This window comes from Thamnophis elegans, chromosome 5, assembly GCF_009769535.1.
Source record: "Thamnophis elegans isolate rThaEle1 chromosome 5, rThaEle1.pri, whole genome shotgun sequence".
NCBI lineage: Eukaryota > Metazoa > Chordata > Lepidosauria > Squamata > Colubridae > Thamnophis > Thamnophis elegans.
Window position 1 is genome coordinate 11011990 of NC_045545.1, and position 121896 is coordinate 11133885.

Consider the following 121896-nt stretch of genomic DNA (forward strand, 5'->3'; position numbering starts at 1 on the left):
AATTTTACAAGAAGTGGTAGTAATTAATTGGGTGGGGACCAGAAATGTTCGTTAGCTACTGTCTGCCAATTAAAGGTAAAATCCTGTTGGATAGTATTTTTAGGACAGTCAGTAGTGCTGTGGAAATAGGCTGTTCATTAATGTGAAGACTGCTGCTTTAATTAGCAGAATACATCTGTCTTGATGGGTCTGTAGAAGCAAAAGGAAGGATATTGAGAGTTTTCCAAATAATAAAATTTTCAACACTGTAATCTTTTATGCCAGCCTTCCCCAAAATTGATGCTCTTCAAACTCATTGATGGAATTGGGTAAAGTTGCTCCCTAGTATAAAGCTTGACTGAAATCAGGGGGTTTTACTTCTGAGGTGACAATGAACAGGATTCCTCTATTAGATCCCATTAACAGGTTCCTCAAGCAACAGGACTGATCTCATCTTAGCATTTCTTACATGTATTCTCCTTACTATCTTCTGTTACACCCTCTCACCTCACTCCAATTTTGCCTCCAGCTCTTCCACAGCCTTCAAGATATTCTTGTGCAGTGGATGCCTTATAAATATTGTCTCACTATCACTGGTTAATCAGCCCCTTGTGTCAACTTTCCTGATCACAGATTTTATGCTTTTCAAGCTGCTCTATACAGCACATTGTTTTTTGTCTCCAAATCTTCTGTCTTTGTACCGGTAGAACTTGTGGTTATCAGATTCCAGTTGCAAAGATTCAGATTAACCTGTACCAGGTTGAATTTTGCTGCATGCTTCTGCTGTTTTAAACACAATTGCCTGTAAGCAACTCAGAGTTCATGGCAATGTTTAGCAACTGAAGGGTCTGAACTGCATTTGAGGCAGTCTGGCCCAAGCTGATGAGCCTGCTTGGAAAGACAAATATGCCCCTGCGAGTCTTATGTCCAATCTTGCACTCAAGAAAGAGAAGAAAGAAATATTGTTTTCTGCTTTTCAAATCTAGCAGCAGAAACTTCCCAAGTCTTTTTTGTTACACTATTATAGAAGCGGATATTCCTTTTGTTTCCTTACCTCCCTGGAAACAATGATCTTCATTTTGCTTTTAAAGGTCCTTCCTTCCTTCCTTCCTTCCTTCCTTCTTTCCTTTCTTCCTCCACCATCACATGGATTTGGTACAACCGCTCTATATGAGAGCAAAACAATAAGATTAGCTACTTGTTGAAAGATGTATTAAATATACCACTCCATCAATAGCTGCACACGCATGCAGGTATATATACACACACACAATGACGCAACCGGCTTTTCCGAATTAGAACATATTTTCAATTTATTAGAAATAGCACCAGGATATATTTTTTTAAAGCAACAGCAACTCTTTTCCGGTGAAGAGGAGATACATTCAGAAGGGAGGTCAGATGTTTTCATGGCAGGTTCTGGAATGATATGTTTAGTTTACGATCACGCTACCAAGAATTTCCCATCTGGATGTTCTACTGTGAATCTTTTCAGAGAAAAATTATTGGCAACAAATAAATGCTACTTGGAAGACTTTCTGTTGTGCATAAGGCTGCAGAACGAAGCCTGATTTGCCTCTTGAACAGGCTACGTCTGTTGCCGATGCTCAGTGGAGATGGGTCTAATTGCAGAATGAGTGGCAGAGAAAGTGAGACAGAAAGGAAAGATTACAGGAACAAAAAACAGCTTATTGGGAATGCTTCCTGTCCAAACCACACCAAAATGAATGCAACTCAGAGTTCTTGCTTAAATCCTTTTCATTCCCATGGCGTTGATGCATATTTTCCCCGTATGATACATTTCCATAATCTGCACAAAGGAGACACAATCGTTTTCATCAATTCTACTGAAAGTGACATCAATTTTTTAAGAAGTAACCTGAACCTTACTTTCACTTCTACTGTTTTTTGTCAAAATAAAAGAAACAACCACCACCATAAAACAAGGGGAGGATACACTTGGTTAGAATAGTAGAAATAAATAGGTTCCTCCCCAGCCCCCCCAGCCCCCCCCCCCCCAGTAACTGGCAGCATAACTTTACCCAATTAAAATGATTTTTCGGCTTATCAGATATAGCCAATTAGGAATGTTAAACTTATTTTAAAAGAAAGACACTGACAGTGTCTAATTATATACATATATGTTTGGGAGGCAAATTAGTTTGTGTTAAAGCGGCACGCTGTCCCCACCGCTCTTATACAATACTTCCATCTAGTGGAGACTGTTGGGGTTATTAATTTTATTGAAAGGCAAGGCAAGGAGACCAATATTAAAGAAGGTACCCACTGTATAAATATGGAGGGAGCCCATTCCATAAAACAAACTGATTTAAAATAATCATTCCCAAAGCTGTGCATCATTACACTTTTAACAGGCGTTTGAAATCTGTTTCCTTCTGAATCCGATGAAATGTTTGAGCAACGAGTGAGCTTAGGGAAGCAGAGCCGGGCATAACGCCAAGCAGCTTGTAAACCCTTGATTTCAAATAAATGAAGGCTAGACTTCAATCACTTCCCCATCCCCCCACCCCCACCCCACCCTGGGCTGTGATTTTTCTTGTGGAAATGGCATTATTGGGAAAGTGACAATGGCATCCATTTTATGCACTCCTGCTGGTAAGTTTGTGCTGTTGGCGGAGGCTCTAATTCTAAATGCATGAAGATTGGGAGCGCTTGGCAAAGTGTGCTGAGCCAGAAAGGAGTCCAGCGTCTCTGCTGCCTTTTAAGTACATCCCTTGGCAAGCCTTCTTCTAGAAGCTTTTTTCAGTCACGAATCTAGAAATGATTGTACTCCATAGAAATTTTGAAGCATTGAGAATGCTTCAATGCTTATACAGAGGATAAGAATCGGGTAACTGTCAGCAGTGGGAATATGTAGCTCTTCCAGTGTTGCTGAACTGTAGTTCCCAGCATCGCTCACCATTAACCATCCTGGCAGGGGTAGCTGGGTGTTTTAGTTTCGTAAACATCTGGAGAAAGAGTTTTTAACAAAGATCCAGAGATCTATAGATCCTGGAAAGCCCACTTTCCCCACTCAGGCTTCTATATTCCGATCCAGGTAACACTGCCCTTCCCAGAAACAGCCTCTGAAAGTAATCTTGTGGTAAACCAAGCTTTTACTGCTCTACCTAAGTTGTTTAATGACCATATCACGGTTCAGAAAGTGAGCTGGTATAGCTCTGCTTCTTCTAATTTGGAAACATTTGGCACGAAGCCGTAAGTTGTGTTATGCGAATGGCCATTCGTTTTTCCAAACCAAACCGAGCTAAGTAGGACTGGTGATATAATTTCCTGCAAAGATCTTCCAATCAGATTATTATATTTGGACTGTCTGGAAAATATGCAGATATTACTGTACAGTTGCTATTCCACAGTCTACCTAGATGGGGGGGGGGGGTGAACCAAAGCCTACCATACTCATTTATCCCACTTTAAAAAAAAAAAAAAAAAAAATCCATATGCAACTTCTGGTGAGTTTGATCTTGTCCCTGACAGTGTTTTTATTCCAGGAAGGAATCCTTATGATCCTTATGTTCTCCTTAATTATATAATAGTCTGTTTTTTGATCTCTATAGTGTGATTCCACTAACTTCATTTTCTGCTGTTGGTCTTTACAGCAACATATGCATTTCTTTTATCCAAAGAACTAGCTCCTTGTCAATTATTTCTAGTAATAAATCCAGGTCTCTGTTATTGACTAGTAACTTGCATATTTTATCCTTGTAGCATTAGTGATTCCTTCAATAACAGGGAGAGTCAAGAGTTCTAACTCTGATCCTTCAATCAAAATTCTCTATAGATCTTTATCAGGAATGAAACATATTCAAAAAAGCTGTTGGTGAATTGAATTAATTTCTAGAGGCATGTTTTGTAAGCAGTTGGGTACAGCATCAAGAGAAACCATGTGTAAATGAGACACACCAGGTGAAATAACACACTGTAATATATTTGTGTTTTACAATTTTTGTACCTATTGTTGTTGTTAGTCGCGAAGTTGTGTCCATCCCATTGCGACCCCATGGACAATGTTCCTCCAGGCCTTCCTGTCCTCTACATCCCCCCAAAGTCCATTTAAGCTCATGCTTACAGCTTCGGTGACTCCATCCAGGCACCTCATTCTCTGCCATCCCCTTCTTCTTTTGCCCTCAATCGTTCCCAGCATTAGGCTCTTCTCCAGTGAGTCCTTCCTTCTCATAAGGTGGCCAAAATAATTCAGTTTCATCTTCAGGATCTGGCCTTCTAAAGAGCAGTCAGAGTTGATCTCCTCTCGGACTGACCAGTTTGATTTCCTTGCAAGGGACCCGCAGGAATCTTCTCCAGCACCATAGTTCAAAGGCCTCAATTCTTTGGCACTCAGCCTTTCTTATGGTCCAACTGTATGTACCTCTAAATCACCAGAGTAATCAAATGATGAGACAATGAATTATAAGCATGCATAAACCACTCTGAAGCCCACATCTCATTATTAGTTAAATATATAATCATGTAACATTATCTTATACTGATTTTTTTCTTTAGTAAACACAGTAGGTAGTCAAGATATATATGATGATACATCATCATCATCATCATCTGAATTTTATCATCTGATAACATCACCACTTTACTTTCTATTTGAAACAGAGTTGGTTTGTGATTTTCACCAGAGCCATGGCTGATAGGGAGCCTTAATGCCCCTCTCTCAAGGTAAAGACTGTGGTCCCAATTCTGATCGTATTTCCCCTAAAGCAAATATTCTAACAACAAAAATTGGACATGATGAATGTCTGCCTGCATTTAATGTGCCATCTAATTTGCCATTCAGTCTCCTCTGTTTTCTCGGCAAAGGTCAGGCCCTTATAATAAGGCTGCAGATGATAAGTAATCTAGTAAGAGAGCTACTAGAGGAATCAAGTATCAAGCAGCATAAAACAGGCAGCTAATGAAAATCAGATTTCATAATAGCAGAATGATAGTCCTCTGTCCCTCCCTCCCTCCCCCTCTCTCTTTCTGCCTTTCTCTTTCTCTCTCCCTTTCTCCATTCTTCTAATGTAAGAGTAACTTTTCTTCTCTGATTTTTCTGTGCTTTTTCATAATCGCCACTTTACCATAGAATGTCAGAGTATAAAGTGCAAAAAAGATTGCAACAATTGGGATTTCCATGGCAACACTACAGATTTGCCATAAAAGTTTGATCCTATGTAGACAGTACCATCCGTACTTATTTTCCAAGTGGGTGCAGTGCCGACTCTAAGAAACACTCCAGGGTATCCCATTAAGAATTAGAAACGACATAATTTGACACCCAGGCTCTCGGTGACTATACAAACAGAAAAGGATGTTTCACACAGAGCTGTTGTTTTTTTTCACATCGCCAGAAAATTAGTTTCTATGATTGCAATGGATGCTATTAACAATGGTTTAAAATAGAGACAGCCAAATCCCCTTCTTCCACCCCCACCTCACAAGGCAATTTTTCTGGCCCACAGTAACCTACTAAATCAAAGTTTAGTCCGGAATGTCCCATTTCTTTTATGTTTCACATAAGCTATATTGATCATATTTATTCCTATAGAGTATTAGGCTGATTATGAAGTGAATTTGTGTGGAAAAATGAACACAATAAGGCTCTCCGAATCAGCCCAGGCTCTTCTCATTAAACAGAATACAGCAATTGGCCACCCTGGATTTGGAAGCATCCATACATATTCAGGATGGATATTTTATTTGAAGTGCTTTTAAGAGGAGGGTGAAACACAGAATCCTTTTTTCTCTAGCTGCTTGTAAAGATAACAGATGGACTGCTTTGCAAACAAATCTATTCAGTAGGTATGACAATTGAGCTTTAGCAAATCCTGAATGTCCAAATGCTAAAATATAATATGTTTGCTTAAATTATGCAAATCAGGAAGGATAGCCTTTTAAACTGTTTAATGTTCTCCTTACATTATTTCTGCGGTTTTAAATTGCTGATTATATTAGGTAATTTCTATTTTAATTGTGTTTTAATTAATTTGATCTGTATATCTTTTCATTATTATTATTCGCCGCATGGGTGACTTGTTTATTATAATCCCAGCTCAGCAGAACCAAATGTATTTTCTGAATCAAAATTGCTGGCATTAGCAATACTTTAAATTGAATATTGCTTTTCAGTACAGTTCTCAACTTTCTGATGAAAGCTATTCTTAGATATATTTTAGACATTGTGTCTCACAGTATTGGACACTAGTTTATTTAAAAAAAAGTCCTGTGTAAATTGAATCAGTTCATTATAAGAATAATGAGCGATCTATAAAGTTCACATCTATAATTTTTTTGAACTAGTTACATACATACTGTGTCCGCAAATGCATTGATTTATTTCAGTTTCTATTCTGTCCATTCATAGTGCCATAGCCACAGGTTAGGAAACATGTATGAATGTATCTCATATACATTCACGAATATAGATAATCCTCCTTTACAACCATAACTTAGCCCATTGCTAAGCAGGGCACTGTTAAGTGAGTGGCCCCCTATTTTATGACCTTTCTGCCACAGTTGTTAAGTGAATCACTGCAGTTCTTAATAGTCATTAAAATGAATCTGGCTTCACCCATTGACTTCGCTTGTCAGAAGCCATCTGGAAAGTTACAAATAATAACTGCATGACCCCGAGACAATTTAACAGCATAGCAATAGCAATAGCAATAGCAGTTAGACTTATATACCGCTTCATAGGGCTTTCAGCCCTCTCTAAGCGGTTTACAGCATCAGCATATTGCCCCCAACAATCTGGGTCCTCATTTTACCCACCTCGGAAGGATGGAAGGCTGAGTCAACCTTTGAGCCGGTGAGATTTGAACAGCCGAACTGCAGAACTGCAGTCAGCTGAAGTAGCCTGCAGTGCTGCACTCTAACCACTGCGCCACCTCGGCTCTAGATAGATACATGACAATTGCCAAGTGCCCAGATTTTGATCAAATGACCATGGAGATGCTACAATGGTGACAACCAGTCGTAAGTTTTTTTCAATGCCATTATAACTTTGAATGGTCACTAAAACAAATGGTTGTAAGCAGAGGTGAGTTGCTGCCACTGCTGCTGCTGGTTCACTTCGCATGCGTGCCAGACGGGCGTTGCTCACGCATGCGCAATTCAATGTAAATTGTTCTGCGCATGCAGAAAGACCATTCAAAACTAATAAACATGCTGGAAACAAGATCAAGGAATCAGTTTGGGGGGTGTGGCCAGCCTGGGTCACTGCCAGTTCTGCGATTCAGGGAAAAATACCACTACCAGTTCGCCCAAATTGGTGTGGACAAGTAGCAACCCATCTCTGGTTGTAAGTCAAGGATTACCTGTACATATTTTTCTATTTGTCATGCTCAAGGACAAAGATGTTTAATTTGGGGGTCTATCAGAAGTGGGTTGCTCCCGGTTTGGCCTGGTTTGGCCCAATCAGCAGTGGCGGCGGCAGGAGGCTCCATCCACCCGCCCAGATGCTTCTGCACATGCACAGAAGTGTTGTGCACACAAGCACAAGTGAACCGGTAGTGAACCGGTTAGCAACCAACCACTAGGGTCCATCCATGGTCTCCTTGAAGGCCAAATTATAATATTGGAGATGAGGTATCTGTGAACTTGGATGGGAAAAATATTACAACTTTTCTTTTACTAAACCACTAACTGGAATTTGGCTTTTCATCCAATAGTAATCTGTGTAGTAATTTACGGTCACTAAACTCCATTAATATTTCTTAACACCAATAAATCTCATTCTCTAAAATTATTCTTTTAAAAAAGGGTGTGAGAGCCAGTTTGGTGTAGAGGTTAAAGGTATCAGGTTTTATCCTACCTTAGGTGTTCTGACCCCCTCCTCCGTCCAGTAACGAATGCTGAGACAAACTTAACTGGAATTTCACAGCACTTTATTAGCAAGAAACCAAAACCTCGGTGGCTGAAAGCCAAGCATAACAAACAGATAAGAACCTTGGCAGCAACTCAGACTTCGACAGATAACAGCTTCTCCAGCGTTAGGAATGACGTTGAATCCTGCAAAACCAGGGTCCTCCCAGTCTCTCTTTAAATACAACCTTGAGAGGAGCCCAATTACAATCACCTGAGTCCAATTATCTTTTGTAACTGCATAGGTGCTCTCTATGTCCATCTGCCTGGCGTTGTCTTGTCTCCTCATCACTACTCCAAGGCATGACATCAGGAGCACACTCCCTTGTCTCCTCCCCACTGGTCCAAGGCTCAGTTGCCTCCTAGTGGCCAACCAGCCTCTCTGCGCCCTGCTCGGATTCGGAACCCTGTCCAAGGTCCTCCACATCCTCCAGAGCCGACTCATAGGGCCCCTCGCTGTCGGAGTCTGGTGGCAACTCCAACGGCTCCTGCTGGGCCACAACACTTAGGCATGAAGCCAGTTGGTGATTTTGTCACTCTCCCTCAGCCCTAGGAAGAAGGCAATGGCAAACCACTTCCAAAAACCTTGATAAGAAAACTGTAGGGACATACAAGACTCAAGACCAATTTAAAGGAAACTTCCCCTCTCCACTGATGTCCTGTTGGGTTAATAATAAAGAAGTACATATGTGTGTTATTTTTTAATAACTTTATCCATATTTGAGCATAATTGGTTTCCTTTTTAATACCGCGTTGGCTGTCTGTTGTTTATGCACTTGCAAGCAGCAGTATGCAGTATATGAAAGTACCTTTGTATAGATGGAACGATGGAACGGAAAATAAATGACCTTTTCAAGAGGTGCGATACATTCCCTGTAGATTTCTGCACTGCACTTCAAAACACGAGGATAAATTTTGTCTATAGGGGAATAACTGTGCAAATTTCAAGTTTCAGACTTTATTTTTTAACAAAATGTGCACAACCCAAAAGGTGGGGGGGGGTGGAGGGGGAAACCAGCTTGGGGAATATATTGATTTAGTGTATGGAACTAGCACACTGCTTCTAAAAGCTTTGACATACATATAAGGATAAAGACTAAGAAGTTGGTATTTGTCAAATAAATTGAACAAAGGTTACAATGGAAATGAAAAAAGTAGGGCCTCGAGGCAAAATGTATAGGTCTAGGAGAGAAAGAAGAAGAAATAAAGCATGAGATATCATAATTATCTGTTTCTAAACACAAGAGACTCCCCTTTGGGATTATTTGTGGGTATTTTGCAAAATACTATAAACTCAGGCTATCTTCTAATCTCCCAGATCTTAGTTATGCATTTAAGAGAACCAAAAACATGAGGCTTGTTTAAATACCCTCAAGAACAACATTTTATACAACAAACTCCCAAATATCTTGCAGTAATGTTGTAGAAACCAAGTAGCAGTTCAGTTGTTTTGCCCCCCAAAGCTACAAGAATTTCATATAAAAGAGATGTAAAATGTAGATAATTATTAGTGTCTTACTACAAAATCATTTACAGCATCTTTTCTGTAAACATAGTGACTGAATCCCACAATTGGTATCTTCAAAAATAACTAGTATTAATGTAGTTAGTATGCAGTGGTGGGTTTCAAAAATTTTTAGAACCTCTTCTGTAGGTGTGGCCTGCTTTGTGGGAGTGGCTTGCCGACCATGTGACCGGATGGGAGTGGCTTGCCAGCCATGTGACCGGATGGGAGTGGCTTGCCGGCCATGTGACTGGGTGGCCGTGGCCAACTTGTAAAATGTGTTGAAACTCACAACAACGCTCTTGCTTAGCAATCAAAATGTTGGCTCAGAAACTCTGGCATTTGAAGCATGCAAGTCTTAAAGCTGTAAAGTTACAAGACCCTTGCACCCCTAACCCTTTAGGAAAAAAAACCATTGGTGTTCAAACTTGACAGCTTTAAGACTTGTGGACTTCAACTCCCAGAATTCCTCCTCTCGCTCTTCATCTTGATGATGTGCGGACGGGCAGGGGGAGGGAGCTGGAACTGATTCTAAACGGCACTGTAGATTTGTGGAACCTCTTCTATAGAAGAGCTTAGAACTGGCAGGAACCCAACCCTGTTAGTATGGATATATTTTTGCCCAGCAAAAATAAAGGAGGGAAATATGGAGGAATTGTGGTTTAACAAATGGTATGCCGCACATGAAACCAGGTCTTGGATTCAGTACAGAGGTAGGTTTCTGCCAGTTCACCCCAGATTAGGCGAACTGGTAGTGGCAGTGGTGGAAGGCTCCGCCCACCCACATGCACAGAAGCGGCACACCAGCAAGTGTGCATGAGTGAACCGGTAGTAAAATAAATTAGAACCCTAACTCAGTGGGCCTTCTCCAAGAAGCTTTTTCTCAGGTTGTTCCCCTGAGTAATGGAAATGAATAATAGAGTAATGGAAACAAGTAGAAGACTTTAGTCCTAGAAATAGGGATTAGTAGAATAAATATGAAACTGACCCAACTGATTGAGTTATCCATTCCCCCAGTGGTGCACAATTGCTGATCACCTAATCAGCTATGGAACTACCAATATTCAAGACTTCCCACACCAGTGGTAGGTTTCAAAAATTGTTCGAACCTACTCTGTGGGTGTGGCCTCCTTTGTGGGAGTGGCTTGCTGCCCATGTGACCGGATGGGAGTGGCTTGCTGCCCATGTGACCAGATATGAAGATGCCGACGACACTTGTCAGAACCACCTTAAATTACCTCACACACAGCACTGGCATGCATAAGAATAGGATGTAAACTTGTTTTTTAAAAGGCATCTTTGGTTTGCGTTGAAACAACTTCAACACACGCAATGTTCTGATTGCACCACAAACGCAGTAGTCATCCTTACCTTTCACAGAGGCACTGAGTTTTATAAATATGAGCATGATAGTGTAGAATAATCATATCCAAGGACCAGTGGTGGGTTTCAAAAAAGTTTGGAACTTCTTCTGTAGGTGTGGCCTGCTTTCCGGGTCCACTGGTGGAACCTCTTCTAACCGGTTCGGTAGATTTGACGAACCGGTTCTACCGAATAGGTGCAAACTGGTAGGAACCCACCTCTGTCCCACACCCTACCAAAGAAGCCATCACTTCATTTTGGAGAGGTCCTCTCCTCACATTTTTTTTTTAAACTTTGTATTTAAAGTTAGTTCAATCACAGAGAGAATCAAGGAAACCAAGGTGGCGCAGTGGTTAAATGCAGCACTGCAGGCTACTGCTAGATCATCAGGTCAGCGGTTCAAATCTCACCGGCTCAGGGTTGACTCAGCCTTCCATCCTTCCGAGGTGGGTAAAATGGGGACCCAGATTGTTGGGGGCAATATGCTGATGCTGTAAACCGCTTAGAGAGGGCTGAAAGCCCTATGAAGCGGTATATAAGTCTAACTGCTATTGCTATATTGCTACCATATCAACCTCTAGTCTGCTGGGACACTCTACTCTTCTATAGTGGGTGAGGACAAAAAGTTAAAATGAAGATGCAGGACCTGGAGAAGGATAAACTGTGGAAGGATATCCTTTTTGTCTGTATCAGCAGCAGGAAGAGAAGGCTTACTTTGCATGAATCTTCTCAGTCCTACTGGCTAAGAAATAATGGTGAAGAGTTACTTTAAGATAAAGTTTCCCCTCGCACATAAGTGCAGTGCTCATCTCCGTTTCAAAGCCGAAGAGCCAGCACTGTCCGAAAATGTCTCCATGGTCATGTGGCCGGCATAACTAAACACAGAAGGTGCACAGAACGCTGTTACCTTCCCACCAACGGCGGTCCCTATTTTTCTACTTGCATTTTTTACGTTTTTTTCAAACTGCTAGGTTGGCAGAAGCTGGGACAAGTAACGGGAGGTCACTCCATTACGCAGTGCTAGGGATTTGAACCACCAAACTGCCAACCTTTCTGATCAACAAGCTCAGCATCTTAGCCACTGAGCCACCACATCCCTTGAGTTATAAAGAGTTACTTTTTCCCCGATACAATTTCTTAGGTTAGGTTTGGGTAAAAAATATTAACCTGTTCTATTCTTGTCCTTGATTTGGTAGGGTATTTGAACAACATGCCAAGCCCCATTCTTGACCATTGGGTGAACAGACCAACAAAGAAAGGAGCAAGAAGATCAGCTTTCGAGACCAAGAGAAGCTTGAATAAAGTTGGAGAGCTATAAGGGCAGAAGAAGAAAATCCAGTGGATCTCATATTCAACCACAGTTACAAACGTTTCTGTGGTTTTGAATCTATGCTCCATATGGCGCAGACCCAAACTAATATTTGTTATAACAAAAATCAAAGGAGATCCTTATCTATGTTTTGTTTGATGTTATGAGGTACAAATAAGCATCAAGCGTCAGCATGCAAATAAAAATGTACTATAGTAGATATTCAGCTGGCATCCACACATTGCAGATGGAAATGTTCCAGGATTCTGATAATTCTTCTGTTAGGCCTTTGAGTTGACTATTAAAACAGATTTTTTAAAAAAAAAATATGTATGGAGTCAGCGAAGCATATAGGTATTTACACATCCTGGCAATTTTATGGGAAGACTTTCTTTAATTACTTGAAGTATAGCTCTCTGGAAATTAATCAACGGGGAACTGCACAATAAATTAGACTTGTACCTTACTGTAGCCCTCATGTGAATCATAAAACAATTTATGCTAGCCATAGAATAAATAAAATCAATCATAGGTCAGGTCACTAGCTAATGCAATTCACAAAAGACTGTCATACAGCTGCTCAAGGTAAGGAACTGGTGGCAATGTGGCATGGCCATATGGAACAAACGGTGCAAGTTCTCTCCAGCCACAAGATGCCATGGCTGTGGTGTTTAGTGACAGCTGGATTATTAGCTTCCTACTGAAATTCAATACAGTTCGTTTTTTGTTCATAGTTTTCGCCCACCAGTAAGTTTGTTCAGCATAAGGAAGATACCTTTGAATGCAGTCTGCATTACACAACTGTGCAATATTGATGTAACAAAGTTGTTGATTAATATTCATGCAACTGAATTGTTGATTAGTAAAAGTTTGTAGAACCTGCCTATGCAAATTTATCTGCTGTCAGGCAAAAACTTTTCATATGCGAGATTTTTTTTCCCTCTCACTAGTGGAAGGCAAAAAAGGGAATAATAATAAACATCTCCTTCTTCCTTTCTCCACCATGGCATATTACAAAATCAGTTAAAGCTGAAATGGGAGGCTCATCCTAATACCCGCAGCATCTCAAAGCTATGGGAAATATACTGGGACCAGAGTTTCATTGAAGCCCAGTATCAGAATGGTTTGATTCATTCAAGTCGACAATCTCTGGGATTTTGAAATCAAACTCAAATTTTCCTGCTTCTGCTCCAGACCTTATCCATGACACTCAGCATTCCCAGTTATTCTTTTATTTTTTGTAATTGCTGTTCTTTACAGTTTTCGATAGAATCCTTATCCTGTAAAAATGGCTAACTGGATCCAAGGAAATCAAGGAGCCAAGGTGAGGACGGGAGCTCATCCTGTCAACCTGGGTACTTGAGAGACCGCCTACTGCCAATTACCTCCCAAAGACCCATTAGATCACACAGGGTCGGCCTCCTCCGGGTTCCGTCCACCAGCCAATGCCATCTGGCTACCACCCGGGGGAGGGCCTTCTCTGTGGCAACTCCGGCCCTTTGGAACGAGCTCCCCGTAGAGATTCGGACCCTCACTCTCTCCAGGCCTTCCGAAAAGCCATCAAAACCTGGCTGTGCCAGCAGGCCTGGGGTTGATGAGTTCCCCTCCCCTCTCGACCTGTGTGGCTGTGTGATTCTTGGTTATTTTAATCACTTGTATTGTGTTCTATGTTCCCTTTCCCCCTTTGAGTTGTTCGCCGCCCTGAGTCCCTCCCGGAAAAGGGCGGCATACAAATAAAATAAATCTAAATCTAAATCTGTCACGTAGCACTTGGGTTTCGAACCTGGGCTGCCGACTTTCAAACCGACAAGCCCAGCATCTTAATGGCTCATCCACCGTGCCACCCCCCATAATATTGTGCTAATACAAGAGTGGGGAAGCTGACTTGTTTCAACAGCAAAATGATCCCTATTCGTGGCTACTGCTTGCTATGCCAATTCTGATATTTCCTTGCATTTCTTTCCTCATTTGGATTTTTTTTTATTTCATTGGCTGCCTGGAAATGAGAAAGGGAAGCATTTAGCCTTCAAAATATACACCTGAGCTCCCAGTACTGTATAACAGGTGAACACAGAGCTATATAAAACCAGCTCCATTTTCAGAATGATAAGTAGCCTGGGAATGTTTCTGCATGCTGCAGAGTAAGAAAAAGGCAAGAAAACAACAGCATATGTCTTGGGGGTAAGAGAATCTCTGTGCAGGTTGATGAAAATCTGTGGAAGGAAACAGCCAGAGCTGTACATAATGGGACTCTGTTTCTGGTTGGGCTTATCTAGGTGACAAATTGATGAGAAGAGACTAGGGAAAAAGGTTGATTTAACACAATGATTCAAAATTTGGGTTGTGCAGCTGTTGCCTGCAGACCTACCAAGATAAATTCAGGAGCCATCTCTCTGTGGTGGTAGATTAATAGCAATAATGTTAAAAAGTGTGCTGAAATTCTTGGTGCAGAAAAATCCTTATGGCAGATGGCTGGGGAAAAAAAATCTAAGAACTTTAGTACTGACTGGGAAAAGCTGAAGTATATAAAGGAGAAACTATTCCAAATATAACTAGTTTCTAATCTTAGCTGTATTGTTTAAAAGAAAGATGGAAAGAAAATGAGATGGGCTTATATAGAATACCAACAGAAGGGAATATCTTTAGCTCAGAGTTGAATTATGGAGTCCTTGGTTCTCTCTGGTCTTGGTTGTTCTCTTGCAGATGTTTCATTACCCAACTAGGTAACATCAATGAAATATCTTCAAGTAAACAACCAAGCTTAGGAAGCTCTAAGGATTCCATGTATACAGAATTATAAATTAAATGTATAGCCAAGTGACTAAAAGAAACATGAAAAATTCCTCCAGAGTTGCTGGCCTACAGCTCCCATTATCCCCATCTTTGGGAATATTGACTGGAGTTAATTAGACCTGCTGGAAGCCAATACTACTAAAACCCTAAATCCTAGAATAAGATTTTTTTTTTTTTTGGACATAGATCAAGTTTTCAATAGAAGAAACTAAGTCATGGGTCAAGCACTGGCTTCCAAGAAGAAAAAAATGTGACTTGTTAAGAAAAGCAGTGTTGTGGCCTGCCAGTGGCCAGCAGAGCTGGCAGCAGATTTGGACAGTGAGGAGGTTGGGGAGGAACATGGGCCAGTCCTGGAGTCTGGGGAAGGCTCTGATGAGGGCTCTGTGTCAGAGGCAGAGAGGGGGCCAGAGCCATATGCTAGTTATCAGCTGCCTTCAGAGTCAGACATCAGTGAGGCAGACAAACAACTGGAGCCTGTTCCCAGTGTGCACATGCGCAGAGTTCCCAGATGAAGGGAACAGCTAAAGAACTGAGGTCGACTTGGGAGTACTTGGGTGGACAATGAATGGCCCCTCCCAGAGGAAATAAAAGAGGAACGAAAGGGGGGTGGAGTTTGCAGGAGACAATTAGATTGGTTCGTGACTCTTTGAGACTCCTTGCCAAGTTTTGCAGATATCGGCCTGGCAACTCTCCAAGCCAGATAAGGTCTGTGACTGTAAATCCTCCCTTGAAAGACTTTGTTGGATTTGAATGAGAAGAATTCACAGTAAATTAATAAAAGGGGTTTTTGTCGCGACAAGGAATTTGCTTCATGCTCTTGGGAAACCTAGGTCAGAACTGGCAGCAATGAGGAAAAAGATGAATATTTTGTTCTGGAAACTAGTCTCCTCCTTGAATTTTAAAGTATAACAAAGTCAATACAGGTTATCCTGTAAATCCACAAAATAAGACAAACTTTATTTAGTGACTGCTTGCAGTTATAATGATGATGAAAAAGTAATTTTACAACCATTGTTCACATTCATGACCTTCACAGGTTGGTAAAGCCAAGGAAACCTAAAGTAGGATTATAAGCACAGTTGTCATTTTACTTAGCATTGGTTTCCCTTAATGACCAACTTACCAATTGTGGTCAATGAAGGAGGACTACTTGTAAAGGCTCAATCAATTCGCAACATCTATCGACTAAAAAATAGTTTACTCAACTGCAAATTATCACAAATTCTAATGGACGTTAAAAATGTGCTCTTACTATAAAAGATAACACATAAATGTCATTTAGTCCATGGATTCTGATTTAAAAGAGGTCATAATTTGAATTCATGCAGTAAAAGAACCCAACCGTTTAAATCAGAAGCTCCAAAAGAAGTGATCTGCTTGATAGACCCAACAATCATCTCATTCTGCTTTTTCAATGTTGAAGAACTACTCCTAAATGTCTTCACGGAAGTCCTCAAATGTGGCCTGTTTTATTCAGTTCCGTTGAACAAAATTCTGGACATCTTTCACATACAGTAGAACAGCCAGCAGCTTTCTGAAAGCTGGATATTCAATGACCTGTTTGGGATATAGCTGCTAGTTTCCCAAAATTGCTCTAATACTGTCTTGCTCAAAAGCAACTCCTTATTCACCAAGACTTTTCCTTCAGTTTCTATTGATTGGATTTGTTGATTGGATTTATTCCTTATGCTCCCTACTGCTACGCCATGGCTCAGCTAGCACCTTAGTGCAAAGGAGAATCTTCTGAAGGAACACATCCCAAAAAAAGGTCTCCCACACTAAAGTAGGAACTCCCTTTTTATTATCAGTGTTTCCAGGAGGAATGGTGTTGTTGATACTCTTTCAACACAAGGAACTTAGGCTCTTTCCTTTTGGAGGAGATTTCCAGGAGGACACAAGAAGTGTCAATGTAAGACCCTGCTATTGTGTAGTTATTTCTGTCCTGTACAGTGGTGGGATTCAAATAATTTAACAACCGGTTCTCTGCCCTAATGAACGGCTGTGTGGGCGTGGCTCAGTGGTCATGTGAATGGGTGGCCATGGCCAACTCAATGTCACTCACGTCAATGGGCGCTTCCCCTTAGTAGTTACAATATAATAAGGGTTAACAGGAGAGGCAGTTTCTGTAAGCAGGGCAATAAAGATTAGGCTAGGAACATGACCAGAATGTTTCCTTCCTGCCTTCCTTACAGAATTAGCCCTGTAAAGTGGAAAAAAACAAAAGGAGATTTCTTCCAACAACCGGTTCTCCAAGCTGCTTAAAAAGTTAATAACCGGTTCTCCCGAATAGGTGTGAACTGGCTGAATCCCACCACTGGTCCTGTAGCAAATTATCTACTGTTTTCTACTCCTTCATATTTCCTTTAATGTTTCAAGCATATAATACTAGCTCCTCCACCGTGTGCTGAAAACAAATAGAAATCTGAGGACTACGAGGAATTTCCTAGTTCAAATCTCCCTTCGGTCATAAATTAAGCACCTCGCAAATACAGTGTCCCTTCAATGTTTGCTTATGGGGACACTATTAGTGTAACGTTTTGCCCAGAGTGCTTTGGGCAATAAATCATCATTACCATGTCAGGATTTTCTCCTCACTTCATCTTTCCCTCTGGACTTTGTCTACCTAGGAGAAAGGGTGTCACTACTTATTTTCATCACTTCCCATTTATTAGGACAGATTACATGCACTAGCTTGAAGAGCAAGAGACATTCATTTAGAATATGAGCCTTATCGGAATTCTAGGGCAGTTGTGAGATTGTAAAAATAACCCTTGTGTATTGAATATTTGAAATGTGAGATTATATTATCATGATTAAATTCCTTTCACATCTTTTAAATGATGAAATACGATACCTAGCCAGCATCTAACCCAACCTGATTCTCTGATGACTGAAACATTGGTTTATTTCTCTTCTTTAAAAACGAGAGACTAAATTCACCATAAATGAGCATAGCACTTCAGTCCCATAAGTGGGAAGAATTCAAAAATCCACAGTCGCCCAATTCCATCTTCCACCAAGGAAAAAGAAAATTATACATCTCTGATATGAAATGAGTGTCTAAATGGCTACAGAAGACATTTCACTGTAGACTGATGGGAAACATACTATACCTGCATTGTCGTTAGTAGAAAATCACAAACCCAACTTTTCACAACAGAGATTTGTACAAAACTGGCTAAATATCACAAGGGGCAGATTGTGGCGCTGCTGCAATCTTATCACCCCTTACTATTTATAATGCAGCAACAACAAAACTAAGATAGCAATAGCAATAGCAGTTAGACTTATATACCACTTCATGGGGCTTTCAGCCCTCTCTAAGCGGTTTACAGAGTCAGCACATCGCCCCCACAGTCTGGGTCCTCATTTCACCCACCTCGGAAGGATGGAAGGCTGAGTCAACCTTGAGCTGGTGAGATTAGAACCGTTGAACTGCAGATAACAGTCAGCTGAAGTGGCCTGCAGTACTGCACCCTAATCACTGCGCCACCTCGGCTCTAAGAGTCGAATTAAATATGATGGAATTAATACAATTCATAAATGTATAGCTATCATACAAACGAAAATAGTAGGCATGAGAACACTCATCTTGGCTTGGGAACTGGTGGAGAAACTGCTCTACATTGAGGTTTGTACACTAGTTTTTTGCAAAGAAAGAAAACTTGCATTCACATTAAAAGTTCTGTTCTTTCAATACAAATAGCAGGTGCAGAATCACTGTTCCAGAGAATGAAACCAGGACTGGAGCCATTTTCCTCATCCAGGTTCCTCATCCAGATTGTCCTCCATCCCAATATGTATTTTTTTTAAAAATTCAAGCAGGTTTTTTTAAAAAAACTGGCTGAATAGCATCATTCTGGTTCGTCCCTGAGGAAGAAAAGGCTTTTCAACAGCAAAACAAAAACAGATATACTTCAGTTGCAAAATGAGGTGCTATTATATGTCCCATCGTTGTTGTTATTTTTTTTTCCAATTAACCAGAAACAAAAGCCAATCTTTAATCTTCCATTATAAGGAGAACTTCCAATTCCACCATAATTTTAGACCCTTTCCCCCCCTGTATTCTTTCCAACTCCATATTCTTCTCTGAGTGGGAAGGAGGAGGGAGTAACTGGAACTGTAACCACAATGAAAATATAATTGCACTACATCTGAACAAAGAAAAACAAATTTCCGACATCTTTTTAAGAAGTTCTTTGTTTGGCAGCGCTTTTCATCATATGCTGCAGACATTCTCGAAACACTTGAAAATTGTATCAGCATTCTTTATTTCTGCTAACCAATTTGGAAAACCCTTTGGCAATTAAAAATAAACAAGAGGGAACAAGTCAGATGCAGGGAAAGAAACCCAAGGGTGTTTATAGCTGTGCCGAAATGCTTGCAAAACCTTTTTTCTCCCCCCACTCCCACCCTTTAAAGATTTTTTTCTCCACAATTTTTCAAGATGCTGATTCCCTTAGCTTTCCCACTGTGGCGGCCCAAGGCTTTTTGTCATGCTGCAGCTGTGATCTGATAAAATAAATGACACTTGGAGGGGCCCATGTCCTTAGTAACAGTTATAATAGAGTTTCTAATGTGCAATAATATTCAAATGAATATTAAAACATCACAAAGCAATAATAAAACCACAGCTGTGCCACTATAGAAAACCACGGATTCTAAAGGAATAGGAGGCAGCTCAGCACCGAGTTACGCATTTATACCTGCGGGGCAGCCAGGGTTATCTCTCAAGCTGATGGAAAATAAGGCATATGGAATTCTGCTCACAAGGAGCCAAAGGATGATTCCCAGAGGAACCAAGGGGAGTCCAACAAAAGAATATTCTCCAGCCTCTTGTTGACTTCCCTGTTCCATCTTTCCATCTCATTCTAAAGCTAGAGCTTTACGAATTCATACTTAGGATTAAATTACCCGAAACAAATGTGCAGTTGCTCCCCACAGAAACCACTGTGCTTAAGCTCTCCAACTGCTTTTTTTTGGGGGGGGGGGGGAGATGATGGATTTTGGAAGCGAGCATGCTAGCAAATGGCTAGGAACATCTAGCAGCATCTGGCCAATGATGGCTACTATTGGAAGGTAAGCTGGGTTGACTCCAGTTTGACTTTTAGGGAACCCCATTTAGCTTTTGGCTTGATTGGGAAGTTGAAAAGCATCCAGGAAGATACAAGGGGAAATCACCTTATAATTTTGCTTTGTTTATGTCCAAAGCTTGATTTAAGGGATTTATTTTAGCCAGTAGCATAAAATTTTGAATTGAATTGAATTTATTATATTTCTATGCCGCCCTTTTCCCAGAAGGGACTCGGGGCGGCTCACAACCCAAGTCGGGGGGGGGGGGGGATAGGGGATACAAATAGGGGGAAAAAAGACATAGACAAACAATACCACATTTTTTTAAAAACAACTCAACAGGCACACCATTCGAGCGGGGACAGGAACTCAACAGCCCCAGGCCTGTCGGTACAGCCAGGTTTTAAGGGCTTTGCGGAAAGCCTGGAGGGTGGTGAGGGTCCGAATCTCCACAGGGAGCTCGTTCCAGAGGGCCGGAGCAGCCACAGAGAAGGCTCTCCTCTGGGTGGTCGCCAGTCGGCATTGGCCAGTGGATGGAGTTCGGAGGAGGCCTAATCTGTGGGATCTAATCGGTCTATTGGAGGTAAGGCATGTCTTCCCTTTTAAGATACACATGCATCTTCAAATCTTTTCCTACCAGTTCCATTATGAGAGCGTGCTTCATGCGTGCAGCACTCAAAACTGCCCTCAGTGTCAGTGCTGATGAGTTGAGCTGTTTTTTAGCTCAGCTGAGGCACAGCAATCTGCTCTACCATGCGAATCAGCGGAGGTAAAAAAAAAACCAAGGGAATATAGGACAGGGAACGGCTGAGGTAGGAGGGCGGGGCCAGCCAGAGGTGGTATTTGCCGGTTCTCTGAACTACTCAAAAGTTCCGCTACCGATACGCCAGAACTGGTCTAAACTGGCTGAATACCACCTCTGAATATCTTCCTCATGCCATCAGTCCCTCATACTGGTCTAAACTGGCTGAATACCACCTCTGAATATCTTCCTCATGCCATCAGTCCCTCATAATTTGAGGTGATACAGCCCAAGGAAAAAACCATATGTCTTCCTTCTGCTGGTTGTATAAACTAGTTGTTGCGTTCAAGTAAAGGTGAAGCCAGTTCAAATTAAGATGGTAGCTAAGAACTTAATTAGCAGGTGCATAGGGAGGATGAAATGAAGAATATACGATCAAGTCTGTTCGGAATTCAGAGGACCTTCTGTTTCCCAATCACATAGGCTTTTAATACCTTCCTTCATAGATGAAGAGGCTAGTGATTAATAAATGATTACTCTTACTTATTATAATAGAAGAAAAGCGCTGAATGCATTTCTTCTATGTAATAAACTCACTCATCATTAAAAAAAAATCAATGAGAAGCTATTAGCTCCATCATTTATTTCTGTTCCCCTTTAATGTTGTGAATAGTCAAGGGACATATTCACACGAGGGACTAAACCACACTGAGATTAGCTCAAGCAAGTTACTCTGGACTGAACACATTCACACTTTTCTCATTTTTATTCACTGTGGGACACAGATCTAGCCCACACCTTTCACCTTCACTTATCACTTGGAGAGGGCGAGTCACCCCCAAAACTTTATTTGATTAGCATTCTTATAATACCAGCTGGAGCAAGATCCAGCACTGCAACATTTTCTGCTGTTCTCTCAGGCCAAGAACTTAAATGAAGATATCAGGATACAAACGAGGGTGGGTGTGAGATGGGTACTTTCACTGTGTTACAGCCTATCTTCCAAACTAGAGATTGTAGAGGAAACTCCAACCAAATTACTTACAGTCACTGATGCCAGCAAATCCGTGTTTTTAAGGCAAATTGCCCAGGGCGTTCAGTAGAATAAGTAGCAGAGCTGGCTTTCTGCGTTTTCAAATAAATCAATTAGTAGATATTAATCTCTACACCAAGCACCTTTCTTTCAGCAGTTAAACCAAGAATCTAAACTTACCTAACTGAATTGCCATTTGCAGTCTTGAACCTCACATACCAGAAACACAGTCGTAAAAACAGACCCATTGCTATGCTGGTTATTTAATAGATTAACAGAGTTGGAAGGGATCTTGGGGGGTGGGGTCCCTATACCCTTCTGGATAAGTGGCTGCCCAATCTCTTCTTTAAAGTGCTCCATTCTTAAAAAACAGCTTACCTCCAAAGCACTCGTAACTTTGGAGGTAAGCTGTTTTACTAATTAGTTGTTCTCACTGACAGGAAATTTCTCCTTTGTTGGTTCTTTCTTTGATAAGTTTCCATCTGTTACTTCTTGTCCTTCCCTCAGGAGCTTTGGAGAAAAGACCTGACCCACACTTTATGAGCAGAGGTGGCGCAGTGGTTAGGGTGCAGTACTGCAGGCCACTTCAGCTGACTGTTATCTGCAGTTCAGCGGTTCTAATCTCACCGGCTTAAGGTTGACTCAGCCTTCCATCCTTCCGAGGTGGGTGAAATGAGGACCCGGACTGTGGGGGTGATATGCTGACTCTGTAAACCGCTTAGAGAGGGCTGAAAGCCCTATGAAGCGGTATATAAGTCTACCTGCTATTGCTATTCTCTGGGACACATGGGGATGAATTCATTTTGTCTTTTTAATACGTCATTCTGAGAGCTTGCTGTGATGAACAGTAATGTCCTTATTTATAAATTCTCTTGGCCAGCAGAATTTACATTACAGTAGAATGCATCCTAACACATTCTCTCATTTATTTCTACCCATAGCAATATTTTCTTCCGCAATCTATGAGACAAAAACTATACAAGTGCTATCCACAGGATGAGGTGATGGTGAGAGACTATTTTCAAAGATTTTTTTCATGAGAAAATTCAACCATTGCTCTCTCCCCATCCTCACACTCATAAACCTGGATTAAGGATAAAAATCTAGTAACATGACTATACATCAGAGAAAAAAAGACTGTCAAATATTTTATGAGTGTAACCTATTCTTCCAGTTTTGGGGAACCAAGCATTTGGCAGAAAAGAAGCCAGCTTAAAGAGAAAATACAGTACAATAGCAGAGTTGGAAGGGAGGTCTTCTTGGAGGTCTTCTAGTCCAACCCTCTACCTTAGGCAGGAAACCTTATACATTTCCGACAAATGGCTATCCAACATCTTCTTAAAGACTTTCAGTGTTGGGGCATTCACAACTTCTGGAGGCAAGTTGTTCCACTGACGAATTGTTCTAACTGTCAGGAAATTTCTCCTCGGTTCTAAGTTGCTTCTCTCCTTGATTAGTTTCCATATTATTTTTCTGGGGTTATTGAAAGCTATGTTATTTTGCTATGCTGTGAAAGCTATGTTATAAAATCTTTCAATTAGAGGGAAGTAGAAGTCAAAAAAGAAGTACAAAGAGGGAGATTCCTCACTTGCCATGTTTTCTCCTTATGCCTTATAAAAAGTGGGATTGATTTGTCTAAATTTAACTTTTCCAGCAGAGTCAGGCAGAAGATGGCAGAAGAAGAGATTCTGAAGAATAAGACAATAGTGCTATGAATACTATGTGTCCTGATCTGAACCTCTAAGCTAGACATTGGCACCAGAGAGAAAGTTTTCCAATTCGGTGTCATTGAAAGTTTCAACTGCCAATCTGATTAACTTCATCATAAGGAGGTACATCTGGTCTTTTACTTCAAACCAGAAAATATCTCATTCTGGGTTCTGATTCCATACATTTACTTCTTTGTCTCAGAATGCAGAGAGTCCCAGTTTGTTCCGTCTCTTGCTAGCCTTGAGATTGATGTCCTTAGAGTGAGAGTAACACATAGAAATCCTTGCATGTTAATGTTGTCAAGAGATCTAATGCAATCTTTTAATTCAGTCAACTTGGGTTCCATTTCCCCATTCTACCACAAAACCTATAGCAGCTTATTCACTGTGCTTCAGCTTCTGTGTTTCAGTGTATCAAAATTAGCAGAATGTGGCATATGTTCCAGCAATAGCAAGGCAAAATGATAAATTGCTCTCACTTGCTTCTTGCTCCTGTGCTTTGGTGGGATGGAAGACAGTGGAATAATGTTGCATACATTAGGACTAGACAAGAGACAATGGAGGAGCATGGAGGTTGCCAGGCCATTCTGGAGATAGTGTAAATAACTAATGAAGATGGGCTCAGTCTAATCTACCCGCAGGATAAAATAAGATAACACATACACTTTGGCCTTCGCTTCTGGAAGAAAACAGGATGCATCGATAAAAAAATAAATAGAAAAGGAGGGAAATGTGGCATCTCTGTAGACTCTATACAAGTATCTTTAATGAATGTTCTTAAAATGTGTTTTCAGAACCAGACAATCTCTTATAGATATCACCTCTTAGAGAAGAGAGATCTTTTCAGTAGCAACCCAATTCCACACCCGTTAACCCCGGTTCGCCGACAACAGCGCGCCGACAAAAGCGCACCTTCAACGAACAAGTAATAACAACCGAATAACCCTAACCCTAACCCTAACCCTAACCCTAACCCTAACCCTAACCCTAACCCTAACCCTAACCCTAACCCTAACCCTAAACAAAACCTTGAACCTAACCCTTACCTTAACTGAAATCGTGCTTTTGTGGGCGCGGTTTTGTCGGCGCGTTATTGTGGGCGCATGTATGACATAGCGGGTTTTGTCGCAGCAGTTTCGTCGGCGCGCTTTTGACGTGCACGCATTTGTCAGGTCACGGTTAACCCCAAGATGTTTGCCTTGTCTTCTCCTTATTAAACTCATGATTTCAAAATATTTTCCATTTTAATTTTGTACGATGCAAAAGCAATAATTCTACCTTAATATGCTTCCCATTCAAACATTCAGGCATTTTAGTGTTTCTGAATTCAAATAAAAATACTCTGTGGTCTTTACCTGGCTTGACTGTACACATTCCTTATCCTTCATTAAAATAACAACTTATTGATAGTTTTTAAGTAATTGCGCTACGATCAGACATATAACAAAGATCAATATTACACTCTTGAATTTGGTGATATAAAATCAATCTTTTTTAAGCTCCATTTTTTTCTTTGCTATATCCCAATATTATTGAAATTGCATTGTGAGGGTTTAAAAGATAAGCTTGTTTGTATACTAAGGGCTTTTCATTGCTCCACTTGTATATTGCCTCTAGCACTCATTGAGAAAAGAAGGAATCAAACATTAAAAAATAAAAATAAACCCACAAAACCTCACACTTTGTAATTTCATTACAATTCCATCCATTATTTTGATAAAAATAATATCTCCATCTAATAAAGCAACAGAAATGGGAATGAAATTCAGTCGGTTGTGTCATTCTCCATTTCCACTTCATATTATATTTCAGTTTATAGTCTTATTGTCAGCAAAAGATTTTTTTTAACTACTTAATTAACTACTTTACTTAATTAACGAATTGCTTAATTCTGGGGTGACTTGGAAGAAAAAAAAGTGACAAATGTTTTTTGTCCAGTAGCTAAGTTTGTGCATTTAGATACTAGAAGTTAAATAACAGAAATTAAATCCCACTTGTGTCTTTTCTGAGTAATTAAAAGTAATCAGAAATGGATCGGTTGATGTTAGAGAGAGGCTGATCAAGAGAGGGGAGGAATCAAGCAAGAAATCAGTCATTATGTAGGCATAAGATAGCAAAGTCTAACCCTCTTGAATGCCATTGTATACCATTATCTAGTATGGCACAGGTGCAGACTGGGAAGATTCCTGTGAAATTAGGTATGAGCAATAAAGTGGCTAATTCTTCCGATCTCCAACCGGTTGTTTGTTTCTGACAAGTCAAATCCAGGTTGCATGCAGAGGGATAGCTTGATAAAATGGTTGCACTGATTATAACTACAATCCTTTGCATATTTACTTGAAAATAAAATATTCAATGAACACAAGGCCCCTTGTTACTGAATAAGCATGTATCAAATAAGAAAGCTGTATTTTTAAATCGCTTTTGAGGCCTTTCTTAGTCTGCTTATATTGGATCTCCAATATAACTTTTTTTTCCAGTCTTATCTGTACATGTTTTCTCAGAAATAAATTCCAGAAAAGTAACAAGACTTAATATAAAGTAAAAAGCATATATGATTTTAGATTGGATATAGCACATGATCATCTTTTTGAACTTTTGAGTCTTCTATTAATTCTTGACAGCAATAGTACTGGAACCGGTCTGGGAGGTAGATGCCATTTCCAAAATTAATTATACAACCCATATAGAATACAGCCACTTTTGTTCTAAACCTTGCACTCAAAGGCAGCCAGCTGCTGGCAAGCCCCTATGTCCATCATTAACTGCATCTCAATACGCAAAGCCTACTAGAAATACATTAGGGAAGTTTGCCAAGTTAAAGTTTTGCTGATGCTTGTCCTTGATTTTTTTTTAAAAAGGCTCTTAGCTTTATAGCTTCAAAGAGTAAAGTTGAGAGAGAGAGTGGGGGAGAGGGAGAGAGAGAGAGAGTGTTAAGAGAGAGAAACACCTGAAAGCAAGTTCCAGAATGAACATTGCAATCAGTCAAGATTGCAAGACTTTGTGAAACAACCTTTCAGAAGAAGTTTATCAATGGTCATCTTCTTAACCACTAAGAAATAAATGAAAGGGCCATTTATTGTGTAGAACACCAGGCAGGAGGGCCAGATCAAGTTAGTTTTCAGGATTAACTTTTGAAGCACTGACGGATCTGGCTTGATTATTGCCTTGTAATTTCTTTTTAAAGGGTATGGTTTTTGCCATATTTCTATAATGTTCTTTTTTAAAAACAAAAACAAAAACTAGAACTCCCTAGTTGTCTTAATTTAATTACTGGAATGAGCTCAGGCACATATTGATAAGCAATATGTGAATCATAAAATAATCATAAGAATAAATCAATAATTATTTATTTATTAATAAAATTTATAGGCCGCCCAATCCCAAAGGACTCCGGATTCCGTACCTCCAAGGATCCAGAAAAAACTGCAGAGATGTTTGCAACAGCTTTTCCATTTGTTTTTATTTTAAATATCTCAAACGATGGCTTTTTTTAAACTATAGCAATGCTCCAGGCAGATAAAGCATTCATCATCGCTTCTCACAATCCTGAATATCTATGAAAATTAGGAAGATATGAAAATTTGGAATGAGACTAACTTGGGAGAGGGAAAGGAGAAGAGGTCTTAGAAGGAACCAGGAATAATCTGCAGACCTGCAAATTAAACAAACTGAAATATAGTAGTGATGTTAGGTAAAGGTTCCCCTTGAATATATGTGCTAGTCATTCGGGACTCTAGGGGGCAGTGCTCATCTCTGTTTCAAAGCTGAAGAGCCAGTGCTGTCTCCGTGGTCATGTTAGTGATTAAACGCCAAAGGCGCATGGAACGCTGTTACCTTCCCACTAAAAGTGATCCCTATTTTTCTACTTGCTTTTTTACATGCTTTCGAACTGCTAGGTTGGCAGAAGCTGGGACAAGTAATGGTAGCTCACTCTGTTATGCGGCACTAGGGATTCGAATTGCCGAACTGTCGACCTTTCAATTGACAAGCTCAGCATCTTAGCCACTGAGTCACCACGTGTACCATGTTAAGGTACACCCAAAACTCTCACAAGTCTTGCTGGGAGGAAGAAAGAAGAAAATAATATTGGCTTCACAGTCTTGAAAATGTAGTGTCTTACGACAAAATAAAGAGGTAAAAGGGATGAGGATCAAGAAAGAAGAATATAAATTACAAGCATTCGCAGATGATTTGGTGTTTATTATGGAAGATAAAATAGAAACAGGGCCAAAACTAGGTGGAATAATAGAAGAATATGGAGAAGTAGCGGGCTTGAAGATTAATACAGATAAAACAAGATTTCTGGTGAAAAATATGACAGAAAAATAGAAAAGAGAGTTGATGGGGAAACTGGACATACAGGTGGTGAAAAAAGTGAAATATTTGGGTATTCAATTGACATCAAGGTGTGTAACACTAAAGGAGGATAACTATTATAAGGTGAGAAAATAAATAGAAATAGGTCTGGAAAGATGGAAAAATCTACAATTATCACTGATGGGAAGAACAGCAGTAGTAAAGATGAATATACTACCAAGATTGCTATACTTATTCCAAACAATACCAATAAAATTAGAGAAAAAATACTTTGAAAGTATGAATAAAATAGTGGGAAAATACATATGGCGGGGGGGGGGGAGCAAGAATTAATATAAAAATGTTGAAAAATGCAAAAATTTGAAGTGGATTTGGATTACCAAACTGGGAATTGTATTATCAAGCAGCGGGATTAGCTTGGATGAAAGAATGGATCTTACTGAGTAATACAAGATTATTGACATTGGAAGGTCATGCTTTGCAACTAGGTTGGCATGCTTTTTTGTGGTATGGTAAAAGTAAGGCACATGGCTATTTTCAAACATATCATGTAAGGAATGGATTGTTAACAATATGGAAAAGAGTCAAAGGGAAACACTATTTAGAGATACCAATGTGGCTTTCAACAATGGAAGCATTGACACATCCAGTTTGGAGTTGGATAAGATACTAATGGGAACAGAAGAAAGAATAATTAAGAGACTATATAGCTGCCTATTAAGAACTAGGTTAGAAGATACAATGGTAACTTGGGCAAAGAATTTTGGTCACTCGATTGAGTTAGAAAAGTGGCAACAACTATGGGAAAGGAACTATAAATTAACCATGTCAACAGCTTACAAAGAAAACTTATACAAAATGTTTTATAGATGGCACATGTCACCGGAAAAATTAGCAAAGATGTTTAAAGACAAATCAGCGAAATGTTGGAAGTGCCAACAAGCAATAGGTTCCTATTATCATATGTGGTGGACATGTGCAGAAGCAAGGGAATATTGGACTAAGGTAAAAGTATGGTTAATGTTACAACAAGAAATAGAATTTAGACCAGAGATATTTTTACTAGGTATTGTCCCAGATAAACTCAAGAAAGAGGATACTTATTTGATTATACATGTAACTACAGCAGCAAGAATTGTATTTGCCCAAAATTGGAAATTAAATAAGCTACTAAGAGATGAAGAGATAATAAAAAAAGATATTAGATTGTGCAGAGATGAATAGGTTGACAATGAAAATAAAGGATAAAGAGGAATCAGAGTACTTCAAGACATTGGGAAGATTTTATGATTGGCTAGAGAAAGGATACTAGAAAAGAAAGTAGGGAGAAGATATAGAAGCCAGACGATGCATTGTTAAATGGAAAGGGGGGAGGTGTAAGAAGGGGAAAACAGAAAAGAAAATATTAAATATATAAGTATATATCCCAGAGCAAGACATAAAGAGGGGGGGAATATAGTTAGGATAGATTAGTGAAGGTAAGGGAATAAGAAATGATATCAAATTATATTTGGGTTTGCAGAAATACCATCCCAAGGAAACATAAACTGAGACCTGAAAGAGACACCTACAATAATAAAAAAGAAAGAGAGAGAGGAGGAGGAGAGAATGAAAGGAAGATGGGGGAAAGAAGAAAGGGGTAAGGAGAGGAGGATAAAGATGAGAAGGAGAGAGGATAGGAAGGGGAAGAGGAAGACTAGGATTAGGAGAAAGGGAAGGGAAGAAGGAAGGGAAGGAGAGGAGGAAGGAAGGAAGGAGAGAAGGGAGGGAGGGAGAAAAGAAAGGGAAAATAAGGTGGTGTTACAACAGGAGGAAGGGATGGTGAACAAAGCAACCCAAACTGTATATTATAACCTATTAAATGAAATAATAAATGTATAAGAATGATAAATGTAAAAAAGAATAACAATTATGTGAATGTATACTTAAAATGGTATGTAAGAGAATTAAAAAGTGTGTGTGTGTGTGTGTGTGTGTGTGTGTGTGTGTGTGTGTGTGTATTTAGTGTCACAACCTCTGGTATGCCCAAATATGGGAGGAAGTTCACTGCTTCCATTCTCTGTCCATCGGCTCGTCACAAGAGACCATCCAGACAGAAAGCCAATATTTTTACTGTTGCCTTTGTTACATTTGTGTTGTATTTGAGCTGATAAATAAATAAAGGGAGAATAGTATAGATCTATTTCAAGCTATTTAGCTCTCATCAGCTAGCCATACCCTTACCGGGATTTGAACCTGTGCTGTATTACATATTAAGCAGTTGTGTTAACCACTAAGCCACAAGGTTCTCCTCCTTTATCAGCTGAGCCAGGGAAATAGGTATGTATTTAGTGTCACAACCCCTGGTATGCCCAAATATGGGAGGAGGCATACTGCTTCCTTTCTCTGTCTATCGGCTCGTCACAAGAGACCATCCAGACAGTAAGCCAATATTTTTACTGTTTTGTATATATAATACTAATTTGTATATTTAATTTTAGATTTGTTTTATCATAACCATCAAGGTTGTAGCCTTCATAGCCATCAATTCTGAAAGTGAAAATTCAAAAGTCCAAATGTAGAAGAAAATAAAACTTTGAAGTGCTTTTAAGACAATCAGCACAAAACAATACAATGAAACTAGAATATGCTTCTTACAAAGAAAAGTTCAATACTAACAAATTATGGTGAAAAAACCCTCAACTTTTTATAAACTCTGTTTAGAAAGAATTTACAGATTGTAAGCATCAACTTTAACTAGAGAGATATAAAGATTTTCTTTTAACATATCACGTTTTTCATATAGCGTACACAAAGTATTCAAAATAAGTTGTTTAAACAATCCAGTTGTTTTTATTTCACCTATCCACCATTCAATACTTCCTCCCCTTTATTAAAAAAAAAAAGTTGAAAACTCTTCCCCATTTTCTATTTGAAATAAAAATGCAACACCTGCAGAAAAATTAGATGAAATTTTCCTATTATTCTGTATCGTGATAACTCCACTCAATTTCTCTCCCACTTCCCTCCCACTGGCAAGATTCTCTAGAAATGAGTTTGCAAGATCAAGGCTGTTAAAAAAAAAAAAAAGCTGTGCTGAGCAGTTCTGTTTTCTTCTCAGGCAGGGAACAAAGAAAAGATTCATTGTCCCTCCCTCTTCTTTACTGCTGCCACTGAGTTTAAGATAAATGAGTGGGAAATGAATGGAATTTGGAACACCGTGAGCTTCACTATAAATGGTCAGAATAAGTTTGGGAAATACTGTAATTCTGAGGTTTCAAACTTCTCTAAGTGTTGTGGAATTCATAGGACTCTTAAAAAATCACGCCCATTCTCTCATTCCTTTCTTTGAAAGTAGATGGGAAATCTCTTTCTCTATCTTTCTCTCTCTTTCTCTCTCTCTCTCTCTCTCTCCCTCCCTCCCTCCTCTCTCTGTGTATATGTGTACTGAAGTAAATGGCAATAACAAGAGATTTTATAAGTGGATTTAAAGACCTCAGTTTTTTTTTAATTAAAAAAACCCACAGAGAGATCTTCCATTGATTAGGAGTTTTAGATTGATTATAGCAGGGGTGGGTTCCTGCCGGTTCTAACCGGTTCGGTAGAAGAGGTTCCACAAATCTACCGAACCGGTTAGAACCTGTTCCACATGGAGCGCCTGCCCCGCCCCCTCACTCGCTTCCCCCGCCCATTACATCGCAGTTCGTGGGTGGTAGCTTGCATGGCGCGGCCGACATGCTAGGACCTCCCCGAACTTGCCTAGGAGGCGTGGATGCCAGCAAAGTACGGGGGCATTCCAGGGCATCCCAACCCCCACTAGTTCCCTGCCTCCCTTCCCGGCGAAGTTTTCCAAGGTGTGGTTTCAAAAGCAGCCTCCCATCCCTTGTGCCCAGCTCCTGCTGAGCTCCAGGAAGGAGGAGAAGAGTGAGGGAGTGAGGAGGAGGAGGAGCTGGCACGCACGCAGGGCCGTGCCAGCTGGGCAACCAGTGCTAAAAAGCGCCTCACAGCTTTTGAAGGGAGAAGGGGCAAAGGAAAAGGAGAATGCAGAGTCACTTTTCAGGGATGCCGAAGCGGCCAGAAACCAGCACCGCTGCAAAAGTCTAAAGCTTTCGGCGGCTCCAGACAGGTGAGGTGGGGAGCAGAGACCCAGGCGGTTTCCTTTGATCCCCTTCCAAGGGAGTAGTAGGGGTCATTTTTGCATTCTTGCATCCTCTCGACTTCACGCTCTTCTCCGTGCTCTCCTCGGATCCTCGCGACTGCAATAGACATCCAGAAGTGGTGGGGGCTGTCGGGCTGGACACCCAAGCCCCATTAGCCCCAAAAGCCGCTTCTGGATGTCTATTGCAGTCGTGAGGAGAGCGCGGAGAAGAGCGCGAAGTCCAGTGGAGGCAGGAAGGTTCTCGGTGCTCCGGAAAGCTGTGCAGCTCCAGGGAGGCTAAACCAAGCCGCACACCTCTCCCAGCTGCTTTCGTGGCTTCCCAAATTGCCAAGAACCTTCCTGCCTCCGCTGGACTTTACACTCTTCTCCGCGCTCTCCTCGGGTCCTCCTCCACTGCTCGCTCGCTCTTTCGCCTGCCTGGACCACCTCAGCGCCACTCCGGCTACCTCCGTTCTGCCACGCCCAGCAACTTCAGCGACATCATCAAGAGCAAGAAGGAAGAGCCTGGCTGAGAGAGGGCCCTGCCGCCACTTAGGCAGAGCACTGAGGCCCCTTGGCCTCCAAGCCACTTCGCCTTGATGATGTCGCTGCAGCTGCCGGTTGCGGCCAGACGGAGGTAGCCAGAGCAGTGCCGAGGCGGTCCGGGTGGGCGAATGAGTGAGCGAGTGATGGAGGATCAGGCAGCCTGATCCTCCCTCGCTCTTCCCAGCTGGGCTGCCTCGGCACGGCTCCGGCTACCTCTGTCCAGCCGCGCCCAGCAGCTGCAGCGACATCATCAAGATGAGCAAGAGGCAAGAGCCCAGCCCGGAGATGGTCCCGCTGCCGCTTCATCTTCCGGAGCTGAAAGGTTTTCCTTGGGGCAGCAAGTGTGAAAACCTCGTGGGGAGTGGAGGTGGGTGGGAGTCGAGGGTGCCTGGGGGTAGCGGTTCCACCACAAATGCGCGCACAACAAAAGCGCGCCTGACTAAACCGCGGTGTCTAAAGCGCGGTGACAAAACCGCGCGACGAATGAGCGACGAATGAGCCCTAAAGCGCGCTGACAAAAGCACGCCGACAGAAGCGCGCTGTAACGTAACCCTAAACCTAACCCTAAACCTAACCGTAAATCTTACCTTAAATTAAATCGCGCTTCTGTCAGCGCGCTGTTGTCGGCGCGCTTTTGACATCGCGGTTTTAGCGCCGCGGTGTTGTCGGCGCGCTTATGACGTTCACGCTTTTGTCGGGTCACGGGGGGTAGCTACCGCTTTTCCTTCTGGCTCACTTGGGTGCAGCCTCCTGGAAGTGACCCCGGGCTGTGTGGATGTGTGAAAGCCGAAAGAGTCGATTTCCTATCTTTAGGGCACCCCCTTGGCATTGCTTGATGGAAGCCCCTTGAGGGCTGAGAAGAAAAGATGAACAGCAACCAAGAAGCCTTTTCTTTTGTTTATATCCCTCCACACCTTCCCAATTTCTCTGTTCTGGTGGCTGCGCCTTCTCACTGCCTTCATTAACTCAGCTCCTTCTTGTTTACCTGCGTGTGTGGCTTCTTTTGTTAGGCTCCACAATTAGTGTGTTCACTCTTAAGCAATGTGGAAATGACTTTGGCTTTGGATCTTTCAAAGTAGATGTATACTTTCTCTTGTGAGCAAACACCACCATTTCATTTTTAATAGATGCCAGCAGTGTGATCACCATAGAGACATGACAACAAAGGTTATCTTAACCTGGAGGCTTTTGTAAGAGTAGATTGAGTGGATAGCAGAGGAGTTATCCCTCCTAATCCCTCCCATCTCCAAACATTCACAGTTAAAATGGCTACCTCTAGAGCAGTGTTTCTCAACATCGGCAACTTTAATATATGCAGACTTCAACTCCCAGAATTCCCCAACCCGTCATGCTAGTTGAGGAATTCTGGGAGTTGAAGTCCACAAGTCTTAAAGCTGTCAAGTTTGAACACCCCTGGGGTTTTTTTTTCTAAAGGGTTAGGAGTGCAAGGGTCTTATAACTTGACAGCTTTAAGACTTGCATACTTAAATGCCAGCGTTCCTGAGCCAACATGACTGGAGGAGGAATTCTGGGAGTTGAAGTCCACAAGTCTTAAAGCTGTCAAGTTTGAACACCACTGGGGTTTTTTTTCTAAAGGGTTAGGGGTGCAAGGGTCTTGTAACTTGACAGCTTTAAGACTTGTGTGCTTCAAATGCCAGAGTTTCTGAGCCAACATTTTGGTTGCTAAGCAAGAGCATTGTTAAGTGAGTTTCACCACATTTTGCAAGTTGGCCATGCCCACCCAGTCACATGACCGCCAAGCCACTCCCACCCTGTCACATGACCACCAAGCCACTCCCACAAAACAGGCCACACCTACAGAAGAGGTTCTAAGAATTTTGAAACTCACCACTGGATTATAGCCATTGCTTATTCCAATAGTTAACACTATACAGGCAGTCCTTGAATTATGACCACAGTTCAGATCAAAATTTCTATTGCTAGGTAAGGCAGCTGTTCAGTGAGTTGCATGGATTTTACAAGCTTTTGGTTGAGAAATGGCTACACTCAAACCAATCACTCAAGTTGTTAATGTGAACCATGGTTGTTAAGCAAATCCAGCTTCCCCCATTGATTTTGTTTGTCAAAACTTGGCTGGGAAGGCTGGAAATGGCAGTCACATGGCACTGTAACTATTATAATGCCTGACAGTTGCCAAGAGCCTGAATTTTATCATATGACTATGGGGATGTTACAATGGTAAAAGGAGCCGAGGTGGCGCAGTGGTTAGGGTGCAGTACTGCAGGCCACTTTAACTGACTGTGATCTGCAGTTCGGCAGTTCAAATCTCACCGGCTCAAGGTCGACTCAGCCTTCCATCCTTCTGAGGTGGGTGAAATGAGGACCCAGACTGTGGGGGCGATATGCTGACTCAATTTGCTAAAAAAATTGTAAACCGCTTAGAGAGGGCTGAAAGCCCTATAAAGCGGTATATGTCAAATAAATAAATAAATAAATAAATAAATAAATAAATAAATAAATAAATAAATGGTCATAAATGTGAGGATATAGTCACTTTTTTCAAGCTGTTATCATTTTGAATGTTTGCTAAACCAATAATTGTAATTCAACACTTATACAGCCACTTAAGGAAGCATCCTTTCTTCTGGTGATGTTCATCACTCTTTGCTTTTGAAATAGGAATATTTTCCCGTAAATCCCACATTCTACACAGGTTGATTAAGTGAATTGATGAACAAATGGGTTGCATTTCTGTGGGAAACATGAAGTAAAGTTAATGGAGTCTATATCATTTGAAAGGTCCATTGAACAAGAATTGGCTATCAGTAATATATATAGATTAGCTGTTGGGAAACATGCCAAAATCATACCAAAAATGTTCGTGCATAAGTTATTTCATGTCCAAAGTTTGCAAACTACAAAATAGAAAGAGTAGGGATGGCCTAAAAATGGGTTTGCATGAGTCACCCACAATATTTTACTTCAACAATGAGGGGGGGAAATGTGCTTTCTGGAATGGTTTTGCTTTGCTGGAAATGGGACCGTGCAGTTAGAAAACAGCTGATCCCTGGGTTACTGAGTTAAAAGTGATTGAAATAAGAACTGACAGGTTAAATGTCCACATATATTTTCCAGTTAATATAAATTGCCAGAAACAAGTGAATGTGAAATTGTTGGGGAAAGTGTTTTGTCTTCTCCTCAGTAAGAAATACAGAGTTTATCCTAAATCTCTTGGGTTATAAATACTTGTTATTGTTTCCCCCCACCCTTTTCAATTCTTTTTCTGAAATCATTTGTACAGGAATAGCAAAAGCATGACAAAAAATAAACATACAAATGGGTTGTTTTTAAAACACTACAATTCACCCAAGAGTTCCATCCAGATGTTAAATAACATACCGCATGATTCTGTGAGATTCCATTGGTGTGGCCAATGGGTAGCTAAGGAAACAATATCGCGGACCATAGTTTTTGTTAAAATAAGAGCTTGGTGGTTTTTGTAAAGCATTTCCTGTAAATACTGTAGATAGCATTTTCAAGCTAGATATATAGATATATATATTCTATTCCTGGGGACAAAATGAGGTGCCTTTTAGCTCAAACTCTGTGAAATGGGATTGACAAACATATTCCGCAGGACATCGAACTGATGTTCTGCATCCCTGGCTTTGTTCTATGGCATTTCCAGTGTGCATTGACAGGAGAAACTACAATTTTGTTGCTTAAGTGCACATATGAAGGTAGCTGCAGTTGAGGGGCTACAAGTGATTTGTTTTTTGTTGGGTTGTTGGTTTTTTTGGGGGGGGGGTTCTTTATACATAGCCTTGTGCTCTGAACCCCCCTCTTCATACACCAAAGCACGCTGAGACAAAGATTCTTCAAGGATTTATTAACACACAGACTAGACCTTGGCAGCAATCCAGCACAGACTACACCTTGGCAGCAATCCAGCCTGCCAAGCTAGCCACGAGAGTTCTCCAGCTCTAGTGAATACATTGACTCCTGCGACGAGCGTGTGGAAAGTCATTCCTTTTATAGTCTTGCGAGGAGCCTAATTACCACCAGTTGAGTTCAATTATCTCCTGTAACTGTGTAACTGTTCTTTACGCCTATTAGCCCTCCGTTGCCGGGCATCCAGGACCAACTCCCTTGTCTCCTCCCCGCTGCTCCAATGCATTACGTCAGGATCACACTCCCTTGTCTCCTCCCCACTGGTCCAAGGCTCAGGCGCCTCCTGGTGGCCAACCAGCCTCTCCGCGCCCTGCTCGGAATCGGAACCCTGTCCAGGGTCCTCCACATCTTCCAGAGCCGACTCATAGGGCCCCTCGCTTTCGGAGTCTGGTGGCAGCTCCAACGGCTCCTGCTGGGCCACAACAACTTTGTATTTCTTCTCTACTTCCCCAGAGAGGCTTCTGCTTTTCTATTTTACTCCCAAATTTTATCTCAAATTTCTTCTGGTTGCATTTGAGGCTGACTTTATTGTAAGGGATGGGCAACGCAATATTACTATCTGAAAAAAAGGCCTTGAAGTTTCCTCATTATTTGTAGCCCAAATCAGAGAATGCTGAAATAGATGGGCCCACTTTATCTGATACGGATAGTCCTTATCCCTGCCCATCATGCTTGTAAAATGGACCAATCCTGTGATTCTTTGACCTTTTCTGGAGCGGTCATTAAACAAACCAATGGACTGTGAAGTACATAGTCACATGAGCATGACACAACACATGGTCATGTTGCCAAGCACCCAAAGGTGGACTAGGTGACCACTGTGGGGGGGAGGGAGTAGGGCAGCTGTCGGAACTTGGAATCCAGTTCCATTGTAACTTCAAATGGTTGCTAAGCAACAAGTCACAAGTCAAGGACTAACTGCACTATACAAGGCAGCAACCGTTTTATGTTCTTAACAGCTTCTATGTGTGTTCATTGGAGCAGAGTGTGCTATTAGTTAAAACTCAGCGGAGCAACCTGAAGCCTAAGAGCTGCTTGTCAAAAACCCCTTTCTGTATTCCCTCAGACTCTCTCTTTAATTAAATTTGGGCCTTGTGCATGAGAAAATATTGTGACATATCATTTCCCCTGCCAATTCTAACTTGGGCTCCCAATTATAATTTCCCCATAAACCCTCTGGTTGCAGGTGAATCTTTACATACTCCAATAAACTTATTTCCAGGTCAGTTCGGTAGCATTCAACAGATTCTTGTTAGCTGCTGGTAGAGTCTTTTAAACCATCTGCTTATTACTTGAAAGGGAAACCATAAGAAAAGGCCTATGGGAAGCCAGCAGTGGTAAATTGCTGTCCTGTACAGTTGCCAATGCGGATGTACCAGAGGTGAGTTCCTACCAGTTCGCACCTATTCGGTAGAACCGGTTCGTCAAATCTACCGAACCGGTTAGAAGAGGTTCCACCAGTGGACCCGGAAAGCAGGCCACACCTACAGAAGAGGTTCCAAAAATTTTTGAAACCCACCACTGCTAAAGGGTTAGGGGTGCAAGGATCTTGTAACTTGACAGCTTTAAGACTTGCATGCTTCAATGCCAGAGTTCCTGAGCCAACGTGACTGGAGCAGGAATTCTGGGAGTTGAAGTCCACAAGTCTTAAAGCTGTCAGGTTTGAAGACCCCTAGTTTTTTTTTTCTAAAGGGTTAGGGGTGCAAGGATCTTGTAACATGACAGCTTTAAGGCTTGCATGCTTCAATGCCAGAGTTTCTGAATAGCTACTTGGACCAACCTAAGTACTAATTCATAATTTCATATCCCGTCACATGGGTGGCAAGCCACTCCTATCCGGTCACATGGGTGGCAAGCCACTCCCACAAAGGAGGCCACACCCACAGAGTAAGTTCGAACAATTTTTGAAACCCACCACTGGGATGTATCCACCTGATCGAAGAACTGAGCTTAACTTGACGAAATCTTCAATTAAAATGTGATGGAGTGTTGAAGATTCTTAGCAATAGCAGTTAGACTTATATACCGCTTCATAGGGTTTTCAGCCCTCTCTAAGCGGTTTTCAGAGCCAGCATATCGCCCCCACAGTCTGGGTCCTCATTTCACCCACCTCGGAAGGATGGAAGGCTGAGTCAACCTTGAGCCGGTGAGATTTGAACCACAGATAATAGTCAGCTGAAGTGGCCTGCAGTACTGCACCCTAACCACTGCGCCACCTCGGCTCTTGCCCAATCCGTGAACGGAAAAGGGTCACACGGAAGGGGCCTGATTTAACAACCTAAAAGAACATTTGCACTGCTTTTATTGTCATTTGTGTTTGGAGTAAAATGGGTGCTGGGTTTGGTTCAAGTGTTTCTCTTCTCCCTGATCTTTCCAGAGTGGTATTAAGCATCATATTTGGCAGGGCACTCAAAGTATGAGGCCAGTTACATCAAAAACAACAATCCTGCCAGAAACACGAAGAAATAAATAACCCAACTCAGCACTAGCCGTTACATAAGTGCCATTGCTTTTAAAATAAATGTGCAATATTTGTGGGGAACTGGATAGCCTGGGCCGGCTATTATGCTGCTACTATTATAGATTTAAACCTGATAGGACAGATGTTCATTTTGTTGGAAGAAATGTCCTTCTGGGTTCAGCTCCAAGTGGGAAAAAAGACACTGGAAACATGGAGGCTGCTTGGAAAGACCGTTTAATGGTGGACAGGATCACACGGCTTGAGCTCCTGAACAGAAAAGGGGGATCACATGCTTCCGGATGTTGGGTGAAGAAGAAAAAGGTGCCCTGGTTTTATGCCCTCGGGCCTTTGATCTTGAGCCTGTTATTCTGATTGGTTGTCAGACTCCCATGGGGCCATGCAGGGGCAACAATGTAGGCTTTGCTTTGAGTCCAAGTTTGGTTGCCTTGCTGGCGGATGTAATTTTCCCAGGTGCCTTCTGGTGAATTTCTGTAGGTTAATCCTACCTTTGTTATGCAGAGTAGACTAGCTCAGGTTTTAATGTCTCATTGACAAAGGAAGCTGCAGGGAGCTACTATGTCTTTAAAAAAAATATGTTTCTCCCTTTTCACATCCAGAGAAATACAATATTCTGCCTTTTTAATATTTACTAGGATATTTCATTTTCTACGAGAGAGTTGGGTGCTAACTTCCTACAGTTTATTCAAAGATGCCACAAGATGCCAAGGATGAGCTCTCCAGTGCTGGTTTTAAAACGTCAGGCACTTACCACAAAGCAAAGATCAGTGGGTTTTGTTTTGGTATTTTTAATTTTTAGCCCATCATATAGAAACAGGGAAAAATATTTGCAGAGTGAATTCTGCCCCGTTTTACAACCTTTCTTGCCGCAGTTAAGTTGTTCAATTGGTAACACTGTTGTTAAGTGAACCTGGCTTCCCCATTGACTTTGCTTCTCAGATGGATATATGATGATGGTGACATGTATGAATATTTGAGTTAAAACGCTTGAGTTAACATGAATTATGTTTGTTGACTGTGGAAGAGATGCACAAAAATCTATTTGTAACCAACTGATACACTTTCTATAGCATGTAAGGAAAGATGTTGTATTTGTTTTAAATTAAAAATTAAAAAAATTTAATAATAAAAAAATATATATGAGTCAGTTACCAAGTGTTTGAATTTTGATCGTGTGACCATGGGGATGCTGCAATGATTCTAAGTGTGAAAACTGGTCACAAGTCACTTTTTTCAGTATTGTCTCTTTAAACGGTTCACTAAAAGGATTGTGGTTAAGTCAACGTCTCCCTATACCGCAATACTCTTGTTCTATACCTGAGTTCCTGAAATCCCCAGTGTTAGCTTACCTTGGCATGGCGAGCAAAATTGCACCTCTTCCAATGACCTCAGCCTACCAAAGTTTTCAAGGGATTGCCCTGAATTCCTCTCCAAGCCACAGAACGAGTACCAGTAGCCCTCGACTTATGACCACAATGGAACCCAACACTTCCATCCTTAAGCAAAGCATTTTAAGTGAGTTTGCTTCACTTTACGACTCTTCTTGCCACAGTTATTCGGTGAATTGCTGTCGTTGTGAGTCAAACTGTGATTAAGTGAATCTGACTCCCCCATTGACTTTGCTTGTCAGGAGGTCGTAAAAGGCGATCACACGACCCTGGGTATACTATCATAAATGTGAGTCAACTGTCAAGCGTCTGAATTTTGATCGCACGACCATGAGAATACCAGTAGGGTCATAAATGTGAAAACGGGCCACCAGTCTCTTTTTTTCAGTGCAATATCATATTGGCGCAGATCTGGTGAAAACCAACTCTGAAGACTTCAGCGGTTTCCACTTAATTAAAAGTGGAACTTTGGTCACTAAATGAACTGTTGTAAGTCCTCGTACCAAAATATTCTCACTCTACACCTACGGTAAGTATAGAAACCCCCCCAAATCCCCAGTTAGTTTTTTGGGGGTATGGCGAGCAAAGTTGCACCTGTTCAAACATCCTCAGTCGACAAGCATCATTTCCATGGGATTTATGCTGACTTGCTCTTCAGGGCGGAGGGAGTACAGGCAGTCCTCGATTTATAACACTTCCCTTAGCGACCATTCGAAATTACAACGGCACTGGGAAAAAAGCGACCTATGACAATTTTTTCACACATATGATGACCGTTGCAGCATCCTGTGATTTACACTGGGATGCTTGACAACTGACTCGCATTTACAACGGTGGCAGTGTCCCCTGGGTCAGTTAAAAAGTGTGGCAAGAAGTCGTAAAATGGGGGGAAAGCTCACTAAGTGGATACATTTCTCACTTAGCAAAGATAAATTTGGGGCTTAATTATGATCGCAAGTTGAGGACTATCTCTGTCTCCAAATGCCTCTGCATCCTCCCCCCCACACACACACCTGTTAAAAGGCTCGTCCGAGGGAGCAACTGAGGCAGCCCCAGAGAGAAAGTCTTTACCTCTGTCCCAATGACTTGCAATTACAGATGTTAGGAGGATTCAAAAACAATCTTCAGAACATCTACCTGCAACAGGTAGATTATTGCTTAGTTCAAAGAACCCAAGAAGATGTTAAGTCTTGGGCTAAGATCTTGTTTCTTTCAGCGTTTTTTCTAATAAATGTGATCCAAAAACATTGCTTTTTCTTCTTGGTTTAGCACATTGCTATTAAACAATACATTTATTTGTTCAATCCATGAAGCCAAAACCCATGATGTAGCATGATGTATGAACTTGGTCAATGTCAAAGAAGTAATCGACAGAAAAATAGGAAATAGCGAAGGCCTTGAGAGTAGAGTCTAATAATTATAACCAAAGCCAGAGTTATGTGGGACAACCAACTTGAACAAAGGCAAATACTAAATATAAGAGCTGTTTCTGATGCAAGAAGGTCTATATATACCTGGGATAATGAATCCATAATTATAATCATAATAATTATAACCAAAGCCAGAGTTATAGCAATAGCAGTTAGACTTATATACCGCTTCATAGGGCTTTCAGCCCTCTCTAAGCGGTTTACAGAGTCAGCATATCGCCCCCACAATCTGGGTCCTTATTTTACCCACCTCGGAAGGATGGAAGGCTGAGTCAACCCTGGGCCGGTGAGATTTGAACCACCGAACTGCAGATAGCAGTCAGCTGAAGTGGCCTGCTGAAGTGGCCTGCAGTACTGCACTCTACCCACTGCGCCAGTTATGTGGGACAACCAACTTGAACAAAGGCAAATACTAAAAATAAGAGCTGTTTCTGATGCAAGAAGGTCTATATATAACTGGGATAATGAATCCATAATTCTCCAGTTTTATCTAAATTGCAACTTAAGGATGCCACAGCCAGCAGGACAATTGCAAATAATGGTGGAAGCTGTAGGTCAGCAATATCTAGAAAACAACAAGTCTCTGAAACAGACCTTTTAATCTATCAGAAACACTGATTGGGTGTGGGAGGATTTAGTGATCAGATGGTGATAATCTTTAAATGCATCAAAGATGAATTATTTCCATGGTAGATCTAAAATGTAAAAAAAAATTCTATTCTATAACATTGTTCCAGTGACTGGTTTGAAGTTAGATGTTCATCAGGACAAATCCTAAATCCTAATGTGTTTTCCTAAAAATTAAGGGAAATGACATTTATAGAGTAGTAGCTGTACAAGACAACAGACATTTTTCATTCTTGAAACACTGTGCTCAGTTATGTGTAGGACAGAAATGTATGGAATGAAAAATCTAAACGTCAGCATCTTACCAGATAAGTACTAGATTTGCTATTGAATATGAGCCTAAAAGACATTAATGAATCATTTATGGCTTGTACATTTCCTAATGTTTAAAAATATGTGGCATGACAAAACCGCGCGTCTCAAAATAGCGGTAATAAAATCTCGTCGCTAAAGCCACGACGTCATCACCTCGCGTCATCACCGCCGCGACAACAGCGCGGCGACAGAAGGGCGCTTTAAAACAGCACGGCGGCAGAAAGCGGATTTAAATTAAGGTAAGGGTTAGGATTAGGTTTAGGGGTTTGCTTTAGGGTTAGATTTAGGTTTAGGTTAGGGTTAGGGTTAGGGTTAGGTTTAGGGTTAGGTTTAGGGTTAGGTTTAGGGTTAGGTTTAGGATGCTGAGTGCTTCGGAAGGCGCGGATTGGCCCTCCGCGATTATGTCATCGCGGTAGGGTCACGTTTTTCCTTAGCGCTTCGAATGGCGCGGATTAGTCTTCGCGTTTATGTCTCCGCAGATAAGGGCTTCGCGGATTTGTGGTGGAACCTAAAAATAAACCCAGTTAATCAGGAAATATTTCCATTCTTTGTACAGAATCATCTTCATTTTTCCCTCTAGTAAACACTAAAAGTGAATATTTTTTACACTTGGATTAGTATATGTAAGGTACAACCAACTTGAACAAAGGCAAATACTAAAAATAAGAGCTATTTCTGATGCGAGAAGGTCTATATATAACTTCATAAATGTGAAAACGGGCCACCAGTCTCTTTTTTTCAGTGCAATATCATATTGGCACAGATCTGGTGAAAACCAACTCTGAAGGCTTCAGCGGTTTCCACTTAATTAAAAGTGGAACTTTGGTCACTAAATGAACTGTTGTAAGTCCCTGTACCAAAATATTCTCACTCTACACCTGTAAGTATGGAAACCCCCCAAATCCCCCCCGTTAGCTTTTTTTTTGGTATGGCGAGCAAAGTTGCACCTGTTCAAACATCCTCAGTCGACAAGCATCATTTCCATGGGGTTATTATGCTGAATTGCTCTTCAGGGCGGAGGGAGTACAGGTAGTCCTCGATTTACAACAGTTCACTTAGCGACCATTCAAAATTACAACAGCACTGGAAAAAAAGCAACCTATGACCATTTTTTCACACATACGACGACCGTTGCAGCATCCTGTGATTTACACTGGGATGCTTGACAACTGACTCACATTTACAACAGGTGGCAGTGTCCCCTGGGTCAGTTAAAAAGCGTGGCAAGAAGTCGTAAAATGGGCGGAAAGCTCACTAAGTGGATACATTTCTCACTTAGCAAAGATAAATTTGGGGCTTCATTGGGATGGCAAGTGGAGGACCACCTGTATCTCCAAATGCCTCCGCATCCCACACCCGCACCTGTTCAAAGGCTTGCCCGACGGAGCAACCGAAGCAGCCTCAGTAGTAGAGCTATTCTTCTGCCTTTCTCGGCGTTCCCGGCATGGAGACGGAGAGGGCACCGGCAGCGATCTTAAAACTAGGCGCCCAAAGGAAGGCGGGCTTCGGTCAGGACTTCGAAGGGACGCCCCGCTCGCACGCCTTCCCTCCGTCTCTCTCCGCCCCTGCGCTGTGCGAGCAAAGGGGCGGCCGGGAGCTCCGCCGGCCAATTGCCGAGCCGAGAGGAGGAGCGCAAACCCGGGCTCGTCCGCGGCGCCCCGCGCGTTACATACAGACGCGCAACCCAAGCCGGGGAAGGATGGAGGGCGAGCGGGGCGAGTCGCAGTCGCCGCGGCCGTTCTCCTCCCCTCCCCTTGGCGGCGAGGCCAAGGCAGCCCGTGCCGAGCCGCCAGCGCCCCGGCCGCTGCTGCTGCTGCCTCCCTCCTCCTCCACCTCGGAGCTGCTGGACTTCGACGACGACGAGGACCTGGAAGTGTTCAGCAAGGTACAGGCGCACGGGGGGGGGGAGGCTCCGCCGGCTGCTCCCGGAGAGCCCAGCGGCCCTCCGCTTTCCCCCGTGGGGCGCTGTGGTGGGTGGGTATCAGGGCAGGTTCCCTCTCGCCGCCTTCCCTGCGTTCACACGGACCCCGGGACACTCGGGAGCGTCCTGAATCTTGTGGAAAGTCCCCCACTCCACGGCCCGCCCTTTACTCTGGAGCCGAGCTAAGCTCGCTTGTCCCGATTTGCGCTTGTGGCGGCCACATCCAAAGCTGCAAAAGAGAAGGAACTTAGCGGGGGGGGGGGAGTTCTTCCCGGGCCAGAAGTTTGCAAAAACACGGCCTGCCCTAACAAGCCCTCGGAGGAAAACCACCTTCCGTTTAGGTAGCGAGCAGGAGGATGGGATAGACCAGTGTTTCCCAACCTTGGCAACTTGAAGATGTCCGGACTTCAACTCCCAGAATTCCCCAGCCAGCATTCGCTGGCTGGGGAATTCTGGGAGTTGAAGTCCGGACATCTTCAAGTTGCCAAGGTTGGGAAACACTGGGATAGACAGAGAGAGAGTGGACAGCCCGAGCCCTGGCGTTGGGTTTGGGGTTCCGTGAAGGGCTTCCAAGTTGCCAAGAGCCAAGGTGGCGCAGTGGTTAAATGCAGCACTGCAGGCTACTGCTAGATCAGCAGGTCAGCGGTTCAAATCTCACCGGCTCAGGGTTGACTCAGCTTTCCATCCTTCCGAGGTGGGTAAAATGAGGACCCAGATTGTTGGGGGCAATATGCTGACTCTCTGTAAAAACCGCTTAGAGAGACCTGAAAGGCCTATGAACCGGTATATAAGTCTACTGCTATTGCTATTGCTATGTTGACTCAGCCTTCCATCCTTCCGAGGTGGGTAAAATGGGGACCCAGATTGTTGGGGGCAATATGCTTGACTCTCTGTAAACCGTTTAGAGAGGCCTGAAAGGCCTATGAAGCGGTATATAAGTCTACTGCTATTGCTATTGCCCCAGAAGAAGCAGGACAAGTTGGAAAGGATTTGGGATAAGGGGAGTGTCCTTTTTTAAGAATGTCTTCCCCCTTTTAGGATAGCAATACCGCTTAGATCAATGCCAAAGGTGCTTTATCAGGAGGCCTATGGACTTCCTTGGTTATTTTTTTCCCTTTAAAGATGTTTCACTTCTCATCCAAGAAGCTTCTTCAGCTCTGACAGGATAGTAGGGAATGGAAGGATTTATAGGTTCCACCACAAATCCGCGGTAGACTAAAGCGTGCTCGACGAAAGTGCGTACGTGAGGTCATCACAGCGTGACGAAAACGGCACGCTGTGAGCGGTAAATTTAAAATTAATGCGAAAACCTTACCCTAACCCCCCCAAACCTAACCCTAACCCTAAGCCTAACCCTAAGCCTAACGCTAAACCTAACACTAACCCTTAACCTAACCCTAACGCTTAACGTAACCCTAAACCTAACCCTTAACCTAACCCTAACCCTAAACCTAACCCTTACCTTTATGTGAATCAGCTTGCTTTAATTTTATTTTAATTTTAATTTAATTTATTTTTAATTTTATTTGTTGCGCTGCTGATGACATCACGTACGCGCTTTGATCGGGCACGCTTTAGTGGACTGCGGTTTTGACGGGTCACGGGATTTATATCCCTTGCTGGTCATTTGCATCCTTTTAGAGGGTCCTTGAAGCACTTGGAGGTTTACCTGTGTCCTCGGGGTCACCTGAATGGCGCTCCTGGTTCCTGTAGGCTGCAGGTTTTTTTCTCTGGAAATCTATTGAAAGGGGGTTCATCCTAAGTCCAGTTGCCTCCTGGTAAAGCTCCTTTGGGACAACCATGACCTAAATGATTAAGAATCTCTACAGGCACTTAGACTTATATACCGTTTCACAGTGGTTTACAGAGTCTGCATATTACCCCCAACAATCGGGATCCTCCTTTTACCGACCTCAGAAGGATGGAAGGCCTGAGTCAACCTTGAGCTGCTCAGATTCGAACTCCTGGAGTGAGCACTGAGTTAGCCTGCAGTACTATATCCTAATGCTCGTGACCCGTCAAAACCGCGGTAGAATAAAGCGCGCCCGACGAAAGCGCGTACGTGACGTCATCAGCAGCGCGATGAAAAAAATTAAAAATAAATTAAATTAAAATTAAATTAAAGCAAGTCGATTCACATAAAGGTAAGGGTTAGGTTTAGGGTTAGGTTAAGGGTTAGGGTTAGGTTTAGGGTTACGTTAAGCGTTAGGGTTAGGTTTAGGGTTAGGTTCAGGGTTAGGTTTGGGGGGGTTAGGGTAAGGTTTTCGCTTTAATTTTAAATTTACCGCTCACAGCGCGATGTTTTCGTCGTGCTGTGATGATGTCACGTACGCACTTTCGTCGAGCGCGCTTTATTCCACCGCGGTTTTGTGGTGGAACCCCTAATGCTATATTCTAACCACTGCCATCAAGGCTCTTAACACTGTTTCTGCCCGATATTGCTTTCTGCAGCTCACAAAAAATTAAGATCCCAAACAGTTTTCCATACGGTAAAGCATTCTGCCAGACTACACTTCCCATTGTTCCCAACAAGTTACCACCGTTTTGGCAGGGGATAATGGAGATTGGAATCCACCACATGTAAAAGGCAAACAAGCTGCATTTCAGTGATCCAAGCTAAAGGATGATTTCTGCCAAAGGCCTGCTGTGGGTATTGGCCTCGTTTCATGTATTTGCAGGCTGCAGTGGAATAAAATATTTGGGCCACACGCTGCATAGGCACTGTAGTATCTTGATGCTGTGTTTCCATGCTTGGCAGATTAGAGAGAGAGAGGGCCTGGGGATGAAGTCGGCTGGGTTCATGGGTTGAGCTGAGCATTTCGAGACTGGAGGTAGCTAATGTCCTTTTTTTTTTTTAGAACAAGATTACCTTTGTAATGAGGCACAGTATAATAGGGAGAGAGAGAGAGAGATTTGAGTCTTGCCTTTGGCTCTGTAGTTCTGGCACTGCTCAGGAATTTGATCTGGATTTGTCCTTCACTGTCGCTACTATGCCAGAAAAGACAGGCTCCACAAATTACTATTTGTTGCACTTAGCAGGACATAATTTGTGGTCACCACTGGCCCTTCTTCCATACACAGAGAATACAGCACTGAACAAATACATCTGACATTGCGAGAATCTTTGTTGTAGGGCAACAAAAGGAGAGTACGCTTTGTTTTGAAATGAAAGTTGGCATAACAGAAATTTGCCTTCTCTGCTTCCCCTCGTGTTGTGCTGACCTTTAGGAGAAACGGAAGTATTCTGTGGCCGATTTCGCCTGTTCTGAAGCCCAGGACAATGACATCAAGTTTGACTTTCCTCCTGCTCACAGAACATTTGCAAGATATTCTGACTATGAATCATTGCCAGGATTGGCAAGTGGCATTGAGGAGAATTAAGGGAGGTTTTTCCTTTGCCAAGATTGTTGGAGCTTTTGCCTCCATCTTACTTTTTACAGGGGATATCTCAAAAACTTGGAAGCCACTCATCCAAATGGACCTAACGATCCTCAAGAATTTTCTACCTTGAGTGCTTCAGAATTTCTTTCAGATTTCTCCTTATTGATGGTTTTAAACTTTATACTTGGGATAGGGAGTGGGGTTGCTATGTCATTATTTTGCCATATATCCCACACAGAAGGCTTTCTGATTGGCTTCCATTTCCTACCTGAGAGAGGAGAAGGAGGTTCACGGAAAGAGTTATTTTGTAATGCTTTCCCTGGGGATTTAATGAAAGGTTTGGAAACAAGGAAGGGTGCAGACATCTGAAGAGATAATTGCATCATGAAAACCAGGAGTTTCACAAACACTCCTTGGCTATCTAGGCATGAAATAAGTGCAAGTGCATGTATCTTTGAATTTTCTTCTCTTCTGAAATAATTTCAAAAGCAAATTCTCTTTCATCAGATTGACTGAGAATTAGTTGGGGAAAATCAGGACTTGGGGATTTGTTCATTCATTCATTCATTCATTCATTCATTCATTCATTCATTCATTGTACTTGAGAGACCGCCTTCTGCCAATTACCTCCCATAGACCCATTAGATCCCACAGATTAGGCCACCTCCGAATTCCATCTACCAGCCAATGCCGGCTGTCGACCACCCGGAGGAGGGCCTTCTCTGTGGCTGCTCCGGCCCTCTGGAACGATCTCCCCGTGGAGATTCGGACCCTCACCACCCTTCAGGCCTTCCGTATAGCCGTTAAGACCTGGCTGTCCCAGCAGGCCTGGGGTTGTTGAGTTCCACCCCTACTCGAATTGGTTGTGCTTGTGTTTTTAAAATTGTCTCTATTGTTGTCTTATTTTTGTCTTACTTTTTGTATGTGTTCCCCTCCCCTTGGCTTTTGTTCAGCCGCCCTGAGTCCCTTTGGGAATAGGGCGGCATACAAGTCGAATAAATCCAATCCAATCCATTCATTTTTGTGTATTGCACTACTTACATTACTTGGAAGGAGAAGGGATGTGGGGCCAATTAAGTTTCTTTCTCTCAAGGTAGTTAACATGCTGCAACTGATTATTAGGAGATCAAAGTCCTCAGTGAAAGGTCATAATTGGAACTGAAAGTTGCACGCAACTTAAATAACTCTCTGGTTCTGCTACTAAATGTTCTCTCTGCTACCAAAAAGAATTGGGCTGCCAATTCACAGAAATCTTCTCTGCTGTTTTCTCATAAATCTACTCCTTATCCTTTGAAAAATCAGGCAGGTTGATACAGGTGCTTTCTGTATGGCTGGTGCATTGCATTAGCTGAAGTGTGAAAAACTAGTCAAACAGGTGAAACAAACAGCGTTGTCTGTATCTGGGGTTGAATTCTACGACTTGTGTCACCTGTTCATAGGTCTTCACAATTTTTTTCATGCTATGTTGTGTACTTTATACCCATCCAACCCCTCTCGGTTTTGTGCAGAGCAGATACACTCAGTATGGCTGTCCATCCTGTCCCTCTTGAGAATGTCAAGGATGAGCAGATCAGATGTTACAAACCTTCAGAAGATCCATTGTCTCCATGAATAACCTTTTGCCCACTTGCCGGGAGACAAAACAGCTGTGATAATAAGATGTGTTCTTACAACAACAGATAGAGAGGATGGAGGGAGGAGTAGAAGGAAAGATAGGAAGGAGAGGAGAAAGTAGAGGAAAAGGAGAGAGGGAAAAGCAGAGGAAGAAGTGGAGGGAATGCAAGAGTAGGAGAGAGGGGAGGAAAGGGAAGAAGAGGGGAAGAGGAGAGGAAGGGGAAGGAGAGAAGGGAAAGGAGAGGAGGAAGGTAGGAAGGAGAGAAGAAAGGGGGGAAGGAAGGAGGGAAGGAAGAGAAGGAGAGAAGAAAGGAAGGAAAGGGAGGAGGAAGTGAAGGAGGGAAGCAGGGAGGGAAGGAAGGAGAGAAGGAAGGAGAGAAGGAAGGGGGAAGGAAGGAGGAAAGGAAGGAGGGAAGGAAGGAGAGAAGGAGAGAAGAATGGAGGGAGGGAAGGGGGAAGGAGGGAGGGAAGGAAGGAGAAAAAAAAAGATGTGTTCTTAATTAGCAATAGCAATAGCAGTTAGACTTATATACCGCTTCATAGGGCTTTCAGCCCTCTCTAAGCGGTTTACAGAGTCAGCACATTGCCCCCAAAGTCTGGGTCCTCATTTCACCCACCTCGGAAGGATGGAAGGCTGAGTCAACCTTGAGCCGGTGAGATTTGAACCGCTGAACTGCAGATAACAGTCAGCTGAAGTGGCCTGCAGTACTGCACCCTAACCACTGCGCCACCTCGGCTTAATTCTGCTATGGTTGATTATGTACAGGTGCCATTCAGTTGGTGTCAGCTCTTCATGACTTCATGACATACAGTAGATTTTCTCCATGACAATATGCCTTTAACCTGGTCTTCCAATGTTGCATCTATTAATCTCTGCAATTGAGTGTATCCACCTTGCTGCTGTCATTATCTTTTTTTTCTCTTTCTTTCAACTTTCCCAGAATTAAAGCCTTCTCTGGAGAAGTTACTTCTCATTTATAGTCTAACTGAAACTCATGTATGTTTTAGGGTAATAATAAAAATGCCACATCACAAATACAAGGAATCAGTTCAAAAGTAGCACTCTGGGTGGGCTTATACATTCAATCCTAGAAATAATCTACTCAAAATAAGATCCACCGTGGTAAATTTGAGCATTGTTGTTCTATCTTCTTTGCTTTAGCTCAAGGTTTCATCTGCAGGGCAAATAGGAATTTTTGAAAAAAGAAATGAGTGTCTTCAATAGTTTGTGCATTTGAACCTTTGATCAAAATACCTGAAACCTTGATGTCCAAGACAGGCCCAAGACATGTTTAACTTCAGTTTATTTACTATTTGTAGTTTTAGTTTATTATTCGTCTTATGCTAGCAAATAAGATACAGGGTGGGAAACCTGAGGAATTGGAGATTCCTGAAGAAAATATTTTATATATTTACCAAAAGACCATCAGAGGTGCAATGAATTGACTTCTCTCAAGTACATTTGCAATAGAGAGAAAGCCTTTGCCTCTGTCCCAGTGACTTGCAATTACAGATGTTAGGAGGATTCAAAAACAATCTTCAAAACATCTACCTGCAACAGGTAGGTTATTACTTAGTTCAAAGAAGCCAAGAAGATGTTAAGTCTTGGGCTAAGATCTTGTTTCTTTAAGCATTTTTACTAATAAATGTGATCCAAAAATATTGCTTTTTCTTCTTGATTTAGCACATTGCTATTAAACAACATATTTATTTGTTCAATCCATTAAGCCAAAACCTATGATGTAGCATGATGTATGAACTTGGTCAATGTCAAAGATGTAATCTATGGTTCAACAGAAAAATAGGAAATAGTGAAAGCCTTGAGAGTGGAGTCTAATAATTATAACCAAAGCCAGAGTTATAGCAATAGCAGTTAGACTTATATACCGCTTCATAGGGCTTTCAGCCCTCTCTAAGCGGTTTACAGAGTCAGCATATCGCCCCCACAATCTGGGTCCTCATTTTACCCACCTCGGAAGGATGGAAGGCTGAGTCAACCTTGAGCCGGTGAGATTTGAACCACCAAACTGCAGATAGCAGTCAGCTGAAGTGGCCTGCTGAAGTGGCCTGCAGTACTGCACTCTACCCACTGCGCCAGTTATGTGGGACAACCAACTTGAACAAAGGCAAATACTAAAAATAAGAGCTGTTTCTGATGCAAGAAGGTCTATATATAACTGGGATAATGAATCCATAATTCTCCAGTTTTATCTAAATTGCAACTCAAGGAGCCACATCCAGCAGGACAATTGCAAATAATGGTGGGAGCTGCAGGTCAGCAATATCTAGAAAACAACAAGTCTCTGAAACAGACCTTTTAATCTATCAGAAACACTGATTGGGTGTGGGAGGATTTAGGGATCAGATGGTGATAATCTTTAAATGCATCAAAAATGAATTATTTCCATGGTAGATCTAAAATGTAAAAAAATTTCTATTCTATAACATTGTTCCGGTGATTGGTTTGAAGTTAGATGTTCATCAGGACAAATCCTAAATCCTAATGTGTTTTCCTAAAAATTAAGGGAAATGACATTTATAGAGTAGTAGCTGTACAAGACAACAGACATTTTTCATTCTTGAAACACTGTGCTCAGTTATGTGTAGGACAGAAATGTATGGAATGAAAAATCTAAACGTCAGCATCTTACCAGATAAGTACTAGATTTGCTATTGAATATGAGCCTAAAAGACATTAATGAATCATTTATGACTTGTGCATTTCCTAATGTTTAAAAATAAACGCAGTTAATCAGGAAATATTTCCATTCTTTGTACAGGATCATCCTCATTTTTTCCTCTAGTAAACACTAAAAGTGAATATTTTTTATACTTGGATTCGTATATGTAAGGTTGTTTAACCTTAGATATTTATCAAATGTTTCTTGATTGGACTTTGGCAAGACAAGTGGGATAACGTTTATTCATATCTGAAAAAGAGGGGTTGGTGCAAAGGAGTAACCCGACCTATTCTCCCGTTCCTATTCTCTTTTCCAACTTCTCATCACCTTACCCAAATTTATTACTATTTCCAACCCAATGGAAATTTATTACTATTCCCAGTGCATAAATGTTGATGATGTCAACACCCAGGTATCTATTAAGCTATGGGAAAATAGAGAAAGAAGTGCCAGTGGATTTAAGAGGAGACTGTATCATGTTGATACAGGCGATCAATTGCTTCAAGTGACCTTTTTATAATATGTAGTAAAGATCTTTATCTAGTTGGACTTCTGCCAAGTTTGAATTGAGGACAGTCACACAACATGTTGAAGTACAAATTGCCCAATCTCACTTTCATTTAAGCCTATTATAGTGTACTGTACAAACGAATCCTGGTGACTTGGAGGGGATCACTATATCTCAAATATATTTATATGGCTTGGAAAGATAGATAGCATAGTTCCATTAATATATATTTTTTGGCAATATTGGCCTAAAGGGCACTGAAATCGCAAATAACTGAGGATGAACATATTACATCTGCTGGAAAATTACCTATATTTGTAATGTGCATAAGAAACTATTAATATATGTTTGTTAAATTTAAATCCTGCCCACCTTACCGATAAAGTGACTGTGTTGTTGCTTAAGGTTGCTTAAGATGGGTGGTTATATAAATCTTTATCATAAATCAGGTTTTCTATTTATGAGTCACACTATGTGAACCAGTAAACAAGTCCCATGTGAACCAGTAAATTGTGAATCCAGTAAAATCTCAATAGAACTCAAAAATTAATATTTAGCAAGAGGTGGAATCTGCCCACGCAAGCCAGAGATCCCTTCCTAATACCCCATTTTGGATTGGTGCTTTTTGGAATCTCTTGTCCTTGTTTGGAAACAGATTGATCTAGAAAACCTGTAGATATTAAGCAAATTGAATATTTCATTTAAATATTGCAGGATGTAATGCTAAATTGCAGATAGCTGTGGCAAATCTTTTTGTTTTGTTTTTTTTCTTTTCATAAAGTTTATTTAGAAAAAAAGTGCAAACACTTCCTAAAAACTGTCTAGTCACCAAATAAGGAAGAGGTTATTGAATGCAGCGAAGTGAGTGAAAACGAGGGTGCTGGATTCATTTTTGTTAATGTTTTACTGCAGAAGGTTCTGTTATTGATTATTTGGGATTATTGTTTGATAAAGAATGTCATGCTCCTTCAGGAAGGAAAAAAATGTGAAAGTCAGGTGTGATTTCTGACGACTGTAGAAACACATCACACAATGTGTGATGAATATGATTCATCATCAATATGATTCACAATTCCCTTCTTTGAGGATATTGTTTTTTTTTAAAGGTTCCCCCTGCACACGTGCTAGTTGTTCCATACTCTAGGGGGCGTGCTCATTCTCGTTTCAAAGCCAAAGAGCCAGAATTGTCTGAAGACGTCTCTGTTGTCATGTGGCCAGCATGACTAAACACCAAAGGTGCACGGAACGCTGTTACTTTCCCACCAAAGGTGGTACCTATTTTTCTATTTGCATTTTTTACGTGCTTTCAAACTGCTAGGTTGGCAGAAGCTGGGACAAGTAACAGGAGCTCACTCTGTTACGCAGCGCTAGGGATTCGAACCACCAACCTTTCTGTTTAACTGTTTAATAAATTTATAGGCGGCCCAATCCCGAAGGACAAGCTCAGGTCTTACCCACTGAGTCACTGCGTCCCCCTTTTTAAAAAGTTTTTTAAAAATACTTCCCAATCTTTCTTACAGTCCAAGGTTTTCCCTAACCTCTCACTAACCAAATCCCATCTTGCATATTTTTCTGAGATCAATCATGGCCACCTTCTGTGACTGATTCAGAAAAGTAAAATACTACTAATAATAGCAGTAATAATCTGAACGACAATTTTTATCCACTATTTGCACCCTAAAATTTCTTTTTTGGTTGGAGATACAGAAACAAAGCATCATCTAGGGTTTTGCAAAATGGAACGTGGCATTTCAGACCTTTGAGGATTTGGTAGAAAAAGGAAGTTAAGAACAAGGGAAAGAGTAATCATAAATATTCTGCTCTCCATTTTCTGATATTCTGGTTTAGTTTCAGGAATGATTTTATTTTATAGGTAGTGAATGGCGAGTCCTGGAATGAAGCATTTCATTTTTTTTTTCCTCATAGAGACAATAGGGTGGGGAAAGTAAATGCTTCAGCTTATAATGATTTATGCAGGCATTTGGAATTCATATATTAAATCACTGCAGTCTAAAATTCACCTTGGTTCAGAGCTTTTCAGCTTATTTTATAGTTAAGTACCTACACTTTTCTCAGATCAGTTTTCCAGCTCTCCAATCAACTGAGCGTTTAGTTCCAAGCCTTCGTGAACACAGCTTGCTAACTAACTCCAAAAATTTTAGACAACAAAGCCTTGAAATACCGCTTCGGGTGCTTGTATTGCTTATTTTAAAGACAGCTTATTGTTGTCTCTGGATTTTGCAAACATTAATAGAAGTGTTCCTGCAAAATCAATATTAATAGGAAGGAAATTCCCTTGTTGTCATACTTCTCCATCTGCATTCATCTGCAAAGTTTGCTGCCTAACCAAAACATTATTTTCTTAGCACACAAATACCTGGAAACAAATTGACTTCATATATCATTCCTTGCTGCTTGCTCAGTGGAAATAAAATAGCTCTCTAAGTAGTGAAAAATGAGAATCTTAAAACTGTCAAGTTTAATAATCCAGATTATTACTCAAAATATAAACTCAAAGTACATACATTTTAGAAAACGCTTGGCTGCGTGGCATAAAGTTGCCCCCGCAGCACAGAAACTTTGAATGGAGTCTTAGGGGATGATAACGTGGAGCATATCATGTTCCTATTGTGCATGAAAGTTGGGATTCATATTCTTAGATCCTTTCTTTGCTGTATCTAAGGAAAAAAAATATGTTTCTAGTTGCACCCGATTACCTTCTTTGAAATCAGTTCAAGGTAATTAGCACAATGACTTCCTGGAAACTAGCATCATGTAGTGTAGTGTAGTGTAGTCAAGGGATGTGAATTATGAGAAGATGAGGTCCCAGTTGATGCCTCTTAAACAATCCACATTCTTTTAGTCTTAATCACTCATCTGCAAGATATGAAAATACAATAACATGCTAAGAATAGCAGTAGCCCTTAGACTTATATACCACTTTACAGTGCTTTATAGCCCTCTCTAAGCGGTTTAGAGAGTTGGAATATTGTCCCTAGTTCCACCACAAAACCGCGAACCCCTAATCCGCGCCGACATAAGTGCGGAGGGCAAATCCGTGCCGTTCGAAGCGCTAAGGAGAAACGCGACCCTACCGCGATGACATAATCGCGGAGGGCAAATCCGCGCCTTCCAAAGCACTCAGCACCCTAAACCTAACCCTAAAGCTAACCCTAACCCTAAACCTAACCCTAACCTAACCCTAAACCTAAACCTAACCCTAAAGCAAACCCCTAAACCTAATCCTAACCCTTACCTTAATTTAAATCAGCTTTCTGCAGCCACGCTGTTTTAAAGCGCCCTTCTGTCGCCGTGCTGTTGTCGCGGCGGTGATGACGCACGGTGATGACGTCGCAGCTTTAGCGACGCGGTTTTATCACCGCTATTTTGATGAGCGCGGTTTTGTTGTGCCACGATTGTCCCCAACAATCTGGGTCCTCATTTTACCAAACTGGGAAGGGTGAAAGGCTGAGTCAAAGTTGAGCCAGTGAGAATCGAACTTCTGGCAGTGCGGTAGAATTTGCCTGCAATATTGCATTTTAACCACTGTGCCCCTATGGCTCATCACTCATGGCTCTGTGAGTGTGGCTTGAGATAAAGTTGTGTAAGTACTAATGATGAAGTGTAAGTAAACAATAGTCAAGTGTGATCTGGACAGATTCAGTGCTATTGGTGTTAAGGAAATAATTACATAAGTCTAATATGGATTCTGAATTAATTTAAGGAATGTCCTGGAAACAATGCTTCTCTAGAAAGTTATGAGGTCCTGACAGACAGTTCAGGATGCTGCTTTCAAGATTTTCAGAGCTGCTAAAAGAAGAACTTACCCCAGTTGTGATTTTAGAATAGCAAAGACCATGATTCCTCATTTCTCCCTCCAGTATTTCCCTCCTCCTGTTTGCCCCAAATAGAGCCTTTTATATATTATCCACAGATGGTGCTGAATACTGAATTTGTAAGCCAAGAGGTCATAGGCACTGACTGCAAAATAACCATTCTGTTCTGAAGCACACCAGAATCGGACAGGGATATCCAGTTAGGAAAAAGGCCCCGGAAATATTAGTAGCGACAGGGAATAAAATTTATATTAAAAACTTCGCAAGGATGACCTTTCCACTCAGTTCGTTCTGTTTGCCTCACTGATTGCTGGATTTTAGTGGAATAGTGATACATGTAGCAAAATGTTATCTGTATAAGCCAGTGGTGGGTTTCAAAAAATTGTTTGAACCTACTCTGTGGGTGTGGCCTCCTTTGTGGGAGTGACCTGCCGGCCATGTGACCTGGTGGGAGTGGCTTGCTGGCCATGTGTTTTTTCTCTCTCTCTCTCTCTCCCTCCCTCCCTCTCTCTCTCTCTCTCTTTCCTTCCTTTTGTCTCTCTGTCCCTTTTTCCTTTTTTTCTTTCATCTCTCACTTTTTCTTTCTTTTTTCTTTTTTCTTTCTTCCTTTCTTTCTCTTTCTCTCTCTGTGTGAGTCTGTCTGTCTGTCTGTCTGTCTCTGTGTGTGTGTGTGTGTGTGTGAGTGAGTGAGTGGTGGGTTTCAAAAAATTTTGGAACCTCTTCTGTAGGTGTGGCCTGCTTTCCGGGTCCACTGGTGGAACCTCTTCTAACCAGTTCGGTAGATTTGACGAACCGGTTCTACCGAACTGATGCGAACTGGTAGGAACCCACCTCTGGTATAAGCTAATGTCAAAACCCTGAGTCATTTCTTCTATTAATCAAACCAGCAAGCAACTTTTTTTCAATTACTTTTCGTCGGAGCTTGTTTTGATAATTATAAAACATTTGGAAAGCTTTCTGGAATTTCTTTTGTTTTGCCCACAAAGGGAGTGGGGGGAGTATTAACCCAATCCAATCATTGCCCCACCATCACTCCAACTCTTTTATTTTGTCGTGTCTCCTTTTCCTTAACATTGGCCATGTCTTTGGTCGCCTATTTTTTTCAGGTATGACCATCTGACCTAGCAATACTTTTGACCCTTTCGGTCTCCCCCTCTTTTTATCTCCATGGGGTATCTGAAGTCACTCAGAAGAAATGCAGAAGGGACAGCCAGCTCTGAAGTTTCCTTTCTTTTGCCAGCTTTCGGTTGATCTCAGAGAGAAACATGTGTGTGTCATCTGAATCCAACCCAGTGGTGGGATTCAAATAATTTAACAACCAGTTCTCTGCCCTAATGACCATCTGGGTAGGTGAGGCTCGGTGGTCATTTGACTGGGTGGGCGTGGCCAGCTCAAGGTCACTCAGGTCGATGGACGCTTCGCCTTTGCTGTTACAATGTAGTAAGGGTTAACCGGAGAGGCAGTTTCTGTAAGCAGGTCAATAAAGATGAGGCTAGAAACAACACCAGAATGTTTCCTTCCTGCCTTCCTTACAGGATTATCCCTGTAAAGTGGAAAAAAACAAAAGGAGATTTCTTCCAACAATCGGTTCTCCGAACTGCTTAGAAAGTTACCAACCGGTTCTCCCGAATAGGTGCAAACCGGCTGAATCCCACCACTGATGACTTCAAGATGACTTGAACTTGCCAGTATCCTCCGCAAACAAGGATGATCCACTGAGTTGGATTTGCAATGCTGCTCTCAGAGGATTGCTCGATTTTACAGGAATTTTTCCTTCCTAGACACTGGAAACCTGGTTTTCCTGGATGTTTGATGGAAATCTACTGACCTGGATTTTCCTAAGTCAGACAGCTTGAGCCAGAATCCAGACTCAGAGAATTAGTTTAATACTTTGCAGTCTTTAAACTAGTCTTGATCCCCAACCAGAGGTTGTATTCTGCCAGTTCAGACCGGTTCGCCCGAACCGGTAGTCGAAATTGCGGGTGGCCCAGGGTCTATGGCATCCCATTTAGGCCCCTTTTTAGCCAAAAGCACATGCGGGGAAGACTGAGCACATATGCGGAAGTGGCGCATGCGCTCACATTTGCAAACTAAGTGAATACCACCCCTGTCTGCAACTCTTAAGAGATCTGGTGTTTCAGGAGCCAAGGAGCACCCTGCCTTTTAAACCCAATTAAACAGCATTGACAAAACAGTTATTAACAAGGAGTGCCTACTTTTCTTTCCATACCAACTATTTGATGATCCATATAATCCTGATCTGCAATGAACTCCGTGCACAAGTTGCAAATAAATTCTTTTCTCGGGGCGTTCTCTTTTCAATGCAAATATGTGCTATTTTTAGCCCCAAGTGAATTGATATCTGTGCAAAAGGTGACCTTTGACGGCCATTGAATGTGTTACATGTGTAATATGACATACTGTGTAACACATTTCCTGCCCTCTTTCCAGTGGCAAACAGCCTCCAAAATGATGGCTTTCTTTGTGGTGAAAAGAGTCTCTCTGATTCCCTTTGTGTCTCTCCTATAGCTAAACACTGTGTAGAACAATTTACTTCAGGTAAACGTGCCCTATACCCCCTGCTCAGAGGTGGGTTCCTACCAGTTCGCACCTATTCGGTAGAACCGGTTCATCAAATCTACCGAACCGGTTAGAAGAGGTTCCACCAGTGGACCCGGAAAGCAGGCCACACCTACAGAAGAGGTTCCAAAACTTTTTGAAACCCACCACTGGTCCTTGGATATGATTATTCTACACTATCATGCTCATATTTATAAAACTCAGTGCCTCTGTGAAAGGTAAGGATGACTACTGCGTTTGTGGTGCCATCAGAACATTGCGTGTGTTGAAGTTGTTTTAACGCAAACCAAAGATGCCTTTCAAAAAAGAAATTGACATCATATTCTTATGCATGCCAGTGCTGTGTGTGAGGTAATTTAAGGTGGTTCTGACAAGTGTCGTCGGCATCTTCATATCCAGTCACATGGGCGGCAAGCCACTCCCATCCGGTCACATGGACAGCAAGCCACTCCCACAAAGGAGGCCACACCCACAGAGTAGGTTCGAACAATTTTTGAAACCCACCACTGCCCCCTGCTGGTCTTTGGGTTCCTTGCGTTTCTCTCAGTGAATTGCATAACATACTAAATATACTGCACAGCTACTACTTATTTGAATACTTTGAATGTTAGCTTTAAATATCCTTTAGTATCCTTTATCCTTTAGGTAGTAACCTTTCCCATAAATTTTCAACTACTCATTATCTGTTGCCTTTAAAGCAAAGTCTCAAAAAATAGTTAATAGGTTTTATTGATTAGTTATTCATTACAGTTTTGTTTTTAGTTCTGGAACAGCATATTTTAAATAACATTTTCACCAGTATTGAGCTACCAAAATATAAGGTTCCATAGACAGATGCTGATTGGACCCCATTCAGTTACACTCTGCATCAAATATTCTTTGAAAGCCAATTCCCCCTGGGATGAGGAAAGTTAATCTATAATATTGTACATATTTTAGAATGGGATATTGAGGTCGAACAAGCAGCATTTTAATAAGAAAATGGTGCAAGAGGAATGAGCTAAAGCATCACACTTCAAGATCAAAAAGCCTGCAGCTATGATTTTTGAAAATTGGGTAGGATAATACCAAGTACTTCTTTAAATATTACATGCTTAAGGTCACCTCTGGGTTAAGCTTTATTATTATTATAGTGCAAGGATCATGAAAAATGGTGGCTTGGTTAAAATTAGTTAAGATGATTGACTATGTTCATAATAAAAACTGAGAAAAATATTCATGCTTGTTATGATAGTGTGGTTAAAGAGCTGATCTAGGAATCAAGAAGCTATGAGTTTTAGTCCTGCCGTAGGCATAAAAACCAACTGGATCACTTGGAGCCAGTCATTCTTTCTCAGCCCAACCCTCACAGGGTTGTTGTGGGGAAAACAGGAAGAAGAAGGAGTATTGGATATGTTTGCTGTCTTAAGTTGCTTATAAAAAATAATAAAGTGTTCTGACCCCCACCTCCGTCCAGTAACGAATGCCGAGACAAGCTTAACTGGAATGTACTTTAATTAGCAAAACACCAAAACCTCGGTGGCTGAAAGCCAAGCATAACAAAAAGATAAGGACCTTGGCAGCAACTCAGACAAACTCAGGCAGCAATAAACACAGATAAGGCTTGGCAGCAATCCAGCCTGCCAAGCTCACAGAACTGTCCTCCGACATTCAATCCTGCGTTGACTTCTACAAAGAGGGCTGTGTGCACAAGTAGCTTTTATAGTCTGGAGAGGAGCCTAATGACCACCAGCTGAGTACAATCACCTCCTGTAATTGCATAATTGTTCCTGATGCCGAGTAGTTCTTCGATGGCGTGCATCCAGGAACAACTCACTGCTGGCTTCTGGATCACTCTCCCTTGTCTCCTTCCCACTGGTCCAAGGCTCAGGCGCCACCTGGTGGCCAACCAGTCTCTCTGCGCCCTGCTCGGAGTCAGAACCATGTCCAGGGTCCTCCACATCCTCCAGAGCCAACTCATAGGGCCCCTCGCTGTCGGAGTCTGGTGGCAGCTCCAACGGCTCCTGCTGAGCCACAACAATAAAGGCAGGACAAAAATCAAATAAATAAATGTGTCTTTGATAGCACCAAATTGGAAACCGTGTTCCTGTGTTATATACTTATGTTCTGCAAGACTGAGTATATATGAGGGTTTCTGTAGCAATTTGGTGATTTCCAGAAGCACCATTATTGTTTTTTGAGTTGTTTTAACAATTTGTAGAGCCAAGGTGGCGCAGTGGTTAGAGTGCAGTACTGCAGGCTACTTCAACTGATTGTTAGCTGCAATTCGGCAGTTAAAATCCCACCAGGCTCAAGGTTGACACAGCCTTCCATCCTTCTGAGGTGGTTAAAATGAGGACCCAGATTGTTGGGGGCAAAATGCTGACTCTGTAAACCGCTTAGAGAGGGCTGTAAAAGCACTATGAAGCAGTATATAAGTCTAAGTGCTATTGCTATTGCATTATAATCTCCAAGGAAAAGATACATGCAGCATTACCATTGTATTAAAAAAAAATGTGATCTGCAGGGCTAAATTCAGTGTCATGTTACAATGGAACTCTTGCTGCAAAGAAGAAGAAAACCAGTGAACTTTGGAGATCAAGGAAAGTTTTAGACCCCAATTCCAAGTGTATTTTCAAGACAAAAAGGCTATTGTAGTTGATTGATAGATTGATTGCTATATCTTCCCACCTCTCTCTGGCTGATTTTTGAGAAGCGAGCAGCCTGTTTTCTAGGCCAGAAAAGAACAGAACAGCTGGCTGTGATCTTTTTGCCAACAAAGTGAAATGTTACAGAACCGCCTTTAAAAACTCTGGAAGAATTGTTACAGAGAGAAGTGGTTAAAAAAAAAAATGCTGGTCTAGAGCGGTAATGCTTAATATAATTACTTCTCTAAGAGACATAATTGTCAGTATGTACACATAGCCCTATTGATACTGTTCTTTCTCACCAAATAAGGAGCTGTATAAAGTAAATCTATTATTTAAGCTGAAATTTCACAACTCTCTCAATATATATCATTTTTTCCTTCAAACTCCTGGACAGAGCAGCATGACATTCATTAATGGCAACTAGTCTGTGACTCATTTAAAAAAAAACAACAAGCTGAGCATGAAATACAAGTCTTGTGTATTTTGCCTTGCAAACTGTGATTCATCAATTGTATATTATAGCAGCCATCCCACGTTGCTTTTATGGCATTATCTTTTGGTAACCCTGATGACTTCTTTCCAATTGCCTTGTTTATTTTCACAGGATGCGTCACTCATGGAGGCAAACTCGTTCAGTCCTTTAATGCCAACATCTCCATCTTCGATGATAAATCAGTACAAATTTGAGGATGAACCAGAAGGAAAGGATCTTTTCATAACGGTTGACGAGCCGGAAAGCTATATTACTGCCATTGAGACATTCATCACTTACAGAATTGTCACCAAGGTTTGTTCCTTCTTATAGCAAAGTACCACTTTAAAATATATATATAAGGCCTTATGGATCTTGTTAGAGCAAACCATAATATAATTATTAATTGACCAATTGGTAAATGCATAAATTGCCCCAATTGCTATGGCAACATTGGGCAACTTATAATGCAGTTTTAGACAAAAAAAAAATGAAGAAAAATCAGCCATAACAATATCAATTTTTAGCTGCTTGTTTTGGAGGACCCACAAATATAAAATAGTAATGTAGACTGGCAACTACCCGGAGGAGAGCCTTCTCAGTGGCTGCTCCGACCCTCTGGAACGAACTCCCCATGGAGATCTGGATCCTCACCACCCTCCAGACCTTCTGCGCCGCACTTAAAATCTGGCTATCCCGGCTGGCCTGGGGTTAAAGACTCTAACCCCTACTCGAATTGTATGACTGTTGAGTTCTTAAATGATGTAGTGCTTTTATGTTGTAAATTGTTTGTCCTTCCCCCCCCCTTTTTGAACTGTGAGCCGCCCTGAGTCCCCCCAGGGAAAAGGGCGGCATACAAATAAAGTGAAACTAAACTAAACTAAACTAAACTAACTAAAAAAAAAACACCTGGGTGACATATCATCCGGTTCCATGGCCTACTAGAAGAGCCTGGATTTCATTTACATTGGTGCTCATGGCAAGTTGTCAGGGTAAAGTGTTCAGAAGAAGACAGTAAGTTTTAAAAAGTAAGTAAAGAGCAGTTGTGACATTTGCATTAGTTCCAGAAAGTGATAAAAGTGCAAGCTTTTCAAACCAGGTCTTTTCCAGATTGCAGCTGTCCAAATTATAATTGCAACCGATTTCCAAAGAGATTCTGTTTGGACTTCCCTGACAGTGGTAGCAAACTGTTTTTTGAAACTGCATGAAATTTCAAATGGGACTATTTGTTTACTTACTTATTTAAGCTTTGTCTAACCTGCCTTCATTAAACTTATTCCTGATTGCAGATGAGACGGCAGATGTAATGCTTTTCAAGGGGGAAAAAACGATGCAGCCAATAGGTGCTCTTATTAGTTCTCAAGAAAATACAATGACTCTGTTTATAATTATACAGAGGAAGTTCCTTTATTTATTTTTTCAAGTTTCCAGGTCAGTCAGTTACAACTCCTCTGGGTAGCTTAACAGCCAATTCTGTCTTCTCCCCATGTTGATGGAAACAAATGATTGACTTCCCCAAACATCCTATCTAAGGATTGCATAAGAGCCACATTTTAATGCTATTCTAAAGGCCAGTAATGGGGGGAAGGGGGGGACGCTGCAGATGCCTAGAAGATTGCTGTTTAGAGAGTGGGTGCTATGGCAGACCGTGGCACGACAAAACTGCGCTCGACTAAAGCGCGCCCGATTAAACCGCATCGCTGACGTCATCAACAGGGCGACAACAGCGAACGTGGAGAAAGAAGGGCGCTTTAAATAGCGCTTTGAAAGCAAAGCGCTATTCAAGTTAAGGTAAGGGTTAGGTTTAGGGTTAGGTTTAGGGTTAGGTTAAGGGTTAGGTTTAGGGTTAGGTTTAGGGTTAGGTTAAGGGTTAGGGTTAGGTTTAGGGTTAGGTTAAGGGTTAGGGTTAGGTTTAGGGTTAGGTTAGGGTTAGGATTAGGTTTAGTGTTAGGTTAAGGGTTAGGTTTAGTGGGGTTAGGTTTAGGTTTAGGGGTTAATTTTAGGTTTAGCGTTTACAGCGTGCTTTTTTCTCCGCGCTGTTGTCGCGCTGTGATGACGTCAGCTACGCGGTTTCGTCGAGCGCCCTTTAGTCGAACGCGGTTTTGTGGTGGAACCATGGCAGACAAGGCCCATTTCCTGGGGTTTGCTAGATGATATGACGAGGGAGGATTGCATATGTTCATCCAAACTCCTATTTTGGTACTTGAAAATTGGATCGTCAAACATACATGATGACAATATTCGGAGGCAAATCTCTTTGCTTTTCATGGATTTTTTTTTTATTACAAATGTAAGAAAAATGCTTTGGTGGGACATTAATTTTTCAGAAGCTAGGATGTGGCTACTTAAGCCATATCCCTGTGCAATGCTAAGTTTAAATGTCCATCTTTTTAGCTATGCCTGCTGGCCCTTATTTTAATCTCCTGTGCAAGATGTCAGCCATGACCAGTGACATCATTGTTCAAGACAATTGATGAGACTCTTGGGAATAAACCATCCAAACTGAGTGCTCTGGCAAGGAAAATGTGATAAGCACAGGCAGTCCAAAGAAAACATCCCAGATATTATGTAATCACAATTTGTGAACAAGAGTAGAGGTGGAATGCAAAGAGATACACCCATAGAAAGAATTTCTAAAACCTAGGACTGAAGAAAAGCTGAATTTTCTTTCCGAGGTGGCGCAGTGGGTAGAGTGCAGTACTGCAGGCTACTTCAGCTGACTGTTATCTGCAGTTCGGCGGTTCAAATCTCACCAGGCTCAAGGTTGACTCAGCCTTCCATCCTTCCGAGGTGGGTCAAATGAGCACCCAGAGTGTTGGGGGTGATATGCTGACTCTGTAAACCGCTTAGAGAGGGCTGAAAGCCCTATGAAGTGGTATATAAGTCTAACTGCTATTGCTATTGCTAAATATTCCAAAAAAAAAATAACCCTGGTTTATATTGGTGATAAGGTAACTTGATGAGTCTTGGCTTTGTAACAGTTGTAAAAAGATCAGAGGGAAGCAAGCAACTGAATAGCAAGTACAACTCATTTGCTTTGCATTGAATGTATTTATCATTTTCCCCAACTGTGTTTGTTTATCTGCAGCCTTTATGAATTACTTATGTTACTTATAGGATTTGTAAGATCTGTCAGGGAATACAAGCCCAGAACAGAATCTCTTGGGAGGTACACTGGAATTACAGTCCTAAGATCGTCTCTGATGAAGAATTGAAACCCTATTAGAAGACAGGGATCTCACTGAGGAGAATTCTACATATTCTGTTACTAATATCAGCCAACGCTTCTTATTGATGACTATCATGTTCATTAAATTATTTGGATTCCCCTGTGCATATTTGGCACAAGATTGAAATGTGTTTACTGAGGAGAATCCTGTGCATTATCAACATGACACAAAACTCTTTTTTTAATTGAAAGAAAAGTTTCCTCATGTGTTAACTTTCTATCAAAATTCACCTGAGCCAGATTTTTCATCTAAAAGGATTATCTTAACTAGGATTTTAGGCCAAAATTCCTCATTCAGGCTGCTACAGAGGAACTTCCTAATACTATCCAAAGGAGAGCATTTGGAATAGAGAGAGGGATTCTGAGTATAATTATAATAAATGTTGACTGAAAAGATTCAAAAAGCTATATAAGTCAGAGTACAAAACAACAAAAAACTTTGCATTGTGTAGATTGATTGCAACAAGAATCTAAATATTTGCATTGTAGCTAGGTAATATAATAATGCACATACTGTGGCTTCACACATTTTCTACGTTCAGGAAATACTCGAAAAGTGTATATAAATGTGAAAGCATTTATGAAAAAATAGCTGAAAGAGTATCTAAATTTGAAGGTAATTTATGGACATACTTGAACATCTTAATCTGCTCAATTTGGAAAACATTTATTTCCTATTTATAATCTTTAAGAATTTTCTTAGAGAAAAGGAGCACCCACATTTTGAAGCCATTAAATCCCAATTCTTTGTTCTTGGATTAAGATCAAATCTGTGTGGCATATTGGCAAAAATGTGCCGAAACTAACAAGCATTACTCCTAATAATGAACAAGATATGCTAAGTATGCGGGGGGCATGATTACGACTAGCAACATAGCCTACACTTTATCTTATTAAAATGTGTTACATAAAAATGTGATGATTCTACCTACATCTATAACATCCTTATGGAAGACAGTGAGGTGGAATGCAAAAAGAGTTAATGATAAACAGCATGAATTAATAAGTGAAAGTAAAGAAAGAAAGTTTGTGTCTCTGAATTTCAGGGAACGGGAAAGGAGTTAATACATCTGAATGAAGGTGATTGCATCTCGTAGAACGGAGTTAATGAGTATGTGCACAGTGTCTTTGGAATCCAAAGATATATGTTTAATTTAATAGGTTTAATTGAGTGAATGGTTAATTAAATGAATGGCCTTAATTGTATGTCAAAAAGTAGGAAGTTGTGCCATCTAGGTTGTTATGTGTATGAATGAAAGCAAGAATCCCATACATTGGCAGTGCTGCCTATTGTGCTACAGTGAATGCTGATAATTGAAGAATTAAAAATATGATTTGGGAAAGGTTATGCAACATTCAGAATTAATGGCAGTCTAATATGCTGTTAACTGATGTGAATGGATGAATAGCAACATGCTGAGAAAATGCGGAAAAATGTGATTAGGCCATTGAGAAACCTTGCTTAGAAAAAGATCTTCTGTTAATTTCAAATACCTATTTTAATCATAAGCACATCCATTTATACACCTGAAAAGGCATGGAAGAAAAAAAAAGTGACTGATCTTATTGTTTGTGATGAAAACTTGTGAGCATTAGTGAAGGATACAAGAGTAATGAGAGATTTTGAATATGGAGCAAATCACTACTTGGCACTACCAAGAGATAATCTTGGGAAATAGGGAAAGAAAATATAGACATTTGAGAATATGAAAATAGAATGACTGCAGGGAGTCCTATATGAAAAAGCATTAGGAAATAGCTTAATTTAAAGCTGGCTTTAAAAACTTGATTCTTTTCTCAGGCATTGGGCCCATGATAAGATGGCTTGGCTGTTATCTCTCTGTTATTTTGCCTCTTTGGCCATCTTTTCCTTTGTATGGTTTTGATTAATTTACTGATCTGTTATGTTTTTAGTTTGTACACTACCGTGAGATGTGCTGAGTGGGTGATCTACTAGATAGATAGATAGATAGATAGATAGATAGATAGATAGATAGATAGATAGATAGATAGATAGATAGATAGATATGATAGATATGATAGACAGACAGACAGACAGACGATAGATAGATATGATAGATAGATAGATAGATAGATAGATAGATATGATAGACAGACAGACAGACAATGATAGATAGATAGATATGATGATAGATAGATAGATGATAGACAGATAGATAGATAGATAGATAGATGATAGATAGATAGATAGATAGATAGATAGATAGATAGATAGATAGATAGATGATAGATAGATAGATAGATAGATCTTTGGTGGTGCAGTGGTTTGAATGCGGTATTGCAGGCTAACTCTGCTCACACTGCCAAGAGTTTCGATTCCTTCTTTCCTGACTGGCTCAAGGTTGACTCAGCCTTCCATCCTTCCGAGGTCGTTAAAATGGGGACCCAGATTGTTGGGGGGCAATAAGCTGACTCTGTAAGCACTGTGAGCCAGTATATAAATTCTTAAGTGCTATTGCTATAAAAATATAAATGGAATTTTATTAAATGACTGAACATTGAGCAGGGAGAAAGGTACTGTAGGATTTCTCCTTGGTTATTAAATGTATTTATGGTTAAATATATAAGGAATTGTAGAAGTTGGATCTTAGGGATATATTACTTGGGGATGTGAATATGCCTGTCCTTCTGTATACAGCAGATGTCATGTTGTCGATTGAGATAAATTATATGATGCCATGCAAAATATGGTTCCGAAAATTAATGCATCAAAGTCCAAAGTAGTTGTGTTTGATGGGGAATATTGAGAGAATGATATCAAGTTATGCATATGTTTTAAAAAAAAACAAAGCAACTAGATGAATTTGTGTATTTTGGTCAAATATTTACAAAAATGGGGAATTGGGCCAAAAAGTTTTGAAATATGTACAGTAAATGACGATAGAAAAGTAGTGGGTGGTATGTAGCCTGCTCTAGAGTAGGAGAATTTATAGAACAAGATGGCTGTAAATCTGTTTCGGTACAATTTGTTACAGGAAGTAAGAGTTTGGTATTGTTCTGACCCCCCTCGTCCCACACCAACACACACTCCGAGCCAAAGATAAGTTACAACATTTAATTAACAGACAGACAGGTCCTTGGCAGCAAACCGGCACAGATAAGACTTGGCAGCAATCCAACACAGATAAACCGTGGCAGCAATTCAGCCTGCCAAGCTCATCATAATGTTCTCCAACATTAGTTCCTGCGTTGACTTCTGCAAGAGGGGCGTGTGCACAAGCAGTCTTTTTATAGTCTGGAGAGGAGCCTAATGACCACCAGCTGAGTGCAATTACCTCTTGTACTTACGCAACTGTTCCTGACGCCTATTAGCTCTTCGTTGCCAGGCATCCAGGAACAACTCACTACTGGCGTCCGGATCACTCTCCCTTGTCTCCTCCCCTCTGGTCCAAGGCTCAAGCGCCTCCTGGTGGCCAACCAGCCTCTCTGCGCCCTGCTCGGAGTCGGAATCCTGTCCAGGGTCCTCCACATCCTCCAGAGCCGACTCATAGGGCCCCTCGCTGTCGGAGTCTGGTGGCAGCTCCAACAGCTCCTCCTGGGCCACAACAAGTATATTAGGAAAAACAGTAAAGTAAGCGGCATGTAGTAGGAACATTGTGTACCCAAGAAGTATTCATGGTCAAACAAGAAAGAAAAGTCCAAGACTCTATGCTCAGTTCATGAATGAATGTGGATTTGATGCAAAAGTAAATGACCCATACCCCAGAATATACTTTAATCATATAGAGCAAATGAAAGAGGATTGAATTGCAGGACAAGTATACAACAGGAGAGCGAGTGGAGTAGAACGAAAGAAGACCTGGGAAGTTTTATGGTTCAGTGGATTTGATATGGTATTGGAAAAAAGGAGTGGTGAGATCAAAAGTCAGTGCTGAAAGATTCGGTATATAAACGTAGTGATTATAATGGCATTTTGCAGGGATAGAAAGATAGGGAGATGTATTGTGAATGATATTAATGTAAACTAGATTTAACTTTTTCTTTTCTTTTTTTTCTTCATGCCTACATTTCTTTGATTTTTTTTTTTTTGTTTCTTATTCCTTCTTGGCACTTTGCGTGTGATTGCTTATCCCAGAAGGGAATAGTGCAATTGGAATTCAGGTAGGCACTTATGAATCAATTTAAATTTATACTGCAATAGGAAATCTTGGTTTATACTGGACTGAAGAGAAGCTTCAATATGTTTCCACATTGTATACATATTCTATATCAGTGATGGCAAACCTTTTGGGCACCAAGTGCCCAAACCAGAATGTGTGTGCATGCATGTAGCACCAGAAACCTGAAGAACAGCACATGCCTGTTTTTGTGGCTGTTTTCAAGCTGTTTTTCAGTCCGTTTTTGGCCCAGAAAACGTCCCAGAAACGGCCTGTTTTGGGGGCATTTTTCGGGCCATTTTCCAATGCCTGTGAAGATCAGCTGGCCAGTGCACATGTGTGTACTAGAAACCAGAAGAGCAGCTGGCAACAGTGCGTGTGCCCACAGCAGGGGTGGGTTCCTGCCAGTTCTAACCTCTTGTATAGAAGAGGTTCCACAAATCTACAGTGCCGTTTAGAACCGGTTCCAGCTCCCTCCCCCCCGCCCATCTGCACATCATCAAAATGAAGAGCGAGAGGAGGATTCTGGGAGTTGAAGTCCACAAGTCTTAAAGCTGTCACATTTGAACACCCTTGGGATTTTTTCTAAAGGGTTGGGGTCCAAAGGTGTTGTAAATTGTCAGCTTTAAGACTTGCACACTTCCATGCCAGAGTTCCTGAGCCAACATGACTGGAGGAGGAATTCTGGGAGTTGAAGTCCACAAGTCTTAAAGCTGTCAAGTTTGAACACCCCTGGGGCTTTTTTCCTAAAGGGTTAGGGGTGCAAGGGTCTTGTAACTTGACAACTTTAAGACTTGCATGCTTCAAATGCCAGAGTTTCTGAGACAACATTTTGGTTGCTAAGCAAGAGCGTTGTTAAGTGAGTTTCACCACATTTTACAAGTTGGCCACGCCCAGCCAGTCACATGACTGCCAAGCCACTCCCACCAGGCCACATGGTCGACAAGCCACTCCCACAAAGCAGGCCACACCTACAGAAGAAGTTCTAAAAAATTTTGAAACCCACCCCTGGCCCACAGAGAGGACTCTGCATGCCACCTCTGGCACCCGTGCCACAGGTTGGCCATCACGGTTCTAGATTGTTCCTGTACATACAGTCTTTTCATTTCAACTCTATATTTATCCGCAATTTGTGCTTAAGTATTTTGGAGCTACATTTTGGCAACCATATTTTCTTTCCCATGTTCCTGCTGTAGCACAGCCAATTCATGCATGATTTCTCTTTGGAAGTGAGCCTTACTATATCTTCTAGGGCTCAAGTTTTGTGTTCATTTCAAGATCTCTGGCATTTCTTCTAAAGTTGTTGGAAAGCTTAGTTTGGAACAGCCTTCTTCAAGTGGTGCCCTGCAGATGTAGAGTGCAAAGATTTTTATGCTAGAATATTATGTAAAATTTTAGAACATGCATAGTTAGAGGGCCTGCTTCAGGGGTGGGTTCCTACCGGTTCGCACCGGTTCTTGCGATCCGGTTCGTCAGTGAACCCGGAAGTAATTAACTTCCGGGTTCCTAGCTCCTAGCCCCTGTCGCTGGGTGCCTGCAGGGTTTTTCTTTTTAAAAAACGCCTCTCCGGAGAGGAAGCCCTGTCAAAGCGCACCTTTCCCGCCTCGGCGGCTGCAGGGACCACCCCACCGCTTTACCTTCCTCCTCCTCCTCCTCCCCTTCCGCCCGCAGCAGCAGCAATGGCAGCCGAGCCGGGAAAGGAGCGCTTTGGCAGGGCTGTCAAAGCGCACCTTTCCCGCGTCGGCGGCTGCAGGGACCATCCCGCCGCTTTATTTTCTTCCTCCTCCTCCTCTCCTTCCGCCCGCAGCAGCAGCAGTGGCAGCCGAGCCGGGAAAGGAGCGCTTTGGCAGGGCTGTCAAAGCGCACCTTTCCCGCGTCGGCGGCTGCAGGGACCATCCCGCCGCTTTATTTTCTTCCTCCTCTCCTTCCGCCCGCAGCAGCAGCAATGGCAGCCGAGCCGGGAAAGGAGCGCTTTGGCAGGGCTGTCAAAGCGCACCTTTCCCGCGTCGGTGGCTGCAGGGACCATCCTGCCGCTTTATTTTCTTCCTCCTCCTCCTCTCCTTCCGCCCGCAGCAGCAGCAGTGGCAGCCGAGCCGGGAAAGGAGCGCTTTGGCAGGGCTGTCAAAGCGCACCTTTCCCGCGTCGGCGGCTGCAGGGACCATCCCGCTGCTTTATTTTCTTCCTCCTCCTCCTCTCCTTCCGCCCGCAGCAGCAGCAATGGCAGCCGAGCCGGGAAAGGAGCGCTTTGGCAGGGCTGTCAAAGCGCACCTTTCCCGCATCGGCGGCTGCAGGGACCATCCCGCCGCTTTATTTTCTTCCTCCTCCTCCTCTCCTTCCGCCCGCAGCAGCAGCAGTGGCAGCCGAGCCGGGAAAGGAGCGCTTTGGCAGGGCTGTCAAAGCGCACCTTTCCCGCGTCGGCGGCTGCAGGGACCATCCCGCCGCTTTATTTTCTTCCTCCTCCTCCTCTCCTTCCGCCCGCAGCAGCAGCAATGGCAGCCGAGCCGGGAAAGGAGCACTTTTGCAGGGCTTCCGCCGCGCCCCCAAGGACCGCTGACCTCGCGCTGCCGTTTCTTCTTCTTCCCCGGCCTTCCCAGTTAGCTTGCTTGAAGCTCCGAGGAGGCAGGAGGAGGGTCGCAGGAGTGGAAGTGGGGGGAGGTCTTCCCGGCCGGGAAGAGCTGAGAGGGCTGCCGGCCCCTTTCGCAGGAAAGTTAACTTTTCTTGGCGAAATCCTGCCCCCCCCCCCGCGTGGGTGAGCTGTCCTCTTCCCGTAAGCCGCCCGGAGTTACCTGTGTGTGAGGTGGGCTGCCCTATGCATTTGCCTGTATGCGCTGGAAAGAGAGTGAAAAAGAGAGGGAGAAATAATTATATTAATTAGATAGATCAGTCTTTCTCCACCTTGGAGACTTGAAAGTGTGTGGACTTCAACTCCCAGAAAGGGAGTTGGGAGAAAGGGAGAAAGGAGGAGAGAATGAAAGGAAGATGGGGGAAAGAAGAAAGAGGTAAGGAGAGGAGGATGGAAAGGAGAGAAAGAGGGGGAGAGAGGGTAGAAAGGGGAAGAGGAAGAGCAGGAGTAGGAGAAAGGTAAGGGAAGAAGGAAGGGGAAGGAGAGGAAGAAGGAGGAAAGTAGAGAAGGGAGGGAGAAAAGAAAGGGAAAATAAGGTGGTGTTATAACAGGAGGAAGGGATGGTAAACAAAGCAACCCAAACTGTATATTATAACCTATTAAATGAAATAATAAATGTATAAGAATGATAAATGTTAAAACACTTGTAACCAAACGACATGCTATATGTGATGATGGGTTTTTTTCTTTTTGTTTTGTTTTGTTTTTATTGTTGTGGGCATGTGTCGTCTGTAACAAAAAAAATTAAAAAAAAATATTTTTATAAAAAGGTGGAGAAACACTGAGATAGATGATAATGAGGGAGGGAGAGGGAGAGAGAGAGAGAGACCATAACTAGATAGACAGATAGGCAGGCAGATAGACGGATGGATAGAGAGAAAGAGAGAGAGATAGGTAGGCAAGCAGATAGATGGATGGAGAAAGAGAGGGGGAAAGAGGGAGAGGGATACCATAACTAGATAGGCAGGCAGTTAGACAGATGGATGGATGGATAGAGAGAGAGAGAGAGGATGTATATAATTAAGGTGACCAGACGTCCCTAGCGAGGTCGCGGGCTGGCAGTAACTGCCGCGGCCTAGCTCCCCCCCCCTCCGGTCAATGGTGTCCCTCTTTATCAATCTGAAAATCTGGTCACCTTACTTGTTTAGGTAATTCTGAGGTGGTTGATGGTTCTGTGAGTGCCTGTCCTTTATAATTTTCCACATTGCCTTGATGGTTTTTATTCCAGTGACTTTGTCTTTCCTGTTCTTAGGCTTAGGAAAAAAAAAAAACTGGTTTCATTGGCAGTCTTTTTTTTGGGGGGGGGGGAATTTTTATTTTTTTGGTGTTTTCCTAGCACTGTCATAGTTTGTGGGTGTGGGTGGGTGTGTAATGTCCCACAGTTATCTATGCATTAATAATGATCTAGTAATATTAATAATATCTAGTAATTAGTAATATCTAGTAATAACATCGTCTTGGACACTCCCATCCGGTCACATGGGCGGCAAGCCACTCCCATCCGGTCACATGGGCGGCAAGCCACTCCCATCCGGTCACATGGGCGGCAAGCCACTCCCATCCGGTCACATGGGCGGCAAGCCACTCCCATCCGGTCACATGGGCGGCAAGCCACTCCCACAAAGGAGGCCACGCCCACAGAGGTGGTTCGAACAATTTTTGAAACCCACCCCTGGCCTGCTTGATACCCAGAGTTGTATAGTACCTGAGTTATTGCTTGGAAGAATCAGCTTAAAGTAGTGAGAAAGTTATATGGGCAGTTTTTAGATCACAAATATTCAGTGAAAGGAATGAAAGAAAGCATCCGGTCTTAGTGGGTTTGACCTGGACTACAAACAAGACCTGAATGATGAATCCTATATGTTGTGAATTCTCAGTATTATATATGATTTCATTTGATTCCTTCCCTAGTCATCTATTATTATTGCGACCATATATGTAACATAAGTTTCTCATTTTGTTTTGTTTTTTCACTTTATGTTTTTCTTTTCAGACAACTCGTGGTGAATTTGACTCCAGTGAGTATGACGTTAGAAGACGCTATCAGGACTTTCTTTGGTTGAAAGGAAGACTTGAAGAAGCGCATCCAACACTTATTATTCCTGTAAGACTTTTTATTGGCTTCCATAGAAAACTGGGTTCCAGAGATAGAGCACTAAAATTGGCAACGTCCAATTTTACCAGAGAATAGAGTTTTGGGACTGTTTCCATATTGGGTTAGTTATAATGAGACAACAGTGTTTTTTGTAAAGTGAATGATGGCATCATGCCATTTTATTCCAATCATGTTTTGAATCTTGCCCCCAAAACAGACAAAGTTGCTAAAGTGAAAATGTGGATATGTTAACAAAGATTTCTCTCTACCCACCTTCTCTGTTACTTTTTGTGCCGATACAGAAAGAGCCGTGAGTCATTCCATTTTAAGGCGTAGTATGCATAGAAATTGTATTTTTAGCGTTGCGGTTTAGGTATCTATGCATGAATGCACCTTAATTAGTTTCCTTCTTCACTTCTTTCTTTCTTTAGCCGTTGCCTGAAAAATTCATAATGAAAGGAGTTGTGGAACGATTTAATGAAGAATTCATTGAAACAAGAAGGAAAGCTTTGCATAAGTTTTTAAACCGGATTGCTGATCATCCTACTTTAACTTTTAATGAGGACTTCAAAATTTTTCTTACTGCACAAACAGAGGTAATGAAACCTTCCGATATTCAGATAGCTAATGGGGAAGCCAGATTCATTTAACAACCAGGTTTGCTAACTTAACAACTGCAAGGATTCACTTAACAACTGTAACATGAAAGGTCATAAAATGGGGAAAACCTCTCAGCAACATAAATTTTGGGCTCAGGGCCACCTGCATACCTCCAGCGGGTGAACCTACCGATATTGCTTCCTCCTCCTATTTTCCCCACAACAACAATTGGAACAGCTTGCCTCCAGGAGTTGTGAATGCCCCAACATTGGAAGTCTTTAAGAAGATGTTGGATAGCCATTTGTCTGAAACGGTATAGGGTTTCCTGCCTAGGCAGGGGGTTGGACTAGAAGATTAAGATTTAAGATTAAGATTTAGTTTATTTGTATGCCGCCCTTCTCCAGGAGGGACTCAGGGTAGCGAACAACTCAAAAGGGGAAAAGGGAACATAAAACACAATACACATGATTAAAATAAACAAGAATCATACAACCATACAAGTCGAGAGGGGAGGGGAACTCATCAACCCCAGGCCTGCCGGCACAGCCAGGTTTTGACGGCTTTCCGGAAGGCCTGGAGAGAGGTGAGGGTCCGGATCTCCGCGGGGAGTTCGTTCCAAAGGGCCGGAGCTGCCACAGAGAAGGCCCTCCCCCGGGTAGTAGCCAGGTGGCATTGGCTGGTGGACGGAACCCGGAGGAGGCCGACCCTGTGTGATCTAACGGGTCTTTGGGAGGTAATTGGCAGCAGGCGGTCTCTCAAGTACCCAGGTCCAATACCATGAAGGGCTTTATAAGTTACGACTAGCACTTTGAAGCGTATCCGGAGACCGATCGGTAGCCAGTGCAGCTCACGGAGGATCGGTGTAACGTGGGTGTACCGAGGTGCACCCACAATCGCTCGTGCGGCTGCATTCTGGACGAGTTGGAATTTCCGAATACTCTTCAAGGGCTGCCCCATGTAGAGAAGACCTCCAAGGTCCCTTCCAACTCTGCTATTGTATTGTATTGTATTGTAATTATGGGATATTAGTCAGGTTGACTGACCCAAAGTTACCCAACTGGCCTTCATGGCTGAAGGGAAACTGGAACTCACCATTTTCTGGTTCCTATGGGACAGGACATTCACCACTACATCAAATTGACTCTCTTTCCTCCCTTATTGCTACTTTCCCCTCCTGGCCTTACAGAGAGATTCTCGCAGGCGCCTGGCCAGAAGCTTAATACAGTCAAAATGGAAAACACTGGTTGTGGTTGCATGTAACACAAAGACAGGTTATGACGAGCTGCAAATGATGAGCTGCATTTATGCATTCACCTTTCAGTGTAGTTTCAAGTTTTGCTATAGATAGATGTTTAGATGTTTGGGGAGAAAATGGATTGCATGGATATTGTGATGTAATTGTGATTTTTATGCTTTTAATTGCTGTACACTTAATCTAAAATAAAACCACGATGTCAGCCTCTGTTTTGCTGCTTGCTTTTCAGCTGCCATTGAAATGGGGAGGGGGGGGGCATAGTATTTGGGTGTGGGAAATATTCTGTACAGGAGTGACTGTAAGAAAGGAGTTGTTCTCACCATCTACTGCGCATGTGGCAGGGAGGGAGTTTCCCGCCAAGGCCAACTGTCCAGCATACCAACCTGATGATGATTTTTGAACCTGGGTACTTGAGAGACCGCCTGCTGCCAATTACCTCCCAAAGACCCATTAGATCACACAGATTAGGCCTCCTCCGGGTTCCATCTACTAACCAATGTCATCTGGCTACTACCCGGGGGAGGGCCTTCTCTGTGGCGGCTCCGGCCCTTTGGAACGAGCTCCCCGCAGAGATTCGGACCCTTACCTCTCTCCAGGCCTTCCGAAAAGCCGTTAAAACCTGGCTGTGTCGGCAGGCCTGGGGTCGATGAGTTCCCTTCCGCTCTCGAATCGTGTGGCTGTTGGTTGCTTTAAATTCCCTTGTACTTTTTTGTTGTAGTTCTTTGTGCTTCCCTTCCCCTCCCTTGGGTTTGTGCGCCGCCCTGAGTCCCGCCGGGAATAGGGCGGCATATAAATAAAATGAACCTTGAACCTTGAAGATGTTTCCGACATGACACCTGTGGAGTAATTGGATTGGACTATGGGCTGGGGTTACCAAGGGGAGGGGAATGGGTCACATATTGATATCTATGATTGCGCGCACTTTTGTCTCAGATCCTGCTTTGCTTAGTTACTATTAGAACCACTAAAAGTACTCTTAATTCTGCAAAATGGAGTTGAGTGGTTTCTTTCTTGGTTACTGAGTGAAGCAGCCCTGACACATAATTTTACTTTTACGATCATTGATTAAATGGTGACATTCAAAGAAATCGTCAGAGGGAGTTAGGTGACAGCTGTTCTTAGTGACTCTGTGTGATTTGCTTTTCTCGCCGTGTGCATTTAAACATCCGAACGAGACTGTGCTGTTTCTGTGTGTCGTATACTACATGTGGATATATGCATGTTTTTTTGTTTGTTTATATTTTTGTCATATTTATTTTTTTTAATTGAGAATTTTGGAAAAAAAAAACTTTTACAAATATTTACTTCCTTCCCCCCCCAACCCCCCCAACCTTCCACCTCTCCCCCCCCCCCACTTCCCAGAACCAATGCAGGATATAAATCTTTAACAAAAACATTCTAAAATAAACTTTAAAAAAAAGTTAATATCATCCTTCATTTGAGCTTTAACTCCTCTTTGCTAGGCCAGCTCTAAACAAATTATATCATTCCTTGTTTCTTTAGTCATAAGCTATCTGGAATTTCTTAGTCCCATATTTATTTTGAGTATAGTCAATCCATCTTCTCCACTCCAGTTTATATCTCTCGTTTGAATGGTCCTTGAGATATGCTGATATTTTGGCCATCTCTGCTAGGTTTGTTACTTTCAATGTCCATTCTTGAATAGTAGGCAAATCTTCCTTCTTCCAGTATTACGCCACCAGCAGTCTTGCTGCGGTTATTAAATGCAAAATCAGGTTAATCTCTACAACTGTACAATCAGTAATTATACCTAACAAAAGTAACTGAGGGGTAAACTTTATCCTTTTTTAAAGAACATTTTGCATAATCCACCATATTTTTATCCAAAATGCTTTAACCTTTTTACAAGTACACCATATATGATAGTATGTAGCATCAGCACAATCACATCTCCAGCATTTAGGTTGTAAATTTGGATACATAGAGGCCAGTTTTTTAGGATCTAAATGCCTCCTCTATAAAAACATCTTATAAAAGTTTTCTCTCAAATGTTGGGCTTGTGTAAACTTTACATTTCTTACCCAGATCTTTTCCCATGTATCCAACATTATTGGTTCTTCAAAATTTTGGATATTTTTGTCATATTTATGAAGTGTAAATTGGAGGTGTTGACCCTTTGAGAGCTCTATGCAACAAAATTTCATTTTAACATACGTTGATTAGTGTACATTTAAAGCAGGGGTGAAATGCTACCAGTTCAGACTGTTTCGCCCGAACCGGTAGCAAAAAAAAATGCTACTGGTTCAGGCGAACTGGTTTTTCCAACGATCAGCTGTGCAACACGATTTATATTAGCTAGAAAGCAGGATTTCCTGCTTTCTAGCTAATCTAATCACGCAGCACAGCAGATTCCTCCCCTCACTGTTCGCTTACCTCACTGTTCACTTACTCGCTTGCCAGGCACGCTCAGTAGCAGGCTCCGCCCGGACGCCATTTTGATGCTCTGCACATGCTCACATTGCTACTGAACCAGTAGCAAAGATAAGTGGCTTTCACCCCTGATTTAAAGTAACAATAAAGTTATTTTAAGTCTAAGTTTGTGAATCACATAGGCCTGCTATGTGTGACCTCAATATTGTTTTGAGATTGTGCTCGGGGTTCTGCTGTGGATGTGGGCTTTCGTTACATTAAATTGATTCTACAAGAAGAGCCATTTATCCATCCTGAAATTGGATTTCCTCTTTTAATTTTTAGGAACTTTCATCTCACCGGAAGCAGGGCCCCGGCTTACTTAGCAGAATGGGTCAAACAGTCAAGGCGGTGGCTTCATCAATGCGAGGCTGTGCTGTGAAAAACCGCCCGGAAATATTTACAGAAATGAGTGACTATGTGGATGTGTTTAACCAGAAAATCAATCTATTGAACAAAATCTCCCAACGAGTTTACAAAGAAAAAAAAGGTTGGTGGACCGGGGGGCGGGGAGTGGGGGGGAAGGTGAAACTAATCTTGGGGTATATAGATTGACCATGTTTCCCCCTGCCAAATTGTAAAACTTCATAGCAAGACAAGTTATAGACCTATAGACCTGTTCTGTGCACCTGACAAATGGAAAATCACAGGGAATACTTTTTTTCTCTGAAATAATTCCAGCAGAACTATTGGTTTTAACAGCTTTGACACTGACATGGAGTAAAAAATGGAAGAAGTTAACAGCTGTTCCTGTAAGTCAGTGGTGGGTTTCAAAAATTGTTTGAACCTACTCTGTGGGTGTGGTCTCCTTTGTGGGAGTGGCTTGCCACCCATGTGACCGGATGGGAGTGGCTTGCCGCCCATGTGACCGGATATGAAGATGCCGACGACACTTGTCAGAACCACCTTAAATTACCTCACACACAGCACTGGCATGCATAAGAATATGATGTAAACTTGTTTTTTAAAAGGCATCTTTGGTTTGTGTTAAAACAACTTCAACACACGCAATGTTCTGATTGCACCACAAACGCAGTAGTCATCCTTACCTTTCACAGAGGCACTGAGTTTTATAAATATGAGCATGATAGTGTAGAATAATCATATCCAAGGACCAGTGGTGGGTTTCAAAGAATTTTGGAACCTCTTCTGTAGCTGTGGCCTGCTTTCCGGGTCCACTGGTGGAAGCTCTTCTAACCGGTTCGGTAGATTTGACGAACCGGTTCTACTGAATAGGTGCGAACTGGTAGGAACCCACCTCTGCTGTAAGTCCTGACTTCTGTGTAAGAATGGGGGTTAGTCCACATTTTTTAATTGAATTATAAAGTACCGTGTTTCCCTGAAAATAAGACAGGGTCTTCTTTTCTTTTGATGCCCAAAATAAATGCTTGGTCTTATTTTGTGGGAGGTCTTATTATTTTTGAGGTGCAGGAGGCTCCTTAACCACGCAGCCCGTGGATCAGCTGGTCCAGAGAGGGCAGGACGTTCTGTCTCTGTTTCTGGCACATTCTTGCCGGCCCTAGTGTCGCTGGTCCTGTCACTCTTTTTGTGGCCACCACTAGGAGAAGGGGCGCACTAGGTAGGGTTGCAGGAGCAGCCCCTGCGAGGCTGTTCCACGTGGATGGCAGATTCATGTGGGGCATGTTCCCCGCTTCCCACCCATGCATTTAAATATTTTAGGGGAAGCCTTATTTTAGCGCATGCTTTCAAAAGCCTGATAGGGCTTATTATCCGGGGAGGTCTTATTTTTGGGGAAACAGGATATTATAAAATACAAAATACAAAGTAAATAGGAAAGCAGTAGATGGGGTAGGAGAGGAGAAGTGAGGAAAGATAAGAAAAAGAAAGAAAAAGAACCACTGACTTCCGACTCTCTCTGTTACAGTAAAATAAGGCATCAACATCAAATCACAACTTTTTTTTTATTTTTCATAATATTACAAACAAGCAATTTCTATAAAGATCTATCAGTCTCATCGGTAAAACCCAAATACAGAATTTCATTCTTTTCCACATCGAGCATGAATTGATGTGGGAAAGAGGGTTATAAGGACAGAAGTTAGGATCACCCTTTTCCTTCTTCCTTTGAAAGGAACTGTCTGAGAAAATGCTCTATGGAGACGGGCAGAAACTGGTTGGTGTCCTTTTCAGATAATTTGTACCCTGCCATCAAAGGTGCCACTTACATAGCAGCTATTTGCTGTCGGTGGCAGATCTCTCACACCAATTCATCTAATGCCTGGCTACGTGGCCAATTACTCAGAACTTTAAAAAGGAAGGAAGGGAGGAAGGAAAGGAAGGAAGGAAGGAAGAAAGAAAGAAAGAGAAAGAAAGAAAGAGAAAGAAAGAAAGAAAGAAAGAAAGAAAGAAAGAAAGAAAGAAAGAAAGAAAGAAAGAAAGAAAGAAAGAAAGAGGGATTGCCATCTCCTGTGGAGAGAGCAATTAAGAATGTGGGTGATGTTTTCAAAAAGACACATGGCCAACTGTATGGATCAACTTCGCCTTGATTTCCAATCTGTTTCCCAAGTCGCTGAATTTCGTTAAAAACCCATCAATATAATTTTCTCTCCCATTTAAGAAGATTGCAGCTTGGGAAAGAAGAATTGGCTTTTCTTTCCTTATGTGCTGTAGCTCCCAGAAAAATCCACCCACCTACCACATTGCTTTTTAAATTACAGGTTTCAGATTTAAAATTTTAGGCTGGTGCCAGTAAAAGGAAGTTTCCCAAAGAAAATGCTGTATATATGCGAGTGAACAAGGGAACAGGTGAATTTTCAGGCACAGAAATGAAGCGGAAGATGCTTAATTTTCCATCCCCTGAACACTGAGCTCCACTAAATATAAGCCCAATTCCTTACATGATAATTAAGCTTAGGGGGTGGGGGGAAAAACACCAGTTCCTAATGATGCCAACTTTTCAATTTTTAATTGCCAGGAAGAGGAGTGTTGCCTTGTAACACTCCACATGCATGTAGCAATTATATCCACATGCATGTAGCAATTATATACATTGCCTTCAGCTTGTGAATAAAAGCCTATATATATATACACTACTAAAGAATAAGTAAAGTAAACTTTAAGAAGGAAAACATTGGCAGCAATGTATAAGAAGTTTTTCTAGAGGTGGTCTCGCATTTTGTCCATGGTCTGTGTTCTTTTTCAAAACAGCTTTTTTGTTGTTGTTGTTGTTGTTGTTGTTAAAAAATTAACAGATGGTTCAAGTCTACTGTATCATTAAAACAATTCCTTCCCTCTCCCCGCCCCCTCGGGAAAAAGCATTTTACCAGGCTCAGAGCAATAATGGTGCCAACAGTTTTACAAGGAAAAGGTTGTTTTCTGAATCCCGAGCTGTGGAGAAATCTGTGGCCAGAGTGTAGGACTTGGCAATCAGCCTTGTCAATCCTGGATAAGGGGAGGGAAAATAATGCCAGGAAGTTGCCATGGAAGCCAATATGAAATACGAAAAGCCAATCCAGGAATTCTTTAGGATTTTAAGGACAAATTAGCAGATTTAGCAGTGCATATGCTTTTTGTGAGCAAGCTTTTATTCTGGGCACATAAACGATGTGAAATGTTCTGTGTGCATACCCTTAATATAGCTCCTTTTAAAAAAAATATCATTTATATATTGTTTTTCAGATTTTTTTTAAAAGTGCTTCAGGCACAATATTTTAATAATTCTTACATGGATTTTATCTAGCAATTCACATACTAAGCTACTACCATTTCCATAGTTCGTAATATATTTTGAATGCAAAAGCAAAAGTTTTTTTTGTTTTTTGTTTTTTAATTTAAAGCTGGCTTAAACTTGCATCCATATGTTTGAATATCCTTAAATGGGAATCTTTTGCAAATTGATGTTTGGTAAGATGGCCCCAAATTTCTTAATTAATTAATTCAACTTAGGCTGCCTGGTAGCAATTCTAGACAACTTAGAATCATTGAAATCCAATAAAAACATTACAACAATAATTAATAACATTAATTGAGTTAAAGTTTAGTTTAGTTTAGTTTAGTTTATTAGTATTTATAGGCCGCCCTTTTCCCTGAGGGGACTCAGGGCGGCTTACATAAAATAAGGAAGGGGGGGTACAGACAATAGACACAAACAATACATAAAAGTAAAATAGTAAGCAACATTCATTCATCATTCGGGTGGGGACAAATTAGCTTTATCCCCAGGCCTGACGGGCTAGCCAGGTCTTAAGGGCTGTGCGGAAGGTCTGGACGGTGGTGAGGGTACGAATCTCCACGGGGAGATCGTTCCAAAGGGTCGGAGCTACTACTGAAAAGGCTCTCCTCCGTGTAGTTGCCAGTCGGCACTGACTGGCAGATGGAACTCGGAGGAGGCCTAATCTATGCGATCTAATTGGTCGCAGGGAGGTAATTGGCAGGAGGCGGTCTCTCAAGTACGCAGATCCACTACCATGGAGGGCTTTATGAGTGACAAGTAGCACCCTGAAGCGCACCCGGAGATTAACAGGTAGCCAGCGCAGCTCGCGGAGGATAGGTGTTATGTGGGCGAACCGAGGTGCACCCACAATCACTCGCGCGGCCGCGTTCTGGACTAGCTGAAGTCGCCGGATGCTCTTCAAGGGCAGCCCCATGTAGAGCACATTGCAATATTCCAGCCTAGAGGTCACAAGTGCCCGAGTGACTGTTGTGAGGGAGAAAGTAGAGAAAGATGAGAAGGAAGGGGAAAAGATGCAGGTAATCTTCACTTAATGACCAAAATTAGGACCGGACCTCTGTTGCTAAGCAGTGCAGTAGTTAAGTGAAACATCCTGTGACTGTACCAGAACTGTTTAGCTGCAGTCATTAAGCAAATCATTCAGGTCATTAAGTGAGACATTTTGTGATCATAATTTGTGATTTTACTACCAACGTCTCTATTAACTTTGCTTGTTGGAAGCTGGCTGTGAAGCCCACAGATGGTGATCATGTGACTGCAGGCTGCTATGACATTAATAAACGCATACCAATTGTGAAGTGTCTGAATCACAGTCTCCTGACCCTGGGTCACATCGATAGTTGTAAGTTTGAGGACCTGTCATAAAGTTACTTTGTTACCACCAATGTAACGTCAAACATTTGCTAAACAGGTCAGTTGTTAACTAGGAATCACCTGTCTCTACTATTGAAGAGCCGAGGTGGCGCAGTGGTTAGGGGGCAGTACTGCAGGCCACTTCAGCTGACTGTTAGCTGCAGTTCAGCGGTTCTAATCTCACCGGCTCAAGGTTGACTCAGCCTTCCATCCTTCCGAGGTGGGTGAAATGAGGACCCAGACTGTGGGGGCGATATGCTGACTCTGTAAATCGCTTAGAGAGGGCTGAAAGCCCTATGAAGCGGTATATAAGTCTAACTGCTATTGCTATTGCTATTGAACTTTTTGATTCTATATGAAAAGCTGTGGTGGCGCAGTGGTTAGAATGCAGTACTGCAGGTTACTTCTGCTGACTGCCGGCTGCCAGCTGTCGACAGTTCGATTCTCACCGGCTTAAGGTTGATTCACCTTTTCATCCTTCCGGGGTCAGTAAAATGAGGACCCAGATGGTTGAGGGCAATATGCCGAATCTGTAAACTGCTTAGGGAGGGCTTTAAAGCACTGTGAAGTGGTATATAAGTGCTATTGCTACTGCTATATGCCAGCATTTCAGATTGTAGTACAGGTAGTCCTTGACGTATGACCATAATGGAGCCCAAAATTTCTGTTGTTAAGTGAGACATTTGTTAATGAGTTTTGCTCCATTTAACAACCTTTCTTGCCATAGTTGTTTAAGCAAATTAATTCAGTTGATAAGTTAGTAACCCACTTGTTAAGTGACGTGACCCGACAAATGCACGCAGAACAAAAGCACGCCGACAAAACGCGGCGCTAAAACCGCGACATCATTAACGCGGCGACAACAGCGCGGTGACAGAAGCGCGATTTAAGTTAAGGTAAGGTTTAGGGTTAGGTTTACAGCGCGCTTCTGTCGCCACGCTGTTGTTGCCGCGCTTCAGCGCTCATTCGTCGGCGCGCTTTAGAACTCGCGGTTTTGTCACCGCAGTTTAGTCGGGCACGCTTTTGTCGTTCGCCCTTTTGTCGGTGAACCGTTAAGTGAAACTGGCTTCCCCATTAACTTTGCTTGTCAAAAGGTTGTAAAAAGTTGTTCCCATGACCTTGGGATAATGTTCCCAGCAATGGTCCTAAGTATGAACCAGTTGCCGAGCAACTGAATTTTGATCCATGATCATAGGGATGGTACAAAGGTGGTAACTCTGAAAAATGGTCATAAGTGACTTTTTCCAGTGCTGTTATGACTTTGAACGGTGATTGAAAGAACTGTTGTAAGTGTGGGACTATCTGTATTCTTCAGAAAGAGTTTCTGTTTCTTTATGATAATTGCTTGGGAGATTATGAAGTCCTGAGTGTCTTTTCTCTCCTCCCACCCACCCCCTTTCCTTTTCCCAAGACTATTTTTATGAAATGAAGGAATTTGGTCCAATTCACACACTCTGGTCTGCTTCGGAAGAAGATCTGGAAGATACATTAAAAGGAATGGCTACAGGCATCGACCAGTGTTGCAAAGCTGCAGACAAATGGATGTCCGCTCTGTCCGAAAGCTTCTTCCCTGTCATACATGAATATTTGCTTTATAATGAAATATTGATGGTAAGGTGGGTTGGGAGCTGTTAAACAGCTGAATTTCCTCTGATGTCATTGCTGCAATGGATGCTCCCATGAGTTGCTGGTGCGTTTTCTTAGTCAGTGCTAGTAGTTTAGCCCTGCAGGAAAGGATTATATTGTATTTTCTTTTCCTGCATGATGTCTATGTGCTTTCCTGCAAAATACACCTCTTTCTTCTCTTAACTATACATGATCTACTGGTCCCTAGGGAGAAAATAGCAAGAAGGCAACAGAGAGCCATGATTATAAAGCTAGTTAGTTTGGGGGAGGTGTATCAATGATTGTTTTGTGAGTATCAATGATTGTTTTAACAATAGAATATTGTAGGTTTCCAGAGTATATAAGTCTTCACATTTGAACTTCCTTCTGCATGAGATGGCTGGGTAACTATATTTGGAAAGGAGGGATTCCATTTGAATCAAGGTACTTTTTAACTCACAGAAAGAATATCTATAGGCATTTGTAGTTTCAAATTACGTTATAAACAGTGGCGGGATTCAAATAATTTTAACAATGGCCCATCCCCATCCCCCAGCTCCGCTCCCCATGCAGGACACGCTTCCCACAATGGCCAACCAGACCCAGGGTGAACCGGTTGTTAAATTACCCGCCACCCGCCCCCCAATATCAAAGTGGATCTTGGGTGCTGCGCTGCAGTGGAGAAATGGGAAACCAAGTGGCCAGCATGAGGGAAGGAGGAAGAGCAGGGAGAAAAGAGAGAGAAAGCGGCCATCTCCTGCCCTCGTGCCAGCTGCTCTGTTGCCCATTTTTCCATTGCAGCACAACACCCAGGATCAGTGGTGGGTTTCAAAAATTGTTCAAATCTACTCTGTGGGTGTGGCTTCCTTTGTGGGAGTGGCTTCCTGCCCATGTGACCGGATGGGAGTGGCTTGCCGCCCATGTGACCGGATATGAAGATGCTGACGACACTTGTCAAACCACCTTAAATTACCTCACACACAGCACTGGCATGCATAAGAATATGATGTAAACAGAGGCACTGAGTTTTATAAACATGAGCATGATAGTGTAGAATAATCACATCCAAGGACCAGTGGTGGGTTTCAAAAAATTTTGGAACATCTTCTGTAGGTGTGGCTGCTTTCCGGGTCCACTGGTGGAACCTCTTCTAACCGGTTCGGTAGATTTGACGAACTGGTTCTACCGAATAGGTGCGAACTGTTAGGAACCCACCTCTGCCCAGGATCCACTTTGAGAACAGGAGGGAGGCGGTGTAATTTAACAATCGGTTCGCCTGAACTGGTGCGAACCAGCTGAATCCCACCACTGGTTATAAACCTACTTTTGTATTGGCCTCTACAAGGAATGCAGTTTTTCATAGCTCCTCAGTTCCATGAGAAATAAGTCAAAAGAAATCCAGATGAAAATAATCCATAACAGATCTTTTTTTTTTTAAAGTCTACATTGGCTCAGTATCCCTCCTACTCCTGGGCGTGGGAAAATAGGCAGGGTTTCAGCAACTTTCTAAGTATCATTATGGGCAGAGGTGGGTTCCTACCAGTTCGCACCTATTCAGTAGAACCGGTTCATCAAATCTACCAAACCGGTTAGAAGAGGTTCCATCAGTGGACCCGGAAAGCAGGCCACACCTACAGAAGAGGTTCCAAAATTTTTTGAAACCCACCACTGACACACACAGACAGACAGACAGACAGACTCACACATAGAGAGAAAGAGAAAGAAAGGAAGAAAGAAAGAAATAAAAAAAGAAAAAGAAAAAATGAGAGAGATGAAAGAAAATAAGGAAAAAGGGACAGAGAGACAAAAGGAAGGAGAGAGAGAGAGAGAGAGAGAGAGAGAGAGAGAGAGAGAGAGAGAGAAACACATGGCCGGCAAGCCACTCCCACCAGGTCACATGGCCGGAAAGCCACTCCCACAAAGGAGTCCACACCCACAGAGTAGGTTCGAAAAATTTTTGAAACCCACCACTGATTATGGGAGAACAGCCATATGGATCACTGCTGGGATGTTCTTCCACAGGGGAGGCAACATGACAGAAAGTAAATGACACTGTTCAATTGAAGAATCTGGAGTACATCTACTCTGCCTGATCGTACAGGATAGGCAGCAACTATTGGAGATACAGTGGTCCTTCAAATACTCAGGCCCTGAGTGATGCACTTGAAAAGATTGTTTAATATAGATTGACAGTATTACTATTGCCCGAGGTTCATTTGTCATGTGCATGGTGACTTAGTTCAGCAAATGGAAATTACACGTTTAGGAGACATTTTCAGTTGACATTTAGATAACACAATAAAAATCCCTTCGCCCAAATAGTTCTCCTAATGAAGACCGCAGAAGCCTACTGAGATAAGGAGAGTCAGACAGGAAGAGCCATGCAAATTACAGGGGTTGAATTAGGATCACTTTCTGTACGGCTTCTACTACAGGATGGAGGACAGGTGGGCAAACCACGGGGAACAGCAGAATGTCAGTACTTTCAAAAGGACTTTACAAAAAAAAAAAAGCCACTTTATGGAGGAGACTCCGTGAAAACCGTCTCAGGATGAGTTGAACAAGGTCCAGAGAAACATCTGTGTGGCCCATTAGAATTCAATTTGATGGGACCCCTTATCTTGTGCTATGTTGTATGATTAATTGCAGGGAAGGTGAGATGAGAAATTAAAGGATGTTATTGCATTTGTTGGACCCTTAAACTCCTCCTCAGCCGCACAATTAGGCTGCATTTGGTGCAGGCAGGGGGTGGCTCATCCTTCCATTAACACAGCTTCTCGGTTTCATTTCTTTCCCATTCTATTCTGTTGACAGCTGCAAGACTTGCATTCAGCTGTAGATTCTCATAGTGGGGAGCAAGCAATAGCACTCATTTAATAAATGTCATTTTTTCTTTGAGGAGCAAAAAAAAAAAAAAAGCCCAGCTTTTTATGGACCCACTTGTACCAATGCAACAATAAAGCTTTTAGCCTCTCCTGTCAAGCAGACAGGAAAAATGACAGCCAGGAAAACCCAGAAACTTTGTGTTACATATAAGAGAGTTGTGGACCAAAAATCTCTTTGACTCTGAACACAAGAATTCTCAGGATTACATGGCGCTCTACATGGGGGCAGCCCTTGAAGAGTATTCGGAGACTTCAACTCGTCCAGAATGCAGCCGCGCGAGCGATTGTGGGTGCACCTCGGTACACCCACGTTACACCTATCCTCCGCGAGCTGCACTGGTTACCGATCAGTGTCCGGATACGCTTCAAGGTGCTAGTCGTAACTTATGAAGCCCTTCATGGTATTGGATCTGGGTACTTGAGAGAACGCCTGCTGCCAATTACCTCCCACAGACCCATTAGGTCTCACAGGGTTGGCCTCCTCCGGGTGCCATCTACCAGCCAATGCCATCTGGCTATTACCCGGGGGAGGGCCTTCTCTGTGGCAGCTCCGGCCCTCTGGAACGAACTCCCCGCAGGGATTCGGACCCTCACCTCTCTCCAGGCCTTCCGAAAAGCCGTCAAAACCTGGCTTTGCTGGCAGGCCTGGGGTTGATGAGTTCCCTCCCCTCTCGACATGTATGGTTGTGCGACTGTTGCCTATTTTTATTATTTGTATTTCGTTTTTATGTTCCCCTTTTTCCCCCTTTTGAATTGTTCGCTGCCCTGAGTCCTCCCGGAGAAGGGCGGCATACAAATAATAAAATTCTATTCTATTCTATTACCTGTGCAAAATTTCTAATGCATTTATTTCCGTTGTTTCATATTTCAGGGTGTTCTGAAAAGAAGGGACCAGATCCAAGCAGAACTGGATTCCAAAACAGATGCTATGTATAATAAAAAGGCTGAAAGTGGGCTGGTAAGCAATTGAGAATAAAATGACAAAATTGTCTTGCTATAATTCAAATCTAGATTACACCGCAGGTTATTATCGCTCCCCCCCCCCCCAACGTAGTTGCATTCCCATTATGTTCTTTATGAGCCACTCAAGGCTGCTATCCTTTTGGCAGATTTGTAGGTACATGGAGAAAGTCAACCTTGAATGTTGCCCTACAATGACAAAGAAGCTGTACAGAGACAGAATGTGGAGTTGAGTAATGTACGTGTTTTGAAAAAGCAGTTGGCAGAGTCCTCAGCCCACACTCTGGATCGCTTTGGAGGAAAGATTGAAGACCATCTGTTAAATATTCCTCTGCCCACAACATTCTCTCTACTGATAAAATGTGCCGTTATAGGATAGGGTTGGCTTAGCCCCTGTCACAAGGCACCCACAGAAATGGCTGCTGCTGTCAAAAATGACAAAAACAGCATCATGTTTCAAGTTTTTACAACGATTTGGTGCATCATCCAAACATTGCAGTGTCTGTTAACAAAAGAGTTGGGGACATCATAATATTGCCTAAATCAGTTTAACCCCTTACAAGCCTCCACTCTGGTTTGTAAGTATGGAGGATTTATTGTGGCCTGCTATATGATTCTATAGCAGTGGTGGGTTTCAAAAATTGTTCGAACCTACTCTGTGGGTGTGGCCTCCTTTGTGGGAGTGGCTTGCCACCCATGTGACTGGATGGGAGTGGCTTGCCGTCCATGAGACCGGATATGAAGATGCTGACGACATTTGTCAGAACCACCTTAAATTACCTCACACACAGCCCTGGCATGCATAAGAATAGGATGTAAACTTGTTTTTTAAAAGGCATCTTTGGTTTGCGTTAAAACAACTTCAACACACGCAATGTTCTGATTGCACCACAAACGCAGTAGTCATCCTTACCTTTCACAGAGGCACTGAGCTTTATAAATATGAGCATGATAGTGTAGAATAATCAGATCCAAGGACCAGTGGTGGGTTTCAAAAATTTTTGGAACCTCTTCTGTAGGTGTGGCCTGCTTTCCGGGTCCACTGGTGGAACCTCTTCTAACCGGTTTGGTAGATTTGACGAACCGGTTCAACCGAATAGGTGCAAACTGGTAGGAACCCACCTCTGATTCTATATTTCTCAATGATAATACCTGGCAGTCCTTGATTTTCGGTCTTTTTAAGAATCATTTGAAGTTATATTAGCTCAGAAATGGTGCTTTACAGTAAAGCCTTTCCAATATTGTAACATGGCATGCCAATCACCACCTCTGCAGTCATGTGATCTGGGTGCTTGGTCACCTATTCACATTTATGATTGGTTGCCAGGTGCCCTGAGATCATCATTGGCAATCTTCTCTGCTGGCTTCCCCAGAAAATAAGTGGGGAAGCCAGCAGGAAGGTTGCAAGCTGCTGCCACCTGCTGAAGGATTTTCCCTCTTCTCCACAGAGTGTGGGGGGAAAATCAAGCTGAAAAAACAAAGCTCAGATTTTAAGGATCCATTTTGTTTCTCCAGCCCAGTGTGGGAGTTCCCTTCTCCCCAGTTGTCAGAACAGACAAGAGGAAGCAAGGTTTCACGTAGCAAATTCATGTATAGATTTTTTTTAACCCTAAGATATGGGGATAGCTACTACTTTGATTGAAAAGATTTGAAATGGAGGCTGAATAAATTCTTTTTTAAAAAAAGATTTTTATTAACAAACATGTAAAATACACACACACAAAAAAATTAGACGTACACCACATTTATACAATACAATACGAACAGGAACTTCCTGTTCTTTATAATAGCAATTATCAATCGATACCGCTCACCTTATATTATTTCCCCTTCTATTGTATTTCATTTGGATTTCACCATTCTTAACCCTCTTATTTTACTCATAACTATTATTTATTGAGTTTTGTTATATTCCTTCATTGATTTTTGTTTCTTTCCTCCATCCACCTATACCATTTGTCCCATACCTGGTAGAATTCTGATTCTTCTTTTCCCTGGATTTCTTTAGTTAGTTTGTCCATTTCGGCACAGTCCATACCTTTCTTATTATTTCATCTTCGCTTGGAGTTAATTGTTTTTCCATTTCTGGGCAAAGGCAATCCTTGCCGCCGTAATTATATGTAATATTAAATACTGGATTTCTTTTTTGTATTTCACAGACATAATTCCTAATTTAAAAAAACTTCAGGTTTCCATTCTATTTAACCCCTGTTATTGCCTCCAGCCAATTTTTGATCCTTTTCCAAAAAATTTTAATGGATGCGGAATAAATTCTTAACTGACAGGTCTAGGGGGGGGCTGTTAGGCTTAAAGTCTCAATTGAATTTCTAGATTCTGGACAGAGCATATATCTGATATGGCAAAAATAACTTGCCAACAACTGTAGAGGATCCGAAGGATAGTTTGATTGATCCAAAGTTTGCAGGCTATATTAAGTCTCTTGCATATAGAAGTACCAAGAGCAACAGACAGAAGGTCACATAAGTCTTATTGAGGAGGTTGATAAAAGCATGCCCACATACATTCATTTAATTCTGCCCAACTCCATAACATCCTAATCATCATGCAATATTAACAGTACTAAAAACAAGAAAAACACAGGTTCCGAAAAAGAAAGTAATTAGTTCACAGGAAAAAAATTTTCTGTATATGCTTTTTCCGGTTCCACCACAAAACCGTGGACGACAAAATCGCGCTTGACGAAAGCGCGCATTTGACGTCATCACAGCGCGACGAAAACATCGCGCTGTGATCGATAAATGTAAAAATAAAGCGAAAACCTTACCCTAACCCCCCAAACCTAACCCTAAACCTAACCCTTAACCTAACTGCTTTAATTTTATTTTTATTTCAATTTTTAATTTTTTTCGTCACGCTGTGATGACGTCAAATGCGCACTTTCGTCGAGCGCGATTTTGTCGTCCGCGGTTTTGACGGGTCACGGCTTTTTCCCCCCTTGTTTTTACCAGATATAGAGAGAATTGGTTTACAACTTATAGGAAAGCCAAGGAAGATACAGGTATCTCTCGTGGTATGAAAACATTAGAAAAATATTTCTGGAAAGGGAAAATCGCAATTTATGATAACCAAGTTGAGCTAGGCCCTTCAGTTTTATTCTAAAAAGTGGACCTAGCCAAAAGGAACAAGGAAGTATAGCAGCAAATGTCTTTGAACTTTGTCCCATCTTCAAGGCATGAACTTTGTTTTATTAGCAGTGGCTAACAGCTGTTAGTGAACAGCTCAGATTGACATAACAAAAAAACAAATCCATGCTGAAGGATCTTAGGGGAGAGGCATCTACGAATTTAACAGTAAAATGCAGCAGTATATTACTATAGTTACGTATATGGTGGTTTTGAAACAAATACGCCTCAAAATTGATAAGCTCAATTTGGACAATTAATGTAGAACAGATACCAAAAAAAAGAAACTCATTTTTGATCATGTTATTTCAGGATCAGTTGCCAGCTAAGCTTTTGGCTCAATTAATCTGATAATTAGAGATATAAGGTCAGTTAAGTATAATTTGCATTCCTAACTGGCAAGCTATAACCAAGACCTAAGTTATGTAATCGATTAGGGTGGTTCATGCGGTAGGACGCTGAGTCAAAAGACCAATGAGAGATCAAAACTTCAGCAGTTCGAAACCCGAGAGCAGGCTGCATGATGGAATGAGCTCCCATCAATTTACCCTAACAGTTTGAAAGCATGTAAATGCAAGTAGATAAATAGGTACCACTTTGGAGGGAAAATAACAGAGACACGATAGGGGGGCCCCCTCAGGTGTCCCCTGGGCACCGGTGATGTCACCAGCTAATCTTTTCAACCTGGAAGCACCTTGGTATGTGCTTCCGACACAAATGTTTAAGTAGTAGTAATAGTAGTTATATAATTGCATTTTAATTTCAATATTTCTTCAAGACTTCAGCATAAATAGTTACATCATTTTGTCTTTGTATTGTAATAAAAATGAGGAGTAGTTTAGGCAGAGAGAACAATACTGACACAACATTATTAAGTGATTAGGGCCAATACTACCTTCGCTTAATCTTAATTTGCTAAATAAATGGCATAGTTGGCTTCATAAGTTGCACTGAGCCATAAATTAAAGATCTACAATGCAACATCCATAGGCACTATATTCTCAAGTGCACTGCTCGGAGAGTCCAAGCATGGGTTAACACAGCCTATCTGCCCTTGGACTGAGTGATGTTTTTCTGTTGACCACGCCTCCCTTTGCCTCTGTATGCTCAGTTTGAAAACTCAGTCCGCCCGTTGGGACTGTTTTGGGAGTGCTCCAGTCCAAGGTCAGATAGGCTGGAGATTTTTCCCACTTTGGACCACCGTTATACCTTGAATTTGGAAAGCTGATAAATTTGCAAGTGTGCAGGTTTGATTCTAGCTGAGAGGCCATCCGGGCTTCCCCTGACTCCGCTGGTCACAGGCGCCTCAGGGGACTGTGAGCCGCTTGTCCAGTGGCCGCTGACGAGCGATGGGGGTGGTGGGAGACTCACAGGTCACCAGTCGAGCTCCCAGCCACAACCGCTGCTCAGGGAGGCCTTGCAGGCGTATTTCCCACAAACCTCATAGACAGCATGAAAGGCACCCAAATTAAATGTGCTTTGTTAAAAGGTCCTTTGAAAATTAGCAAAACTTTGGGTGACGCTTGTTAAGTGGATCACTGCAGGTGTTAAGTTAGTAACACCGTTGTTAAGTGAATCTAGCGTCCCCATTGACTTTGTTCATCAGAAGGTCACACAAGATGTTCACATGACCCCGGGACACTGCAGCCGTCATAAATATGAACCAATTGTCAAGCATTGCCAAGGATGTTGCAACGATCATAACTGTGAAAAATGGTCATAAATCACTTTTTCAGTGCTGTTTTGGAAGGGGCACTAAATGAACTATTGTAAGTTGAGGATTATCTGTAAAGGCAAGCCAGTTGTCAAGTGCTCAGATTGCAATCACTTGACCCTAATGACCAGCTGGGTAGGCGGGGCTCGGTGGTCATGTGACTGGGTGGGCGTGGCCATCTCAAGGTCACTCGGGTCGATGGGCGCTTCACCTTAGCTGTTACAATGTAATAAGGGTTAACAGGAGAGGCAGTTTCTGTAAGCAGGGCAATAAAGATTAGGCTAGAAACAACACCAGGATGTTTCCTTCCTGTCTTCCTTACAGGATTAGACCTGTAAAGTGGGAAAAAACAAAAGGAGATTTCTTCCAACAATCGGTTCTCTCAACTACTTAGAAAGTTACCAACCGATTCTCCCGAATAGGTGCGAACTGGCTGAATCCCACTACTGATTCCATCCCCTAATTCATGTGGTTTGAAGAAGAATCAGAGGTTGCAATAGGATGTGGGAAGTCGGAGCAAACAGCTGTTGCCTAGGGAACAATAAGATAATAGACAGTAAATAGCCCACAGCAGCATAGTGGTTAGAGCAAGAGACTCAAAAGAAACCTTCCTAAGTTCTCAGGCTGTAAAGGTGATAGTGGGAGAATTTTACTTTCAGACTTTCAACATTCTATTAAAGTAGTGTTATAATAAAATAGAATTAGTTTATCTGGTCACATTTCCCCGTGACCCGTCAAAACCGCGGTCCACTAAAGCACGCCCGATTAAAGCGCGTACGTGATGTCATCAGCAGCGCGACAAATACGACCGTGGAGAAAAAAGGGCGCTTTAAAAAGCGCTTTTAAAGCAAGCCGATTCACGTAAAGGTAAGGGTTAGGGTTAGGTTAAGGGTTAGGGTTAGGTTTAGGGTTACGTTAGCGTTAGGGTTAGGGTTAGGTTAAGGGTTAGCGTTAGGTTTAGCGTTAAGTTAAGGGTTAGGTTTAGGGTAGGTTTGGGGGGGTTAGGGTAAGGTTTTCGGCGTTAATTTTAAGTTACCGCTCACAGCGTGCTGTTTTCGTCGCGCTGTGATGTCACGTACGCGTGTTAGTTGAGCGCGCTTTAGTCTACCGCGGTTTTGTGGTGGAACCCATTTCCCATCTGGTCTATCTGACAGGCTAATAGATGCAGTTTATAGACATCAAGGAGAGTCATGTAAGGCTGGTGAAAACTACTGGTTGGAAATTCTAGAAAGTATAATCCTAATTCATTTAAAAGTGAAGAAGTTGGAAAACACCAGGTGTTATCGATTAGTGTGAAATCTCTCATATCCAAATTGAGGATCTATTTGGAGTTCCATTCCTGTCCTGACTATATTTGATGACAGTTATTCCCTGGTGCAATAAGCATCACTTCATCACTTCCTTTTTTTCTTATGGCAAAACAAAACAAAAACTACAATTTCATTTGCTTACATCTGAGTAGATATGGGTAGAATTGGAGCTCGTGCAAGCATTATGGGCAACATCCAGTATAGTCATAGTTCCCATAGTTACATGTAGTGAATTCTTTCACCTTTTAAATATTATGATATAGGCACTTCATTTTTAAACAACTGTGTCAAGAAAGGTCGTAAATGGAGCAAAACTCATTTAACAAATGTCTCACTTAAGTGTTGTGACTCAGCAGAAGTTGCTGTGAGTCTTTCGGGATGCAAGATTAACAATGCAGCTGGGGCTCATTAGTGGCGTCTTCTGGTGATAAAAGGACGGATGGTGCCACGCCCTGGTTGCAGGAGTCAATGTTCAACGTTCATTGATCATTGGTTGTGGTTTATTTGTGAGAGACACTTGGAGAAGTGATTGGCTTTCTGTAACCCTGATTCAAGGAGACACTTGGAGAAGTAAATTGTTTTGTAAGAGTTTTGTTTTGTATTCTGTTATCTTCTCAGAGTCTTTATTTATGTTTATTTTTGGGCTCGCAGCCAGTCTGAGCCGAGAACTGATGAAGTTCTTCCCTTTTACGTTTGTCTGCCTGTCGTCTGTTAACGAGCGAAAGGGGGGGGGGGGGGACAGAACACTTAAGAATGTAAATTTTGGCCTCAATTATGGATGTATGTTGAGGACTACCCGTGGAAGATGATACTTCCTCTCCATATTGCATATGGGAAGTCTACAGCCCCTTACAAGATAACAAATGTGGAGATGGAAATATACTTTTTTTTTAATCCCTCCATTCCCCTCTTTCCCTTACTTGGAGTTGGTTGGTTTTTGTGAATTTTACACAACTGTCCAGTTGACTTCACCTCTGAAAACTGAGACCTAGAAATTATGCTGACAGTGAATGACATGGTCCCAAATTTTGTTTGAAGGGCATTTGTGCAAAATAGACAGAATTGCAAAGATGAAAATGCAATGCAGTGCATTGTCTTTGAATTGGACATAAAATTGACCTTATGGAGAGTACAACTGTGATTCCTAACGAAACAGTTCTGATTAGAATTGTCATGGAAGAAATATAATAGCTCTATTCTTGAAGTCCATAATATGGGTTTGTTTGCTTTTAGGATCTTTTGTCTGCTATCAACTTTCTTTCTTTCTTTATACCCGTAAAGCGTTAACATCAATAGATTATTGAATTTGGATCAAAGATACCATAGTTCAGAATCCTAGCTCAGACATGAAAGTTTGGGAGTAATCCCGGGTTAATACAGGAACCTGGCTCAAGCTTTCAGTATCGCTCATAATTTCTGGAATAAATTAGTAGCATGATTTGAGAAGGCCAGGATTGCGAATAAATCCCATCTCTGATGGTGGAATGTTGCACAGCAGAAATTCAGCTGAAATTCCTTAACAGATGGGGGCCACAGCAAGTCTCTTTAGCAAGATGGCACCACAGATACCCTGGGCCATGCCGTAAAGGGCTTTAAAGGTAATGACCATTATCTTGAATTGGACAGAGAAGCAAACCTGTAACCAATACAGCTCACACAACAACAGTGTTATATGCATCTTCCTACGGTCCAGAATAGTCCATGCCACTGCATTCTATACTAGCTGTAGCTTCCAAATTCTTTTCAAGGGTAGCCCCGTGTGAAGCACATTGCAGTATCCAACCAAGAGATGACCAGAGCATGAGTGTCCTTCCTGCAAAGGACCATGTAATCTGAATTCAACGAAAAGTTATATCAAAAGCAGTGATGGGTTGCAGGCGGTACGCCCTGGTATGGGTGTACTGGAGCCTGCCCGGAGCACCCGAGTACTGTTCCGGTACAGTGCTCTGGAGGGCCCACCTGTCTGCCCTCGCTCCTTACCTGTGTTTAAAGTCTTTGGTTCTTCTACACACGCGCACAGCACGTACAGCACCTGTGTGACACTCTGCTGAGCAGCTGGAGGCTCGCAGAGGCGTCGCTGGACAGTAAGACACATATGCATGTTGCGCGCATCCATATGGACAATGCCGGGCCCGTTCCAACCATACCAGTTGGAACGGGATCCGGAACCCACCACTGATCACAAGGGAGAGACAGATCTAAGCAGGCTAAAAAAGGAAAGCTTCATTTATTTCATTCTGGAGTCATTCCTCCAAGCCAGTGAAGAAACCAGAAGTGCTCAAAGGACTTGGTTGTGCAGCTGTTTCATGCTCGCTCTAACCATGATCATCAGAAAATGCGCTCTACATGGGGCAGCCCTTGAAGAGCATTCGGAGACTTCAGCTCGTCCGGGAATGCAGCTGTGCGAGCGATCGTGGGTGCACCTCGGAACACCCACGTTACACCTATCCTCCGCGAGCTGCACTGGTTACCGATTGGTCTCCGGATACGCTTCAAGGTGCTAGTTGTCACTTATAAAGCCCTTCATGGTATTGGATCTGGGTACTTGAGAGACCGCCTGCTGCCAATTACCTCCCAAAGACCATTAGATCACACAGGGCTGGCCTCCTCCGGGTTCCGTCTACCAGCCAATGCCATCTGGCTACCACCCGGGGGAGGGCCTTCTCTGTGGCAGCTTCGGCCCTCTGGAATGAACTCCCCGCAGGATCGGACCCTCACCCTCTCTCCAGGCCTTCCGAAAAGCCGTTAAAACCTGGCTGTGTCGGCAGGCCTGGGGCTGATGAGTTTCCCTTCCCCTCTCGATTTGTGTGGCTGTTGGTTATTTTTTAAATGCTTGTATTTGTAGTTTTGTGTTTTCCCTTTCCCCCCTTGGGTTTGTGCACCGCCCTGAGTCCCGCTGGGAATAGGGCGGCATATAATAAAACGAAACCTAAACCTAACCCTAAATTTCAGACCTTGAAGACCTCATCCAGGCCAGATCTTCAAAGATGCTTTGAGGAGTAGATCCAAAGGAGATTAAGAACAATAAATTGCATTGTACAAGTCCAGATAGAGTTGGCAGCTGGGAAGTATGAGATTCTAAAGGAGATTTCTACCTTCATACTGGAAAAAAGCTAACCTGCTCGATTTTTGACAGTCCTGTTGTTCTTAAAAGCCAGGAGCCCTGCCAGGAAACAAACAAACTCTATAGGGACTCACTGTTGCCCTTTATGAACTAAGAGTGCTCTACAAGAGAAATAACACTCCACTGCAGCTGCAACAATAGGAGGTAGTCAATAGCAATAGGTAAGCAGTAAAGGAAATCTCGTCAAGCATTACTTATCTGCTTAGTGACAGATCATTGATAAACTTCTAAGGAACCCCATAGTTTCCTAGAGGAAAATAGGTTGGAGAAAAGGTGATCCGACTTCATTCTTGGAACAGAGCATTATTGTCAGGCTTGCAATTATATTCCTTTTAGAATTTTGGCCTGCCACACTTTCTCTTATTCTAATATGCTGTTTCTTTAGTATAGTTAATGGGAGGGGGGAATAGACAGGAGTAGGATTGTGGGATGTATTGTTTTCATTCTTACTAGAAGCCAAGGTCATCCTTTGTTTCTGTACTTTGACACCTGACCGGAAGCAGCTGGGTGTGGATGCCAGCGTGGAAGAAGAAGATTGGACCATGTGATGGATTGTGGGTGTGGGGACAAGATCATGAACTTTTAACTGGGTGGGATTCTGATGTCGTTTCCATTATAGGGATTCCATAGCACGATGCCAACATGTCTGTCTTATTAAATTGGAACCTTAAGGATAGTTTTGCCTTGGTCTCTGATTTAATTCTGCATGATATTTGGAACGCTGACAATTAGGTTATGTTGCTATTAATGTACCACTCCTGATATTGATATTTTCGCCAAACTTCTTAGCTTTCCTCTAATGTGTTTTGTATTTAGTTGCCTGAAGAGATTGGAAAACTTGAAGACAATTAGAATGCGCCAATAACGCTCTGCAAGCGGATTGGGATAGATGGAAGCACAGCCTGCGTCTTGATATGAAATCAGCATTTGGCACATGGCAGAAAGTAATCTCCGCTATTATGAAGAGGTAAAACAGCTTTTTAAAAACAGCATCCAATTTGTGTGATGTCTCTATATAGTTTTGGTTCTAAAAAGAAGTGTTTAAAAATAGAGCTGTTTCTTTGTTTCTTAGATGCACTTCATAGTCAGTTGTATATACACATGCAAACACACACACACGTTGCTTTTAAGTTCTCTATCAACAGAGGGCAGTCTTGATTTAAAAAGCACAAGGATCTCTATTTACATATTGAATTCTTCGCTTAGTTCAAGGAAGCTTCGAGGTAGGAGACTTTTGCTGCCAGATCTGATCACAGATTAATCCCCCATGCTTCAGATGATAGTCAGAGGGGCAATTTTGAATCAATAGAGACAAATTTTAATCAGCATTAAAATTAGAAAGTAGCCTTCAGATTCACGGTAGAGTTGCCATCTGCCTTGCCTTGATATTATCAAGTTAATCAAGTCTTCTTGGTCCTTAATCTACTCACAAAGTAAAATTTCCAAAACACTAGAGGATAAACAGTTTGCAAGTCAGCAAGGGTATATAATGAGAGATACGCTACTTTGGATTTCCTTCAGAGCAATGTTTGCACAGACCTTGTATATAACCAGCAATCTGGGTTATTGGGAACAAGCTATGTGTCAGTGGGACAAACAGTTGCTTTATTCACACTTTCCTGCAAAACCAACCCTTAAACCACCAGAATTCAAAAGCAGCTTATTATTCTGTACTTGTATAGCCAATATAATGAACAAAGTAGAAAGGGATTATAGATCAGTTTCTAATAGTAACTTATCTTAAAAAGTCGACTGTAATTTTCAGTAAAATTTCATTATATTCCTAATTATGGATCCGATCCACTAAACTACAGTTTGCCTCTTTGGGTAGTTATTAATCCAGGTGACATTCTAAAGTAAAGGGGAGCTACTCATTTTACAAGTGAAACTAACAAATGAAAACCTCCAGCATATTTATTGACACCCAGCTAGTTCAGGCATGTTCTTATTATGCTGCAGGTTTCCTGCCCTACACGATTTATGCTCGGCATGGTCACTGAGAGGCATTTGCCACTCCTTCGCCTAAAGTATGGTTGCAACTGGATTGTTTGAACAAATGAACCCTCCTCCGTACAATGCCTGAATGACCTTTCCTAGTGTAAAGCCACCTAATTTCATATTATAACACACATCCTATGGTTTTGTTTCTCGTTAAAGAATATTGTTCTTTTAACAATCCTGTAGCATTTCGTGTCACTATCTGACGCATGCTGAAAGTACGCCTCTTTTCATGAGAATGCCAGTTGAAAGACGAGATCTGGATAATCAAGAGTGTTTAATTATACTGAGAAATGCAAAGGACTGAAAATCTGGTCTTCCAGATCAAAATCAAAGCATTACTCACATCAGATGGTTTGCTGATCCTTCTTATTTCCTCAGTCACTCCTATATTTGTGTGTCTTCTCACTGTATGTTAGAGAAATGCCCAGGGGTGAAATTCAGCAGGTTCTGACAAGTTCTGGGAACCAGTAGCGGAATTTTGAGTAGTTCGGAGAACCGGGAAAAAACACTTCTGGTTGGGGGTGGGAATGGGAGATTTTACAGTATCCTTCCCTGGAGTGGGGAGGGAATGGAGATTTTACAGTATCCTTCCCCTGGAGTGGGGAGGGAATGGAGATTTTACAGTATCCTTCCCCTGGAGTGGGGTGGGAATGGAGATTTTGCAGTACCATTCCCCTGGAGTGGGGTGGGAATGGAGATTTTACAGTATTCTTCCCCTGGAATGAGGAGGGAAGGGAGATTTTACAGTATCCTTCCCCTGGAGTGGGGAGGGAATGGAGGATTTTACAGTATCTTCCCCTGGAGTGGGGAGGGAATGAAGATTTGCAGTATCTTCCCCTGGAGTGGGTGGGAATGGAGATTTTGCAGTACCATTCCCCTGGAGTGGGTGGGAATGGAGATTTTACAGTATTCTTCCCCTGGAATGAGGAGGGAAGGGAGATTTTAACAGTAATCCTTCCCCTGTAGTGGGGAGGGAATGGAGATTTTACAGTATCCTTCCCTGGAGTGGGGAGGGAATGAAGATTTGCAGTAACCTTCCCCTGGAGTGGGTGGGAATTGAGATTTTGCAGTATCCTTCCTTGCACACCCACCAAGTCACGCCCACGAGAACCGGTAGTAAAAAAAATTGAATTGAAAATCTCAATTTTGCAGTATCCTTCCCCTGGAGTGGGGAGGGAATGGAGATTTTACAGTATCCTTCCCCTGGAGTGGGGAGGGAATGGAGATTTTACAGTATCCTTCCCCTGGAGTGGGTGGGAATTGAGATTTTGCAGTATCCTTCCCTTGCCACACCCACCAAGTCACGCCCACAGAACCAGTAGTAAAAAAAATTGAATTTTACCACTGGAAATGCCCCAAAGGTAACGATGCAAGTGTTGTGTGCTAAAACTGTTCACAGATAGATTTTTTTTTCCTTTGCAAGAGAAAAGATTTGCAAAACTATGCACAGCCATTTAAGTATCTCCCTGTACTGTTGTAACTTTCCTAAAATGCTCAGCCGTTCTGTTTTATAATGCTGCATAATGTCATAATGGCCCTTGCCCACCTCTAACATGCTTTACAATAATGTAACTTATTCAAGAAAGCAATCAGTTTTGAGCGTTGCAACCACCGGTCTCCATTGAATTCACAAACCTAATAAAATTCATGGCCACCATACATCTGATCACTGCACTGGAAGCACTGCACTGTTTCTTATTCTTCTGGTGTTATAATGAACTCCAAGGTATCTGAAAAATACTGCAAGCTCCCTATATAGCAAATATGAGTGTATTTTTTTTTTAGTAAATTTTTATATCACTCAGAAAATTAAGGTAAAACACAAACAGAGAAAGAGAAAAAAGAGAAAGAAATTTTACTAAAAGAAACAAAGATAGACAAAACAATAAGGGAAGAATGTGCATTAATAAAGAGAAAAACACATATATATTGCCCCCCCCATTGAATACTGATAATATATTGGAACATATTCCCCCTTTCAAAGCCGGCCTAGAATTTATAAACTTCTACCTCTACAGGGTAGTCCTTACAACCACAACTGAGCCTAGAATTTCTGTTGCTAAGTAGTTTTGATCCATTTTATGACCTTTTTTGCAACAGTTGTTAAACGAATCACTGCGGTTGTTACGTTACTAAATGGTTTTCATCTGGCTTCCCCAGTGACTTTGCTTGTTAGAAGGTCACAAAAGGTGATCAAAGGTGACCCTGGGACAATGGGACACTGCAACTATCATAAATATGAACAGTTACCAAGCATCAAATTTTGATCATGTGGTCATGAGGATGATGCAACAGTTGGAAGTGTGAAACACTGTCATAATTCACTTTTTTCAGTGTTCTTGGGACTTTAAACAGTCACTAAATGAATGGTATAAGTTGAGGATTGCCTAATCTTGTGACCAATTTGACCTGTTATCTATTTACTGTATATAAAGGCAAAGTAGTTAACAGGTGAACCAAGAAAAAGGGAAACTTCAAAGCTTTCTATTAACAATGTTTTGTATTTAACTCATAGAAAATCCCCAAAGGCTTCTTATCTACCATAAATCACCATATCATTGTCTCTGATCCATCCAGGATCAAATATCTTTGTTTGATTCTTAATAGTAATATTTCTGAAGATTTGGTTGAGAACTTTCCTAAACAATTGTGTCTTATTCCTAAAAGAGATGAGGTGGTGCAGTGGTTAGGTGAAGTACTGCAGGCACTTCAGCTGACTGCTAACTGCAGTTCAGCGGTTCAAATCCACCGCTCAAGGTTGATTCAGCCTTCCATCCTTCCGGTAAAATGAGGACCCAACTGTGGGGCGATATGCTGACTCTGTAAACCGCTTAGAGAGGCTGAAAGCCCTATGAAGTGGTATTAAGTCGAACTGCTATTGCTATTGCTAAAATCATAAACCTCAGTTGTCAATCTATTTTCTCCAATGTGTCTTCTCCAAATTGTTTTCCAGGTAAGCTTATTCCCAAAACAAACAAAATGTTAAAAAGTTATGGCATTTATGTAGTTACTTACCAGCACATCTAAAGCATATTAACGTAACCAAAATATCTTTACAATCCCTGGGCATGTCACAACCTTAAGCATCCCTAATGTATGGAAATCGAAGTTGAAAAAGGCGAAAGAAAGGGTGTATGGAGGGTCGAAGAGGTACATTGGGTTTTTATTTTGGGGGGCACTGCTGATAAGAGGATGGCGTGTTTATTGTTTAATGTTATATGGCCCCAGTTATGCACAGTATATATGTGACTGTACGAAAATGAAAATGGAAAATAAAAGACTTTACATCGAAAGTTGAAAAATTTAACACCAAATCACCATCAGTCTGTTCGAAAAGTCCGGTTCATCACTCATCAATTCTGTGAAATCCAAAACTGTAAAACCCATATCCCTTTCAGCCTTCTCCAACAAATCTGCAGTTTCCAAACCAAGTTCTTTTCTCCTTTAAATCTGCAACAGCAATTTAGATTCCAATCCATCCAGCTGTGAGTTTGGTCTGGTCACAGTTCCTTTGTCTGGATATCCTTTTTAGGTTGATCTCAAACTCATGGTGTCACGTTGCCATTGTTTGACTATCACAACATTTTTTTTCCCTTCACGGATGGGGTGGGCGTGGCCCACATGTGACGCATCTGGTTTGACACTCCCGATTGTTATAATTATTTTTATCAAACTTTTTGCCAAATGGGGACGGGGTGTGTGTGATATTGAGATATTTGAGGTGACATCTGGAGTTAGTTAAATAGGACTATGCAATCAGTGAGAAATCTAGATGTGTCTTGTGTAAATATTGTTAAATCATGATTTCAGCCGGAAGAGGTTTCCTATTTGTTTCATTCCATTTAGAGTAAGACTTGTTTTAAGTCGATAACTTGTCTGAGAAACATCAGATGGTAGCGATGCTTGTTTAGAGCTTAATTAGAAATTCAGCCTGAAAACACTTTACAAGAAGAGGCTTGCAAATAAGTTTATAAACATTACTAGCACACTAAAATGAAATTGTACCTGTAACTAAGAGCATCATAATCAGATGCATCAGCAGTTACCACACGGCCCTGGGAAAACTACAGCTGTTTTATCTGTTTGCAAACAGATGCTGTGTTTGCAGCCCCGGATTCTCCAAAGCATTTGGACTTGAATCTGAATGTTGTACAGCCCTAATGATCCTTGATACTATTTGCAACCTGTCAGCTTGCTCCAAACTTGAATGACTGACATTATAGGGCTGGAATGGCGAACCCATGGCATGCGTGCCACAGGTGACACACGGAGCCATTTGTCAGGGCATGCATGCGATGCCCTGTCAGCTTATGTTCAGCCTTTTTTAAAGCCATTTTTCGCCCTTCCCAAGCTCCAGAGGCTTTACAGGAGCTGGAGAGGGTGAAAAGAGCCTCCCGCACCCCTCCCTGAAAAAACCGGCCCTATGGCAAACTGGAAGTTCGGGAATGGACTTCCGGTTGCTCGTAGGTCAGTTAAGCCTTCCAGAGCTTCAGGGAGCTTAAGGAGGCTTCCCTGAAGCCTCCCAAGGATTTAAAACGACCCTATGAGCAAACCGGGGTGGGGGAGGCTGTTTACCCCTCCCCAGGCTCCTATAAAGCCTCTGGAGCCTGGGGGGGTGAAAAAAGCATGCAAAGAATGGGGGGGAGCACCTCTCGTGCGTGCATGCGCACTGGGGGGGTCGCACGTTGCATTATGGGTGCGGCAAGCCCACGCCGACCCCCCTGTGCATCCCACCCTTATGGCATGCGAGCAAAAAAAGGTTCGCCCTTTCTGTAATAGGGTAGCATGCATAGTAAGCTATGCTTGGTTTGGTTAGCCCGACAGACAGCAACTAGCAAATTGAGGACAAGGAATAAAATTCATTACGAATAAGGTCAGCATGTTTTTAGTCTTTGCTTATTATTATTGTGTGTTTATGCACATAGACCTAATTTTAGAGCCATTTAATCTTGTGACCTGTCAAATGCGCGCTCGACAAAAGCGCGTCGACAAAAGCGCGCCGACAAAACGCGCCGAGAAAACCGCGAGTTCAAATCACCCCCAAAAGGGCGCCGACAAATGCGTACCGACAAATGTGTGATTAGGGTTGGTAAGGTTAGGGTTAGGGTAGGGTTGGGTTATTACGTTGTTTTTTTTTGCGTTGTTTGTTGATGGCGCGCTTTTGTCGGCACTCTTTTGTCGGTATTTTTCGGCACCCTTCTGTGGCTTCTACTGCACAGCGTAGTGGAGTTGCCATGGTCACCGTACTCCACAAGGGGGCTCTCTCTGGTAAGAGGGAAAATCCAACATTAGAAATTATGTTTGGTCCAGACATTTTCTCCCTATAAATAATACCCTGGCAACGCCGGGTTATCAGCTAGTATGATGAAAGTGGAAGTCAGTCCTTTATATGTCTTTAGCATATTCGCATTTCTTTTCTACTTTTTCTACTTTTCTCTCTCCTGAACTTTTTTCTTTTTATTGTTTTAGCTCATATTAGTTTTTATCATTTTAATTGTAATTTTTAATAAAATTACTATTAAAATAAGCCCCCAACCCCTATGGATTACATTGAGATAGATGGCTTGAGACGAGATAGAATGTTACTTCCCACACTATGAGTTAGCAGGGAAAAGTGCTTTCCAAGTCTTTTACGTTCTCCGTGGAACACTGATTTTTAATTAAATGATATACAGAAGATTCTATATCATAATATAGGAAAAGCTACGCTGCATTCGTTCAAAGGACTATCCAATTCACAGAGCATTTAGTCAGTTAGCTGTCTGAGTAATAATCCCTTCTTACTGATATAATCTAGTGACTGGGCTTCAGCCCAGTGCTTTGTGGAAAAAAATAGGCTTTGTTACCCTGGAAAAAGGCCGAGATAAATAGTAGGTATCGCTGTATATAAAGGAATGCTTTCTGAAAAGATTGGTGTTTTGTAATCACATCAGTGTTGCAGCCCTTTGGTTAATGGGCAAACCCCCATAAATCTACAGCTATTTTATTTTATTATTTATGCCACCCATCTCTAGGATTCTAGGCGACTTACGGATAGTAAAAAGATAAATAGAAAAGCAGCTAGAAATTTAAAACTGTGTAAAAGTCAGGAACCAAAAGACAGATGATACAGATATGAGGTCCTCTTACCCCTCAATCGCATCCAGTGGTGAGCCTCCATCCCAGGTCCCTAAGTCAGTTGACAAGACAAAAGTTAATACTCTGCCAAAGGATGGGACCAGTTTTTTCAACCCGGTAGAATGTTTCACACGCAGTGGCTCAGGGGTTAAGACACTGAGCTTGTCGATCAGAAAGGTTGGCGGTTCAAATCCCTAGCGCCGCATAACAGAGTGAGCCCCAGTTACTTGTCTCAGCTTCTGCCAACCTAGCAGTTCGAAAGCACGTAAAAATGCAAGTATAAAAGGGACCAATTTGGTGGGAAAGTAACAGTGTTCCATGCATCTTCAGCATTTAATCATGCTGGCCACATGACCACGAGACGTCTTTGCACACCGCTGGCTCTTTGGGCTTTGGAACGGAGATGAGCACTGCCCCTAGAGTTGAGAATGACTAACACATCTATGCAAGGGGAACCTTTACCTTTAGATTGTTTCACAAGGATGAGGCCACCGTGTAAAAGGCTCTTCTGCTTGGCCTGTCCACCAGAATTCCTTAGCAGATAGGGTGCATAGCAAGCCTCTTCTTCTGGCGCTGGTAGGGCAGGCTAGTCCCAGGGACATCTAGGCATGTGCCTACCACCCCAAAACTACCTACCTAACAGTTCAAAAGCATGCAAATGCAAGTAATAGTACTGTGTTGTGGCCCAGCAGGAGCCGTTGGAGCTGCCACCAGACTCCGACAGCGAGGGGCCCTATGAGTCGGCTCTGGAGGATGTGGAGGACCCTGGACAGGGTTCTGACTCCGAGCAGGGCGCAGAGGGCTGTTGGCCACCAGGAGGCGCCTGAGCCTTGGACCAGTGGAGGAGACAAGGGAGAGTGAGCCGGACGCCAGCAATGAGTTGTTTCTGGATGCTCGCACCGAAGAGCTAATAGACGTAAGGAACAGTTGCGCAAGTACAGGTAATTGCATTCAGCTGGTGATCATTAGGCTCCTCTCCAGACTATAAAAAGACGCTTGTGCACACGCCCCTGTTGCAGAAGTTAACACATTGACTAAAAGTTGGAGAACTTCTGTAACTAACTTGGCACGCTGGATTGCTGCCAAGGCTAGTCTGAGTTGCTGCCAAGGTCCTTATCTGTTTGTTGTGCTTGGCTTTCAGCCACCAAAGTTTTGGTTTCTTGCTATTAAAGTACATTCCAGTTAAGCTTGTCTCGGCTTTCGTTACTGGACGAAGGAGGGGTCAGAACAGTTCGGCATATAGAAAGTGGGAAGGTTACAGCGTTCCATGTTTTGCCACATGGTGTGATGTCATGCCAGTCACATGACCACGGAAACCTCTTCCAGGACCCCTAACTCTAGTCATCTTTGGCTTAAGGAATAGAGATAAGCACTCCCCTAAAGTCGGTCATGACTAGCAAGTAAAACCTGTGGGAACATTTTTACCCCTAAACCAGTGGTGGATTCACATAAGTTTACCACCAGTTCACAAATGTGAGCGCACACGCACACCTTCCACACAGGTGTGCGGATTTTGATCGTGCACGTTCAAAAACCAAGCTACATAAGACGTTTAGACCTGGGGTGGTTGCTCCGAACCGGCTGAATATCATCTCTGCCCTAAGCTCCCTAGCTCTTATAACTTCATGGACATGGAGATCCAGAAAATTGGATTCATTTCCTAAACTGTAATGAAAATATCCATGCTTGAGAGTGTTGTGTGAACAAATCATAGCAATAACTTTGATCCTCTAGCACGCTGAAAAGATTAGATAACCAAGATTGGTTCCTAACATAGGCATTCATATGAAGGATCTATCATATGCATTTTATACGTCACTCCAAGACCTTTAATTACTGTAGAGTTATCATGCATTGAACTGCCAATATGAGAATGCATACAGTTCAAATACAATGCTATGTTGGCATTGCGAACCATTTCTCACACATACTGCACCAAGTATCTCTGTCCCAAAAAAAGGGGGGGGAAAACAATAGTGAGAAATTTGAATGGGAAAAAAAGATGAATACACAAATACAACTGCTTGACAATCAAAAGAGTGTGCTGTTCGTAAAATGGAGCGGCTGATACGATTTGAGTTTGTTACACCATCTGTGAGAAGAAAAGATGAGGGGTTATGAGTCATTCTACACCTATTTTAATTCATTGTCTTAGTGGACAGTTCATTAGTAATGATATTATCATGCTGAACAGATGTTCTTCCAGAGAAAGCAAAAAGCAGTTTAAGGCTACATAAAATGTTTTTTTTTTGTGTGTGTGTTCATGTCGGAAGCATGAAGGCACTTCCAGGTTGAAAGAATTAACCCATGACATCACTGTTGCCTAGAAACGCCTGGTTTCACGTCCCCGTTAATATGCCTCGGGAAAGGTACCTGTTGTGGCCCAGCAGGAGCCGTTGGAGCTGCCACCAGACTCCGACAGCGAGGGGCCCTATGAGTCAGCTCTGGAGGATGTGGAGGACCCTGGACAGGGTTCTGACCCCGAGCAGGGCGCAGACAGGCTGGTTGGCCACCAGGAGGCGCCTGAGCCTTGGACCAGTGGGGAGGAGACAAGGGAGAGTGATCCAGATGTCAGCAGTAAGTTGTTCCTGGATGCCCAGCACCGGAGAGCTAATAGGCGTCAGGAACAGTTGCGCAGTTACAGGAGGTAATGCACTCAGCTGGTGGTCATTAGGCTCCTCTCCAGAATATAAAAGACTGCTTGTGCACACGCCACTCTTGCAGAAGTCAACGCAGGAACGAACGTTGGAGAACATTACTGTGAGCTTGGCAGGCTGGATTGCTGCCCAGCCTTATCTGTGCCGGTTTGCTGCAAAGGACCTGTCTGTCTGTTAATTAAACGCCATAACTTATCTTTGGCTCGGAGTGTGTGTTGGTGTGGGACGAGGGGGGGTCAGAACAGGTACCTATCTACCACTTCTGATTACTTGCTTTCAAATTGCTAGATCAGCAGGAGCAAGAGCAGTGATGGCTAACCTTTTTGTCGTTGCTTGCCGAAAGTCTGCGTACGTGCGGCAGCACACGTGCACATGCCGACATCCATAATGCAATGCACGTACAAATCCCCCTGCACATGCACGTGCAACGCTCCTGCACTTCCCCCCCCTCCGCGCCCTGGCACATGCACACGACACACACACACCGTACCCTGTTTAGGCCTCCCTGAAGCCTCCTAGGACCAAGTGCAGGGGAGACCCGAAAATCAGCTGGCCTGCAGGAGGTTATTAAGCAGGTTATTAAGTCAACTGTGATCCCTTGGCTCACATCTAAGATTAGTCCCAATGCCTCAGAAGAACTACCTCAAAAGATACAGTAAAAAGGAGATGATCAGATGTGTTAAATGCAATAGGCCAAGAGTTGTCCTGCGGGGCTGTCCGAGAGACGATGAAGTGTCGGTGTTGTGTTCTATCGGACGCGGCCAGCAGATGGCGCTGTGTGAAGCGCCTCTGATTGGCCAAGACGCACCTGCCGGCCGGCGGGAAAAATACAGACTTCCCATTGGTTCCCCGTCTGACAGCTACAAGTATAAATAGCTGTCAGACAGGGTTTGCTTGCCTTTTGCCTGTCACAAGTTCTGTTAATAAACCTTTGCTGTTACTGTTCCTGCTGTCTCCTCAGTTATTGTTCCTCAAGACTTAAAAATTACCCCTTCCCCGGCCTATACAATCAGCTACGACAATCAGGCCACACACACCCCCAAGGGCAAACAAAATCCTAAACGGGATTGAGTTTGACACCCCTGGCCTAAATCATGTGTTTTAGGGTATGCAAGCAATGCTGAAGTTTGCGGTATCAGAATCAATGTAGAAGGTTTCTTATCCATTGTATCAAATGCCATTACTGGAAAAAAGGCAGCCTAAATTTTATGCTATAGTCTTGGGCATAAGAAAAAACCAGTTTTCTACCGGAGCCCATTCAGTTGCTTGTAAATTCTAGTTCTGTTTATAAAGATGTTATATGTTAATTTACTACTATTGTTAGAATAGTTCCTGATTGTATGCACCCTGACCTTCAGTGCAGTGTTTATCAACCTTGGCAAGTTTAAGCATCTCCCAGTCAGCTGGCTGGCTGAGGAATTCTGGGAGTTGAAGTCCACACAGCTTAAACTTGCCACGGTTGAACACCGCTTTAATGAATTAGCTATGCCTATTGGATCTTGGTTCAAGCAGATGATTAATTCCACAAGTTATACTCAGATGTCTGAGAATTAAGCTAGTTGGAGCAGTATATCTGAGAGAAAGGGGTGCTTAAGCAGTAGCCTCATATTCAACTTTGGCAAGAAATAAAATTCCTTCAATTTCTGCTTTATAGGCAATGAAGCCCTTAAAAGATGAAGAAACTCTTGGTTTTTTTTTAATCAAGATAAAGTAACTGTTGCCGCTCTTCTAGTTTTTAAGTTGCACGTCAGCATTTTCAAAATTTATGACGGGCTCTGGCCAGGAATCTGTCATAAACTGCCTGTTCTGCTTTGAGTTTAAATATTTGAAGTGTTATTATATTATAGCAGAACCTTGACATCCTTTTTCTCTTTTAAAAATCATCTTAGAAATCTCTTAACATTTTGTGGCTTAAATAAAATTAATAAGGCCACCAGTTTGTCTGGTAGCAATAGCAATAGCAGTAGACTTATATACCGCTCCATAGGCCTTTCAGGCCTCTCTAAGCGGTTTACAGAGAGTCAGCATATTGCCCCCAACAATCTGGGTCCTCATTTTACCCACCTCGGAAGGATGAAAGGCTGAGTCAACCCTGAGCCGGTGAGATTTGAACCGCTGACCTGCTGATCTAGCAGTAGCCTGCAGTGCTGCATTTAACCACTGCGCCACCTTGGCTCTTAAAAATGTGTTAACCAAGGACCAGTTTAAAATGTGTTTGTAATCTGCTATTCAGCTAGATGAGACATGCCCATCACTTCCCTAAAAATCTTTCTGGCTGGCAAGAGTTTTGTACTCAACTTCCTAATTACAACAACTGTTCAGGTTAATAGGCTGAATAATATGACATCATAGGAGATTTCCTTTAGGCAGAGTGGCCTTTGTGCCATCTCATTTCATTCAGAAATCCCATATCGGTGGGCATCCTTTGTGAGAAAAAAGAAATCTTAAGACTTCCAAATACAAATTATTGTTGTCTTTTGTTCATAGAAAAGTATGACACACATAGTTTAAGTGCATCAAATTAATAAATGAATGAGTAAGATAGTAGTATTTTTGCACAAGAACAAAAACTAAACCGTGGATAAGCTGAAACATCCATTAATTTGGTATGGCTAAACTGGTCCTTGGTTAACAACAATCATAGGGACTGGGAACTCTAAGCAATGAAATCATAAAGTGCCACACCATGTGATCATACCAGCTTACTATGGCAGTTGTAATTACTACAAACTAAAAATAGAAAGTGCAGAAAAGAAAAAGGGAAAAAGGGGAAAAATAGAATATAATAAAGAAAAAGAAAATATATAAGAAATGACTTTCCCCATCATCACACATATAAATGATTTTAGTAATGTTTATCTCCTTTTAAAATACGACAAAGATTCTTTCTCCTCTGTCCCAAGACTCTAATATATACTGACTCATACTTGGCTCTTCTGCCACAACTAAGGAGGGAGATAAGCAATTCCTTGGCTAGGAGCCCAGAAAATTATCTCTATGAAAACAAGGCTTGAACTCACGAAATTCTCCCAATCTTTCACTATGCCTGTATTAGTAAACTGTTGTTTCTTGCAAATTCCCCTTCCGTTGCCCCACCTATAAGCTCTCCAGGAGGGGCCAATTAGTAGCCACCTGTTCCTATTTCCTTCTGTGAGCCTTTTTCCAAAGCTGCTCCCTCTCCTCTCAGCTCTACGCATACGTACGTCAGGGACAGCCTCCCTCTGTTCTTCCTCACTGCTCCCTGACTCAGACGCCACCTGGTGGCCAACAAGCCTCTCTAGTCCCTGCTCTGACTTCGAACACCCCCAGACTCTTCCTCAGCCTCCAGGGCCGTGCCATAGTGTTCATAGCTGTCAGATCCCAGCAACAGCTCAGCCGGACACTGTTGGGCCACAACGTTCTCCAATATCTCATCTCTTACCTATGATCAAGCCTCATTGTTTTAGTCTTTATCAGCAGAAGTCCATTAAAGGTTACTAGAAATAAAACTGCCTATTTTAACCTTGATGAAATAATCCTGCTTTACATTTCTTTCTTTTATTTAACAATCTTGATCTTTAGTCTTTTAAATAAAAGAACATGATCTCTTTCCACTTTTTCTTTGCCTTTTATCACAAAATTCTCCAAAGCTTTAACAAGCCTCTATTGTAAATCCAATATAGGAAAATTATGCAGGTTTTTATTGATTTGTTATTTGTATATCCCTTTTAAATAGATCAGCCAGTTTATTTTGTAGATCTACTGTAGCCTCTTTCCATATCATTCTTGTAACCTGTCATTTTTAAATTTACTTCAGAGCAGTTTCAATCTTCTCTGGTAAAAAGTGTTCCTCTTCCACAGCTTCTTTTAAACACAATCTATCTATAATGACAGACACTTTTAAAATTAATGTCTGGGTCCGTTGTTCAAAAATAACTTTCAGTAAAATGTTTTGCTCAGTTCTATATTAGAAGGTCAAATTTAAGTGTCCTCCTTTAATTGTAATATTTAGTTCCTTCTGGTTCCCTCTGGTGTTCAGCCTTCAAAGTCGCATCCTATCAGATTTTTTTATTAAGCTAATTTTTAAAAAAGCATTTTCCCATGAGAAGTGTTTTTATAATTAATTCCAAATTCTTATTCCAAACCTGTCTCGATCCTTAGTCCATTTGTAACTTTCCAATATCAAAAGTCTAATCACCCTTTTTGCTGTTAGTTTCAAAAGAAAAAGAATTTAAGTCCTGAAACTTGTATTTAACATTTTGTTTGCTAAGGACTAAAAGCAAATCACCAGGTGCTATAAAAACCTGTTGAGCCGAAGGAAGGAGGGAAGGAAGGAGAGAAGGAGGGAAGGGAGAAGGAGGGAGGGAAGGAAGGAGAGCAGGAGAGAAAAACGAGGGAAGGAAAGAGGGAGGAAGGGAAGAAGAAGTAGGACCGTTGTAAGATAAGATGGATCTATGGGATGGTAAGAAAGCAATCTTCAAGTAATTGTCAACTGTAGGGAAAAAATTGTTATAATACATATTATTAATAACAGTTATGAGATCATATAATTGTGAATGTATATGAAATTGATAAAATAAAAATTAAAAAAAACCAGTTGAGCCAAATATTCCTATTAGCTGAAAAGCAGTTAACAAACAATTTATGAAAGTGTTTATAAAAAAGTATGTTAAATGTCCTTAAAGGCACCAAACATGGTTTGAGCGAGAGGACTATTCCCTCATCTCCCAGTTCTCTAAACCCATCAGAAACCACTGTCTTGTGGTCTCCTTGCAAGAAGCAACTGTATGGAGCATTTGTGAGTGATTTCAAGTCATCTTCTTGTCCAGAGTGGAATTATGAAGAGCCAATTTACTCATAGGCTTACTGTGGTTGTCCGCTCTATTTTTAGTGGAGCCATCTTCTCAATTTTTTAAACTTATATTCATTTATGTAACCAAACATGTGTTTGGGAATTCAGATTCTTCTGTTACATATTTTGTTATTTAAGCTAAGTGCTCTGCTCCAATTGACAAGATACATAATTAGCCACGTGAACATAAAAGTAGGTCTCTGCGCCTTGGGCTCAAGGCTTTGCTTCTGGAGAACATCAGCTGTGGAATTGCCATTCCTTCCGAGACTAGCAGCTCTGAAATTCATTCTTTTCCAGTTACTTAGCATGAAAAATGAGTTGAGGACAATAGCACTAAGAGTTTTATACTGCTCCACAATGTTTTATAGCACTCCCTGAGCAGTTATAACATTAGCATATTGTCTCCAACAATCTGGGTACCTATTTTACCGACCGCAGAAGGATGGAAGGCTAAGTCAACCTTCAGCTAGTCCAGATCGAACTCCTGACAGTGGGCAGAGTTAGCCTGCAACACTGCATTCTAACCACTCTGCCACCATGTCTCTTGATCCTAAGAAAGAGCCATTTGTGCAAACTAACTGGAAAGAAGAACATGGTACAGGAATTCCTAATTTATGCATCTAGCAATAGCACTTCGACTTATATACCGCTTCATAATGCTATATAGCCCTCTCTAAGCAGTTTACAGAATCAACATATTGCCTTCAACAATCTGGGTCCTCATTTTAAGGACTTCATGATGGAAAGCTGAGTCAACCTTGAGCCGGTCAGCAGAATTAGCCTGCAATACTGCATTCTAACCACTGTGCCACCATGGCTCTTATGATGGGATATGTAATTTGCCATCAATTACTCATGAATTTTTATGGGCTTCCAGCAGGTGATAACTACCCGAAAATATAAAGGCAGAAACTACCCATTGCATTGAAGTATTATCTCAACTTATAGGAATGATGGCATCGGTTTCAGCAATGGCAGGTTAAGCCTGCAAAACATTTTGGTACTGAAGTCAGCTGTGTGTACATTACATTGGCAACTATGATAATTATGCCTTAATCCTATCTGGAGCATTAGTGAGGATCATGAAGTATTTAAGAGTGTGAAGTAATTTCTTTGCCAGCATAGTAAATATTAGATCTCTGAGCTGAGAGCAATCAAACATTCCCTTGGCTCACAGTAGTTGTGCTGAGAGCAATAAATGTTATCTTGACTTGCTCTATATGAGACTATCACAGCCCTCAGGAGAATTATGGCTGTCTTAGAATTTCCCAGTTCAGTGGTCTTTTTTTTTTACAAGTAGATACCAAATTAAAGCAATAATCATAGTACACTTACAAAAACTTGTTAGTTAATCTGGAATAGTTTACTACCTTATTTGTGCAGGTTAATTACTTCTTAAAACAGTGCTTCCCAAAGTTTTTCCTTCATTATCCAAAATCGATTATCAAAAAGCCCTGTTTATCGCTTATCAGAAAATTCTTTTTTAAATATCCCTCTTGTGATTGGATAATGAGTTTGGGTGTCGTTACCCAAAGAAAAATCTCTTTTATCCAGTTCTGGATAATTTACTCAAGTTTGAGAAGCACTGCCTTTAAAGCATAACTCCAGTACTAATATCATACTCAGCAGGAGGGTTCCGAGACTCTTCTGTTCTTGTGGGAATGAAATCTGGAGTTAGAGAAATGAGTTAGCCATTCTGGGTTACTCAAAAGTATTCCCATGCACCTCAGATTATCCAAGATCCCATGCCCTCTATCATCCGACGTAGGAAATTGTAAATGTGCCTTTTGGTTTTCATCCAAAAAGAAGAAGGAATTGCCAAAAATATTAGGACACTGGAAGCAGTGGTGGGCTGCTGCCGGTTTGGTCAAACCGGTAGTTCCGATCAGCAGCTGGGCTTACCCACCCATCCTAGCACTATCACATCCTATATAGTTGCCGTTTTTTCGATGCCACATGCTCACATTTTCGGTTTTGGGAGAACCGGTTGTAACAGTATTTCCTCCCACCTCTGGCCAAAGTTCAGAGAAATCAGAAATCAGAGTACTCCCATTTTGCTTTACACAAGATTGGGATAAAATTTATAGGAACGTGTTCTGACCCCCTCCTCTGTCCAGTAACAAATGCTGAGACAAGCTTAACTGGAATGTACTTTAATAGCAAGAAACCAAAACCTCAGTGGCTGAAAGCCAAGCATAACAAACAGAGAAGGACCTTGGCAGCAACTCAGACAAACCTTGGCAGCAATCCAGCCTGCCAAGCTAGTTACAAAAGTTCTCCAACTTTTAGTCAATGCGTTGACTTCTGCAAGAGGGGCGTGTGCACAAGCAGTCTTTTTATAGTCTGGAGTGGAGCCTAATGACCACCAGCTGAGTGCAATTACCTCCTGTACTTGCGCAACTGTTCCTGATGCCTATTAGCTCTCGGTGCCAGGCATCCAGGAACAACTCATTACTGGTGTCCTGATCACTCTCCTTGTCTCCTCCCCACTGGTCCAAGGCTCAGGCGCCTCCTGGTGGCCAACCAGCCTCTCTGCGTCCTGCTCAGAGTCGGAACCCTGTCCAGGGTCCTCCACATCCTCCAGAGCCAACTCAGAGGGGCCCTTGCTGTCAGAGTCTGGTGGCAGCTCCAACGGCTCCTGCTGGGCCACAACAGGAACGTAACATGTTAACAAGAACATGAAGCCTCCCAAATTGTGCAGAAGACAGCTCTGAGGTTTTTCCATACAAAATGTTTGCTGTCATTTGAGAAATGTATACATCATAAAATTCTGCTTCATTGTCCAATCGATGAGGAGAAGCAGCTTGAGGCTGGTTTATAGAATTCTTCAAAGTTCAAAGCTTCAAAGTTAATGTTTTGTTTCTTTTTTCTTCTACAGTGCCTTGCCACCTGGGAGTCCTTCTTGGCCTCTCAAACTGCCTCAGACATTACCTTGGAAGAAGAATCTGAAGATCAGTCTTGATTGAGGCATCCTCCTCTGAATTGTTCCTCACCAAAGAATTACTTTATTTGAGATGAAATTCATTTATTGTGTAGAGATATTAAGATTCGAGAGTGGGGAGTAAGCTTACTGAAATGTCTGGTATTCTATTATCCCGGAGTTTCTTGAATCATGGTTTGTGTATGTGTTTTTGGTAGGCGGTGGGGAGGGGAGAGCCCAGTTCAGATGTAACAGTAACATCATTTAATACTGTGGGACAAGTTTAGGGTTCACCGACAAATGCGTGCTCGACAAAACCGCGGTGAGAAACCGCGAGTTTGAAATCGCGCCGACAAATGAGCGCAGAAGCTGACAGCAGCGCGCCGACAAAAGCGCACCTTCAACAAACAAGTAATAACAACCTAATAACCCTAAACCAAACCCTAAACCTAACCCTGAGCCTAACCCTTACCTTAACTTAAATTGCGCTTTTGTGGGGGCGGTTTTGTCAGCGCATTGTTGTGGACGCGTTTATAATGTTGCGGTTTTCACCATGGTTTCGTCGGCGCGCTTTTGTCGTGCACGCATTTGTCGGTCACGCAAGTTTAGAACTTCAATTCATGCACCCCTGCCTTTAATTACATTAGAAATTTTCCCTTCAGGTCTACAATGATTATAGCTTAATACTAAATCCGAACCAACAACTTGCGAAACAATCATTTCTGAGACAGTGAGACAAGTCATTTCTGAGACATGAATTTGTTTATTTAGGTCTACTCAAAATAACTCAGAGAAAGCAATGAGAGGGAGGCATTATATTCTTTCTTGTAACATTAAACTGTGATAGTAACACCTTACGACTATGATTTAGCACTAAACTATGGTTTGTAACACTTTCTTATAACGCTTAACAATGGTTACATACAAACTGGGGCCACTGAGGTTGAATATATGATTGCCAGAATTTTTCTGGAGATTTTTTTTTTTAAATAACTGTGCAATTTGAATATAAAATTTTAAATATGCATTTTAATAATAAAAAAGTTGAATAGGAATCTCTTCATTTTCTCTTTATGATTATAGCTAAGCTCTAACCTGGCCGTTATTCTAAAGTTCATAATAATGTTCAAATGAACATTACATTTTTAATGCATTATAGTGACAATGAAATATTCACCCCTGGAAAGAATATGGAAACTGTGAAATGCAATTTCTACCCCAATTAGTCTGACACCAGAAAATGCATTTCTTAAAGTAGTAAAAAAAAAAAAATGGCTTCCTGAGGGATGTTTATTTAAAGAGCCATTTTTTATTTTGTCACGGAAACAGAGTTCTCCGTTTCAAAGGTTGTTCTCCTTTTAAAAGATATTAGCTTATATATTTTTAACAATTTTTTTTTAACAATAAGTGGTAGTTTTCATTGATTCAGTAGTAACTGAACTGGAATTGGGTTGAAAATACATACACGGATAATTTAGCAGTATAAATAGTTGCTTATGTTTAGTAAATTACCCATCTGTCACTGCACTAACAGAGAAGGACAATCAGTAGTGGAAGATCTGCCAGATCCAAAATGAATGAAAAAGGAACCTTTTTCATTTTCCCTGTCCTCTCTATAATTTCCCATACTTCCATGTTTTATTCAAGTAATTCCATTCACTCTAATGCAGTGGTTCCCAAACTTGGCAACTTTAAGACTTGTGGACTTCAACTCCCAGAATTCTCCAGCTCTGCTGGCTCTGCTGGCTGGAGAATTCTGGGAGTTGAAGTCCACAAGTCTTAAAGTTGCCAAGTTTGGGAACCACTGCTTTAATGGAAGAAAAATAATCTTTACTTCCTCCAGGTTTGTTATAGGTTTGCCGCCTGCTATGGATACTGAGAGAATGGGAATACTTTTGACGGATCCAAAGCCTTTTTTTAATTTTTTTTATTTATTATTCATTATATGGCACCCACCTCATCTAGAGGTGACTACTCCTGATTCTATTTCAACTTGCACAAAAAAAAGACCATCCCCCTGCCCACCCCCCCATTTTGTTTTTACAGTATTGTTAGGTTTTGACATTTCCAGAGTAGCCACAAAAATCGGTTATTTTTCAGATCAGGCGACTTCCTTGAGGGTAGATCTCTCTCATCCTGTGGGTCCTGGAAGTCCTCCAAAGGAACATAAGATATTCATTCCGAAAGTAATTTAATCTTTTAACAACCTTATGAATAACCTCAACTTTTCAATGGATATTTGATAACCTTGGAAAGTCTCCTACACTTAAAACCCTTGAAGCCAAATGCTGAAGCAAGATTGGAGAACTTGCTGTCCTCTAACAATGGCTAAATTATATTTTAGGATTAGGATTAGGATTTATTTCATTTATATGCCGCCCTTTCCCCAAAGGGGACTCAGGGCGGCTCACAACTCAGTCAAGGGAAAGGAGGTACAAACAGGGGATAACAAAGACAAACAAACAATACACAATTTAAAAACACACATCAACCATACCATTCGAGAAGGGGGGGCAGAAGCTCTTTAGCCCCAGGCCTGCCGGAATAGCCAGGTTTTAAGGGCTTTGCGGAAGGCCTGGAAGGTGGTGAGGGTTTCGAATCTCCACGGGGATTCCTTCCAGAGAGTCGGAGTGAATGGGATTACATGAATATCAACTAGAGGAGCTAAAGCAGTGATGGCAAACCTTTTTGTAAATGCCTGCCAAAATTGTGCATGCACGTGCAATACCGTGCGTGCATGTCCCACACCCACAATGCAATGCGCCCTGCCCAGCTGCGCATGGACGTGACACACACACACAACCGTGCATGCACTTCCGAACTTCCGGTTGTCCCGTTGAGCCCGTATTTTGCCCTCCCCAGGCTCCAGTGGCTTTCTTGAAGCCTGGGGAGGGCAAAAATGGCCTCCCACAAGCCTGCTGATAGGCTGACAATGAGCCAGGCAGCGCGTGCATGCGCACCAGAGCTGACGCCTCGTGTGTACGGCAAATTGGCTCTGCGTACCACCTGTGGCACACATGCCATAGATTTGTTGCAGCAGATTGAGGTTTGTAATCTACTTACGAAAGACCAGGACTTGAGACCACAAAGGTGAGAGAAACAGGTTTATTTGACGCGTCGAGTTTAGCGTGCTCACACACCAAAATCTGAACTGCCTGGGCTCTGCCCAGGATGCTACTTTTATGCCATGTTCCACACTGTGCATTCTCAAGGCGTTTCCATACACGAGACAAGCATGACATTTCGAAAAGGAGAAGTTCCTATAATGTCTTAAGCTGTCAGCAGTTTTTACCTCTGTTCTATCTCTCACCCACGCCTGGCTTCCTGTGCCCCTCCTTTACAGGGTCTTGCCACACTGTTCAGCCCTATTTTTAATACTTATGAGGAAGTTGGAGAGAAAGTTCACTCCGGCTAAAAGTCAACTTTGGAACTCCAGGGCACTAGAATGAAAAGCCAAGCTAATATGAATTTATAAGGTCCATTCTAGTAAGACCACCTAACCTGGCCAGCCACTGGTGGGTTTACCTGTGCACCCCCTCCTGCATCAGATTTGCTATCACGGAGCTAAGGGATGCTGTTGTAATTCAGCAACAGCTAAAGGGCCGCATATCTCCAAAGACTTGTGAAAGCCAGACCAATATATTTCTTCGACCTTTTTTCTGCATTTTTCTAATTCACAGTTTTTCTTCCATTATTCAATCAAGCCATTCATCTAAAAAAAATTAAAAATGTCATTAGTTCCCCATAAAGATAAACCTCTGTCCATTCTTTAACCTTCTTTGTCCTAATATTTCTGAATAACTACCTGTAATAGTCATAAACTTAAGATAAACCATGGGAAAGAGGAAAACAAGGCTACACATTACTGTCTTTCTTATGTCAACCTGCGTGTGGTTCATTAACCATGTTGGAGATTTGACTCTTATGTAAGGCTTGGCCCTTCCTTGGAACCCAAGTAGTCACCATTTAGGGTTAGTCGAAGTCAGAATTAAACTTATGTCAGTCCTTGGTTTTAAATTCTGGCTCCTGCATATCGGGTGGGTTTCTCGCCCCGTTCCAACCGGTTCGGTTGGAACGGGGCCGGCGGCGTCCTCGTGCACGTGCGTGGTGCACGCATGCGTACTAGCGTCTGTGCGATGCTCCAGCTGCTCCTGGAGGATCGCGTAGGCGCTGTATGCGTCCTGCGCATGCGTGGAAGCACAGAACTTGTCAAAAACGGGTAAGGAGCGCGGGTGGGTCCTTCGCCGTTCCCGGAAGTTACTTACTTCCGGGTTCGCTGACCAACTGGTTCGCAGGGACCGCCGTGAACTGGTTGAAACCCACCCCTGCTGCATATGCAGAATAATAGCTACTCCAAGCTTAGACAAAACACTGAATCTCAAATAAGACTCTTATGTTGTTTTAATGAGCAATGTGTAAAGGAATAATATGGCAAAGTGCATGTACTACTATTCTGGCTTACCATGTAGTTATGGGCTTTTCTTCATGGGAACTTGCCAACAATATCATGATTCTGGAGTTCATTCAAAGCAGAGAATTGACCTAAATGGTCTATCAGAGTCACTCAGCTCTATGATTTTATATAAAGCTGCACTGTAGCAAAGGGAACAGTTGTAATCATTTCTCAACATGTAGAAAGTTGGAATATGGTAACACATATTTCAACCCAGCTTGCCGCTAGAGAGGTTGGAAAGCAGGACACTTTTATCTCCCTCCCCGGGAACCAAAGTATGAATTCCGCTTCATAATAGTAGTTAAGAGCTCCAGTACAGAAGCAGCCGTGGCACAGATGGTGATGTTTGGCTGCAAGAATACCACCCACGCCCACATTTGTTTTAAAATTATATTTTGAATTATGAATGACCCCCCCCCCCAAAAAACAACTAATGGAATTTCTCTATGGGGTACAATTTTCAGCAAAATGCAGTACAAAAGCAATGTTTAACTAAACACCTGTAGGATGGATCTATGCACTTCAATAAGCCATTATTTGCTTAATTGTTCAATGAATAAACCACAATTAATCGGAACCACAGCATACATTAAAACGTGAGCCATTGTTTACAAAACCATTGGCTGAGATACCAGCTACAATCAAAGTAGTC

At 42.0% G+C, this 121896-nt stretch overlaps 1 protein-coding gene across 1 annotated transcript; it reads left to right on the top strand.

Moving 5' to 3' along the window:
* Positions 1-44164: 44164 nt before the first annotated feature.
* Positions 44165-117139, top strand: SNX7 (sorting nexin 7). The gene is given in 11 exon segments (XM_032218361.1): positions 44165-44392; positions 62263-62445; positions 74094-74204; positions 74627-74791; positions 78766-78970; positions 84936-85135; positions 88886-88972; positions 99082-99109; positions 99112-99192; positions 99195-99232; positions 116750-117139. Coding segments are annotated over 11 exon segments (1368 nt in total). The 5' UTR covers positions 44165-44206; the 3' UTR covers positions 116834-117139.
* The last annotated feature ends 4757 nt before the right edge of the window (positions 117140-121896 follow it).